Source organism: Pseudophryne corroboree, chromosome 1 (genome assembly GCF_028390025.1).
Source record: "Pseudophryne corroboree isolate aPseCor3 chromosome 1, aPseCor3.hap2, whole genome shotgun sequence".
NCBI lineage: Eukaryota > Metazoa > Chordata > Amphibia > Anura > Myobatrachidae > Pseudophryne > Pseudophryne corroboree.
Genome location: NC_086444.1, coordinates 971798367 through 971942545, shown reverse-complemented (window position 1 = coordinate 971942545; position 144179 = coordinate 971798367). Strand labels below are relative to the sequence as shown.

General features: G+C 43.7%; 1 protein-coding gene across 2 annotated transcripts; it reads left to right on the top strand.

The window, feature by feature from the left end:
- The first annotated feature begins 46156 nt into the window (after positions 1 to 46156).
- On the top strand, positions 46157 to 122361 carry NPY2R (neuropeptide Y receptor Y2). 2 transcript variants are annotated; one of them, XM_063920501.1, is made up of 3 exons: positions 46157 to 46243; positions 118959 to 119055; positions 119671 to 122361. In XM_063920501.1, the coding sequence occupies exons 2-3, from the start codon at positions 118994 to 118996 to the stop codon at positions 120872 to 120874; spliced, it is 1266 nt and encodes a 421-aa protein (XP_063776571.1). In that variant the 5' UTR covers positions 46157 to 46243; positions 118959 to 118993; the 3' UTR covers positions 120875 to 122361. The 2 variants fall into 2 exon arrangements, with proteins under 2 accessions (XP_063776571.1, XP_063776572.1); XM_063920502.1 differs by lacking the exon at positions 118959 to 119055 and having other exon boundaries at positions 46159 to 46243.
- Positions 122362 to 144179: the final 21818 nt, after the last annotated feature.

Sequence of the window (144179 nt, the reverse complement as noted above, 5' to 3'; positions counted from 1 at the left end):
ATGGTCATATAACCACATCTACTTTCAAAAAAGAGGTGGACTGCAATAAATTTTTAAATTATTCTAGCTGTCACCGTTTACCATGGCTTAGAAACATACCAAAAAGCCAATATATGAGACACAGACGCAATTGTACAGATATTGCAGAATATGATCGACAAGCTCGTGATCTCACCCTTGCACTTATAGAACAAAACTAACCTGAGAATTTGTTGAATGAAGCAAGGGAACAAGCTAGAGAGAGAGACCGAAAATCACTGTTGACCGTTAACAACATTAATCCCATTCCTCCTCAGGAAAATATTGAGCTTAGATTTATAACTAAATATAATTCCTGCTCAAGAGAAATCAAATCCTTGATTAAGAAAAATATGTCCATCTTGAAGGCAGATAAACTATTAGTACCGCTATTAGAAGTAGAACCGCAGATTGTTTTCAAAAAAGCGAGAAACCTGCAGAGTTATCTTACCCCCAGCCATTATGTGGGTACATCTCAAGCAGGGAAAACAGACAAGACATGGCTAAACCATATTCCTCTGAAAAATGGCTGCTTTAGATGCGGTCATGTAAAATGTATAACATGTAAACATATAATACATAATAGCACACACTTTCGCTCGACAACCTATAACACTGTATTTGAGATTAAGGGACATATTGATTGTAATGCCACATACGTGATCTATTTGATCACATGTAGATGTGGCGTGCAATATGTGGGTCGTCCAACTAGAAAACTTAACATCAGGTTCCTAGAGCACAGACGAAATATATTGAAGGGTACAAGAACACACAGTCTATCAGCACATATCAATAATAAGCATCAGGGTAGTCTAGAGCTACAGGGGATTGAACATATACCAATAACAGCCAGAGAAGGTGATAGATATAATAGATTAAGTAGAAGAGAGGCATTTTGGATTTTCTCTCTAGGCTCTCTATCTCCGCTAGGTCTAAACGATAACATGGAAATGAACAACATATGAAGTCCAAACTGTACATCTTGGAATAATAAGAACATTCTAATAATGGGTGAGATAGAATTTGGATAGATAGATGTTGTTACATAGCTGCTTTCGGCTCCTGAGTCTCATGCGGTTTTCTCTTTGTATCTTCTTGTTTGGAAAAGGACACTTTTAATTGGGTGGGCTTTAACATCATGTCCTAACATTGATAAGTAGTATTTATACAAAAAAAAATACAAAAAAAATGTTAATATTAATTTTTGCTGTTCTGTTTTTCTTTATAGAGTTTTTCTTTTCTTCTATACTTTTTCCTAAAATCTTCCTTGTGGCTATAGAGCTATTATCTATATAAAAACTTCTCTGGTAAAGATCAAGAAGTATTTCTATCTTAGGTTGGGTCTTCTAGAGAAGAAGTTTGCTATATTGGACCTTCTTTAGAATATTTTCAGTATTCAATACCCTCAGATCCTAATCTGGAAAGTAATGAGTTAAATAAAATAGCATGCCCTTTAAAATAAGTGGAGATATAGTATCCAGTAATGAGATGTGGGTGTTTTTTAGGTTTATGGCTGTGGTTGTATTTAGACCAGACAAAGGTAGTGAGTATTGTGATAATGCAGAGAAAAATGGATGTGATAATAACCACAAAAGAAACAAAAACAGTGATGTAGTAACAATTTCTATGAAAATAAAATATAGTGGTAAACTAAAAATTTAAAATAATTGTGAGAATGGGTTTTGAACCCGGGTTGGGGGATTGCGGGTCGGCGTCTCTGACCATTTGGCCATAATGGCTATTAATAAAAAGTGATGTCTCACATCCATTTGTCTCGCAGACTAGCTGCAATTAGATTTAGCTGTTTTAAGTTCACGCGTTGCCATTGATAATATCGATATGAAGTCTTTTTTAATAACTAATTCTTTATTATGAACATGTATGTAATTTATTTATTATTATTTGTAAGATACTATTATATTATAATTAATTGGAATATGGCTTTTAGAATATATTGTTAAACCGAATACTAATCTAGGTATGAGATTCTACATGCATGTGACACCTGTGGCACACCTGTACCCTATAATGAGCAGGATCATACTATTGGAGGAGACTCTGTTTAAAAAGCAGAATGTGGACCACAGGGACATACCTTCTGATGAAACCGTTCTAATGCTATAACGGAGAAACATGTTAAGGAAACTGGCACTGGTGCTGAGAGTAAACTGATTGTTTTGGACTGTTGGCTTCCACCTGTTCCAGATATCCAGCTACACACGGGCGCATCACAGCCGTATGACAGGTGATCTCAGCCGCGGGCTGTCCTACCACATTTGGTTTGTTCTGGCTTGAGCAGACTGAGACCACATATCCAGCTTTGTTCCGGCTAAAGATACAGCTTGCGGTGTATAGCCACAGTCGTCGGCCGCTCCATTCAATAAGAAGCATCACATTCCAGCCTGCGGCGAGGTGAGGTGAAAACATTGCACTGACCTTACTGGTCACTGTAATTTGTATAAACCCCATACTAGGCCTGCAGTATAAAAGTGAAGTAGAGCGGCAAATGGTTAATACCGGGTCCTGGTGAGTGCACACATCAGGATATTTTGGATCTAATGACTGCAGCTTTTGTATCCATTTAAATATCTGGACTCTCAATAACAACAAATTTGCTATAGTCAGTGTATATATCCTTATACACAAAGAATTCCTAGGATATATAAATAAATGGATATCAAGTAATTCTGGCCAAACTAGCCTACTCAGATACATAATATATGGCTATATATATATATATATGAACTATACATTTATGAACTTTAAGAATACTTTGGAGCCATACAGTTTATCAGTATCAATTGAGGTGTCTTTCAGCTTTTTTAAGTGCCATACATGCATAATTTATGTATATAAATGTGATTATTTTTATCTATATTTACTTTTTAATATATCTAATAAATGTGATTGGAATTTAAGCGCTCTCTATTAAGTACTTTATGTAGTGTAGAGACTGCCAGTAATCAGAGAAGCCTTGAAGGGGCCTGGCAGCTTTCCATGTATTTGCAAATGCATGCAAAAAATATCTCAGAATTACTATTACCATGTAGCTTTCAAGTATTGTTGCAAGTACTATTTCATGTGCGGGGAATACCTGGGGGAGGGGTGGGGAACCCTTTTTGTTTTCAGGATCTGGTGTAGTCTAAATTTTGCATATGATTATAGTTACCTTTTAAAATCATAATTTCCCATCTAGATACCTGCTGGATAGAATACTCGGAATTAACCGTGTTTAATTTTTTAGCTTGCTTAAAGACAATCTGACGTGTTTATGTGCACCTTTTGTTTATTCCCACAATTGTCAGCTTTGTAAGTAGACAGTGTAGATAAATATGTTGTGTTAAGCACAGCAATATCCTGACCTACCTTATTGAGTTCTGCCCCAACCTCTTCAATGACTGATAGAATGTTATTGAAGGAGCATTTATTTTATGCACCATTTTGTACAAAATGCTACATTGTTACATCCAAAAGTTGGAATGTTATTTACGCTAAAGTCTCTCTGTATTTTCTTGTTCATATAATAGACTGAGGTTTCAGGTAATTTGGCAAACGCAATATTGTCAAATATTTATCCACATCATCATCCGTAAGGGATACTACAGTGATGTGTGCGATCTGGAAAGCAGCATCATTAGGGCACATGCAACTATATATAAACAACATACACAAAAAGAAAAGAAAAGTAATACAGTCACCCAATAACAAATCCATATTTGCACTCACTGCTTAACCGGGCCAACACAGCAGTGCTCCATTATAGACCATAGGTCCCATGCAGATTAATTTTTTTAGGCGAAATGCACCGGAATGCCATTCCTGAAGGTCTTTAAAAATTATGTCAGTAGGAATGGCGTTCCGAAACCCCTTGTCAGTGCATCACGTGGAGGACAAGTCTCAACCAGAAACTAACCCTACCGGCATGTAGAAGAGGACTCCGCAGCAGCTAAGCCAGCTAACATCATCAGCAGGAGCCCATCAACACATCCCGCCAAGGCGGGCTCTACCATTACACCGGGTACACAGCTACTTACGGCATCACACTGATGAGGGTGAAGCTGTCAGTCACTCGGACTCCCTGCCTGCCTTGGACACTGACTCTTCTGACTGGCGCACTCCCGCTGTCCTGGCTGGGCCACGCCTGACAGGAGCCTCATACAGTCTTTGGTGTATTGTATGAGGATCTGGCATTTTGGATACATTGTATGTGGATCTACAGTAGCTTTCTTCTGTGCATTGTATGTGGATCTGGCTTTTTTCAGTACATTGTATATGGATCTGTTGTTTTTTCAGTGCGTTGTATATGGATCTGGCATTTTTTTGTGCATTGTATATGGATCTGATTTTTTTCGGTGCATTGCATGTGGATCTGTTTTTTTTTAGTACATTGTATGTGGATCTAGCATTTTTTGTGCATTGTATGTGGATCTAGCTTTTGTCAGTGCATTGTATGTGGATCTAATATTTTCTGTGCATTGTATGTGGATCTAGCTTTTGTCGGTGCATTGTATGTGGATCTAGCATTTTCTGTGCATTGTATGTGGATCTAGCTTTTGTTGGTGCATTGTATGTGGATCTAGCATTTTCTGTGCATTGTATGTGGATCTAGCTTTTGTCGGTGCATTGTATGTGGATCTAGCATTTTCTGTGCATTGTATGTGGATCTAGCTTTTGTTGGTGCATTGTATGTGGATCTAGCATTTTCTGTACATTGTATGTGGATCTAGCTTTTGTCGGTGCATTGTATGTGGATCTAGCATTTTCTGTGCATTAATATATTATATGATAGATTTACATGTTATAATAACACTCACCCCCACAGCCCAAAATTTGACAATTATTTTTAAAATTGGTTTAAGCACCAAATGATGACCCACTTGCTGTAGCTCCTCCCACATTACCCACATCTCCGTCTAAACCTATTTTTCTACAAAAATAGACTTGGTCCCATAAAATGTAGAAAAGGATTACAGACACTCACCATAGTAATGCAAAAAACCAGCAGGTAATTTATTGTTACTCACAGGTACACATGATCGGTAGTCGATGTTTTAACCCAGTTAGGATCTTTGTCAAGACAGTATAGCTTAACTCACAAAAGATCACCCACAAAGAACCTTAAACTCCACTCCACCCAGTGCTACTATTTATTGCAGAAACAATTAGTCAGTGTAGTACACACCCATAGTGGCTTAAAACAACAAAACCACTACATAAACACCACTTATATTAAAACACAAAAGCTGTTGATAAGAAAATATATGAAAATGAGCACTCTGTCTAAACGCCATACAAGTACCCCAAAGTGGCTAGAAAATCAGTCAGTACTAAAACTGGAAGTCTTGTGCATTCCACATCATGGAATGCATCATCCAGCCAAAGGCTGTGGCTGATCTTTTGTGAGTTAAGCTATACAAGACCCAGTCCGAATCCCGGTGTTTGGGATCACAGCAGTTGGAATAATGCCGGAATCCCACTACTTCTCGGAATACCGACGCCAGGTCCCAACATGGATGGAAATACTGACGCCGGGACCCCGAATGCCGTATTCCTGAACGAGGAACTGCTGGGACCCCACACTTGCAAGCCACAGGTGTGTTTGTGTGTGTTTATGGTGAGGTCATTAGATTAGGAGGGAGGGTTAGGCTGCGGGAGGAAGGATTAGGGTTTGGCACCCCAGGGGAGGGTTAGGCTGCGGGGGAGGTTCAGTAGGAGTAGGTTTAGGCTGCAGGGAGGGGGTTATAGTTGTGCACCACCTGGGAGGGTTAGAGTTATGCTGCGGAGGGGGGGGGGGGTCAGGCTGCAGGAAAGGTGTGTTAGGGTTAGGGAGATTAGGGATCAGGGGTAGTATACTTACCAACTAGGTGTCAGGATCCTGAGCAGCAGGATGCCGCTGTCGGTATTCTGACTGACTGCATCAAAAGCACCGAGATCTTGACTAAGATACTTACGTCAACTACCGATCATGAGTACCTACAGTATGAGTAACAATAAATTACCTGCTGCTAACCATGGCTCCATCTATACATATAAACACACCAGCTGATGACTAAAACTAAATTATGCACAGCCCAGTTACTTAACCAGTGGTGTTGGTTTATTGAAGGGGATCAGTATGATTTGCGTGTGGATGGGATGCCAGCTGTCAATATCCTGAGAGTGGCATCCCGCCCGCTAGACTGCCAGCAGAGGGCCGAGCGCAAAGGTTCCCCTTGGGGGCTCACTGAGCTCGCCCACTGATTCACTAAATATGGAGCAAACCTTCCAGTAAATTGAGATTCTATACAGCTCACCATTGGGGGTTGCTGGAACAGCTTCATGCATGTAATCATTGGGGTCTCTCATGTGCTAAGCAGGAAAATTCTGTCTCCTGCATGTCACTGCTCACACAGATATCACTGTGCTAAGTAAGGATCGATAACATGGCTGCAGTCACATGATGCAGCCGTACATCAGCTTGAAGTACAGACCTACCTGTGTCCTAGTGCCCAGCATGTATGCACAGTAAGTAGACAGTGCAGTAGCGCACTGCTTTCTAAGAAAAAACATACAAAAACAAACAAACCTGGATTTCTTGTTTTGCGTAGCGTTGCTTTATTGTAGTCTGGAGTACAGTTGTGCTCTAATTCTGTTGTGTTCCATACTCACACCAATAACATACGAGTTTAGGAAGGTGAATCACAGCAGTAATGTAATTGGTGTGAATGGGCGTAATTAGTGCTGGATGAACATCATGTGCATTTAATTTGGAACTTTATAGCTTGGTAAAATAGGATAGGAAAGTGGGCTTTGTTTATAGCTTAATATCTGCCCAGCAAGATATCACTGAAGATTCTGACAATGTAGTCTTTAAGGAAATACAGTATGAGACTATTAGAGACCTAGTTAGTGCTTGTCATAAGCTACCTAACATAAATCATTGTACTGAAATTCAATTACTAGAAACAGAAAGGGCTGCAATAAAAAAAAAAAGTGGTCATCCTCATGGGTGATTTTAATGGTACAGAAATAAATTAAGAAAATGACACTAGTGATTCTGTCAATGTTACAAATGTTATATATAAAAAAAGAAAAGAAAACCCATCTAGTAGGGGAATTCTGCTAAACTAAGTAATGTCTAACAGAACAGATTTTACATCAAATATGTGGCGGGCATTTAACGAATAGAGGTTACTAAATGGTATCACATGACTTGAGTTTCAATAAAATATTTTACAAGGGAGCAACAAAAACATTGCCAGGTTTATCTCAGAGAATCAATGAACCTTTGACTGTGAACATTTCCCATATAAATTCACAGAGAACAAAGATCAGCTCAAAAAACGGATAATGTCTAAACACTGATGCAGGTACATATCATATGGCAAGAAAATCTCTAGGAATAAATGTCAGTGTGATTAAATAAGAATGTGTTGGAAGTAATGGAAAAAAGGACATGGAAATTGTTGAAACTAAAAGCAAAATGCAGCCAATATGTTTGAACGATATCAGGTATAAAAAGATATTGCAAAATATTACAAGTTTAATCCCAATATGTAATCAAAGTACATATCACCAAGACAAAATAAAACTTTTATAACCGGGCTGCTAAATGAGAAAATAGAAAAAAAATTATTGTGGAAGATAAAGAGAAAGCTGAACTTGTAAGGACCCTAACCTATTGACTTACATGATGTGCCGGGTGTGGTATGAGTTGCCGGCGCCGGGATCCTGACCGCTGGCTTGCCGACAGCGGGGCGAGCGCTAATGAGCCCCTTGTGGGCATGGTACGCGCGCCACGCTATCTATTATCCCTCCAGGGGGGTCGTGGACCCTCAAGAGGGAGAAAAGGTGTTGGTATGCCAGGTGTCGGGATTCCGGCGCCGGTATACTGTGCGCCGGGATCCCAGCAACCGGTATACTGAATACCACCTGATGTGCCAAGTGAATCCACATACATTCAATGGGGGAGATTCAAATGTTTGAAAAGTCAGTTGGGAATCTGTTTTTTCCTATCTAATAGACACCCAACCGACTTTTCAAACATTTGAATTCCACTCTATGTGTCAAAAAACATTTGCATTTAAACTTGTAAAGTTACAGTAGTGAGGTTGAACTGCATATTTGTGGATTCTGCTAGAGCCATTTCAGTCTATTATAAACTTGTTAAAAAAGGTATAAATGGATGACTTCAGGTTCCGGGACCCAAGGAGTAGGATGCTCACTGCAGGAGCTCCGTCCCGCCGCCCACCGTAATAAACCTTTTAAAGGCTGTAACAGCCTCCACATCGCCCGGACCACCCTCGGCAGGACCCGCGGTCAGCATGGACCGCTACGTGACGCCCGTAGCCGCAGCTCCCCTGGCTCCCGCCGGCGCTGCCACGAGACAGGAGAAACGCCACGCGGGTAGCAATATGGCGCCTAAGTAGCTTCACCAGCCTCTAAGAAAGCCGCGGCGGAGGGGACAGATATCACAGGATCACAGGTATGCTGTGATCCTGAGGCCCCTGTAACGTATGGGGCTGTAGTGGCAGCAATAAAAGCCACCATGGCCCCCCTGCTATCACAGGCTGTTAGTGATATAACTACACAGCTGCAGCATTTACAGCAGAGAGTCTCTCACACTGAATCCCAGCTGCAAGCAGCTACACATGACATAGAGGGGCTTCATCACTCAGTGAAATCTCTTACTACAGAGAACTATCAAATCTGGAATAAACTAGATGATATTGAAAATCACTCAAGAAGAAACAATATCAGATTAGTGGGATTACCGGAATCACTTAAAGGCCCAGCGCTAGCCCATTTTGTACGTGTCACCCTTCCTGCAATTTTGGGCATAGAACGAGACTGTAGTGATCTTGTAATTGAGAGGGTTCACCGTGTGGGTCCTGTTCCCACCCCCACACCCTGTGTGGGTTTTAGCTCTTTCAATTCTAAGGCCAGAGGTGTTGTCAGATTGATTAAACGTCCCATCCCCACAGGAGTTCTGTCCACTGTTATCAACCCTGATGGTCGTTATGTGATAATATCTGCTAAGATTAATGGCAGAATTTATTCAATGTGTAATGTATATGCACCTAATGTTTACTCTAAGAAATGTTTCCAGTCCTTACTTGCTAAACTGACTCCTCTCCTCGCAGACCCCTTAATCCTCTGCGGAGATTTAAACCTTATCTCCTCCTCCTATTTAGATAGAGCTCATTTGCCAGTGAGACCTCTTTCATTGCCCAAATTCGGGGTCCCTCTACTGGCAGAAAGACTGCAGGCGGTAGATATCTGGAGAGCCTTACATCCCACAGTGAAGGAATACACCTGCCTCTCTGCAGCCCACCATACACTATCTAGGATAGACTATATCTTATTATTCCATTCTCTCTTACCGCATGTGTCGGACTCTCAAATTGAGGCAATATCCCTATCGGATCATGCCCTAGTCACTGCGACCCTTCACTTTCCAGACATTTCCTCCTTTCTTAAACTATGGAGATTCCCCTCATACCTCGCAAACTCCCTGAAATTTCAACAAAGACTGGAATCTTCTTGGGAATCTTTTAATACTAACAATGCATCCCACCTGGATGAAGATCCTATATTGTTCTTGATGACCGCGAAATCGGTTCTCCGGGTGATATTATATCATATGTTTCAGCCACTAATAAGAAATATGCCTCTCAGTACCTAGAGTTTCAGAGGCCCATGTCGACAGCCTATCAGCAATACAAATCTCTCCCCACTCCACACAATCATCTTATATACATTGATGCCAAAATGCATTTAGATGAATTCATGTCTTCCATGGGTAATAGATTCTCTTTTTTGGTGAATTATAGGTTTTATAAGTTTGGCAATAGAACTGGAAAATTGTTAACGACACTTCTTACTGGTTCCCGCTCTCCCATGGTTACTCACCCTTTACGTACCTCCACTGGCACATTAACTACTAATAATCAGGAAATCTCTGATGTGATGAAATCCTTTTACAAGAACTTGTATTCCTCATCCTCACGCTCCTCACCCTCTATATCTCCCACCTCTTCACCATGGCCCAATGAATTTTGGGACAATCTTCCTGTTCCTCAACTTCATTCCTCCATGGTTCAATCATTACTCGTTCCTATCTCGATAGAAGAAGTCCGGAGTGTCATTGGTCAATTTGGTAGGGACAAGGCACCAGGCCCTGATGGCTTTAGTGCCGATTTTTTAGAAAATTCTTCTACCCCGAATAGGGGACACCCTGGTGCCTGTCCTGAATGCGATTTTGTCATCTGACACTCTTCCCAGACATTTTAACACTGCTGTCCTCAAGGTCCTTCCCAAACCTGGTAAAGACCTATCCCAACCGGGATCGTACTGCCCGATTTTGCTGTTAAATCTTGATTACAAGTTACTCACTAAAATATTGGCAAACCGAATCAAATTATTGCTCCCCATATCATACATAAGGATCAAACTGGATTCATCTGGGGTAGACACTCGGAAATTAACGTGATGAGGGTATTGACAGCCATTTATGCTTCTACTTCTTCTTCTTCATCCATCCTTTCCTCTCTTCCAGTTATTCTCTCCATTGACGCTGAAAAGGCGTTCGACCTGGTAGACTGGGACCATCTTTTCTCTACTCTCCTACACTTTGGTTTTCCTGTACATTTTGTTAATCTTCTAAAACTTCTTTACACAGCTCCACAAACTCAGGTATCCTGTAATGGGGTTCTCTCCTCATCCTTTGAGATTCAGCGTGGTACCAGACAGGGTTGCCCCTTATCACCCCTACTCTTTGCAATAGCACTGGAGCCCTAGGCGATAGCCTTACGGCAGTCAAGTGTGTTTAAGGGAATTCAAATTGGAGATATTGACCTCCGTCTTGCCATTTATGCCGATGATATGCTATTATTTGTTTCAGATCCGTTGACCTCCATTCCGGAGATCCTTGGATTGATACAAGCATTCGGAATTAGGCCGGGATATAGGATTAATGTGGCCAAGTCGGAACTTTTGCCCTTAGGTCCCTCTTCCCGTAACATTTCCAAGCTCCTCACATCTCTTTCTTTTAAAATTGCCCACACAAAGATTACTTATCTGGGGATTCAGATCCCAGCGAATCTCTCCAGACTATATGAGGAAAATTACACTCCTGTCCTGGCACGCGTAACCTCGTTACTGGATAGTTGGAAACTGCATAGTCTTTCCAAAATTATTTTATCTTATGCAGATGCTTCAGGTCCGCCTTACTAACCATGACATTCAATACCTACTGAAGATTATGTCAACATTTTTATGGAAAGGAAAAAAGGCGTTTATTGCTTTAGATAAATTGATGGCTCCTAAATCTGCAGGTGGCTTTGGCGTTCCTGACTATGCGTCCTACTCAATGGCATTATTTATTCCGATGACTCTGCCTTGGATGAGGCTTTATTTACTCCCTACTCTCCGGGAGCACTGCTCCTATCTAAACCCTCCTGATCCCGACTCATATCCTTAACAACCCCCTTATAAACAATGTTTATTATAACTGGCGCTCCTTACATAAGAAATTTAAATGTAACCCTGAGGTGTCCATGTGCACTCCACTATGGGGTAATCCCGCCTTTCCCCTGTCTCTCATTAACTCCAATTACCGGCTCTGGAAAGAGAAGGATCTATCTAACTCCTCCAAAGTGTTTGACCCGGGAGGCTCTATGTATTCATTCTCATTGCTCCAAGAGAAATTTGACCTGCCTCAATCTCATTTTTTCATGTATCTCCAGATCCGACATTACTTAGACTCAACCACCCATATGCGCACTATACCATGTGACACACACCCTTCTTCTCACCCATTATTAGTCTCGCTTAATATCCATAGGGCTGGCCCAACACGCATTCGACAGATTTATACCATTCTGACATCTAGTACAACAGAGTGTAGATGGGATAGACTACTTACCCAATGGCGTAAAGATATACCTAGCCTGACTAGTCATCATCAACTTAGTGATCATTACGTCTCCACCCTGAGAGCCCTGGCTTCGCCTTACTTACAGGAGGTCCACCTCCGTACTTTACAGAGAGCATATATCTCCCCAATTCAACATGCTAGGTTTAATCCCACGGAAACTGGGGAATGCCCCAAATGTCATGTCTGTACAGCTTCCTTCTATCATATGTTTTGGGAGTGTGGTCTGATCCGGCGTTTCTGGCACAAATTACTGGCCTACATTAATCAGCTGTTGCCTATACGTGTGTCAGCATCACCCCTGTCTTGTCTATGTGCAAATTTTTCCGAATGGAATTTAGGACCTGAGAAACAGCGAATTATACCGTTTCTCACTATTTTAGTAACAGTCTAAAAAAAAAATTATTCTATCCCACTGGCTATCGTCCTCTTCCCCTATGTTAGTAGAAGTTCATGATAAACTTTTACAGATATTATATTATGACAGGAAATCGGCTCAAGTCAATATAGAGTTGGGTGTTAAATCTTTTTATAAAAAATGGGGCCTTTATATTGATTCACGGGATCAGATCACACAGGCCCAAATATTTAAAGTATTTGAACATACTGAATGGTTCCTCCACAGGAAGATACTGGAAGACTCCACATTATGAAAATCTTTATCTTTCCCTTAGAATGTAAGCTCTCACAAGTAGGGCCCTCTTCCCTCATGTGCTTATCCTTTTCTTACTTTAATAATCCTCAACTGCCCAAATCCCGCAGTTTTGTGGCCACCTTGGAACTTATCTCTGTCATTTACTAGTCTAGTTATGCTTAGTTACCCTGTACTTGTCCTATATTGTCTTCAACTGTAAGTCACTGTCTTCCTGTTTTGATTATGTGTATATATACTCTGTAATTGGGCGCTGCGGAACCCTTGTGGGGCCATATAAATAGAGGATAATAATAATAATAATAATAATCCCTGGGGTCGAGATCTTATGCTTTCCGACCTGATATTGATGTATCAATTGCTATCTCTCTTTGCTTCCATGGATAAGAACATCCTTACCCTCCTTCCCTATTTACCTTTATGTGTATCCCTACCCCTCCCCCCCTCTTTTTTCTCTATAACCCTCCTTTCTCCTCTTTTCTTCTCTTTATGTGCCTTTATATGATGTTTCTAATAATATGTTTCAGGGAGTGATTTCTTGATGGTTACTATAGTTCACTTTCCGTGAACCTACTATGAGAGTATATATGCTTTATTCTACTTCCATATTCATATAACTTCGGAGTAGTCCTTTTTTGTTTCAACTCCATGATTTTATAGCTAATTCTTGGAGTGCTAATTATACCTGTTTTTCCGTATCATTGATAATTCTATGACTCCAGTTCATGGTGTAATTACTGGTGCATCACGTCTATTTCACTACTCCGAAGATGTCGAATGTTCACTTCCTGACATAGATTGGTGTATACACCTATGTTGTTCCTTTACTTTATTCATCAACTGCTTGCTATTTGTTCATATTTTGCATTGTATTCCATGAAAATCATAATAAACAGATTTTTTTAAAAAAGGTATAAATGTAAATTCATCAGTGTAAATTGCGTATATATTCACTAGTTGCTTGCAAAATTGGTTATACAGATGTAGCCATGCTTAGTGGTGAATTTCCCATTAGCCAAGTGAGGAACATGCCTAGGGGTGGCACCTGTTTGGGGGCGGCACTTGAATGTTCATCATGGTACAGTCAGACTGTCAGCCCAAATAGTAATCTTGGGTGTAAATGGGTAAGGCACATACAGTGCTTGTAAGCTGTCCTACTTAGTAAATATGTATACATAATTAAAAGTAAAAAATTGTCATAGTGGTTTTTTTTATTATTCTATTTAAGTGCCTGTCATAAGATGAGGGCTTACCAATCAATGAAAATAATAAAATTAGATAGGGGGGAGGTGTCTGTTACTGTTGTGCTTAGGAGAGCACTTAACGCTTAATCCACCCCTGGTCATGCTCATCATTGCTGCGATGCAGCATGCTGCATGGTGTGCCAAGCTGCGACTAATCGCAGCCGGTGATCGCTTCATTAATTCTTTTAATTGAATGAATCGGTCGCCGGCTGTGAATAGTCACAGCCTGACACACCATACAGCATGCCGTAATGCAACATGCCGCATCAGAGTAAGATAAGCATGACTGTTTTTTACCCTCCGTTTCATAGTAATGACCCATTCATGCTTTTGACTATTTTACAGTATTTATGTGCTTCATGTAGGATCCCATTAGAATTAAATCATCATTGACATGACTGAAACTTGATAACATGGTTCTTTTTTCCCCACGTACTGTAGAAACATGGCAAGAGCTGATCCATGTAGCCTACTGCCGCCACTGGACATCTAGTTATTTCTCATAATCTCCCTGCCTAACAGCAATTTGCTGACTTCAAATACTCTGGGACTGGCTCTGCTTGAGTGGAGCTACTGGTGAGTCTCTCACACTCCTACTCCAAACTTTTGGAATGAATATGCCCCCAGGTCAAAATGAGTTAAGTGGACATTTCTTTAATTGATAAGGTTTTAGAGCAGCAGCTGGGAATACAGTAGGTACGGGAAGCTAACTGCTGGCGGTCAATATACCTACGCAAACCCGTAGGTACACAGGAAACTAGACACAGAAGCAGTTATATGCAGGATTTACTATTGTACTTAATACAACTTTTATAAATTGCTGAACCATATGATAAATAGCAGATAGTTCAGGCCTACAGAGCAGAATAAAAGTTGGAGGGGAAACCAAATACTATGATTGTTAGCAGGTACTGGTTTAGCTGAGAAACATAGGTATTGGATGTGGATTAATATTTTAGACTGGAAAGTACTGTTGTTTTGTAGTTAAGGTTGGTTTTTGCCTTTTAGTGTAAATTTTTTTATTGTTTTTCACAAACAGATAGTATGGGCAGGAATAGGAATGTATAGAACAAAAATAAAGTGCTCCATGTGGAGCCATAAACACAATCATTGAATATCGGACATACGTATACAGAATTAAATGCTAAAGATTATCCAGGAAGGATATCATAGAATAAAATGCCATAGAAAAACAGACTAACTGGAAAGGACAAATGATTGTGTCCTCCAAAAACCAAAAATGAGGGGCGACAAAGACAGAGTAGGGGAAGGAGTGAAGGTAAGGGGAGAATGAAAGGAGGGTCAAGGTGGGAAGGTAGGGAGAGAGGGGTTATGAAATTCAATATGTAGATCTTGGATGTGTGGTACATGAATGGAAGGAGATCATTCTACATTAAAATATTAGGAGGATGTGTAATTACACGCTTACAGAGGTATCCGAAAGATTTCGCCATATATCAGAACTAATTTTGATGTCTAGTGATGAGATATATTTTCCCCATTTCAGAACAAATTTGTCATATTGCTTGCCTGTGTAAATTGGGAGGGCTCTCTTATCGAAATAAATCAGCTGGAGGAGTTTACATTTTAGTTCTTGGATGGATGGGGCAGATTTTTGGATCCAATGTATTAGGATGAGTTTCTTAGCCAGAGTCAGAACAATTATAAGGAAAGATGAGAGACTTCAATCGTCAGGAGATTCCAGTCTTTAAAGTTCAAACACAGGCAAGCAAGAGTATTCAAATCTAAATGTAATTGTATAGAAGAGTTAAGGAAAGCTATGACCCTACACCAAAATCTCAAGATTTTCGAGCAGGACTAAAAACAATGAAAGTATTTGGCATTAGCCATTGAACACTTAAGGCAGGAGCCCGACACTGAGTGGATCATGTGTTACCTCTGTGCAGGAGCTATGTAAATTCTGAGTATTGATTTAAAGTGTACCTCCTGTAGATAAGCCGAATGGAGGGTACTCATAATCCTAGGCGATTGTGTAGGAAGAAGGTCAGCTCTAGAAACTGCAGGGATGTCAACACTCCAGGTGCGAGCAAGTATATCTAGGTGATCTTTGGCGTGAAGATTGATGAGGAGAGAGTATAGGGATTTAGTTTAACATTTTTGTGTAGAGAGAGATTTTAATATAGCGTCCAGAGGGTGAGTTTGACTGTGTGGTGAGGCCAATGGTGATAGGGATTGGGCAAAGTGTCCCACTTGTAAGTATAGGTAAAAGTGGGAGTTGGAGAGATTGTAAGTGTCTGATAGAAGTAAAGGGTAATATATAACCTCCAGGATCAAAACATTTTGTGGCTAAATTGAGCCCTTTCCGATACCATAGGCAGAAAGCAGGGTTAAAAAGAGATGGGGTGAAGTTGGGATTACCCCACAGTGGTGTGAAGGATGAACTAGTATGTGGAAATTTGAGGGATTTGCTTAAACGGATCCAGCTATTGTAAGTATCCCTAAATAGTATATGATCAAGGATATGTGGAGGTATAAGGTTGATCAGCGTTTGTAGTAAGGCCCCAGGTAAGAACGGGTAAAAGATATGTTGTTCCAGAATTTTATCTGTGAAGACTGATGTTTCCATAAACCAATCAGCGATAATTCGGAAGTGCGAGGTGAGTACATATAAAGTAAAATTTGGGACACTGAGGCCACCACTGGTTTTAGGTCGATATAGCTTTTTTAAGGCCATTCTGTCTTTTTCCATTCCATAAAAAGTTGACAAGGCTTTTTCAAGGGTGGAAATATCATGTCTAGTAATGAGGCATGGTAACATTTGTAAGGAATAATAGATTTTAGGAAAGATTATACTTTTTAGGATAGCTGTTCTACCAAATAAAGATATTGGAAGTTTGGACCAAGAATCTAGTTGAGTGAAGATTTTAGTCAAAAGAGGGGCAAAATTAGCAGTATAAAGTGAGCGAGGGTTATTAGGAATTTGGACCCCTAGATATTTAATTTGCGAGGTTTGTAGATGAAATTGAGCAATGAGAGGAAGGGAGCGTAGATCTGGTGATAGAGTGGGAATGGGGAGAATCTCTGGCTTGGAAATATTAATCTTATAACCTGAGATGTGGCTGAAGGAAGAAATTATGTCTAAAATAGCTGGGAGGGAATTGGCCGGGTCAGAGATAAAAAGGAGCATATCGTCTGCAAAGAGCGAGACTTTCAATTCGGAAGAGAAAATATTAATACCTAGAAATTTTGGGGTAGAACGAAGAGCGGTTGCGAGGGGTTCGATTGCTAGGGGAAACAGAAGGGGTGAAAGGGGACAGCCCTGCCGTGTACCTTTCAGAATCGGAGGGGGAGGAGATAAGAAACCGTTACCTGAGATTTGGGAAGATTGTGAGGTATAGATCGTCTTGATGAAAGAAATAAAGATATGAGGGAATCCAAAGCGCTCCATAGTAAGGAACAGATGCGACCAATGTACTAAATCGAAAGCTTTTTCAGCGTCAATTGATAGGATAATATTTCCATTGGTCGCACCTGTTCCGCCATAGCCTGCCTGAACTGCAGCCCAAACTTTACGAATGTTTGTAACAGAATGTCTGCCCTTGACAAAGCCTGTTTGGTCCCGATGGATTACTGAAGGGAGGAGAGGATTTAAACGAGTCGCAAGAATTTTGGTAAGAAATTTATAATCACAATTTAATAGTGAGATGGGTCTATATGAACCAGGGAGGGCAGGATCTCTACCTAGTTTCGGTAGTAGTTTTTATAATCGCTGAGTTGAAATATAAAGGGAGGGTTTCATTAAACAGGATATAATTAAAAAAGTAGGCCAAGGGGCATAGCTAAGGGGCCTTAGCTAGTTTCAACGATTTGATTGTCCGCTTAACCTCATCTAGAGTGATCAGCTGAGTTAAGGCAGCAGTGAGATTGCCAGGAATCTGAGGGTAGGAAAGTGTAGACCAAAGCGATTCAGAGGAATCTAGGGGGGTGGAAGAAGGAGCAGGAGAGACAGGAGGGGGAGTACGCTGGGGTTGGGAATAAATATCAGCATAATAGTCTTGCATTATCTGGGTGATCTGTTTGTTGGAAGAAGTATGTGTGCCATCAGATACAAGTAAGGGATAGACTCTCATCGGGGGTATAGTACCATTTAGTATGTTAGTTAAAAACTTACTGGTCTTATTACCATATCTATGGAAGCGTTAGTTAGAAGAGAACCAGTATTTATCAGTTAGCGATTGGAGAATTTCATCAAATTTCACTTTGGCCATTAAATAAGTGGACCTATTAGTGGCGTAAGGATTTAGGCTATATGTCAAATATGCATTAGAGCAGGGGTGGCCAACCAGTCAGAGACAAAGAGCCAAAAAAAAGTGTTAGGTACTGTACGTCAAAGAGCCGACATCGAGCCAAAGGCGCCCATGCAAAAATGGGGTGTGACCTTGTACCTTCTAGGCCACGCCCATGGTATAAAATACATTGAAAAAGCCAGATCCAACATAAAATACATTGAAAAAGCCACTTCCACATGAAATAATTGTAAAAGCCAGACCCACATAAAATATATTGAAAAATCCAGATTCACATAATACACTTCAGCTCCCCCATGTGTCACTCCAACCAGCACCCTCTTGTCACTCCAACCAGCACCTTCCTGTCACTTCAGCCAGCACCTTCCTGTCACTACAGCCAGCACCCACCTGTCACTTCAGCCAGCACCCTCAAGTGTCACTTCAGCTGTGTCCTCTGTTTGCTGGTGCGTGTCTCATCTCTAGTATCTGGCTCCCTCAGATCTAAATCCCCGTAGTGCTGCTGCGTGTTTTTCTGGAGAGCAGTGGTTATCGGATCTGTTGTGGTCATGTGACTTTGTGTGTTAGGAGCCACATTTGAAGAAAGAAAGAGCCACATGTGGCTCAAGAGCCACAGGTCGGCCACCGCTGCATTAGAGAGTGATTGTTGCAGAGAGATATACGACTGTGAACATCGTTTCTTTTCCTCAGATTCATATGAAAGGATAGAGCCTCTCATAACAACTTTCGCTGCCATCCAATATAAAGATGGATTGGAGGCAAGAAAATCCTGGTTGGTCTCGTGGTACTCGTCCCAGGTGTTTTCTAGTAATGTTTTAAACCTAGGGGAATTGCATAAATGAGCTGGAAACCTCCATGTTCTATGTGTAGATTTTTCATTTTGGGTTTTCAGAATCAACCACACAAGTGCATGGTCCGATACTATTATCGGCTCTATACCGGAATCAATGACTTGGATGAATAGGGTATTAGACAGCGAAATATAATCAATGCGAGAGAGAGAGTGGTATGCAGAGGATATACAGGTATATTCTCTCTCGGTTGGGATAAAAGCTCTCCATACATCTACTAATTGTAACATAGAAAAGAAAGAAGATACTTCTAGCTTAGGTAAGGGTGGGGGAGTTTTTCTGGGATGTGATCTGTCTAAATGAGAGTGGGAGATCAAATTGAAGTCTCCACCTAAAATAAGATTAGAAGAAGCAAGTTTTGTATTAAAGTTTGAAAGAAATGTTTGGAGTAGGAGTTGGGGGAGTAGAGGGTGTATAAAGTACATTATATACAGTGAAGTATAATTTGATAGAAAGTAAGAGAAATCTGCCCTCTGGATGACTTTCAGTAGTTAAAATCTCTAATGGGAATGATTTGGATGCTAATATAACAACTCTTCTGGATTTCGAGTTGAAGGGTGAGGAAGCAAGTAAACGCCAATTAAGCATCTGGAGTTTAACAGTTTCCTGTGGAGTGAGATGGGACTCTTGGATAAAAACAATGTCTAGTTTTTGTCTGTGTAAGTAAATCAGTACCTTGTGTCGCTTGGCAGGAGAATTGAAACCTCATACATTAATCGAGCCGACCTTCAGAGTAGTCACAGTAGGTTGCGGGAATGTGGCATCATCATATAGGTGTTCATACTCTGTAAAACGTAGATGATCTTGGAGAAAAAGGGGCTAGACAGGAGGGAGAAACAGGGGTGGGGGGAGACAGGATAACAAGACAAATAAAGAAATCAAACATCTCATGGGTATGGACCACATGTCTGACATTAGGTCATTATGCAACCATGCACTTTGCTTCCACAGTGAGAAATAAAAATAATAATAAAACAATTCGACACCGAAGACAGTGCTCGAGGATAAGATAGAGTACATATTGGAGCATAGCAGGTTGTAAAACAATATCAATGTAGCCTCTAAATAAAGAAGTATGTCTGTTGAGAACAATAAACAGAGGGTATTACAATTCGAACAGTAGGCGCAACTGGGATCCCAGTGAAAGTTGAGAGCAAGGGGACGAGTATAATTACAGGGGGGGAAGGATCCATAGAACAGAGTAAGAGTCTGACTGATATGAGATAAGAAGCCAGAAATAATAAGTTGTATACATTTCTAAAGAAAGCGATTAAAGTCACATATTAATGCTCAGGATGGAGGAGGCATAATAGGGCAAATGTTACTATTCAGCAACTGTTGGGTCAGTGATATCATCAGGAATCAGTTGATTTTCATCTCTCAGAGAGGCTTGGGCATCTTCTGGGTTGTTGAAGTCATAGGACGGTATTCAAATGATATATATTGCCCAATCTTCTTTCTGAAGTGATCCCCGTTATCGCGCATATTGCGCCCATAGTAATCAGGTTTAGCTGCGTAAAGGGTTGGTAGCTTTCGCTAGACCAGTGGTAGCGAGCTGAAATGATTACAGCACTCCCATCATCAGAAACAGAATGGTTGTGGAAGGGGGTGAAAAGAATTGAATACCGCCCATAATGTCTGTCTGCAGTGAAGATACTCTAAGGAAAGACAAAAAGTCTAGGGGACAATGCACAGGTCACAAAGATTAGCAATATAATTAAGACGAAACTAACCAATAAAGGAAATTAATAGTCCTATCTTTTTTGAAAAGACCAAAAATATATACCGGGTTGGAGAGTGCGCCACACACTAAGCTCTTTTTTAGTGCAGTACCCACTAGTGGTCTACACTAATAACCTTTAGGAAAATATGCAGTGAAGATACGCAAGCGGGCGGGGTACATTAGAGCAAACTTTCTTTTCGCTGAGACAAGGGCTGAGCATATAGGAGAAAATGCTTTTCTTGCTCTGGTGAGCTCAACTGAAAAGTTCTGGAAAGGTGGATACGTTTGCCCTCCCATGTCAAATCCTGTATTTGACGAAACGCTTTCCAAATAGCAATTTTATGTAGATAATTTAAACACTTGAAGATGATAACACGTGGCCTCTTGTCGTGCGGTTTAGGGGGGGGGGGTCCAACTCTGTGGGCTCTCTCAACCACTAAATCTCTACATTCTGTCTCAATTTTCAGAAGCTTTGTGACAGTGACGGTCACAAATGACATCAATTCCGAACCCTTCACGGATTCCAGAACCCCAGCTACTCGAATATTGCATCTCCTGGAACGATTTTCTATATTATCAACTTTATTCCAAAGTTGATCATTTTCTTTCTGAAGCCTTAGGATTGAACACTGTGCATCAGCTAAATCATGGCAAGCTGCACCAATATGATTCTCTGTGTCAGTTACTCTCCCCAGCAGATGCTGCAATTGTTGTGTGATGTCAGACACAGCTTGTGTTAATAAAGGTGTCATGGTGCTTTTATTCGCATCAACAATATCCCTGTATGTGACAAGGGAATCAGGGGATCTCTGTACCTGCGGAGTTTCAGTGTCCTCCAGGGCTGCAGCAGCAGCTTTCTTATGTGCAGGGAGACTGGGGGCTGTGTCCGCGTCTGGCGCCATGTTAGGCTCCGCACGGCGCTTCTACTGGCGGGGCTTTAGCGGCTTGGTGGCAGGCGGGGAAGCTAAAAACTTCTCCATCTGAAGCACCAGCAGGGACAGAGTGTGGTCGGTGAGGCTCTGGAGGCTGAAACAGCCTTGAAAAGGTTTAATTCACTGGGTGTAGAACGGAGCAGCTATATCACACTGTCTCCTGCATGCACCCCGAAGCAGAAGTCCTGGTTTTTGCCTTTTAAAAAAATGCTGCTTTAAATCTTGCGGCTATATTGTTGATTTTAGTTGTTGATGCCCCACAATTTTAGAAACCTCACTGTGTCACTATCTGAACAACCCAGAGAAACCCAAAAGGATCCAGAGGCAAGTCTCATAAAAAAAAAAAACATTATGTATGTTTAGTTTGAAGAAAATGTATATGTACAATTACATCCATAGGAATATTAGTTTTATAAGGAGGAGGTTTCAATCCTGCGCCAAACACGATGCCACATTTGGTGCACCAGGCCCTTCAAACTGTAACCAGAGTGCAGTGCCATAACTAGGCATTTTAGCGCTGTGTGCAAGAAACGACATTGGCGTGGCTTCATGGGGAAGGGGCGTGGCCACAAAATAATAGCAATTCATACTACGGTGCACAGTAGTCTTCATTATTCAAATTACAGTAGCGCCACTACACCAGGTAGAGCCCCTTTTATACATTACAGCAGACAGCGTCGCCCTTTTTACACATTACAGCAGACAGTCACCCTTTTTACACATTACGGCAGACAGCATCCCCTTTTTACACATTACAGCAGACAGCGTCCCCTTTTTTTTACACATTACGGCAGACAGCGTCCCCTTTTTTACACATTACGGCAGACAGCGTCCCCTTTTTTACACATTACGGCAGACAGCGTCCCCCTTTTTTACACATGACAGCAGACAGCGTCCCCTTTTTACACATTACGGCAGACAGCGTCCCTATTTTTACACAGTACGGCAGACAGCTTCCCCCTTTTTACACATTACGGCAGACAGCGTCCCCTTTTTACACATTACAGCAGACAGCGTCCCCGTTTTTACACATTACGGCAGACGGTGTCCCCCTTTATACACATTGCAGCAGCAAGCGTCCCCCTTTTTACACATTGCGGCAGCCAGTCCCCCTTTTTACACAATGCGGCAGCCAGTCCCCCTTTTTACATATTACGGCAGACGGTGTCCCCCTTTTTACACATTGCGGCAGCCAGTCCCCCTTTTTACACATTATGGCAGCCAGTCCCCCTTTTTACACATTGCGCCAGCCAGGCCCCCTTTTTACATATTACGGCAGACGGTGTCCCCCTTTTTATACATTGCGGCAGCCAGTCCCCCTTTTTACACATTATGGCAGACGGTGTCCCCCTGAGAGAGAGAGATATTTACCATCTCCCCGCTGACAGGCTCCTCGTGTTGGCAGCTCCCTCGGTGCAGGCATCGGACAAGGAGGAGGAAGGAGGGGGACTGGAGCCACAGCAGCGCTATTTCATTGGTAGTAAGCGCCGCTGCAGCTGTCCCCTCTTCTTCCATATTGGCTGCCCGGCGCTGCTGTGGATGCTGGGATGGAGGAACCGCATCCCAGCATAAACAGCAGCGCCGGCCAGCCAATACGGAAGGAGAGGGGACAGCTGCAGCAGCGCTTACTACCAATGAAATAACGCTGCTGCGGCTCCAGTCCCCCTCCTTCCTCCTCCTTCTCTGCTGCCCGGCGCTGCTCTCTCCTCCACAGCGCAGCGGCGGCGCACGGCACATACAGCAGAGGCGGCATGTAATGAGTCAATTTGACTCCTTACATGCCGCTGGCCGTGCGCCCTCAGGGCAACTGCGCTGTGTGCCAGGCCCACCTGGCACACAAGTAGTTACGGCCCTGCCAGAGTGATGCACACATCACTATGGGAGCTGCAGTCGCTTGTAATCCGTGCCACCCACAGCTGGAGAGAAGGTCATGCTGGCAGTTCTCACAGCGACCAGTGGAGGGTCCAGCGAAACAGCACGGGAAACTACTGTGGTAGTAGGAACTGGGCTCATGCACTCTGTGACAGTCCTCAGCTAAAAACAGGTACTATACAATGCTTACAGATGACAAAAATGGGAGTCTGAAATTAATAATTCAGAACAAATTCTATTATGTTATGTTATTACTGTATCAAGCTATTAAATAAACAGGTATCCAAATAAACATAATAAATACACAAACAAAATACATGTACAATTACCATTATTTTGTTTTCCAGTACCAAGAAATATATTTTTTGTTCCTTAACAATTTGCATGCTTTGGCTTCTCTATAACAGTAATAACAGGATCAAAGACCACATGGTCTATTTATTTTGGCATTGCTTTATTTCCTAAAATGATTCTGCCTGCAGGACTACTGTGCCTTACAATGCTTTAACACATTTGATTAAGGGACATAAAATATCCAGATTAGATGACTTTTCTTTAGACGTACCCATATATATTGCAGTACATGTCTACCCTAAATACATTGGTATAAAAAATCGATTCCCTGTGGCAATAACAAAGATTTAAAGACAAAATGATACTTAATACTAATGGGTGTTAATTATCCTACTAAGCCAAGCATTAAGCACAATTTAGAAATGAATCGGATGCTGGAAAATCTGCTCTGAACATACTGCAGAAAAAGACTAAACTAAGCAACAATATAATAATTGTATGGTATCATTATTCTGATTAAAATTCGAGTCCATCAAACCAGGTCTTTGTAGAAATATTATCTTTTTCGTGCGCTGTTCGTTATTGGAAGCTGACGTTGAAATTTTAGTGGCTAGAATAACAATGACATTGAGAACATGGAATAGAAATGTTTAAGTCATGTACTGAAACTTTGATACAGTTCAAGCCCTATTAAATCATTCTGGAATTGTAGATTAATTTACAGCCAAACACTTCAGTAATTATACAAGAGTATAATGGACTCAGGGCTCGGGGCTACATGCTCAGCAAAGTATGCAAAGCAGAGAGGCACCGGGTTGGAGGGATTGGGGCTGAAATGCCGGTGGGTATGATGCCGGTGGCCAGAATACCGACTGCGGCATCCCACTGTTTAGAATCCCGACTGAGGTTGGGAAGCAAGCTACTCCTCACCCCTATACCACCAAACCCTCCCTACAGCATCCTAAACCTACCCCCCCCAGCCTAACCCTAATCCTTTCACCCCGCAGCCTAAACCTAACCCCCCTTCATGCAGATTAACCCTCCCCCCACAGCCTAAACCTACCCCCCCTTCATGCAGTCTAACCCTCCCCCCACAGCCTAAACCTAACCCCCCCATTCCCAGTGGCTTACCTCTACGATGTCCGACCATCCCGGCTGTTGGGATGTCTGCTCCGGCATTGTGATCATATTTAGGATGCCAGCACTAGCATTATGATCCTATTTGGGATCAGCCAGGATCCTGACCACCCTGGCACTTTCCCAGCTCTGCTACCTTGCTGCTGTCCACTGTTGCTGCTGGCTGTCGCTGCACCTGTCAAACCAGACAGACGTGCCAGCAGTGTGAATCATGAAGCACGGTGTGGACTAATCTCCCTCAGTCGTTGTCAGCATGGACAGTTCGCTGCAGCAACTTTGGCAGGCGTGGGTACTTTAAAGCCCCAAAGCACTTCAAACAAATAAAGCAACATATGACGCGTACGTATCTATTGGTACCAATGGACCCAATACTCACTTCTGCTTGCAGACATACATAGCATCATGGTAATATCTTTTAGACACCTCAAGCACCATTTACTTATGTTTCATTTACATTTACTGTACTAGACAGCCCCCATCCCCCAACCACATGTGTACGCAATGGTGAATGCAGCTGAATGCCGATGCATGGCAAAGAATAATAAACTCCATTACAGCTTAATCTTTTCTAGCACAATTATGGGGGCATTTTCAGGTGATATTCTGTTATGCTTATTTATGTTCTTATTAATGTTCTTACAGTACATAAATCTGTGTCTTGAAAGTCTGGTGTACTCACACCACTAAGGCTGCCACCCAGTTGAGATGTAACTCACCGGCAGTCCCTGCAGCAAGTGTACATACAGCACAATGCGCCAATATACCTGTATACCAGCCATCGGCTGTCCTGCAGGGCTGATATGGTATCTTAGTGAACAACGTCATTCACAGACATATTGGGGGTACACACCAGCTGATGCACCTTCGATATATCAACTAGTGTGTACACAGCATCAGACATGCAAGGCTGTGAATCTAAAACATTTCCCCCACTTCTGCCACCATCCGACCGTTCCTCACCGCACAGTTACCCCCCCAGTTTAAGGCAGCATAACTGAATGCACTCCAGTCTTCAGCACCGATGTTCAACCAAAGAGGTGACTGTGTGTGCACAGAGAGAGGCTTCATGACATCTCTCCCATAGTGCCAAGCGCAAGGAACTGTCAAATGGCATCGGGCACAGTAGTGGGGCTTCAGGTAAGTACAGTGCTGGGTCTGTGTGGTATAATAAGCTTTATTCAGTTCCCAATGGACCTGTTGCACATAATGCAAAGTACACAAGGCAACATCAGACTGCCAGTGATTGACAGTATGATGTTGTTTAGGGGCAAAGAGGGTGCTGCGACGGCCTCCGTTTCTCAAAACTGAGGCGTGTCACCGCCATGTAGGTAAGTGGTGAGACAAGAATTTACATCTGAGGATGAAGATTTTCTGGCCTCTTAGTAGCTCCTGTGGTGACCGGCTTGCACGACACCATGAGTCACACAGCTAGTTGATGTTGTCACGAATGATCTGATACTGCATCCTTGGATGAAGCTCGGATGAGTAATGTATGCAGGAGGTGTTCCACCTCTTACTGTATTATCATATGAGAGTTATTGCTGCATTATATGTATAAGGGGCACTACTACTGTGGGCCTTATGTGTAAGGGACACTACTACACTACTACACAGGCTGCACGGATGTAGTAATGGTTAGCAATACTGCCTCACATTGCCGAGGTCATGGGTTTGATTCCTCCGGGTACTCCAGTTTCCTTCAACAATTCAAAAATATACTGGGAGGTTAATTGCCTCCAAACAATATTAACCCTAGCATGAATGTGTGTGCGTGCACATGTGGTAGGGAATATAGATTGTAAGCTCCACTGGGACAGAGACTGATGTGAATGGCCAAATATTTTCTGTAAAGCGCTGCGGAATATGTGTGCGCCATATAAATAACTGGTGATAAATAATAAATAAATAAATAAATATATAAATGTCTTGTTGCTGGTACCCCACTCATGGCCGTGAATAAAAAAAAGACTGATTCAAAGAAAGATAGAGCTATTCTAAAATGTAGAGGCCTTTAGCATCTGTAATCTTGTATTTGACATTTTCGTAGAACTAGATGCATCTGATGAAGGAGCAGGAGACAAGTCAATGCTGTACTGTAGATAATAGTTTGCATTCTTGTAAACCTTTCGCTAAAATTTTTACAGTGCTGAAACTAATTATGATTAGGGAAACAGGGAATTTGTGGCCATAAAATGGTCATTTATAGAGTGGGGCATTGGTTGCAAGAATCTAGGCATTGTTTTACATTTTTTACTGCTCATAAAACTCTACTATACATTGAAACGGTAAAACGATTGAACCCCAGACAGACTGACTGGGCCTTTTTTCTGTAGGTTTCATTTTGTCACAATCTACAGACCAGGTTGCAAGAATTTGAAGGTTGATGCCTTGTCTCATAGTTTGTAAGACACAATTCTGATTCCCCTTCTTGTACAGTACAATTATTATCCCAGCAGGTAAATTGTGATTGGCCTCATCCCTCACAGTATTTATCATTAAAGCTCACAGACAAGCTTCTATAGAGACACCAGCGATTAGATTATTTGTACCTGATAATTTAAGAAAGGCTAAATAAAAGGCACCCGTGTGTGAAGCATCCGGTTACTCGTGAATGTGTAAGACTATTAAGATTCTGACTCATACTGTCTGCTGGCAATCCCTTTGGGCAGGATGTTAAAAAAAATCCTTAAAGTATTCAGGTGTATGCATCAGCAAGTACAATTCACCAGCAAGTAAGAGTGATACCCCTGCTAATGATCTCAAGCCACAATGGATTTCAGTATATAATTGCTACTATCTGAGGGACTCAGGGGCAGATGTATTAATCTGGAGAAGGCATAAGGAAGTGATAAACCAGTGATATGTGCAAGGTGATAAAGGCACCAGCCAATCAGATCCTAACTGTTAATTTACATCTTGGAGCTGATTGGCTGGTGCCTTTAGCAATTTGCACATATCACTGGTTCATCACTTCCTTATGCCTTCTCCAGGTTAATACATCTGCCCCTCAATACCTTATGGGTGGCTGTGGTAAGATATAGTAAGCTTGCCCTTATGTGACACCACCTAGTGGTGAGGGTGTCACTGAGTGGATCGTACCTGTGGATCACAAGGAGATGCTCTGTCTTGTCTCTGGACATCTTCTGATCAGTCACCCTCAGGAATCCCTTGCTTTCATGGCAGAGAGATGGGAACCGCCCCCCACCCCTTCCCCTTCAGAACTCCAACACAGTCACTACATGTTTGGTAAGTGATGTGGTATTTTATTTAACAAGAGTAAAGGACCACTCACAATTTCAGTGTATATGGTCAAAGTTAACATAAAATCAACATCTCAACTACAGTGATTGGCTACTCACAAAAATACAGTTACTCTCACAGATATGTGGGAAAATCACACATATAACCCTATAACTGGGATAATCTCAAATAATATATAATATTTTCACCATATTGCATCACCAAGCATCATATAGACATTAATGAAAACTCATCATAAATGAGATTTTGCAAGAGTGTCTCTTATTATATAAATGTTCTTTGTCTGAAGTCCTTAAGTCCCACTAAGTTGCAGGGGTTCCTATTCTACACAAATGACCCAACCCCCTGCTTTGCATTAATAAGGCAAATTTTGTTATCCCAAGTGACCACTAGGTGGCAGTAAGGGGCACTGGTAAGATGAAAGAGTTCAATTGATTAGATGTGGGAGCTGACAGAGATTGGTCCTCTGCATTTAGGCACTACAGATTAGTTCACGCTGAGTGATCAGGCTAAAGTATTTGCTACTAATTTAGCAAAAACTGCACTCAACTCTGATTATTATAAGAGTTTCAAGGTATACAACTAACAGTACACAACTAACAGTCGCACTTTCTACCATTGATGGTGTGCAGACTGTTGGTGTGTCCAGTAGCGGATCTTGCCACGGGCAAGCAGTACTTTTGCCCGGGGCGCCGCCTTCCGGAGGGCGCTGGTGCCATCCGGAGGGCGCCGCACCATGGCAAGATCCGCCACTGCTGTGCCCTCCGCTGCCCGCTGTGTCCCCCCGGCTCCTGCGGCTCTGGTCCCGTGAAGGGAACTAGACGCGTAGCGTCTAGTTTCCCTTCGCAAAGAGGACCATTACTGAGCGGTGCGCGATGACGTCATCACGCACCGCACAGCAAAGGTCCTCTCCGCGAAGGGAACTAGACACTACGCGTCTAGTTTCCCTTCGCGGAGAGGACCTTTTGCTGTGCGGTGCGCGATGACGTCATCGCGCACCGCTCAGCATTTAAGCGGCGCTTCTGCTGTACAGGGGGCGTGACTGACCACGCCCCCTGTAGTAAGCCACGCCACCATTCCCTGCCCGGGGCGCCGAGGGCATTCGAACCGGCCCTGGGTGTGTCCATGTACTGGATGGATATAAATCATTTTATTTAATTTATATAGCGCTTTTCACCAATAGGACTCACTGCACTTAACAGATAGTATGAACATCATACAAATGTTTAGATTTGCATGAAACTGATATGACTTTCCTTACTGACTGTCATATTTTATGTCAGTATGTATACAGTAACTCACTGAAGGATATCCACCTTGTTTACAATTGTAATAAAACAAGTTTCTCAGCTCACACATGAAATTCTCATCTATGTGATATTTCCATGGAAAGCTAAACCTTATTTTCTTCATGTACATACTGTATTATCCAGGTACTGTACATAAATAAAGGAAAGAAAATAACATGATGTACGGTGACATAGCTCTAAGCCAGGGGTGGAGAACCTTTTTTCTACCAAGGGCCATTTGGATATTTATAAAATCCTTCAGGGGCCATACAAAAATGATCAACTTAAAAATTAGCCTGCCCCAGTAGTTATGCCCCTGTAGATATGACCCCAGTAGTTATGCCCCAATTCAGTAGTTATGCCCCCAGTCAGTAGTTATGCCCCCAGTAGATATACCCCCAGTCAGTTGTTATGCCCCATTAGATATGCCCCCAATACATATGCCCCCAGTCACTTGTTATGCCCCATTAGATATGCTCCCAGTCATTTGTTATGCCCTATTAGATATGGCCCCAGTCAGTTGTTATGCCCCAGTAGATATGCCCCCAGTACATATGCCCCCAGTCACTTGTTATGCCCCATTAGATCTGCTCCCAGTCATTTGTTATGCCCTATTAGATATGGCCCCAGTCAGTTTTTATGCCCCATTAAATATGTCCCATTAGATATGCCCCCTAGTAGCGCCACTTACATACACACATTAAAAGAAAAAAAACCCACAATACTCACCAGCCCTGCTCCTGCTTCTGAACCGCTGCCCTACGCCTGGCCGCCCACTCCTCAGAACTATGGGAGAGACGTCATGACATCTCTCCCATAGCACTGCACAGCCGTACATGTGCACTGCCAGAACCAGAAGCTAGAGCTCTGGAGTGAGCTCCTGCCTCCGGCTGCTGCTGAGGGGAAGAAGCCGGGTGCCCACTAGTAACAAAATCTCAGCGGGCGCCCGGCATCTCCCTCGGTTAAGTGAGCCTGGCCGGGCCGGATCAAGTGGCTCTGCGGGCCTTATACGGCCCGCGGGTTTGAGGTTCCCCACCCCTGCTCTAAATCAATAGAATAATATAGCTGATCGCTAGTTTTTTCTATCAATAGGAGCGTGTGGTGCACAAAATGATACAAAATATATAATATTACTTTACTATTATTAATCTCTAAACCTTCTAAGTCTGAAAGAGAAGCAATGCACACTTGATGGGCGGAATTAAAATGTATATTGCCCCGGCAACCACCAGATGGCGCCCAATGGAGCTATTTGTTTGAAGCTTCGTTCGGGCACGATCAAAGAAGATTCCCCCCCCCCACCCCGGGGATGTGAGCTGAAATGTGTGAAAAGTGACCCGTTTAGGGTCCCAAACGCCACTTTTCGCGATCGCTGCCATTAGTTTATTTGGGTTTAGCTGCTTTACACGGCTAAACCCGACACTAATAGGCACAATAATGGGATCAATTGAATATCACCCCTGCAAACTCCCGTCATGTTAGATGGGAGATCAGGGTGCGATAACAATTGAATTCCCCCCAAACTATTCGATGGAGAATGCCAGCCAAATAGTGAAACTCAGGAAAGGAGAAGTACTAAGGCATGGGTGCAGTCCATGTCACCTCAAAATCTTCAAGTAACCTCTGGGCTAGCATCGTCAGATGACGTGAAATACTTCAAGGAGTCTCTCTCAAAAAGGCACAATCTAGCTGGAAAGAGGAGAGCAAAATAACATCCCCCTTTGATCAGTTGACTGCACACCACGGAAAACTCTTCCCGGGCCCTGGTGACTTTGGCTGAATAATCTTGAAAGAGATATAATTGATTGCCTTGCCAGTGAAGAGTTATCTGTTGGCGAGAATCAACCTAGAGAAGCTTCTCATGAAGGTAATTGAGACACCGGAATATGGTAACCCGGGGACGGGCATTAACATCTGATTTCACTGGACCCAGGCGATATGACCACTCAGTCACGTAATTTAATTTTCAGCAGGGCAAGGGAGAGTATGACACAGAAAATGATGAATGCTGGCCTTTTAATTGACTCCGGCAAGTCAACCAATATCAGATTATTCTTGGTGCTCTTTTTGATGTGCAGCATTCTATTCTTTCAAGAAAGATACATCATGAAACATCTCCCCCAGTCGATTTTCAGCCTGGCTAACCCTTTGTATAAGCTGAGAAAAGTGATCTTTTTGCTCTTTATGCTGTATGTGAAGGTGGCAGTCTGTTCCTGGAACATGGGAACTATGGTGTCTTTAATGGCTCTTACAAAGTCCTGATATGCCATGTGAGCAGAAGCAGGTGAAGAAACTCCCCCTGGGATGGGTGTAGCTGACTCCTCCTGCAGGGAGCCTGAATCGGATGCTGGGGGAAAATGGGTGGCCGCCATCTTGAAAATCCCTCTCTGCTGTGCAGACCTCCGGCACTGATTTATCTGCTGCATGGAAGAGAAATACCTCTCCATGCAGCTGTTACCAGGGCCTTGTGCCTCCGCGTAGGTGGCCCTGACAGTTAGACCGCTCAGCGGAGCGTTAGGGGTGCATTAGAGGTGCTGCATGCAGTAGTGCCCTCGGAGCAGTCTCATCCGCACCGGAACTGGAAGTCCTTTTTTTTTTACTTTTTACCTTTTATTACATGTACGTGAAGTGTGCAAAGCACACTACATTTTTTTATTCACTTTCTTTTTTGTACTTTTTGTACTTTTTAACTTATTTTTTTATATATACATGAAGTGAACAAAATGCACTGGGGTATTTTAACTGTGTCATTTTTTTAAACTTTATTTTGCAACTGACAATACAAACTGTAGTGCTTATATGTAAATGAAATGGGTGGGGTATGGCCTGCGGAGTCAGCGCAGGGCCACTGTGTGACAGAATTAGACTGGGGACTAGACACAGATTATGGATGGACAGAGCACACCGTACTTGTGGATGGACATAGCACAGTGACTTAATGGACACAGCAGAACCACTTTAGGTGGACGCAGTACAGCCACTTGTATGGAGTCTGGACACACAGCACAACCACTTGCATTGTATGGAGTGTGAACACACAGCACAGCCACTTGTTTGGAGTCTGGAAACAGTACAGCCTCTTGTATAGACACAGCACAGCCACTAATGGAGTCTGAAGTCTGGACAGAAAAAAAAGAACCAGCAGAGCACAGTGCAGCATACAGCAGTGTGCTGAGAACAGCCCGGCCATGGCACCCTTAAATAGAATCCAAAACCCATGAAAATCAATCCAATGCTGGGAGGATGACGTCTCAAGTCTTACAGGAAAACTCAAGCCAGAGCTCGGATGGACTCGGAAATCAGAAGGTTGGGTGCATTTGGATTATTTATTTATTTAACAGTTTCTTATATAGCGCAGCATATTCCGTTGCGCTTTACAATTAGAACAACAGTAATAGAACAAAACTGGGTAAAAACAGACAGACATAGAGGTAGGAAGGCCCTACTCGCAAGCTTACAATCTATAGGGAAATAGGCATAGATACACAAGGATAAGTGCTATCTATTGCATAATGGTCCACCAGATTGCTAGGTTCTTAATGGGTTGTATGAGGATACCCCGCAATGTTGGCCAAGTGTCAGGAGGGTGTGAGAGTAAGAAAGACAAAATATGTGATGTTATGTGTACTGTATAGAGAGAATGTAATTAGATAGGGAAGCACTGAAGGTTATGTGGGTGGGTCTGGAATTTGATAGGCTTGTCTGAAGAGGTGAGTTTTCAGGGAACGTTTAAAGGTTTGGAGACTAAATGCGAGTCTTATTGTGCGTGGGAGGGCATTCCACAGAGTGGGTGAAGCCTGAATAAAGTCCTGTAATTTTGAGTGTAAACAAGTAATACATGTGGATGAGAGACATAGATCTTGTGCAGAGCAGAGAGGTCTGGTAGAGAGATATTTTGAGATGAGTGAAGAGATATATGTTGGTGCAGTTCGGTTAATAGCCTTGTATGTCAGTAAAAGTATTTTATATTTAATATGGTAGAATACCGGTAATCAATGGAGGGACTGACAGAGCGGATCTGCAGATGATGAACGTCTAGCGAGGAAGATTAGCCTCGCAGCTGCATTCAAAATGGATTGTAGTGGTGAGAGCCTATGTTTGGGAAGACCGGTCAGGAGACTATTACAATAATCAGTACGGGAGATAATGAGAGCATGGATTAGAGTTTTTGCTGTGTCTTGTGTAAGATATGGTCGTATTTTGGATATATTTCTTAAATGTATGTAACATGATCTTGAGACAGATAGAACGTGGGGAACAAAGGACAGTTCTGAGTCAAGAATGACACCTAGGCAGTGAGCTTGTGGGGTAGGGATGATTGCAGAGTTCTCAACAGTGATAGAGATATCAGGTTGGAAACTACTATTGGCCGGTGGAAATATAATTAATACTGTTTTGGAAATATTAAGTTTGAGGAAGTGAGATGTCATCCAAGATGAAATGGCAGAAAGGCATTCAGTGACACAGCCCAATACAGAAGGTGACAAATCAGGGGAGGATAGGTAGATTAGAGTATCATCCGCATACAGATGGTACTGAAATCCGAAAGAGTTGATTCGTTTGCCAAGAGATGTGGTATATATAGAGAAAAGCAGAGGACCTAAGACTGAGCCTTGCGGTACTCCAACTGAGAGAGGTAGCAAAGAGGAGGTGGAATCAGAGAAACGAACACTGAAGGAGCGATTAGACAGGTAGGATGAGAACCAAGAAAGGGCTGTGTCCTGAATACCTAGGGATTGTAGTGTTTGTATGAGAAGATTAGAGGTGATCCGACCTGCTCATCTCTAAATACTAGTCTGATTAGTTCATCATTAAGGTGGTGCTTGTTTGCAGCTAGGTATTACAATGCATTAGTTTCTAAAATAGTCTGATACACGTCGCTAAGACTTAATCATGGAATAAACTGTGAGGTGGGCGGTCCAAGTTTAAATTAGAGATGTGCACTTGAAATTTTTCGGGTTTTGTGTTTTGGTTTTGGGTTCGGTTCCGCGGCCGTGTTTTGGGTTCGACCGCGTTTTGGCAAAACCTCACCGAATTTTTTTTATCGGATTCGGGTGTGTTTTGGATTCGGGTGTTTTTTTCAAAAAACACTAAAAAACAGCTTAAATCATAGAATTTGGGGGTCATTTTGATCCCAAAGTATTATTAACCTCAAAAACCATAATTTCCACTCATTTTCAGTCTATTCTGAACACCTCACACCTCACAATATTATTTTTAGTCCTAAAATTTGCACCGAGGTCGCTGGATGACTAAGCTAAGCGACCCTAGTGGCCGACACAAACACCTGGCCCATCTAGGAGTGTCACTGCAGTGTCACGCAGGATGGCCCTTCCAAAAAACACTCCCCAAACAGCACATGACGCAAAGAAAAAAAGAGGCGCAATGAGGTAGCTGTGTGAGTAAGATAAGCGACCCTAGTGGCCGACACAAACACCTGGCCCATCTAGGAGTGGCACTGCAGTGTCACGCAGGATGGCCCTTCCAAAAAACACTCCCCAAACAACACATGACGCAAAGAAAAAAAGAGGCGCAATGAGGTAGCTGTGTGAGTAAGATAAGCGACCCTAGTGGCCGACACAAACACCTGGCCCATCTAGGAGTGGCACTGCAGTGTCACGCAGGATGGCCCTTCCAAAAAACACTCCCCAAACAGCACATGACGCAAAGAAAAAAAGAGGCGCAATGAGGTAGCTGTGTGAGTAAGATAAGCGACCCTAGTGGCCGACACAAACACCTGGCCCATCTAGGAGTGGCACTGCAGTGTCACGCAGGATGGCCCTTCCAAAAAACACTCCCCAAACAGCACATGACGCAAAGAAAAAAAGAGGCGCAATGAGGTAGCTGTGTGAGTAAGATAAGCGACCCTAGTGGCCGACACAAACACCTGGCCCATCTAGGAGTGGCACTGCAGTGTCACGCAGGATGGCCCTTCCAAAAAACACTCCCCAAACAGCACATGACGCAAAGAAAAAAAGAGGCGCAATGAGGTAGCTGTGTGAGTAAGATAAGCGACCCTAGTGGCCGACACAAACACCTGGCCCATCTAGGAGTGGCACTGCAGTGTCACGCAGGATGGCCCTTCCAAAAAACACTCCCCAAACAGCACATGACGCAAAGAAAAAAAGAGGCGCAATGAGGTAGCTGTGTGAGTAAGATAAGCGACCCTAGTGGCCGACACAAACACCTGGCCCATCTAGGAGTGGCACTGCAGTGTCACGCAGGATGGCCCTTCCAAAAAACACTCCCCAAACAGCACATGACGCAAAGAAAAAAAGAGGCGCAATGAGGTAGCTGTGTGAGTAAGATAAGCGACCCTAGTGGCCGACACAAACACCTGGCCCATCTAGGAGTGGCACTGCAGTGTCACGCAGGATGGCCCTTCCAAAAAACACTCCCCAAACAGCACATGACGCAAAGAAAAAAAGAGGCGCAATGAGGTAGCTGTGTGAGTAAGATACAATTCATGGGTTGTAGCGCTCAACCTATGTGGGTATGTAAATGATGATGCTGTGAAACTAAATTTATGAAAAATAAATCAAAGTTTTATTGTTATAAAGGGACACAAACGTATAGTTCGTGTGCATGCATTGATAAAATATAAAAAGATTATAACTATATATATGTTGCTTGGGAAAACTGAATATATATATATATATGATCGATACAAGTCAAAAGCGAAAAAATGAAGAAAAAGGAAAAAAAGTGGAAAAAATGAAAAAAATGAAAAAAATGAGAAAAAATGAAAAAAATGAAAGAAATGGAAAGAAAAAGTCTCTTTGGCTGTGACCCAGCTGATTATGTTGCTTAAGTGGTTATGCAGCAATAAAAGTCATTTACAGAGTAGTCAGCGGCGTCCCGCTGACTAAACGGCTCGAGCAGCTGATGGTAACTTGCTTACGGTGATTGCGGTGTTTCCCCGGGGTTCAGGGTGCGCCTGGTGCGGGGAGGGTAAGGGGACAGGGAGCACTGGACTGCACAGGCCCCGTGGGGAGGGATGCACTCACCCCGTCCTGGTTCGGACAGTGATGGGGGATCCAGCCGCCACAGGGACTGAACTAGCGGCGATTAGCAGTGTGGGCTTGTTTAGAGCCGTCACTGCACTTCGTCCGCCGGGACCAGAGCTGCTAACCTTTCTCTCCCCCCTCCTCCGCTGATCGACTCGGCAAGACACCCCACCGGCTTACCTCTCCTCCTTCGGGTATTTCTCCGTTGCTGATGTCTTCTTCCGGGTAGGGGAGTCACGTGACCTCCGCTCGGCAGTGTCTTGCAGGATTTCCACGGCCCGTACTGTCAGTACGGTATCGGTGTGAGTGTGGTGGTTTGATAGTACAAGCCCAACGCGTTTCAACCCTCTAGGGGTCTTCTTCCAGGGATTTGTGTGTCACAAATCCCTGGAAGAAGACCCCTAGAGGGTTGAAACGCGTTGGGCTTGTACTATCAAACCACCACACTCACACCGATACCGTACTGACAGTACGGGCCGTGGAAATCCTGCAAGACACTGCCGGGCGGAGGTCACGTGACTCCCCTACCCGGAAGAAGACATCAGCAACGGAGAAATACCCGAAGGAGGAGAGGTAAGCCGGTGGGGTGTCTTGCCGAGTCGATCAGCGGAGGAGGGGGGAGAGAAAGGTTAGCAGCTCCGGTCCCGGCGGACGAAGTGCAGTGACGGCTCTAAACAAGCCCACACTGCTAATCGCCGCTAGTTCAGTCCCTGTGGCGGCTGGATCCCCCATCACTGTCCGAACCAGGACGGGGTGAGTGCATCCCTCCCCACGGGGCCTGTGCAGTCCAGTGCTCCCTGTCCCCTTACCCTCCCCGCACCAGGCGCACCCTGAACCCCGGGGAAACACCGCAATCACCGTAAGCAAGTTACCATCAGCTGCTCGAGCCGTTTAGTCAGCGGGACGCCGCTGACTACTCTGTAAATGACTTTTATTGCTGCATAACCACTTAAGCAACATAATCAGCTGGGTCACAGCCAAAGAGACTTTTTCTTTCCATTTCTTTCATTTTTTTCATTTTTTTCATTTTTTCCACTTTTTTTCCTTTTTCTTCATTTTTTCGCTTTTGACTTGTATCGATCATATATATATATATATATTCAGTTTTCCCAAGCAACATATATATAGTTATAATCTTTTTATATTTTATCAATGCATGCACACGAACTATACGTTTGTGTCCCTTTATAACAATAAAACTTTGATTTATTTTTCATAAATTTAGTTTCACAGCATCATCATTTACATACCCACATAGGTTGAGCGCTACAACCCATGAATTGTTACTTGTTTTCTATAGGTCAGTCACCCTATTTTGTAAGCAGCTCGCCGAGCTCATCCACCCAGTGCGCTGGTACAACCCCCCTGAAGTAAGTGTGAGTAAGATAAGCGACCCTAGTGGCCGACACAAACACCTGGCCCATCTAGGAGTGGCACTGCAGTGTCACGCAGGATGGCCCTTCCAAAAAACACTCCCCAAACAGCACATGACGCAAAGAAAAAAAGAGGCGCAATGAGGTAGCTATGTGAGTAAGATAAGCGACCCTAGTGGCCGACACAAACACCTGGCCCATCTAGGAGTGGCACTGCAGTGTCACGCAGGATGGCCCTTCCAAAAAACACTCCCCAAACAGCACATGACGCAAAGAAAAATGAAAGAAAAAAGAGGTGCAAGATGGAATTGTCCTTGGGCCCTCCCACCCACCCTTATGTTGTATAAACAGGACATGCACACTTTAACCAACCCATCATTTCAGTGACAGGGTCTGCCACATGACTGTGACTGAAATGACGGGTTGGTTTGGACCCCCCCCAAAAAAGAAGCAATTAATCTCTCCTTGCACAAACTGGCTCTACAGAGGCAAGATGTCCACCTCATCATCATCCTCCGATATATCACCGTGTACATCCCGCTCCTCACAGATTATCAATTCGTCCCCACTGGAATCCACCATCTCAGCTCCCTGTGTACTTTGTGGAGGCAATTGCTGCTGGTCAATGTCTCCACGGAGGAATTGATTATAATTCATTTTAATGAACATCATCTTCTCCACATTTTCTGGAAGTAACCTCGTACGCCGATTGCTGACAAGGTGAGCGGCGGCACTAAACACTCTTTCGGAGTACACACTTGTGGGAGGGCAACTTAGGTAGAATAAAGCCAGTTTGTGCAAGGGCCTCCAAATTGCCTCTTTTTCCTGCCAGTATAAGTACAGACTGTCTGACGTGCCTACTTGGATGCGGTCACTCATATAATCCTCCACCATTCTTTCAATGGGGAGAGAATCATATGCAGTGCCAGTAGACGACATGTCCGTATCCGTAATCGTTGGCAGGTCCTTCAGTCCGGACCAGATGTCAGCATCAGCAGTCGCTCCAGACTGCCCTGCATCACCGCCAGCGGGTGGGCTCGGAATTCTGAGCCTTTTCCTCGCACCCCCAGTTGCGGGAGAATGTGAAGGAGGAGATGTTGACAGGTCGCGTTCCGCTTGACTTGACAATTTTGTCACCAGCAGTTCTTTGAACCCCAGCAGACTTGTGTCTGCCGGAAAGAGAGATCCAAGGTAGGTTTTAAATCTAGGATCGAGCACGGTGGCCAAAATGTAGTGCTCTGATTTCAACAGATTGACCACCCGTGAATCCTTGTTAAGCGAATTAAGGGCTCCATCCACAAGTCCCACATGCCTAGCGGAATCGCTCTGTGTTAGCTCCTCCTTCAATGTCTCCAGCTTCTTCTGCAAAAGCCTGATGAGGGGAATGACCTGACTCAGGCTGGCAGTGTCTGAACTGACTTCACGTGTGGCAAGTTCAAAGGGCAGCAGAACCTTGCACAACGTTGAAATCATTCTCCACTGCGCTTGAGACAGGTGCATTCCACCTCCTATATCGTGCTCAATTGTATAGGCTTGAATGGCCTTTTGCTGCTCCTCCAACCTCTGAAGCATATATAGGGTTGAATTCCACCTCGTTACCACTTCTTGCTTCAGATGATGGCAGGGCAGGTTCAGGCGTTTTTGGTGGTGCTCCAGTCTTCTGTACGTGGTGCCTGTACGCCGAAAGTGTCCCACAATTCTTCTGGCCACCGACAGCATCTCTTGCACGCCCCTCTCGTTTTTTAAATAATTCTGCACCACCAAATTCAAGGTATGTGCAAAACATGGGACGTGCTGGAATTTGCCCATATTTAATGCACACACAATATTGCTGGCGTTGTCCGATGCCACAAATCCACAGGAGAATCCAATTGGGGTAAGCCATTCCGCGATGATCTTCCTCAGTTGCCGTAAGAGGTTTTCAGCTGTGTGCGTATTCTGGAAACCGGTGATACAAAGCGTAGCCTGCCTAGGAAAGAGTTGGCGTTTGCGAGATGCTGCTACTGGTGCCGCCGCTGCTGTTCTTGCGGCGGGAGTCCATACATCTACCCAGTGGGCTGTCACAGTCATATAGTCCTGACCCTGCCCTGCTCCACTTGTCCACATGTCCGTGGTTAAGTGGACATTGGGTACAACTGCATTTTTTAGGACACTGGTGAGTCTTTTTCTGACGTCCGTGTACATTCTCGGTATCGCCTGCCTAGAGAAGTGGAACCTAGATGGTATTTGGTAACGGGGCATACTACCTCAAGAAATTGTCTAGTTCCCTGTGAACTAACGGCGGATACCGGACGCACGTCTAACACCAACATAGTTGTCAAGGCCTCAGTTATCCGCTTTGCAACAGGATGACTGCTGTGATATTTCATCTTCCTCGCAAAAGACTGTTGGACAGTCAATTGCTTACTGGAAGTAGTACAAGTGGTCTTCCGACTTCCCCTCTGGGATGACCATCGACTCCCAGCAGCAACAACAGCAGCGCCAGCAGCAGTAGGCGTTACATGCAAGGATGCATCGGAGGAATCCCAGGCAGGAGAGGACTCGTCAGAATTGCCAGTGACATGGCCTGCAGGACTATTGGCATTCCTGGGGAAGGAGGAAATTGACACTGAGGGAGTTGGTGGGGTGGTTTGCGTGAGCTTGGTTACAAGAGGAAGGGATTTACTGGTCAGTGGACTGCTTCCGCTGTCGCCCAAAGTTTTTGAACTTGTCACTGACTTATTATGAATGCGCTGCAGGTGACGTATAAGGGAGGATGTTCCGAGGTGGTTAACGTCCTTACCCCTACTTATTACAGCTTGACAAAGGCAACACACGGCTTGACAAATGTTGTTCGCATTTCTGTTGAAATACTTCCACACCGAAGAGCTGATTTTTTTGGTATTTTCACCAGGCATGTCAATGGCCATATTCCTCCCACGGACAACAGGTGTCTCCCCGGGTGCCTGACTTAAACAAACCACCTCACCATCAGAATCCTCCTTGTCAATTTCCTCCCCAGCGCCAGCAACACCCATATCCTCCTCATCCTGGTGTACTTCAACACTGACATCTTCAATCTGACTATCAGGAACTGGACTGCGGGTGCTCCTTCCAGCACTTGCAGGGGGCGTGCAAATGGTGGAAGGCGCATGCTCTTCACGTCCAGTGTTGGGAAGGTCAGGCATCGCAACCGACACAATTGGACTCTCCTTGTGGATTTGTGATTTCGAAGAACGCACAGTTCTTTGCTGTGCTTTTGCCAGCTTGAGTCTTTTCATTTTTCTAGCGAGAGGCTGAGTGCTTCCATCCTCATGTGAAGCTGAACCACTAGCCATGAACATAGGCCAGGGCCTCAGCCGTTCCTTGCCACTCCGTGTGGTAAATGGCATATTGGCAAGTTTACGCTTCTCCTCCGACAATTTTATTTTAGATTTTTGAGTCCTTTTTTTACTGATATTTGGTGTTTTGGATTTTACATGCTCTGTACTATGACATTGGGCATCGGCCTTGGCAGACGATGTTGCTGGCATTTCATCGTCTCGGCCATGACTAGTGGCAGCAGCTTCAGCACGAGGTGGAAGTCGATCTTGATCTTTCCCTATTTTTGGAACCTCAACATTTTTGTTCTCCATATTTTAATAGGCACAACTGAAAGGCACCTCAGGTAAACAATGAAGATGGATGGATACTAGTATACTTATGGATGACGAGCGACTGCCGGCACAGAGGTAGCTACAGCCGTGGACTACCGTACTGTGTCTGCTGCTAATATAGACTGGATGATAATGAGATAAAATTAAAATATATATATATATCACACTAGTACTGCAGCCGGACAGATATATATTATGTAATGACGGACCTGCTGGACACTGTCTGTCAGCACTGCAGACTCCTAAAGTAAGCTACTAGTATCAAGAAGATAGAAAAAAAAAAAACCACGGGTAGGTGGTATACAATTATGGATGGACGAGCGACTGCCGACACAGAGGTAGCTACAGCCGTGGACTACCGTACTGTGTCTGCTGCTAATATAGACTGGATGATAATGAGATAAAATTAAAATATATATATATATATCACACTAGTACTGCAGCCGGACAGGTATATATTATGTAATGACGGACCTGCTGGACACTGTCTGTCAGCACTGCAGACTCCTAAAGTAAGCTACTAGTATCAAGAAGATAGAAAAAAAAAAAACCACGGGTAGGTGGTATACAATTATGGATGGACGAGCGACTGCCGACACAGAGGTAGCTACAGCCGTGGACTACCGTACTGTGTCTGCTGCTAATATAGACTGGATGATAATGAGATAAAATTAAAATATATATATATCACACTAGTACTGCAGCCGGACAGGTATATATTATGTAATGACGGACCTGCTGGACACTGTCTGTCAGCACTGCAGACTCCTAAAGTAAGCTACTAGTATCAAGAAGATAGAAAAAAAAAAAACCACGGGTAGGTGGTATACAATTATGGATGGACGAGCGACTGCCGACACAGAGGTAGCTACAGCCGTGGACTACTGTACTGTGTCTGCTGCTAATATAGACTGGATGATAATGAGATAAAATTAAAATATATATATATATATATCACACTAGTACTGCAGCCGGACAGGTATATATTATGTAATGACGGACCTGCTGGACACTGTCTGTCAGCACTGCAGACTCCTAAAGTAAGCTACTAGTATCAAGAAGATAGAAAAAAAAAAACCACGGGTAGGTGGTATACAATTATGGATGGACGAGCGACTGCCGACACAGAGGTAGCTACAGCCGTGGACTACCGTACTGTGTCTGCTGCTAATATAGACTGGATGATAATGAGATAAAATTAAAATATATATATATATATCACACTAGTACTGCAGCCGGACAGGTATATATTATGTAATGACGGACCTGCTGGACACTGTCTGTCAGCACTGCAGACTCCTAAAGTAAGCTACTAGTATCAAGAAGATAGAAAAAAAAAAACCACGGGTAGGTGGTATACAATTATGGATGGACGAGCGACTGCCGTCACAGAGGTAGCTACAGCCGTGGACTACCGTACTGTGTCTGCTGCTAATATAGACTGGATGATAATGAGATAAAATTAAAATATATATATATATCACACTAGTACTGCAGCCGGACAGGTATATATTATGTAATGACGGACCTGCTGGACACTGTCTGCAGAATGCGTTTATAAAAACACCACACGACGAGTGTTTAACTTTTTCAGGCAGACAATCACAATTATACTGGTGGTCAGCAGACAATCACAATACTGGTGGTCAGTGGTCACTGGTCAGTCACACTGGCAGTGGCACTCTGGCAGCAAAAGTGTGCACTGTACTTAAAATATGTACTCCTGCTATAACTGCTCCCCAGTCTCCCCCACAATTAAGCTGTGTGAGCAGTGAGCACTCAGCACAGTCAGATAATGATATACAGTATGACATATGATGCAGCACACTGGGCTGAGCACAGATATGGTATGTGACTGTGTCACACTGTGTATCGTTTTTTATCAGGCAGAGAACGGATTAATTAAACTGGTGGTCAGTCACTGGTCACACTATCAGCAGCAAGTAGTACTCCTCCTAATAATATGCTCCCCAAAATTTGTGTCTCTCTCTAGTACTCTAAACGGAGAGGACGCCAGCCACGTCCTCTCCCTATCAATCTCAATGCACGTGTGAAAATGGCGGCGACGCGCGGCTCCTTATATAGAATCCGAGTCTCGCGATAGAATCCGAGCCTCGCGAGAATCCGACAGCGGGATGATGACGTTCGGGCGCGCTCGGGTTAACCGAGCAAGGCGGGAAGATCCGAGCCGCTCGGCCCCGTGTAAAAAAACCTGAAGTTCGGGCGGGTTCGGATTCCGAGGAACAGAACCCGCTCATCTCTAGTTTAAATGTCCATTTCCTATATGTTACGTCAGTGGTTCCCAAAGATTCTTGAATCACAGAGCCCTAGAGTATCAGCATTTTTTTACGGCACCCCTAGGATAAAAGTTTTTTATTGATAAATTTGTAAAAAAAAATATTAAATTAAGTAAATTGTGCTTACCTGTCATCCTTAGGTTCAGTTATGCGGTGGTGTACAGTTGGTCTGCTGATTGTCCACACGTTTTATGATTGGCAGCCACTAGCACTGTTTATACCTATCATTTTGACCATTAGTAATTTGATTTGGTCTTGAACCACCAACCCAAGGCACCCCTAGGCACACAGTTTGGGAACCACTGTGTTACGTCATCATGGCTAATGAAATGTCAGAACAGTAACCTTGGTGACTGGTGAATACGATTGCATCCACATAGGGATATATCTATATCAAATAATGTAAATACAAGTACAGTAGGAGTAGGTTGTCATTTGCAACTTGAATTTTGCTGCTGTGAATTAATTTTGTAGCAAGAACCAATATTTCTTGTGGTGGCTACAAACCCCCTTCCCCCCCCCCCCCCCCCCACACACACATTTGCTTTTAGTTCACTTTAATTTCAGTGATTAAAAACAACACTTTTTAGTCATTTCGATTACAGTATAAGGATACTAACTGTAAATAAACTAGAGATGTGCGGTGTGTGTGTGTGTGTGTGTGTGTGTGTGTGTGTGTGTGTGTGTGTGTGTGTGTGTGTGTGTGTGTCTGGACTCCCTCCAGTGATTCTGCACAGGGTATGATCTGTAGGAGGACAGCTAACAAATGTGACAATCACATGTGACAATCGCATTTTTAAAAGGTACTTTACATGCTATTTAAAGAGAAAAGAATTCTGTATTACATTGCTGCAGTAGAATACTGCGTTTAGTATTTTGAACTGTCATGAAAATAAAAACATGTTTAGAGAGATCCAATAATAATGTTTGCAGAACATGTGCTCTACCCATGCTGGGCACTGCATGGAATAGGATTTTAATAAAATGGATAATGCTGTTCATAAGACTTTGTACTTGGCAGTTTAATCCTCCTGGCAATTTGATTGCAGCATGGCCACATAATCTGCACACTGTAAATAAACGATTGGATCACTGTTTCATATCTATTTATTGTATACTTAGACAGAGAAATGTATTGCTTTAAAGATGAGCAAATAATATATTATTAATTAGGGTACAGAGTGAATTCGCTAAAGGGGAAACAGAGATATACAGTACTGTAATTTATGACAAGGCAATTATGTTTATGTAGAGACAAACTATCTCAGACAGTACCAAGTAATGTTGTACAGTGGAGTTTAAGACACATTTATCATAATTTGGCTTAGTGCAATGTATGGATCTTTTCCTTTAGAAACCTGATAACAAATGTACAGTACAGTAAATCATTAGATAATGTAATATTCAGCCTGTCTCTATGCCTTAATAGCTGGATAATTCTTCAGTCGAGGTTTTTATTATAACAAAGGACGTCAGTTGTATATTCTAAACTTCAAGTTTTTTACCCTTTTGGAATTAGATTAGTCTAACATTAATATCTATCTATTTATCTATCTATCTATCTATCTATCTATCTATCTATCTATCTATCTATCTATCTATCTATCTATCTGTCTGTCTATCTATCTATCTATCTATCTAGATTGATTGATCGATCAATAAATTTATAAGTAGGGTTAAAATGTATATTTTGCCATTGTGGTGCAGTATATTGCTATGTACAGTACTGTAGATGAGGCAATTTATTGGATATCACACAACCTAGGGACTGCTAATTAAGATAAAGGTGCAGGGAAATTATTTTTGCTTATGTAGGTTTTTGGGTATTAAAATAATATATACTGTTGAAGCAACTGTTATAACGTAGGCTTATTATTTGCTATTATGAATAATAGCTTACAGCTTTCTTTTGCATAAGAAATACACTATTAACATAATAGATTTAAACATACAAAACAGCTAAGCATACAGTAGCATTGGAAAGAAAGTCACTGATTGAACTTTAATGAAGACCTCGGATAGTTGTTACTGCTGCGCAGAAATCTAGAAAGGAAAGAAAACACCCAAAACACTATATAAGGTGGTAATGTAACCCACTCCTCACCTTCCGTAAGACTGCTGTGTAGGGGACTGTTGGGAGGAGTGCCTGTCAGAGGCAGTGACTCTGTGCTGCATCCCTGACTCCCAAGGTCTTTAATTAGCAGCTTTTAGTGCAGGGGAAGAGATCAGCGCTGCTGACTGGAGAAGAAGGATCCTGTGTGTGCTGCTTCCTGCTGCAGGCAGCGCTCTCTACTCTCCTTGCTGCTTCCGAGCATCCTACAGCTGGGCTGACACATCCAGGAGACTGTGGACAATTGACCTGCACAGACTCCTGCCAGCATCTTATCTGACTTTGAGAAAAAAACATAAAAGGAAATACTGAAAGGAAACTTGTATTTCCACTTTTACACAAGAGCCCGAGAAAGCTGACTTTGTAAGTTTTACAGAGTAAATATTTGTTGTTGTCCTTATTTACTGGCTACAGTAGGTACTGGTGCACCAGATGTCTATGCATCTTATCTTCAGCTGCAGTGCAATACTGTAGGTCTCTGACTGGAAACAGGGTTAGTGCAGTCATCTCTCTGTACTAGCAGCTCTTTTGTAGGTTTTCCCTAAATTGTGTTAATATTATTTTTTCATCACATAGACATAGACTATTAATTACATGGATAGTGTTCATTCACTATAGTCACTGACACTTGGGAAAACAATAGTGTTATATAAGATTCATGCAGATTAATAGAATGCAATTTAAATCTTTCTGCAGCTATATCCAAATGTTCACTTTTTCTATTGTGGTTTTGCATTTTAATAACAATGCACAATGCTATGGGCTTGCAATGTCACCATCATTTACCATCAGCCTTCATTACGTGCAAATTAACAGTGCACACAAAATATTAGTTGTGCTATCAGTAGTTTGCCCAGAGTGTAATTAATACCATATGCTGCTTTAATGGGTTGTATCACGTAGGTTCTGATTAAACTGCCATATTGATGTACACATCATTTATCTTGCTGACACATACAAATTTCTGAGGCAGTAAAACATAGGCGTGGAACACATCAATGTATCACTTTAACGAGTTGTGCAAAAAATAAATATAATGAAATGGAATATTGTAATTTATGTTGTAGGAAAAAAATCCTAACTTTGCCTTTGTGCACTATCTGATACTGTTTGTTGTGCTCATTAGAGGCTGATTCCTATGCACAGGTATGTCACGGTTACTGTCTTGTTTAGAAAGTGGATTATAGTCAGCTAAAAGTTCTCCTTAGTAACAATAGTAGACATTACCTGTAAAATAAACGAAAAGGTTTACTGATATTTTTATAAAATGACTACTGTCTACCTGGATATCACACAACACAGGCGATGTCATAACCAGTTATGTGCGATCAGGGGAGGCAGAGCCTCACCTGTCATACTCCAGTACACTCCAGAGTTTTGACTATAAAAATGATTAGAATAATACAGTACAAAGAAGATATTTATAACCTACTGTATATGATCTTTGTATTATTCATATCATCTTTACATTATTTATGGCATCTTTGTATTATTTATATCATCTTTGTATTATTCTAACGTTTTTATAGTCAAACCACCAAATCATATAGGTATGTGAGTGTAAATCTGGCTCTGATAGTAGCCAGTGCCTCCCCAGCCATTGACCTCACCACACCTGACTGGTAATAGCTGTAATAGTGAACAGTGCATGTAAGTGAAAAAAAAGTGTTTCTAGGTTATTATAGGATTGTTATTATTTGTCATTTCCTATTAAATATTTTCTTATGATGAAGTCTGCATTCACTACATGTTTTTTCTCTCTCTATTTTTGTGTTCTTTGTAACAAGTTAGATACATTTTCCATTTATAGAGTGGGCACACTTTTTTGTAAAAATGAATCATGAGGGTGTGGTTCTCAACAAATGAAAGGAAGGGTGGTCAATGCATGGTATCATGTCCGATAAAACAAAGGGCTCCTTAGACTCGCCACTATATGCATTGTGTGTGTGTGTGTGTGTGTGTGTGTGTGTGTGTGTGTTAAATTGATCCTTGCATAGCTTTAATTTTTGAGCTGTTGTAGCATCTACGTTCAAGTTGTGCAAGGGCCACTACATTACTCTCATATTATCTCCTACTCATTATCATTATCATATTATCTCCTACTCATTGTGTATATGACCTACAGTAGTAAACGTATCCACAATGCCAACACATTAATCAAAGCACTATTTAGTGGATTTTTCCCAGTGCTGTGTATAGTATTGAGTTGCTGCTGGTCATATTGTATTTGTCTATAGTGCTGACCTACGCAGCACAGAAACCTTTTATTCTATAGATTTTATTCTGCACAAAAGTCTGTTATTGTTTCTGCCATGGTATAAATGTTCCTCTGGTACATTATAAAACTAGTTTACACTGTTTGCTTCAGTTGGGAGCAGATTCAGTTAGTGGCATGGTTCTGCCGCAACCTTGTGAACTTAGATGTGGGTTACTCATTTATTTTCCCACCCCTTAGCGTTGCAAGCACAAAATTGCAAGGTTTTTTCTCCAGTAATTACCTACAACGTGCGCAGTGTGAGGTTTCAACAGAACCTTGTGCTTAATTGTTCCCGCCCCATACAGTTTGGACCAAATTAAGGGAAAATGTATTGTTTGAAACCTATGATGAAGACTTGATCTAGAACTTACCCATTTCCTAACTCTACAGTAAATGTGTCTGCATATCTTAAATCCCTCTGCCCCTAGTAAATCATGTTATCACCAGGGTGTGCACCAGCAGCTGTTTTGTACACATCACCAGGAGTCTGCTAGTGGAGAAATGAACAGACAAGACCTTTCTGATCTGCAAGGCTCTTGTAATAACCCAGACAGTGCACAGATGGGTTTCTAGTAGAGATGAGCGGGTTCGGTTTCTTTGAATCCGAACCCGCACGAACTTCACTTTTTTTTTCACGGGTCCGAGCGACTCGGATCTTCCCGCCTTGCTCGGTTAACCCGAGCGCGCCCGAACGTCATCATGACGCTGTCGGATTCTCGCGAGACTCGGATTCTATATAAGGAGCCGCGCGTCGCCGCCATTTTCACACGTGCATTGAGATTGATAGGGAGAGGACGTGGCTGGCGTCCTCTCCATTAGAATAGATTAGAAGAGAGAGAGAGAGAGAGAGATTGTGCAGACAGAGTTTACCACAGTGACCAGTGCAGTTGTTGTTAAGTTAACTTTTATTTAATATATCCGTTCTCTGCTATATCCGTTCTCTGCCTGAAAAAAACGATACACAGCAGTCACACAGTGTGACTCAGTCTGTGTGCACTCAGCTCAGCCCAGTGTGCTGCACATCAATGTATAAAAGCTTATAATAATTGTGGGGGAGACTGGGGAGCACTGCAGGTTGTTATAGCAGGAGCCAGGAGTACATAATATTATATTAATTTAAAATTAAACAGTGCACACTTTTGCTGCAGGAGTGCCACTGCCAGTGTGACTAGTGGTGACCAGTGCCTGACCACCAGTATAGTAGTATATTGTTGTATACTATCTCTTTATCAACCAGTCTATATTAGCAGCAGACACAGTACAGTGCGGTAGTTCACGGCTGTGGCTACCTCTGTGTCGGCAGTCGGCACTCGGCAGGCAGTCCGTCCATCCATAATTGTATAATTATATACCACCTAACCGTGGTATTTTTTTTTCTTTCTTTATACCGTCGTCATAGTCATACTAGTTGTTACGAGTATACTACTATCTCTTTATCAACCAGTGTACAGTGCGGTAGTTCACGGCTGTGGCTACCTCTGTGTCGGCAGTCGGCAGGCAGTCCGTCCATCCATAATTGTATTATTATAATATATACCACCTAACCGTGGTTTTTTTTTCATTCTTTATACCGTCATAGTGTCATACTAGTTGTTACGAGTATACTACTATCTCTTTATCAACCAGTGTACAGTGCGGTAGTTCACGGCTGTGGCTACCTCTGTGTCGGCAGTCGGCAGGCAGTCCGTCCATCCATAATTGTATTATAATATATACCACCTAACCGTGTTTTTTTTTTCATTCTTTATACCGTCATAGTGTCATACTAGTTGTTACGAGTATACTACTATCTCTTTATCAACCAGTGTACAGTGCGGTAGTTCACGGCTGTGGCTACCTCTGTGTCGGCAGTCGGCAGGCAGTCCGTCCATCCATAATTGTATTATAATATATACCACCTAACCGTGGTTTTTTTTTCATTCTTTATACCGTCATAGTCAGTCATACTAGTTGTTACGAGTATACTACTATCTCTTTATCAACCAGTGTACAGTGCGGTAGTTCACGGCTGTGGCTACCTCTGTGTCGGCACTCGGCAGGCAGTCCGTCCATCCATAATTGTATTATAATATATACCACCTAACCGTGGTTTTTTTTTCATTCTTTATACCGTCATAGTGTCATACTAGTTGTTACGAGTATACTACTATCTCTTTATCAACCAGTGTACAGTGCGGTAGTTCACGGCTGTGGCTACCTCTGTGTCGGCAGTCGGCAGGCAGTCCGTCCATCCATAATTGTATTATAATATATACCACCTAACCGTGGTTTTTTTTTCATTCTTTATACCGTCATAGTGTCATACTAGTTGTTACGAGTATACTACTATCTCTTTATCAACCAGTGTACAGTGCGGTAGTTCACGGCTGTGGCTACCTCTGTGTCGGCAGTCGGCAGGCAGTCCGTCCATCCATAATTGTATTATAATATATACCACCTAACCGTGGTTTTTTTTTCATTCTTTATACCGTCATAGTCAGTCATACTAGTTGTTACGAGTATACTACTATCTCTTTATCAACCAGTGTACAGTGCGGTAGTTCACGGCTGTGGCTACCTCTGTGTCGGAACTCGGCAGGCAGTCCGTCCATCCATAATTGTATTACAATATATACCACCTAACCGTGGTTTTTTTTTCATTCTTTATACCGTCATAGTCAGTCATACTAGTTGTTACGAGTATACTACTATCTCTTTATCAACCAGTGTACAGTGCGGTAGTTCACGGCTGTGGCTACCTCTGTGTCGGAACTCGGCAGGCAGTCCGTCCATCCATAATTGTATTACAATATATACCACCTAACCGTGGTTTTTTTTTCATTCTTTATACCGTCATAGTCAGTCATACTAGTTGTTACGAGTATACTACTATCTCTTTATCAACCAGTGTACAGTGCGGTAGTTCACGGCTGTGGCTACCTCTGTGTCGGAACTCGGCAGGCAGTCCGTCCATCCATAATTGTATTACAATATATACCACCTAACCGTGGTTTTTTTTTCATTCTTTATACCGTCATAGTCAGTCATACTAGTTGTTACGAGTATACTACTATCTCTTTATCAACCAGTGTACAGTGCGGTAGTTCACGGCTGTGGCTACCTCTGTGTCGGAACTCGGCAGGCAGTCCGTCCATCCATAATTGTATTATTATAATATATACCACCTAACCGTGGTTTTTTTTTCATTCTTTATACCATCATAGTGTCATACTAGTTGTTACGAGTATACTACTATCTCTTTATCAACCAGTGTACAGTGCGGTAGTTCACGGCTGTGGCTACCTCTGTGTCGGCAGTCGGCAGGCAGTCCGTCCATCCATAATTGTATTATAATATATACCACCTAACCGTGGTTTTTTTTTCATTCTTTATACCGTCATAGTCAGTCATACTAGTTGTTACGAGTATACTACTATCTCTTTATCAACCAGTGTACAGTGCGGTAGTTCACGGCTGTGGCTACCTCTGTGTCGGAACTCGGCAGGCAGTCCGTCCATCCATAATTGTATTACAATATATACCACCTAACCGTGGTTTTTTTTTCATTCTTTATACCGTCATAGTCAGTCATACTAGTTGTTACGAGTATACTACTATCTCTTTATCAACCAGTGTACAGTGCGGTAGTTCACGGCTGTGGCTACCTCTGTGTCGGCACTCGGCAGGCAGTCCGTCCATCCATAATTGTATTACAATATATACCACCTAACCGTGGTTTTTTTATACCACCTAACCGTGGCAGTCCGTCCATAATTGTATACTAGTATCCAATCCATCCATCTCCATTGTTTACCTGAGGTGCCTTTTAGTTCTGCCTATAAAATATGGAGAACAAAAAAGTTGAGGTTCCAAAATTAGGGAAAGATCAAGATCCACTTCCACCTCGTGCTGAAGCTGCTGCCACTAGTCATGGCCGAGACGATGAAATGCCAGCAACGTCGTCTGCCAAGGCCGATGCCCAATGTCATAGTACAGAGCATGTCAAATCCAAAACACCAAATATCAGAAAAAAAAGGACTCCAAAACCTAAAATAAAATTGTCGGAGGAGAAGCGTAAACTTGCCAATATGCCATTTACCACACGGAGTGGCAAGGAACGGCTGAGGCCCTGGCCTATGTTCATGGCTAGTGGTTCAGCTTCACATGAGGATGGAAGCACTCAGCCTCTCGCTAGAAAACTGAAAAGACTCAAGCTGGCAAAAGCACCGCAAAGAACTGTGCGTTCTTTGAAATCCCAAATCCACAAGGAGAGTCCAATTGTGTCGGTTGCGATGCCTGACCTTCCCAACACTGGACGTGAAGAGCATGCGCCTTCCACTATTTGCATGCCCCCTGCAAGTGCTGGAAGGAGCACCCGCAGTCCAGTTCCTGATAGTCAGATTGAAGATGTCAGTGTTGAAGTACACCAGGATGAGGAGGATATGGGTGTTGCTGGCGCTGGGGAGGAAATTGACCAGAAGGATTCTGATGGTGAGGTGGTTTGTTTAAGTCAGGCACCCGGGGAGACACCTGTTGTCCGTGGGAGGAATATGGCCGTTGACATGCCAGGTGAAAATACCAAAAAAATCAGCTCTTCGGTGTGGAGGTATTTCACCAGAAATGCGGACAACAGGTGTCAAGCCGTGTGTTCCCTTTGTCAAGCTGTAATAAGTAGGGGTAAGGACGTTAACCACCTCGGAACATCCTCCCTTATACGTCACCTGCAGCGCATTCATAATAAGTCAGTGACAAGTTCAAAAACTTTGGGTGACAGCGGAAGCAGTCCACTGACCAGTAAATCCCTTCCTCTTGTAACCAAGCTCACGCAAACCACCCCACCAACTCCCTCAGTGTCAATTTCCTCCTTCCCCAGGAATGCCAATAGTCCTGCAGGCCATGTCACTGGCAAGTCTGACGAGTCCTCTCCTGCCTGGGATTCCTCCGATGCATCCTTGCGTGTAACGCCTACTGCTGCTGGCGCTGCTGTTGTTGCCGCTGGGAGTCGATGGTCATCCCAGAGGGGAAGTCGTAAGCCCACTTGTACTACTTCCAGTAAGCAATTGACTGTTCAACAGTCCTTTGCGAGGAAGATGAAATATCACAGCAGTCATCCTACTGCAAAGCGGATAACTGAGTCCTTGACAACTATGTTGGTGTTAGACGTGCGTCCGGTATCCGCCGTTAGTTCACAGGGAACTAGACAATTTATTGAGGCAGTGTGCCCCCGTTACCAAATACCATCTAGGTTCCACTTCTCTAGGCAGGCGATACCGAGAATGTACACGGACGTCAGAAAAAGACTCACCAGTGTCCTAAAAAATGCAGTTGTACCCAATGTCCACTTAACCACGGACATGTGGACAAGTGGAGCAGGGCAGGGTCAGGACTATATGACTGTGACAGCCCACTGGGTAGATGTATGGACTCCCGCCGCAAGAACAGCAGCGGCGGCACCAGTAGCAGCATCTCGCAAACGCCAACTCTTTCCTAGGCAGGCTACGCTTTGTATCACCGCTTTCCAGAATACGCACACAGCTGAAAACCTCTTACGGCAACTGAGGAAGATCATCGCGGAATGGCTTACCCCAATTGGACTCTCCTGTGGATTTGTGGCATCGGACAACGCCAGCAATATTGTGTGTGCATTAAATATGGGCAAATTCCAGCACGTCCCATGTTTTGCACATACCTTGAATTTGGTGGTGCAGAATTTTTTAAAAAACGACAGGGGCGTGCAAGAGATGCTGTCGGTGGCCAGAAAAATTGCGGGACACTTTCGGCGTACAGGCACCACGTACAGAAGACTGGAGCACCACCAAAAACTACTGAACCTGCCCTGCCATCATCTGAAGCAAGAAGTGGTAACGAGGTGGAATTCAACCCTCTATATGCTTCAGAGGTTGGAGGAGCAGCAAAAGGCCATTCAAGCCTATACAATTGAGCACGATATAGGAGATGGAATGCACCTGTCTCAAGTGCAGTGGAGAATGATTTCAACGTTGTGCAAGGTTCTGATGCCCTTTGAACTTGCCACACGTGAAGTCAGTTCAGACACTGCCAGCCTGAGTCAGGTCATTCCCCTCATCAGGCTTTTGCAGAAGAAGCTGGAGGCATTGAAGAAGGAGCTAACACGGAGCGATTCCGCTAGGCATGTGGGACTTGTGGATGCAGCCCTTAATTCGCTTAACAAGGATTCACGGGTGGTCAATCTGTTGAAATCAGAGCACTACATTTTGGCCACCGTGCTCGATCCTAGATTTAAAGCCTACCTTGGATCTCTCTTTCCGGCAGACACAGGTCTGCTGGGGTTGAAAGACCTGCTGGTGACAAAATTGTCAAGTCAAGCGGAACGCGACCTGTCAACATCTCCTCCTTCACATTCTCCCGCAACTGGGGGTGCGAGGAAAAGGCTCAGAATTCCGAGCCCACCCGCTGGCGGTGATGCAGGGCAGTCTGGAGCGACTGCTGATGCTGACATCTGGTCCGGACTGAAGGACCTGCCAACGATTACGGACATGTCGTCTACTGTCACTGCATATGATTCTCTCAACATTGATAGAATGGTGGAGGATTATATGAGTGACCGCATCCAAGTAGGCACGTCACACAGTCCGTACTTATACTGGCAGGAAAAAGAGGCAATTTGGAGGCCCTTGCACAAACTGGCTTTATTCTACCTAAGTTGCCCTCCCACAAGTGTGTACTCCGAAAGAGTGTTTAGTGCCGCCGCTCACCTTGTCAGCAATCGGCGTACGAGGTTACATCCAGAAAATGTGGAGAAGATGATGTTCATTAAAATGAATTATAATCAATTCCTCCGCGGAGACATTGACCAGCAGCAATTGCCTCCACAAAGTACACAGGGAGCTGAGATGGTGGATTCCAGTGGGGACGAATTGATAATCTGTGAGGAGGGGGATGTACACGGTGATATATCGGAGGGTGAAGATGAGGTGGACATCTTGCCTCTGTAGAGCCAGTTTGTGCAAGGAGAGATTAATTGCTTCTTTTTTGGGGGGGGTCCAAACCAACCCGTCATATCAGTCACAGTCGTGTGGCAGACCCTGTCACTGAAATGATGGGTTGGTTAAAGTGTGCATGTCCTGTTTTGTTTATACAACATAAGGGTGGGTGGGAGGGCCCAAGGATAATTCCATCTTGCACCTCTTTTTTCTTTTCTTTTTCTTTGCATCATGTGCTGATTGGGGAGGGTTTTTTGGAAGGGACATCCTGCGTGACACTGCAGTGCCACTCCTAGATGGGCCCGGTGTTTGTGTCGGCCACTAGGGTCGCTAATCTTACTCACACAGCTACCTCATTGCGCCTCTTTTTTTCTTTGCGTCATGTGCTGTTTGGGGAGGGTTTTTTGGAAGGGACATCCTGCGTGACACTGCAGTGCCACTCCTAGATGGGCCCGGTGTTTGTGTCGGCCACTAGGGTCGCTAATCTTACTCACACAGTCAGCTACCTCATTGCGCCTCTTTTTTTCTTTGCGTCATGTGCTGTTTGGGGAGGGTTTTTTGGAAGGGCCATCCTGCGTGACACTGCAGTGCCACTCCTAGATGGGCCCGGTGTTTGTGTCGGCCACTAGGGTCGCTAATCTTACTCACACAGCTACCTCATTGCGCCTCTTTTTTTCTTTGCGTCATGTGCTGTTTGGGGAGGGTTTTTTGGAAGGGCCATCCTGCGTGACACTGCAGTGCCACTCCTAGATGGGCCCGGTGTTTGTGTCGGCCACTAGGGTCGCTAATCTTACTCACACAGCTACCTCATTGCGCCTCTTTTTTTCTTTGCGTCATGTGCTGTTTGGGGAGGGTTTTTTGGAAGGGACATCCTGCGTGACACTGCAGTGCCACTCCTAGATGGGCCCGGTGTTTGTGTCGGCCACTAGGGTCGCTTATCTTACTCACACAGCGACCTCGGTGCAAATTTTAGGACTAAAAATAATATTGTGAGGTGTGAGGTATTCAGAATAGACTGAAAATGAGTGTAAATTATGGTTTTTGAGGTTAATAATACTTTGGGATCAAAATGACCCCCAAATTCTATGATTTAAGCTGTTTTTTAGTGTTTTTGGAAAAAAAACACCCGAATCCAAAACACACCCGAATCCGACAAAAATAATTCGGTGAGGTTTTGCCAAAACGCGTTCGAACCCAAAACACGGCCGCGGAACCGAACCCAAAACCAAAACACAAAACCCGAAAAATTTCAGGCGCTCATCTCTAGTTTCTAGTCAACATATTTGATAAACTAAAACATGAAATACTTGACCGTGGGCTCATTTGCTATCATTGAATACTGAGCAAAATGTGCACTAAATGATAGCAACCAATGAAGAACTGGTTATGTTTGCTAGCTTGCACTAGATTAAAGCTATTTGCTCTTTGGTTCCTGCACTTAAATGCAATGTTTGTGAGTGACCTCTCTGGTATGCAATAAGAACAAAATCCAAAGTTATATTTGTATAGCATTACACTGTATAAAACAGAAGTTTAATAGCTTACATTTTACATCTCTTTCTTGTACATCCATTAAGTAGCACTGGACAGTATTCGAAATATAAATGTCATTACCATGCCATTAAATATCAGTTGATTAGGTTAAAAATTAGGACACCAGTAACTGGTGTTTCCTTTCAGAACAGATTCTACAGAAATCGTAGCCTGTTTCAGACAGACTATTGTAAAATGTGCTTATTGCTATATAATATGAATATTATTACATTGCAATATCAGTGTTCCAGTTACTAAATTAACGTGTTTACAGTTAATGGATATTTAAAATATTCCTAAGAGTTGACAAGGCTGTCTACGAAGTATGAAGCAATATGTTATCCAGTCACCTGTATTTCTGTAAGTAGAAATATAGACAATTAATAGTTTCAAGCACAGTGTAATATTTTTGCCTAATCCCATTGCACATTAGCCACATCACCTACACAATATGTACAGAAAGGCATTTCCTTTTTTTAGTGTAAAGGAGCCTGTTTTTGAGTTGTGCATTGAGTATTTTTACAATAAACCATATTCCCCCCATCAGGGAATTTAAAAAAAATGTAGTTTAACTTGTGGTTCCACAAGCTAACATCTTGCGTACACAGGTGTTTTTCTTTTTTTCTTTAATCGCCTCATGCTTATTGATATAGCCTATTAGGATTGTGGTCACAATGGCTGAACAGTGAATGTGAAAGTGACTGTTAATCCACACAGGGGGCCTAATTCAGACCTGACCGCTAGCAGGCGATTTTTGCACTGCTGCATCACATAGTCGCCGCCCATAGGGGAGTGTATTTTAGCTGTGCAAGTGTGCGAACGCATGTGTAGCAGAGCTGTACAAACAGATTTTGTGCAGTCTCTGCACAGCCCAGGACTTACTCAGCCGCTGCAATCACTTCAGCCTGTCCGGTACCGGAATTGACGTCAGGAACCCTTCCTGCAAACGCATGGACACGCCTGCGTTTTTCCAACCACTCCCAGAAAACGGTCAGTTGCCACCCATAAACGCCTTATTCCTGTCAATCTCCTTGCGATCGGCTGTGCAAATCGATTCTTCGCACAAGCCCATCACTGAGCGGCAATCCTCTTTGTACCCGTGCAACGTGCCTGCGCAATGCGGTGCATACGCATGTGCAGTTTAGACAGGATCACAGGCTGTACGAAAATGCAGCCTAGCGATCAGGACTGAATTACCCCCCATTGAGTCCTTACCCAGGATGTTGGTTTTATTGGTAAACAGCATTAACAGAATAATCCAGGAATACATTGCTAATGCAGGGGTTAGCAGCACTAACCAGGGGTAATGCAGCAGCAGTAGTATCAAACAGTGGTAAATGCAAGGATTAGGTGTCTCATTTCAGGGGCTAAGTACTACAGTATGTGTCCACACAGCACTGTATTGCTCTACACAGTAAAGAAGATGGTTGTACTATGCACATGTGCAGTAGCACATCAGGTCTGAGGTTGCACCTCCCTGCAGACTCTGGTCCTAGTGCCCAACATGTTCTAGTACAAAGACAGAGGCAGTGTAGAGTTTCTGTTCTTCAACAATACTGTGTTCTAGTTTTTTCTACAAGGTGGAGGAGGGATAAGGGTAAACATAGTGAGAACCACACAAAGAGGCATATTTATCATAATCAGATGCGGATGATATGAGATAAATTCAAATCCGCAAAGCGATAATTGAATACATTGCAGGGATGTATCAATTATCGCATGCAAAGACAGAGTTTGAGTCCAACCATGCATGTGGTGCTGCCAGCTACCACCCTTACCTGCAACCCCCCTCCCCCCCCCCCCCCCGCCATCCCGCTCATTGAGATGACTCTTACCTGCATCCAGAAACAGTGATTGGTGAACTCCACTTGTCTGTTTTCCTGTGCTGCTGCTGTGATGGTTTCAGTATGAAAACCTACAGCGGGATCCCGACCACCAGTATGCCGGCAGCGGGATGAGCGCTAGAAAGCCCCTTGTGGGCTGACAATACATACTGACACATAAGTTACCATGCTGTGCTAGCCACAGGTTATATTCTACTTCTATGGGTGTCGCGGACAGCCACAGAGTGAGAAAAACCCGGTATTCTGGCGCCGGCATTTCACCGCTAGTCGGGATTCTGACGTCTGTGACTCCTGTGATTAGTAAAGTGAGCTGACATACTAGCACTTTGCAGCTCCTCAGCTCTCTTTGTTGATCAGATGACAGGAGCATAACAGGAGCACAAGAACAGATGACCGAGTTCACTGGTTTGTGGGTGCAGGTAAGTGGGGTTTTTTCTGTTTTTTTTTTTTTTTACACAGTGATCAGCCTGTGTGTCTAGTGTCTAGCAGACACACATGGCTGATCACAGGTGCCAGATCTGAGCTCAGACTTCACTAGCAGCAATTAGGGAATGCTGTGCCAGGGTACTGGAACCAGAGGGAAGCCTGGATAATGCTATCTCAAGATAGCTTTAAATTCCTCCAGACCACATTTCCCATTACAAGTATGGGAAATGCGATCTGATTACTAGTAAAATACAAATTAGAGCTTGGAGGAGAATTTTGCGAATTCTCCTCCAATTGCCCAATAGTACCTTTTAGTGGTACTAAAATAATGTGAAAAGGATGTGAAAACACCCTTTTTTCACATTCTTATAGTAAAAATAAAATGTATAAATATGACCGAAGTTAAGAATCAATTATTTCTATAAGAGAATGTGCGGCCAACTTATACAGGCTACTTCATATAACCCAAACAAGATGCAATATTGGCATTAAAATATGTCCTATGTTTTTCCTGCAATGTCCTATGCTACATTACGTATTGAAGTCCAAGGCTATATGGGATGTACCAGTCCATATGTATTAATAATCCCTAGAATGTCTCCCCCTCTATCTTTTTTCCATTTAGTGAAATAAAAACAGAAAAACACATTATGGGTGGATCAAAACTGTCTATATTCAACTTAGCCTATACAGAATATGGATTGTATTATAAATCTTTCTACAGGAGGTCCAATGTCAAGCTATGAATACTTCAAGAAACGGCTACATATTTTTCCTTGAATAATTAAAATGACCAGGCAGCGCATGACTGGGACTGTGCCTTGGTGCATGTCCACCTTTGACACCTTGATCAATAGGTCTCAAGGTTTCTTATATTTTAACCTGTGGATTAATCAAACTGTCCCACACACTAATAAGATAGGAAGCATGTTATAGTGAATTAAAGCAATGTACTGTAACTTTGAAACGATGGTAACTGTTGTTAAGAGGACATTGATAATATTTATTGGATAATTGATGTTTTTGGCATAAGCAACTGTGAGCAATATTGTGTAGTGTTGTATGTGTAAACGAAGTTCTAGAAAAAATGGACTTCAGCAATTGGCTTTTATTTCACTATTGATAGGCCAAAAGTATCAATATGTTTCCTGTTTTCTTTCAACCATACTGCCTCTATAATAATTCAGTTTATAAGAGTTATTTCATGCTCAAATATTTTTTTTTTGTGAGCTGCAAAGACAGCTATTATGTTATATAGGAAATATTTGCTTGTTATTGTGAATCTGTGTATCAATGTTATTACCAGTCCAATAGGATGCATTAGCAGGTATTTTTTCCTAGGGTCACATGACATAACTAGGGCTGGCCTGATGTGGGGCTCTGCCAGCGCCACAGCTCCATGTGACTCACACGACTGGCTCACCACACTTTCTACATTCTGTACAATTCCAAACCTTTATTTTTGTGGAATACGGCAGTAGAACAAAAGGAAAAAGGCTCAGCCCATTAGCTATGATATTCAAAAACAATCAGATTTTCAGTATAAAAGTAGTCACGGAAAACATGACCACACGTAAAAATGTTAATAGCTCTTTTGGTGGATGTAAAGATGACCTCCCACCGGTACATTGTGGTAAGAATATGAATCTACCCCTACCTTTCACTAAAAGGTCCTCAGCAGATATCAGGCTTCTCTCACAGTTATAGTGCTTCTGCATGTTCCCTGGAATCAGCTGTGAAAATGGGGTGTGGACAGCTGTCCAGTTGCTGCCCTTGCAGAGTGCTCTCAAGTGGTAAGTCAGTGAGCGGGTGGCGTGTTGTCACTCAAGTGGGTGTGATAGTCACTTTGAATTGGTGGTCAAGTGGTCTTTCATCATCAATAATGACTTTTTCCTCCCAACTTCTTTGTCCCTTGAAGAGGGACATCTTTGCTCACCTTCGGCGTGTGGCCTCTAACCAGGAGGCATGGCCTTGTGGCAAGCACCATGATCGCTAACCATGCCCCGTTTTGTTACTATGAGGGTATGGACAGTGCTCAGTGGGCTGCTGGCCATGCCCTCTGTCCCTCTCTGCCGGGGAATAGACACTGTGCACATGTGAGTGAGCAACAGAGCAGTGAGTGAGTGACAGTAGGGATCTCCCATCTCCTCCTCCCCCCCCCCCCCCCCCCCCACTGCGGGACATTGCAACCCAAGGGTGAAACATTGGGACAGACCATGAAAAACAAGAGTGTCCTGCCAAAAGCGGGACAGTTAGCAGGTATGTTGTCTGGTTCCAACACTGAGTAGCTTTCTTCCTTAAATATGCTGATGAGTCATAACCCTGCATTTACATAGTGAATGTTTCTGTGTGTATCACCATCCTTAAATAATAACATTAAACTTTGGTTATCAGGAAATCTTTCAGACAAAATTTAGCTTTTTTACTAACACTGCATTTAGATCATACTTGCCTACCCTCCCGGAACGACTGGGAGACTTCCAATAATCGGGTGGTGCTCCCGGCACCCCGAAAAGGTTTGCAAGTGTCCCACATCTGCCAACAGCACCCGAACACCCCCTCCGTGGGCACACAATGGATCACCAGTGGGTGGTCCGAAGGGCCCCCGATGATGCGATTCGCACTGAATTGCATCATCGTAGCTCCGTCCCCCGCTATTCAGTGCCTGTTTCCTCAGCACTGGATAGTGGGGGGTCGGGCACAATTACGTTTTTGTGTTCCATTATTATTATTATTATTATCTTTAATTGATATGGCGCCACAAGGGTTCCGCAGCGCCCAATTACAGAGTACTTATGCACATAATCAAAACAGGAAAACAGTGACTTACAGTTGAAGACAATATAGGACAAGTACAGGGTAACTAAACATAACTACATCAGCAGATGACATTGATATAAGTATCAGGGTGGCCGAAAACTAGTGATGTGCACCGGACATTTTTCGGGTTTTGTGTTTTGGTTTTGGATTCGGTTCCGCGGCCGTGTTTTGGATTCGGACGCGTTTTGGCAAAACCTCACCGAAAATTTTTTGTCGGATTCGGGTGTGTTTTGGATTCGGGTGTTTTTTACAAAAAACCCTAAAAAACAGCTTAAATCATAGAATTTGGGGGTCATTTTGATCCCATAGTTTTATTAACCTCAACCATAATTTCCACTCATTTCCAGTCTATTCTGAACACCTCACAATATTATTTTTAGTCCTAAAATTTGCAACGAGGTCGCTGGATGGCTAAGCTAAGCGACACAAGTGGCCGACACAAACACCTGGCCCATCTAGGAGTGGCACTGCAGTGTCAGGCAGGATGGCACTTCAAAAAAATAGTCCCCAAACAGCACATGATGCAAAGAAAAAAAGAGGCGCACCAAGGTCGCTGTGTGACTAAGCTAAGCGACACAAGTGGCCGACACAAACACCTGGCCCATCTAGGAGTGGCACTGCAGTGTCAGGCAGGATGGCACTTCAAAAAAATTGTCCCCAAACAGCACATGATGCAAAGAAAAAAAGAGGCGCACCAAGGTCGCTGTGTGACTAAGCTAAGCGACACAAGTGGCCGACACAAACACCTGGCCCATCTAGGAGTGGCACTGCAGTGTCAGGCAGGATGGCACTTCAAAAAATTTGTCCCCAAACAGCACATGATGCAAAGAAAAATGAAAGAAAAAAGAGGTGCAAGATGGAATTGTCCTTGGGCCCTCCCACCCACCCTTATGTTGTATAAACAGGACATGCACACTTTAACCAACCCATCATTTCAGCGACAGGGTCTGCCACACGACTGTGACTGAAATGACTGGTTGGTTTGGGCCCCCACCAAAAAAAGAAGCAATCAATCTCTCCTTGCACAAACTGTCTCTACAGAGGCAAGATGTCCACCTCATCATCATCCTCCGATTCCTCACCCCTTTCACTGTGTACATCCCCCTCCTCACAGATTATTAATTCATCCCCACTGGAATACACCATCTCAGGTCCCTGTGTACTTTGTGGAGGCAATTGCTGCTGGTGAATGTCTCCATGGAGGAATTGATTATAATTCATTTTGATGAACATCATCTTCTCCACATTTTCTGGAAGTAACCTCGTACGCCGATTGCTGACAAGGTGAGCGGCAGCACTAAACACTCTTTCGGAGTACACACTGGAGGGAGGGCAACTTAGGTAGAATAAAGCCAGTTTGTGCAAGGGCCTCCAAATTGCCTCTTTTTCCTGCCAGTATACGTACGGACTGTCTGACGTGCCTACTTGGATGTGGTCACTAATATAATCCTCCACCATTCTTTCAATGGTGAGAGAATCATATGCAATGACAGTTGACGACATGTCAGTAATCGTTGGCAGGTCCTTCAGTCCGGACCAGATGTCAGCACTCGCTCCAGACTGCTCTGCATCACCGCCAGCGGGTGGGCTCGGAATTCTTAGCCTTTTCCTCGCACCCCCAGTTGCGGGAGAATGTGAAGGAGGAGATGTTGACGGGTCACGTTCCGCTTGACTTGACAATTTTCTCACCAGCAGGTCTTTGAACCTCTGCAGACTTGTGTCTGCCGGAAAGAGAGATACAACGTAGGTTTTAAATCTAGGATCGAGCACGGTGGCCAAAATGTAGTGCTCTGATTTCAACAGATTGACCATCCGTGAATCCTGGTTAAGCGAATTAAGGGCTCCATCCACAAGTCCCACATGCCTAGTGGAATCGCTCTGTTTTAGCTCCTCCTTCAATGTCTCCAGCTTCTTCTGCAAAAGCCTGATGAGGGGAATGACCTGACTCAGGCTGGCAGTGTCTGAACTGACTTCACGTGTGGCAAGTTCAAAGGGTTGCAGAACCTTGCACAACGTTGAAATCATTCTCCACTGCGCTTGAGTCAGGTGCATTCCCCCTCCTTTGCCTATATCGTGGGCAGATGTATAGGCTTGAATGGCCTTTTGCTGCTCCTCCATCCTCTGAAGCATATAGAGGGTTGAATTCCACCTCGTTACCACCTCTTGCTTCAGATGATGGCAGGGCAGGTTCAGGAATGTTTGGTGGTGCTCCAGTCTTCTGTACGCGGTGGCTGAATGCCGAAAGTGGCCCATAATTCTTCTGGCCACCAACAGCATCTATTGCACGCCCCTGTCGTTTTTTAAATAATTCTGCACCACCAAATTCAATGTATGTGCAAAACATGGGACGTGCTGGAATTTGCCAAGATGTAATGCACGCACAATATTGCTGGCATTGTCCGATGTCACAAATCCCCAGGAGAGTCCAATTAGGGTAAGCCATTCTGCGATGATCTTCCTCAGTTCCCATAAGAGGTTGTCAGCTGTGTGCCTCTTCTGGAAAGCGGTGATACAAAGCGTAGCCTGCCTAGGAACGAGTTGGCGTTTGCGAGATGCTACTACTGGTGCGCCGCTGCTGTTCTTGCTGCGGGAGGCAATACATCTACCCAGTGGGCTGTCACAGTCATATAGTCCTGAGTCTGCCCTGCTCCACTTGTCCACATGTCCGTGGTTAGTTGGACATTGGGTACAACTGCATTTTTTAGGACACTGGTGAGTCTTTTTCTGAGGTCTGTGTACATTTTCGGTATCGCCTGCCTAGAGAAATGGAACCTAGATGGTATTTGGTACAGGGGACACAGTACCTCAATCAAGTCTCTAGTTGGCTCTGAATTAACGGTGGATACCGGAACCACGTTTCTCACTGCCCAGGCTGCCAAGGCCTGAGTTATCTGCTTTGCAGCAGGATGACTGCTGTGGTATTTCATCTTCCTTGCAAAGGACTGTTGGACAGTCAATTGCTTACTGGAAGTAGTACAAGTGGTCTTCCGACTTCCCCTCTGGGATGACGATCGACTCCCAGCAGCTACAACAGCAGCGCCAGCAGCAGTAGGCGTTACACTCAAGGATGCATCGGAGGAATCCCAGGCAGGAGAGGACTCGTCAGACTTGCCAGTGACATGGCCTGCAGGACTATTGGCTTTCCTGGGTAAGGAGGAAATTGACACTGAGGGAGTTGGTGGTGTGGTTTGCAGGAGCTTGGTTACAAGAGGAAGGGATTTAGTAGTCAGTGGACTGCTTCCGCTGTCACCCAAAGTTTTTGAACTTGTCACTGACTTATGATGAATGCGCTGCAGGTGACGTATAAGGGAGGATGTTCCGAGGTGGTTAACGTCCTTACCCCTACTTATTACAGCTTGACAAAGGCAACACACGGCTTGACACCTGTTGTCCGCATTTGTGTTGAAATAATTCCACACCGAAGAGCTGATTTTTTTTGTATTTTGACCAGGCATTTCAATGGCCATATTCGTCCCACGGACAACAGGTGTCTCCCCGGGTGCCTGACTTAAACAAACCACCTCACCATCAGAATCCTCCTTGTCAATTTCCTCCCCAGCGCCAGCAACACCCATATCCTCATCCTGGTGTACTTCAACAGTGACATCTTCAATTTGACTATCAGGAACTGGACTGCGGGTGCTCCTTCCAGCACTTGCAGGGGGCGTGCAAATGGTGGAAGGCGCAAGCTCTTCCCGTCCAGTGTTGGGAAAGTCAGGCATCGCAACCGACACAATTGGACTCTCCTTGGGTATTTGTGATTTAGAAGAACGCACAGTTCTTTGCTGTGCTTTTGCCAGCTTTAGTCTTTTCATTTTTTTAGCGAGAGGATGAGTGCTTCCATCCTCATGTGAATCTGAACCACTAGCCATGAACATAGGCCAGGGCCTCAGCCGTTCCTTGCCACTCCGTGTAGTAAATGGCATATTGGCAAGTTTACGCTTCTCCTCAGACGCTTTTAATTTTGATTTTTGGGTCATTTTACTGAACTTTTGTTTTTTGGATTTTACATGCTCTCTACTATGACATTGGGCATCGGCCTTGGCAGACGACGTTGATGGCATTTCATCATCTCGGCCATGACTAGTGGCAGCAGCTTCAGCACGAGGTGGAAGTGGATCTTGATCTTTCCCTATTTTAACCTCCACATTTTTGTTCTCCATTTTTTAATGAGTGGAATTATATGCCAGTATCAATAGCAATGGCCTACTACTATATATACTGCGCACAACTGAAATGCACCACAGGTATGGATGGATAGTATACTTGACAACACAGAGGTAGGTAGACCAGTGGCCTTTCGTACCGTACTGCTATATATACTGGTGGTCACTGTGTCAGCAAACTGCAAAACTAGAATGCACCACAGGTATAGAATGTAGATGGATAGTATACTTAATGACGACACAGAGGTAGGTACAGCAGTGGCCTTCCGTACCGTACTGCTATTATATATAGTATACTGGTGGTCACTGTGTCAGCAAACTGCAAAACTAAAATGCACCACAGGTATAGAATGTAGATGGATAGTATACTTAATGACGACACAGAGGTAGGTACAGCAGTGGCCTTCCGTACTGCTATATATAGTATACTGGTGGTCACTGTGTCAGCAAACTTCAAAACTAAAATGCACCACAGGTATAGAATGTAGATGGATAGTATACTTAATGACGACACAGAGGTAGGTACAGCAGTGGCCTTCCATATCGTACTGCTATTATATATAGTATACTGGTGGTCACTGTGTCAGCAAACTGCAAAACTAAAATGCACCACAGGTATAGAATGTAGATGGATAGTATACTTAATGACGACACAGAGGTAGGTACAGCAGTGGCCTTCCGTACTGCTATATATAGTATACTGGTGGTCACTGTGTCAGCGAACTGCAAAACTAAAATGCACCACAGGTATAGAATGTAGATGGATAGTATACTTAATGACGACACAGAGGTAGGTACAGCAGTGGCCTTCTGTACCGTACTGCTATTATATATAGTATACCGGTGGTCACTGTGTCAGCAAACTGCAAAACTAAAATGCACCACAGGTATAGAATGTAGATGGATAGTATACTTAATGACGACACAGAGGTAGGTACAGCAGTGGCCTTCCGTACTGCTATTATATATAGTATTCTGGTGGTCACTGTGTCAGCAAACTGCAAAACTAAAATGCACCACAGGTATAGAATGTAGATGGATAGTATACTTAATGACGACACAGAGGTAGGTACAGCAGTGGCCTTCCGTACCGTACTGCTATTATATATAGTATACTGGTGGTCACTGTGTCAGCAAACTGCAAAACTACAATGCACCACAGGTATAGAATGTAGATGGATAGTATACTTAATGACGACACAGAGGTAGGTACAGCAGTGGCCTTCCGTACTGCTATATATAGTATACTGGTGGTCACTGTGTCAGCAAACTGCAAAACTAAAATGCACCACAGGTATAGAATGTAGATGGATAGTATACTTAATGACGACACAGAGGTAGGTACAGCAGTGGCCTTCCGTACCGTACTGCTATTATATATAGTATACTGGTGGTCACTGTGTCAGTAAACTGCAAAACTAAAATGCACCACAGGTATAGAATGTAGATGGATAGTATACTTAATGACGACACAGAGGTAGGTACAGCAGTGGCCTTCCGTACTGCTATATATAGTATACTGGTGGTCACTGTGTCAGCAAACTGCTAAACTAAATGCACCACAGGTATAGAATGTAGATGGATAGTATACTTAATGATGACACAGAGGTAGGTACAGCAGTGGCCTTCCGTACCGTACTGCTATTATATATAGTATACTGGTGGTCACTGTGTCAGCAAACTGCAAAACTAAAATGCATCACAGGTATAGAATGTAGATGGATAGTATACTTAATGACGACACAGAGGTAGGTACAGCAGTGGCCTTACATACTGCTATATATAGTATACTGGTGGTCACTGTGTCAGCAAACTGCAAAACTAAAATGCACCACAGGTATAGAATGTAGATGGATAGTATACTTAATGACGACACAGAGGTAGGTACAGCAGTGGCCTTCCGTACTGCTATATATAGTATACTGGTGGTCACTGTGTCAGCAAACTGCAAAACTAAAATGCACCACAGGTATAGAATGTAGATGGATAGTATACTTAATGACGACACAGAGGTAGGTACAGCAGTGGCCTTCTGTACCGTACTGCTATTATATATAGTATACCGGTGGTCACTGTGTCAGCAAACTGCAAAACTAAAATGCACCACAGGTATAGAATGTAGATGGATAGTATACTTAATGACGACACAGAGGTAGGTACAGCAGTGGCCTTCCGTACTGCTATTATATATAGTATACTGGTGGTCACTGTGTCAGCAAACTGCAAAACTAAAATGCACCACAGGTATAGAATGTAGATGGATAGTATACTTAATGATGACACAGAGGTAGGTACAGCAGTGGCCTTCCGTACCGTACTGCTATTATATATAGTATACTGGTGGTCACTGTGTCAGCAAACTGCAAAACTAAAATGCACCACAGGTATAGAATGTAGATGGATAGTATACTTAATGACGACACAGAGGTAGGTACAGCAGTGGCCTTCCGTACTGCTATATATAGTATACTGGTGGTCACTGTGTCAGCAAACTGCAAAACTAAAATGCACCACAGGTATAGAATGTAGATGGATAGTATACTTAATGACGACACAGAGGTAGGTACAGCAGTGGCCTTCCGTACTGCTATTATATATAGTATACTGGTGGTCACTGTGTCAGCAAACTGCAAAACTAAAATGCACCACAGGTATAGAATGTAGATGGATCGTATACTTAATGACGACACAGAGGTAGGTACAGCAGTGGCCTTCCGTACTGCTATATATAGTATACTGGTGGTCACTGTGTCAGCAAACTGCAAAACTAAAATGCACCACAGGTATAGAATGTAGATGGATAGTATACTTAATGATGACACAGAGGTAGGTACAGCAGTGGCCTTCCGTACCGTACTGCTATTATATATAGTATACTGGTGGTCACTGTGTCAGTAAACTGCAAAACTAAAATGCACCACAGGTATAGAATGTAGATGGATAGTATACTTAATGACGACACAGAGGTAGGTACAGCAGTGGCCTTCCGTACTGCTATATATAGTATACTGGTGGTCACTGTGTCAGCAAACTGCAAAACTAAAATGCACCACAGGTATAGAATGTAGATGGATAGTATACTTAATGACGACACAGAGGTAGGTACAGCAGTGGCCTTCCGTACCGTACTGCTATTATATATAGTATACTGGTGGTCACTGTGTCAGCAAACTGCAAAACTAAAATGCACCACAGGTATAGAATGTAGATGGATAGTATACTTAATGACGACACAGAGCTAGGTACAGCAGTGGCTTTCCGTACTGCTATATATAGTATACTGGTGGTCAGTGTCAGCAAACTGCAAAACTAAAATGCACCACAGGTATAGAATGTAGATGGATAGTATACTTAATGACGACACAGAGGTAGGTACAGCAGTGGCCTTCCGTACTGCTATATATAGTATACTGGTGGTCACTGTGTCAGCAAACTGCAAAACTAAAATGCACCACAGGTATAGAATGTAGATGGATAGTATACTTAATGACGACACAGAGGTAGGTACAGCAGTGGCCTTCCGTACCGTACTGCTATTATATATAGTATACTGGTGGTCACTGTGTCAGCAAACTGCAAAACTAAAATGCACCACAGGTATAGAATGTAGATGGATAGTATACTTAATGACGACACAGAGGTAGGTACAGCAGTGGCCTTCCGTACTGCTATATATAGTATACTTGTGGTCACTGTGTCAGCAAACTGCTAAACTAAATGCACCACAGGTATAGAATGTAGATGGATAGTATACTTAATGATGACACAGAGGTAGGTACAGCAGTGGCCTTCCGTACCGTACTGCTATTATATATAGTATACTGGTGGTCACTGTGTCAGCAAACTGCAAAACTAAAATGCACCACAGGTATAGAATGTAGATGGATAGTATACTTAATGATGACACAGAGGTAGGTACAGCAGTGGCCTTACATACTGCTATATATAGTATACTGGTGGTCACTGTGTCAGCAAACTGCAAAACTAAAATGCACCACAGGTATAGAATGTAGATGGATAGTATACTTAATGACGACACAGATGTAGGTACAGCAGTGGCCTTCCGTACTGCTATTATATATAGTATACTGGTGGTCACTGTGTCAGCAAACTGCAAAACTAAATGCACCACAGGTATAGAATGTAGATGGATAGTATACTTAATGACGACACAGAGGTAGGTACAGCAGTGGCCTTCCGTACCGTACTGCTGTTATATATAGTATACTGGTGGTCACTGTGTCAGCAAACTGCAAAACTAAAATGCACCACAGGTATAGAATGTAGATGGATAGTATACTTAATGACGACACAGAGGTAGGTACAGCAGTGGCCTTCCGTACCGTACTGCTATTATATATAGTATACTGGTGGTCACTGTGTCAGCAAACTGCAAAACTAAAATGCACCACAGGTATAGAATGTAGATGGATAGTATACTTAATGACGACACAGAGGTAGGTACAGCAGTGGCCTTCCGTACTGCAATATATAGTATACTGGTGGTCACTGTGTCAGCAAACTGCAAAACTAAAATGCACCACAGGTATAGAATGTAGATGGATAGTATACTTAATGACGACACAGAGGTAGGTACAGCAGTGGCCTTCCGTACTCCTATATATAGTATACTGGTGGTCACTGTGTCAGCAAACTGCAAAACTAAAATGCACCACAGGTATAGAATGTAGATGGATAGTATACTTAATGACGACACTGTTAGGGTCTCCTGCCCTGTGCTGCCACGTCGTCAAGGCAACCGGGAGACATGTGCTAGCAGAGTAACCTGAGCGCAGCTGATACTCCGGTTCGGGTCTTTTACTGTGCAGTGGTTACAGGCTCTGTGCATGGCAGGGGATCCGGTGCTGGCTTTTGTGCTCACAGTCTGTGAGGTCTGAGTGGGGCGTGGACAGCACCTCCTATATAAGGCCTCTTCTCAGGTTAAGCAGATGCTGCTGAATCTTTGTTGGTTAGTCAGTTCCTGAAAGTTAGCCAGTACTGTGTAGCTTTGTATTTGTTGTTGCTTACTGCAAATAGGCCTGGGAATTTGGTACTACACTCTGCCAATCCAGACCTAGCAGTAAGACTGGAGTCAGTCGTTTAACTTGCTGGGGTTCTTTTGCTACTCAGTGAACTTAGCAAGTTTGCGGCTGTATTCTCAGATTTGCCTGCCTAAATCCTGTCTCACTGTGCAAAGGGTTCAGGTGTCAGTTTAGTGGCAGTAAGCTGAACCTGTGCACTGCAAGTGAGGATTAGGATTGTGGAGACTCTCCTTGTGTCTATTATTCCATCTCTGACCAAGGAGTTTACTGCCACACCCGTTGGTAACCCTTTAGGGTTTTGCTGTTGCCCTTAGCAACAGCATTTCGGGTTCTCTACGTATTAAAACACAACATCTTGCTTTTTCCATCTGAGCATTACTAATACTAGGGGGACACCCAGTTTCTTAGCCTCTGGGCTTCTCTGTTCACTTTGTGTTTATTTTGTTACCCTATCATCTTCTGTGTACGTAATGTCATATTCCCCAGTCTGTCTGTGAGTTCATTTGTTTTGCATCCCTATCCGTTCAGACACTAGTACATTCCTGCAGGCACTGGTGTGCATAACAGTTCAAACACCAGTACATTCCTGCAGGCACTGGTGTGCATAACAGTTCAGACACCAGTACATTCCTGCAGGCACTGGTGTGCATAACATATTCAGCAGCCTAATACTCCTGTTGAAATTTTGTGGGAATATGGAGCATACCCCTCAAAATACGTTGCAACAGGTGGTCGATCAGGTGCAGGTCCTGACTCGACAATTTAATGATTTGTCCATTAAAATGCACACCTCCAGGCCGCTGGCGGAGCTCCCGCAGCAGCAGCACCTTCAGGGGTTAAGGAGCCGAAAGTAAATCTCCCGGATCGTTTTTCTGGAGATCGCTCGCAGTTCTTTTGTTTCAAGGAGAGCTGCAAGCTATACTTCTGGCTTAGGCCTCAGTCTTCTGGGTCGGAGATTCAGCGGGTGGGCATAGTGATTTACTTGCTACAAGGAGACCCACAGGTCTGGGCATATGGGTTGCAGCCTGACTGTCCGTCGCTTAAAAGTGTTGATGCTTTTTTTACGGCCCTGGGGATGTTGTATGATGACCCTGACAAGACGGCCTCAGCCGAGGCTAAGATTTCGATCCTTAAGCAAGGTCAAAGGCCAGTTGAGGTTTACTGTACGGAGTTTCGGAGGTTGGCCCATGATACCCAGTGGAATGACCCAGCCCTGAGACACCAGTACCGAAGAGGTCTTTTCTAACCAGATTAAAGACCAACTGGTACAATATCCCTTGCCTGATAGCTTGGATCAGCTCATGCAGTTATCCATCCGGGTGGATAGACGGCTGAGAGAGCGTAGGCTTGAAAGGGAGACCGAGGTTTCCCTCTTTCCCAAGGGAACCTCAGACTCTAAGGAATTTTCCGAGGAGCCTATGCAGATTGGGGCTACCCGCCTCTCCTCGCGTGAGAAGACGCGGAGGAGACAGCAGGGGTTGTGTTTGTACTGTGGGAATAAAGGTCATGTGGTAGTATCATGCCCAGAAAAGCCGGAAAACTTCAGGGCCTGAGGGTGATGGGAAATATCCTGTCAGGCCAGAAGTCAGAATTTCCCAAGAAGACTTTTATCATTCCGGTGACCTTGATGATCCTCGGTCAAACTGTCAAGACTGAGGCCTTTGTAAACAGTGGGGCCGACTGGGTTTTTATGGACCGCCAATTCGCCCTGAAACACTCTGTTCCCTTAGTACCCTTGGCATCGGAAATTGAGATTTGTGGGTTAAACGGGGAACCATTATCCCAAGGTAAAATTACCTCTTGCACTAGCCAGATTTCTTTGTTTATTGGAGCCACACACTCTGAAAAATTGTCCTTTTATGTGACTGCCTGTACCTGTACTTTTGCCCCATTGGTGTTGGGGTTACCCTGGTTAAGGGCCCACAATCCTCAATTTGACTGGGTCTCTGGGGAGATTCTTAGTTGGGGTACTGATTGTTTCAGGAGTTGCTTGAGCCTTCCGGTCAGGCTCTCGCAGCTAAGTTTGCCAGGATTGCCAGGGTGTTATGCAGATTTTGCGGACGTGTTCTCCAAAAAAGTTGCAGAGGTACTACCTCCCCATCGCCCCTATGACTGTGCCATTGATTTGTTGCCAAATGCTAAGCTTCCCAAGAGCAGGTTGTACTCCCTGTCACGTCCTGAGACTCAGGCTATGGCAGAGTACATTCAGGAGAACTTGGCTAAGGGATTTATCAGACCCTCACAGTCTCCAGTTGGGTCGGGGTTCTTCTTCGTGGGTAAAAAGGACGGTTCGTTGCGACTTCAGGGAATTGAACCGTATCACGATTAAAAACTCATACCCACTGCCTCTCATTTCGGTCTTGTTTGACCAGCTTCGTACCGCCACCATTTTTTCTAAGATTGACCTACGCGGTGCGTACAATCTACTCCGAATAAGAGAGGGGGATGAATGGAAGATTGCCTTTAATACCCACTCAGGGCATTATGAATATTTGGTGATGCCTTTTGGGCTCTGTAATGCCCCGGCAGTCTTCCAGGATTTCATGAATGATGTACTCAGGGAATATTTGGATAGATTCTTAGTTGTATACTTAGATGACATCCTAATCTTCTCCCATTCCCTGGAGGAACATCGGAAGCATGTACGCTTAGTCCTCCAGAAACTCAGAGACCACCGGCTTGGGGCGAAGCTGGAGAAGTGCGAATTTGAAGTTCAGCAAATCGCATTTCTAGGATATATTATCTCCCCAGAAGGTTTCCAAATGGAGGGTTCCAAGGTACAGGCAGTCCTGGATTGGGTGCAGCCCACTAGTTTGAAGGCGCTTCAGCGTTTCCTGGGCTTTGCGAATTTTTATAGACGATTTATCGCTGGATTTTCGTCTATAGTGGCGCCCTTGGTGGCACTCACTAAGAAAGGGGCGGATGTTGCTCACTGGTCTTGTGCGGCTAAAGCGGCTTTTGCCCGTCTCAAAAGGGCATTTGTATCGGCCAAGGTGCTGCGACACCCAGATCCAGAGCGTCCTTTTGTGGTGGAGGTGGATGCCTCTGAGATGGGTATTGGGGCAGTGCTCTCTCAGATGGGAGTGTCTGATAATCGCCTTCATCCCTGTGCTTACTTTTCCCGTAAATTTTCGCCTGCCGAGATGAATTATGACGTGGGTAACCGGGAATTGTTGGCTATTAAGGATGCACTCGAGGAGTGGAGACACTTGCTTGAGGGGGCTAAGTTTGTGGTCTCAATTCTCACCGACCATAAGAATCTGGCATATTTAGAGTCAGCGAAGCGTCTCAATGCCAGGCAGGCACGATGGGCTTTGTTTTTTGCTCGCTTTAATTTTTTGATAACATATCGCCCTGGGTCAAAAAACATCAAGGCTGATGCGCTCTCGCAGAGTTTTGCTCCAATCCAGGAGACCACCGAGAAGCCGTTGCCCATTGTGTCCCCATCATGTATTAAAGTGGGCATTACCCAGGACCTCTTATCATTAGTTCTTAGAGCACAGGAGCAGGCTCCTCCAACCTTCCGGTAGGTCTTTTGTTTGTGCCTCCTAGGTTAAGACAGCGAGTGTTCCTGGAATTCCATGCCAAGAAGTCGGCAGGTCACCCGGGTATTGCCAGAACTCGGGAGTTGCTATCTAGGGCGGTGTGGTGGCCCTCGGTGGCTAAGGATGTGGATCAGTGGGTTCGGGCATGTGACATCTGTGCCCAAAATAAGACTCCTAGAGGGGTTCCTGTTGGCCCATTACATCCACTCTCTATCCCATCTAAGCCATGGACCCACATTTCAATGGATTTTGTGGTGGACTTGCCCAAATCCTCGGGGATGACAGCCATCTGGGTTGTCGTTGACAGGTTTTCGAAGATGGCGCACTTCGTTCCACTGGTTGGGCTGCCATCGGCCAGATGCCTGTCTGAATTATTTATGCTGCATGTTGTGCGTCTCCACGGGTTGCCACTTGATGTGGTCTCTGACCGCGGATCCCAGTTTGTGGCCAAATTCTGGAGGGCATTTTGTTCCGATCTCCAGATTTCTGTCAGTTTGTCATCAGGCTACCATCCGCAGTCTAATGGGCAGACTGAAAGGGTGAACCAGTCCTTGGAGCAGTTCCTCAGGTGTTATGTCTCCAAGTGTCAGACTGACTGGGTTGCTCATCTGTCCATGGCGGAGTTTGCCTATAACAACGCGGCTCACTCTGCTACAGGGATCTCTCCCTTCCTTTGTGTGTATGGGCATCATCCTAAGGCCAATTCTTTTGACCCCCTGGACTCCACGCCTGGTGGTTCCTCTGTGGTTTCGGTCCTTAGAGGTATTTGGAGGAAAGTGAAGAAAGCCCTTGTGTCTGTGTCATTAGTAACCAAAAGGGTTTTTGATAAGCGGAAAAGACCCTGAAAGCTTCAAATTAGGAGACTTCGTCTGGTTGTCTACCAAGAATTTGAAGTTGAGACAGCCATCTCATAAGTTAGGCCCCCGGTTCATCGGCCCTTATAAGATCACCAGGGTTATCAGTCCGGTGGCATTTCAGTTAGATCTGCCCCGTTCTTTGGGTATCAATAAAACATTTCATTGTTCCCTTTTAAAACGGGCGATTAGTAATCCTTCTTCCAGTGGAAGACCTTCCCCTCTTCTGATACGTGGCCAGAGGGAGTTTGTTGTTGAAAGGATTCTTGACTCCAAGATGGTTCGGGGTCGGCTGTCATTTTTGGTGCACTGGAAGGGGTATGGTCCGGAGGAGCGGTCGTGGGTGCGCAGTTGTGATCTTCATGCCCCCAGACTGATACGCTCTTTCTTCTCGCAGTTCCCCGATAAACCCGGTGGTAGGGGTTCTTTGACCCCTCGTCAGAGGGGGGGTACTGTTAGGGTCTCCTGCCCTGTGCTGCCACGTCGTCAAGGCAACCGGGAGACAAGTGCTAGCAGAGTAACCTGAGCGCAGCTGATACTCCGGTTCGGGTCTTTTGCTGTGCAGTGGTTACAGGCTCTGTGCACGGCAGGGGATCCGGTGCTGGTTTTTGTGCTCACAGTCTGTGAGGTCTGAGTGGGGCGTGGACAGCACCTGCTATATAAGGCCTCTTCTCAGGTTAAGCAGATGCTGCTGAATCTTTGTTGGTTAGTCAGTTCCTGAAAGTTAGCCAGTACTGTGTAGCTTTGTATTTGTTGTTGCTTACTGCAAATAGGCCTGGGAATTTGGTACTACACTCTGCCAATCCAGACCTAGCAGTAAGACTGGAGTCAGTCGTTTAACTTGCTGGGGTTCTTTTGCTACTCAGTGAACTTAGCAAGTTTGCGGCTGTATTCTCAGATTTGCCTGCCTAAATCCTGTCTCACTGTGCAAGGGGTTCAGGTGTCAGTTTAGTGGCAGTAAGCTGAACCTGTACACTGCAAGTGAGGATTAGGATTGTGGAGACTCTCCTTGTGTCTATTATTCCATCTCTGACCAAGGAGTTTACTGCCACACCCGTTGGTAACCCTTTAGGGTTTTGCTGTTGCCCTTAGCAACAGCATTTCGGGTTCTCTACGTATTAAAACACAACATCTTGCTTTTTCCATCTGAGCATTACTAATACTAGGGGGACACCCAGTTTCTTAGCCTCTGGGCTTCTCTGTTCACTTTGTGTTTATTTTGTTACCCTATCACCTTCTGTGTACGTAATGTCATATTCCCCAGTCTGTCTGTGAGTTCATTTGTTTTGCATCCCTATCCGTTCAGACACCAGTACATTCCTGCAGGCACTGGTGTGCATAACAGTTCAAACACCAGTACATTCCTGCAGGCACTGGTGTGCATAACAGTTCAGACACCAGTACATTCCTGCAGGCACTGGTGTGCATAACAGACACAGAGGTAGGTACAGCAGTGGCCTTCCGTACTGCGATATATAGTATATTGGTGGTCACTGTGTCAGCAAACTGCAAAACTAAAATGCACCACAGGTATAGAATGTAGATGGATAGTATACTTAATGACGACACAGAGGTAGGTACAGCAGTGGCCTTCCGTACCGTACTGCTATTATATATAGTATACTGGTGGTCACTGTGTCAGCAAACTGCAAAACTAAAATGCACCACAGGTATAGAATGTAGATGGATAGTATACTTAATGACGACACAGAGATAGGTACAGCAGTGGCCTTCCGTACTGCTATATATAGTATACTGGTGGTCACTGTGTCAGCAAACTGCAAAACTAAAATGCACCACAGGTATAGAATGTAGATGGATAGTATACTTAATGACGACACAGAGGTAGGTACAGCAGTGGCCTTCCGTACCGTACTGCTATTATATATAGTATACTGGTGGTCACTGTGTCAGCAAACTGCAAAACTAAAATGCACCACAGGTATAGAATGTAGATGGATAGTATACTTAATGATGACACAGAGGTAGGTACAGCAGTGGCCTTCCGTACAGCTATATATAGTATACTGGTGGTCACTGTGTCAGCAAACTGCAAAACTAAAATGCACCACAGGTATAGAATGTAGATGTATAGTATACTTAATGACGACACAGAGGTAGGTACAGCAGTGGCCTTCCGTACCGTACTGCTATTATATAAAGTATACTGGTGGTCACTGTGTCAGCAAACTGCAAAACTAAAATGCACCACAGGTATAGAATGTAGATGGATAGTATACTTAATGACGACACAGAGGTAGGTACAGCAGTGGCCTTCCGTACTGCTATATATAGTATATTGGTGGTTACTGTGTCAGCAAACTGCAAAACTAAAATGCACCACAGGTATAGAATGTAGATGGATAGTATACTTAATGACGACACAGAGGTAGGTACAGCAGTGGCCTTCCGTACCGCACTGCTGTTATATATAGTATACTGGTGGTCACTGTGTCAGCAAACTGCAAAACTAAAATGCACCACAGGTATAGAATGTAGATGGATAGTATACTTAATGACGACACAGAGGTAGGTACAGCAGTGGCATTCCATACCGTACTGCTATTATATATAGTATACTGGTGGTCACTGAGTCAACAAACTGCAAAACTAAAATGCACCACAGGTATAGAATGTAGATGGATCGTATACTTAATGACGACACAGAGGTAGGTACAGCAGTGGCCTTCCGTACTGCTATATAAAGTATTCTGGTGGTCACTGTGTCAGCAAACTGCAAAACTAAAATGCACCACAGGTATAGAATGTAGATGGATAGTATACTTAATGACGACACAGAGGTAGGTACAGCAGTGGCCTTCCGTACTGCTATATATAGTATACTGGTGGTCACTGTGTCAGCAAACTGCAAAACTAAAATGCACCACAGGTATAGAATGTAGATGGATAGTATACTTAATGACGACACAGAGGTAGGTACAGCAGTGGCCTTCCGTACTGCTATTATATATAGTATACTGGTGGTCACTGTGTCAGCAAACTGCAAAACTAAAATGCACCACAGGTATAGAATGTACATGGATAGTATACTTAATGACGACACAGAGGTAGGTACAGCAGTGGCCTTACGTACTGCTATATATAGTATACTGGTGGTCACTGTGTCAGCAAACTGCAAAACTAAAATGCACCACAGGTATAGAATGTAGATGGATAGTATACTTAATGACGACACAGAGGTAGGTACAGCAGTGGCCTTCCATACTGCTATATATAGTATACTGGTTGTCACTGTGTTAGCAAACTGCAAAACTAAAATGCACCACAGGTATAGAATGTAGATGGATAGTATACTTAACGACGACACAGAGGTAGGTACAGCAGTGGCCTTCCGTACTGCTATTATATATAGTATACTGGTGGTCACTGTGTCAGCAAACTGCAAAACTAAAATGCACCACAGGTATAGAATGTAGATGGATAGTATACTTAATGACGACACAGAGGTAGGTACAGCAGTGGCCTTCCGTACCGTACTGCTGTTATATATAGTATACTGGTGGTCAGTGTGTCAGCAAACTGCAAAACTAAAATGCACCACAGGTATAGAACGTAGATGGATAGTATACTTAATGACGACACAGAGGTAGGTACAGCAGTGGCCTTCCGTACTGCTATATATAGTATACTGGTGGTCACTGTGTCAGCAAACTGCAAAACTAAAATGCACCACAGGTATAGAATGTAGATGGATAGTATACTTAATGACGACACAGAGGTAGGTACAGCAGTGGCCTTCCGTACCGTACTGCTATTATATATAGTATACTGGTGGTCACTGTGTCAGCAAACTGCAAAACTAAAATGCACCACAGGTATAGAATGTAGATGGATAGTATACTTAATGACGACACAGAGGTAGGTACAGCAGTGGCCGTCCGTACTGCAATATATAGTATACTGGTGGTCACTGTGTCAGCAAACTGCAAAACTAAAATGCACCACAGGTATAGAATGTAGATGGATAGTATACTTAATGACGACACAGAGGTAGGTATAGCAGTGGCCTTCCGTACTGCTATATATAGTATATTGGTGGTCACTGTGTCAGCAAACTGCAAAACTAAAATGCACCACAGGTATAGAATGTAGATGGATAGTATACTTAATGACGACACAGAGGTAGGTACAGCAGTGGCCTTCCATACCGTACTGCTGTTATATATAGTATACTGGTGGTCACTGTGTCAGCAAACTGCAAAACTAAAATGCACCACAGGTATAGAATGTAGATGGATAGTATACTTAATGACGACACAGAGGTAGGTACAGCAGTGGCCTTCCGTACTGCTATATATAGTATACTGGTGGTCACTGTGTCAGCAAACTGCAAAACTAAAATGCACCACAGGTATAGAATGTAGATGGATAGTATACTTAATGACGACACAGAGGTAGGTACAGCAGTGGCCTTCCGTACCGTACTGCTATTATATATAGTATACTGGTGGTCACTGTGTCAGCAAACTGCAAAACTAAAATGCACCACAGGTATAGAATGTAGATGGATAGTATACTTAATGACGACACAGATGTAGGTACAGCAGTGGCCTTCCGTACTGCTACATATAGTATACTGGTGGTCACTGTGTCAGCAAACTGCAAAGCTAAAATGCACCACAGGTATAGAATGTAGATGGATAGTATACTTAATGACGACACAGAGGTAGGTACAGCAGTGGCCTTCCGTACCGTACTGCTATTATATATAGTATACTGGTGGTAACTGTGTCAGCAAACTGCAAAACTAAAATGCACCACAGGTATAGAATGTAGATGGATAGTATACTTAATGACGACACAGAGGTAGGTACAGCAGTGGCCTTCCGTACTGCTATATATAGTATATTGGTGGTCACTGTGTCAGCAAACTGCAAAACTAAAATGCACCACAGGTATAGAATGTAGATGGATAGTATACTTAATGACGACACAGAGGTAGGTACAGCAGTGGCCTTCCGTACCGTACTGCTGTTATATATAGTATACTGGTGGTCACTGTGTCAGCAAACTGCAAAACTAAAATGCACCACAGGTATAGAATGTAGATGGATAGTATACTTAATGACGACACAGAGGTAGGTACAGCAGTGGCCTTCCATACCGTACTGCTATTATATATAGTATACTGGTGGTCACTGTGTCAACAAACTGCAAAACTAAAATGCACCACAGGTATAGAATGTAGATGGATCGTATACTTAATGACGACACAGAGGTAGGTACTGCAGTGGCCTTCCGTACTGCTATATATAGTATACTGGTGGTCACTGTGTCAGCAAACTGCAAAACTAAAATGCACCACAGGTATAGAATGTAGATGGATAGTATACTTAATGACACAGAGGTAGGTACAGCAGTGGCCTTCCGTACCGTACTGCTATTATATATAGTATACTGGTGGTCACTGTGTCAGCAAACTGCAAAACTAAAATGCACCACAGGTATAGAATGTAGATGGATAGTATACTTAATGACGACACAGAGGTAGGTACAGCAGTGGCCTTCCGTACTGCTATATATAGTATACTGGTGGTCACTGTGTCAGCAAACTGCAAAACTAAAATGCACCACAGGTATAGAATGTAGATGGATAGTATACTTAATGACAACACAGAGGTAGGTACAGCAGTGGCCTTCCATACCGTACTGCTATTATATATAGTATACTGGTGGTCACTGTGTCAACAAACTGCAAAACTAAAATGCACCACAGGTATAGAATGTAGATGGATAGTATACTTAATGACGACACAGAGGTAGGTACAGCAGTGGCCTTCCGTACTGCTATTATATATAGTATACTGGTGGTCACTGTGTCAGCAAACTGCAAAACTAAAATGCACCACAGGTATAGAATGTAGATGGATAGTATACTTAATGACGACACAGAGGTAGGTACAGCAGTGGCCTTCCGTACTGCTATTATATATAGTATACTGGTGGTCACTGTGTCAGCAAACTGCAAAACTAAAATGCACCACAGGTATAGAATGTACATGGATAGTATACTTAATGACGACACAGAGGTAGGTACAGCAGTGGCCTTCCGTACTGCTATATATAGTATACTGGTGGTCACTGTCTCAGCAAACTGCAAAACTAAAATGCACCACAGGTATAGAATGTAGATGGATAGTATACTTAATGACGACACAGAGGTAGGTACAGCAGTGGCCTTCCGTACCGTACTGCTGTTATATATAGTATACTGGTGGTCACTGTGTCAGCAAACTGCAAAACTAAAATGCACCACAGGTATAGAATGTAGATGGATAGTATACTTAATGACGACACAGAGGTAGGCACAGCAGTGGCCTTCCGTACTGCTATATATAGTATACTGGTGGTCGCTGTGTCAGCAAACTGCAAAACTAAAATGCACCACAGGTATAGAATGTAGATGGATAGTATACTTAATGACGACACAGAGGTAGGTACAGCAGTGGCCTTCCGTACCGTACTGCTATTATATATAGTATACTGGTGGTCACTGTGTCAGCAAACTGCAAAACTAAAATGCACCACAGGTATAGAATGTAGATGGATAGTATACTTAATGACGACACAGAGGTAGGTACAGCAGTGGCCTTCCGTACTGCTATATATAGTATACTGGTGGTCACTGTGTCAGCAAACTGCAAAACTAAAATGCACCACAGGTATAGAATGTAGATGGATAGTATACTTAATGACGACACAGAGGTAGGTACAGCAGTGGCCTTCCGTACTGCTATATAATATAGTATACTGGTGGTCACTGTGTCAGCAAACTGCAAAACTAAAATGCACCACAGGTATAGAATGTAGATGGATAGTATACTTAATGACGACACAGAGGTAGGTACAGCAGTGGCCTACTGTACCGTAATGCTATATATTATATACTGGTGGTCACTGGTCAGCAAAACTCTGCACTGTACTCCTCCTATATAATATTATACTGGTGGTCCCCAGTCCCCACAATAAATCAGCACACTGAGCACAGATATGGAGTGTTTTTCAGGCAGACAACGTATACTGGTGGTCACTGTCAGCAAAACTCTGCTCTGTACTCCTGCTATATAATACAGCTGCTCCCCAGTCCCCACAATTAAGCAGTGTGAGCACAGATATATGCAGCACACAGCACAGATATGGAGCGTTTTTTTCAGGCAGAGAACGGATAACTGGTGGTCACTGATCAGCAAAACTCTGCACTGTACTCCTCCTATATACAGCTGCTCCCCAGCCCTCCCCACAATTAAGCAATAGTGCACAGCACAATCAAGTTCAAAATAACGGAGAGGACGCCAGCCACGTCCTCTCCCTAACATTTCCAATGCACAAGTGAAAATGGCGGCGACGCGTGGCTGCTTATATAGAATCCGAATCTCGCGAAAATCCGACAGCGGGATGATGACGTTCGGGCGCGCTCGGGTTACCCGAGCCATACGGGAGAATCCGAGTATGGCTCGGACCCGTGTAAAAAGGGTGAAGTTCGGGGGGGTTCGGTTTCCGAGAAACCGAACCCGCTCATCACTACCGAAAACTACAGGATTTGGGGCAGTTGATGATTATTAAAATAAGAAAAGGATAAGCACATGATAGAAGAGGGCCCTACTCATGAGAGCTTACATTCTAAGGGGAGGGGCAGACAGACAGGGGTGACACAGATGGAATAGACCGAGTGTGGAACAGAGGGTTAGGATGAGATTTGACTGGGTTTGGTAAAGAAGTGGGTCTTAAGAGCCCGTTTGAATTTCTGTAGAGAGGTGGAGAGTTTGAGGGGGAGAGTTATTGAATTCCAGAGTAAGGGAGCAGCACGTAAAAAATCTTGGAGATAGCAGTGGGAGGAAGTAATCAGAAGACAGGAGAGTTGGCGTGCATTAGCAGAGCAAAGAGGACGGGTGGGAGAGTAAAGGGAGATAAGGTCAGAGATGTAAATGGGAGAGGAGTGGGTGAATGCTTTGTAAATGAGTGTGAAAAGTTTGAATCCTGGATTCTGAAAGGGAATCCTTTTGAGAAAGTGCTGGGACATCTAGGAAGAGATAGCAGAGAGACAGTTGGAGGTACAAGTGAGGAGAGCCGGGGCGAGATCAGGGGAGGAAAGGTAGATTTGAGTGTCATCAGCATAGAGGTGATATTGGAAGTTAAAAGATCGAATGAGTTTACCTGAAGAGGACGTATAGAGAGAGAAAAGGAGAGGACCAAGAACAGAACCTTGGGGGACACCAACAGTTAGTGGAAGTGGGGGGGGGAGGTAGTGTCATGAAAGGAGACAGAAAAGGAATGATCAGAGAGGTAGGATGACCGCCAGGAGACGGCAGTATCACGCAGACCAAGAGAGTGAAGGATTTACATAAGGAGATGGTGGTCCACATTGTCAAAAGCAGCAGAGAGGTCAAGAAGAATAAGCAGAGAGTAGTGGTCCTTAGATTTGTCTGCATGGAGGTCATTGCAGACTTTTATGAGGGCAGTTTCAGTGGAGTGGAAAGACCGGAAACCAGACTGGAATGTGTCAAGCAGTGAGTGGGAGGAAAGAAAGGCAGTGAGGTGGTTATAGACAATACGCTCAAGGAGTTTGGAGGCAAAAGGGAGGAGAGAGATGGGTTGATAGTTGGAGAACGTGTTTGGATCAAGGGTAGTATTTTTAAGAATAGGGGAGACAAGAGCATGTTTGAAGGCACAGGGGACAGTGCCTGATGAGAGGGAGAGATTGAGAAGGTGGGCAAGATGGGAGCAGGCAGAAGGAGAGAGGTAGCGGAGGAGGTGGGAGGGGATAGGGTCAAGTGGGGAGGTGGTGGGTGGGAGAGGAATGGATGAGGGCCATGACTTCCTCACCAGATACATTGGAGAAAGATGTCAGAGTAGGTGAGAGGGAAGGGGAGGGGTGGCAACAGATGGGTGGTGGCTGGTTGCTGGTCTGGTGGGATGTGATGTCCTGACGTATGGAGTCAATCTTGGATATAACATAAGTGGCAAAGTCAAGAGCAGACAATGAGGATAGGAGAGTAGGTGGGCAGAGGAGGGAGTTGACAGTGGCAAAGAGACGCCGGGGGTTGGAAGACTGGGTAGAGATGAGAATTAGTATGAAGTATGATTGTTTACCGATGGAAAGGGCAGCAGTGAAGGACATAAGTTTTAAATGGAGGAAGTCTGCCTTAGAACGCGATTTCCACCACTGTTGCTCAACAGTACGTGAGCATTTTTGAAGATATCAAGTGCATTTGGTGTGCCAGGGTTTAGGTGTTGATCTGCGAGGGTGAATAGTGGTTGGTGGAGTGACAGAGTTAAGAGCAGAAGTAAGAGATGCATTATATAGGGATGTGGCTTGTTCAGGACATGAGAGAGAGAGAGAGAGAGAGAGAGAATAGGAGAGAGAAATGAGTCGAACAGGGAGGATAGTGATGAGGTGTCAATAGCCTCAATGTTACGCTTAGTGATATTAGCCTTAGGAGGGAGAGATGGGGAAGCAGAGATAGATAAGTTGAAAGAGAGCAGGTGGTGGTCAGAGAGGGGAAAAGGGGAGTTTGAGAAATCAGAAAATATTGCAACGGTGAGTGAAAACCAGATCCAGTGAGCTCCCGTTCACATGGGAGGGTGAGCAGGTCCACCTGGAGAGACCAAGTGAAGAGGTTAAGGAGTTTAGAGGCAGGTGATTTTGTGGGGTTATGAATAGGGATGTTGAAATCACCTAGGATAGTGGAGGGAATGTCAGAAGAGAGGAAGTAAGGTAGCCAGGAAGCAAAGTTGTTGAGGAATTTGGAGGAAATGCCAGGGGGACGGTAAATTACAGCAACTCGAAGATTAGTAGGTTGGTAGAGGCGTATTGCATGGACCTCAAATGTAGAGAATGTGAGGGATGGTTCTGGAGATATAAGTTGGTATGTGTAGCTGGAGGGTAAAAGGACCCCAACACCACCACCATGGTGACCCCCCGAGTCGGGGTGTGTGTGAGAATGTGAGGCCCCCAACAGAGAGAGCAGCAGGAGAAGTAGTGTCAGAGGGGGTAATCCAGGTTTCAGTAATGTCTAGGAGATACAGGGAGTTGGAAATGAAAGGTCATGAGTAGGGACCAGTTTTTTGCAAACATATCTGCCATTCCAGAGGGCACAGGATAGGGGGGTAGGAGTTTGTGAAAGAAATGTGAATGAGATTATCAGGGTTGCTGTAACGTTGACTTAAGATTCATTTGGAAGGAAGGGATATAGAGGGTGTAGGGATGGTGCTGGGTCCTTGGCTAGGAAGGGAGACTGCAGGAGTGAGACATGAAGGGAGTGCAGTATGATAGTGGTGGATGAGGTGACAGACAGAGGAGGGAGAGAACAGGGTTGAGTGTCTGTGAAGGGGCAGAAGTGAATTGTAATGGGAAAACAGAAGAGGAGGGGAATGGAGGCAGAGGGGAGGATGGGAGACAGAGGAGAGGAGAGGGGAAGGGAGGCAGAGGGGAGGATGCAGAATGTTATTGTATAGTTTCCTGAGTCAGTGAGGATTGGAGAATATTAGAAGTAAACATACATTAGTAGTTGGGAAGTAGTCCAAGTATTGTTGTTTTTTGAAGGGTTTTTTTGCATTTGTTTGTTGTTTCATTTCAGTTTTTGTCCAGTTTAAGTCCAGGGTAAGTCACGGACAACATCCTTAGAAACATTCATCCTTTGATAACTTTATCCCAGACTAATTCAGCCAAGGCTTGTTCAGCCAGACTACACATTAATATCAAGACCAACAAACATATGTTTGCAAGCACATTGATTGATTGGACCCACCCCTAGTGCATCACCCATTTGAAGCAATAAAACTGAAACAAACAAATGGTGCGTGGGGATGAGACCATCACAGATTCCCCAAATAACTTACAATAAAACCATCTTAAATCTGTTTATAACAATTAATCAACAATTAGTTACCTAGAGCTACGCATTCATGGTATTCATTTGTGATAATCAGCAGATGCAATACAGCTTGCTGGTAGTTACACAATTAGTGATAGTTACACAATTAGTTACCTGTAAGTAAGAGAACAATGATGGCCCTCATTCCGAGTTGTTCGCTCGCAAGCTGCTTTTAGCAGCTTTGCACACGCTAAGCCGCCGCCTACTGGGAGTGAATCTTAGCTTCTTAAAATTGCGAACGAAAGATTCTCAAAATTGCGATTACACACCTCTTAGCAGTTTCTGAGTAGCTTCAAACTTACTCGGCATCTGCGATCAGTTCAGTGCTTGTCGTTCCTGGTTTGACGTCACAAACACACCCAGCGTTCGCCCAGACACTCCTCCGTTTCTCCAGCCACTCCCGCGTTTTTCCCAGAAACGGTAGCGTTTTTTCGCACACACCCATAAAACGGCCAGTTTCCGCCCAGAAACACCCACTTCCTGTCAATCACATTACGATCACCAGAACGAAGAAAAAACCGTGAGTAAAATTCCTAACTGCATAGCAAATTTACTTGGCGCAGTCGCACTGCAGACATTGCGCATGCGCATTCGCGACTAATCGTTCCGTTGCGAAAAAAAAAAAACGAGCAAACAACTCGGAATGACCCCCGATATTTTGAAGTTACTTCATAGTCCTTTGCATATTGATCATATGGACAAGCCCCCTCACACAGCACAGTATGCGGTACTCTTGCCATAACGGCAACTAACCCCAACAGCAACTAGCCTCGACTGGTCAGTCTAAGATGAAATCCCTCGCACCTACAGTTAATGTAACACAGTGGGAGCATGCATACGCAGCATAGCGGTAGTCGATTCCGGCACCGGAATTCTCATTGCCTGTATCCTGAGTGCCGGGATCCCAATTACACACAGTACATAAAAATAAGAGGTGAAAATGGACCTCTTTGGGATTAGGGGGCCCTGAAGCTTAAGCTTCATTCGTTTCACAGTAGATCCGCCCCTGACTTACTATATGCACTTGTTCTGTTTTTTGTTTTGTAACAGCATGAATTGTATTCCGTATGATTTGTTATTCTGACTGACTGGCACTGTGGAGTTCTGTGTCACCTTACAATACATAATAATGATGATAGCTATTATGTGTAATTTACATGTTAACATTTAGGTCCCTATTTACTACAATCCACACTTCAAATGTGGTTGTAGAGTGATATTTTTGCCTAAATTTAGGAAATATCACTTGACTGTATCAAAATTATCATGCAGGGACAGAGCTTGCGGGACTGGCACACTGACACACACACACACACACACACACACACACACACACACACACACACACACACACACACACACATTGTACAGCAACCAGGGGCACACACACACACACACACACACACACACACACACATTGTACAGCAACCAGGGGCACACACACACACACACACACACACACACACATTGTACAGCAACCAGGGGCACACACACACACACACACACACACACACACACACACACACACACACACTGCATACCTCCTAACTATCCCGATTTTCATGGGGCATTCCCATTTTTTTGTGACTGTTGCGCTGTCCTACCCGTGGACATGGTGTCCCGTGGTGGTAAGGGGCAGTTGGGAGGCTCCTGTCAGTCACTGCCCTGCTTAGCAGAGCAGCGGTGAATAGATGCTGTGCGCATGTGCACAGCATCTATTCCCTGGGATCAGAGGGATATGGGGCATGCCAGCAGCTAACAGAGTGCTGGGCATGCCCCCTCAGTTACGAAAATGGAGCCATGGCTCGTGATTGCAGCACTCCCATGAAGCCACGCCCCCTTTCACACAGGCCACACCCCTTTTCAAAATTGGGTGTGCTTTGCCGCGCAAATGTCCCTCTTTGACTGTACGAAATGTTGGGAGGTATGTACACTGTACTGCAACCAGGGGCACACTGACACACAAACACGTTGTACAGGGATAGCAGCCTCACATACCTTCCATCTGTAGGTCATAGTTCCAGCTCCCCTACATTAGCAGAGGCTGCACTGTCTCTCTCCCCATGTTCCCTGGCATCAGAGGAGGGCTTTAGAGACAGAGCAGTCACCCGGGAGGCGGAACAGGCAGTTCCAGGTTTCCTCTGTGCACTTGTCAGAATAGCCTGGCTGTTGCTGTCAGGGCAGGCGGCAGCAGCAGAGAGAGTGATGGTGACTTACTGTCACAGATTTCAGCAGCACCCTCAACGGTCTGGCGCTTTACGCAGCCGTGTAGTCGGTGTATGCGTAGGGCCGGGCCGGATTGGATTGGAAATGCGATCTGCCTACTCAATTAAAAAGTTTGGCGTAGTTGTTCACGAAAACTGCTCCAAATACCTTTTAATACATTCAGGTGATGCTAAAATAATGTGAATAGACTGTGAAAACACCCTTCTTCTCATTATTATAGTAAAAATAATATTAATAAATATGCCCATTAGTGAACCCATATTTGGTAGGATTCAAATGACCCATTTAAATATATGCACCTATAATAAAGTAAGAACATATTTAGAATTTCTAGAGCGGCATGTTACTGACACAAGAAACTTTAATGAAATATAGATGAAGTAGGGTTAATTGATGGAAGTGGTATTATCCAACAGTATTCACATACAGTAGCATGTGCAGTGATCTACCTTCATTCCAGTGTGTTATGCGTAGAGATGAGTGGTCCGGATTACCTTGAATCCGGACCGCTCCGAATAGGGTGATGTGAGCCGTGTTCAAGCCCAGCTTGGGGACTTTCCGCCAGTCTCGGAATGTCAGAGCGTGGCCGAACGTCATCATCCCATGCTGGATTCTCGCAGGACTTGGAGTGTATATAAGGCGCTGTGGTTGGGACTCGTCGCTATTTCACTACACATTCCCATGCTGCGCTGTGCTCAGCATTGTAGGAGAATCTATCTAAGGGGTTGTCACTTGTGTACATCTAAGGAGCTGTCACTCAGTGTGTAGTGTACATCTACGGGGCTGCCACATGTGTACATCTAAGGAGCTGTCACTCAGTGTGTAGTGCACATCTAAGGGGCTGCCACATGTGTACATCTAAGTGTGTAGTGTACATCTAAGGGACTGTCAGAGTGTACATCTAAGGGGCTGTCAGTCTGTGTAGTGTACATCTAAGGGGCTGTCAGTGTGTACATCTAAGGAGCTGTCACTCAGTGTGTAGTGCACAACTAAGGGGCTGCCACATGTGTACATCTAAGTGTGTAGTGTACATCTAAGGGACTGTCAGAGTGTATATCTAAGGGGCTGTCAGTGTGTACATCTAAGGAGCTGTCAGTCAGTGTGTAGTGTACATCTAAGGGGCTGTCAGAGTGTACATCTAAGGGGCTGTCAGTGTGTATATCTAAGGGGCTGTCAGTGTGTACATCTAAGGAGCTGTCAGTCAGTGTGTAGTGTACATCTAAGGGGCTGTCAGAGTGTACATCTAAGGGGCTGTCAGAGTGTACATCTACAGGGCTCTCAGAGTGTCCATCTAAGGGGCTGTCAGTGTGTACATCTAAGGAGCTGTCAGTCAGTGTGTAGTGTACATCTAAGGGGCTGTCAGAGTGTACATCTACAGGGCTCTCAGAGTGTCCATCTAAGGGGCTGTCAGTGTGTACATCTAAGGAGCTGTCAGTCAGTGTGTAGTGTACATCTAAGGGACTGTCAGAGTGTACATCTAAGGGACTGTCAGAGTGTACATCTACAGGGCTCTCAGAGTGTCCATCTAAGGGGCTGTCAGTGTGTACATCTAAGGAGCTGTCAGTCAGTGTGTAGTGTACATCTAAGGGACTGTCAGAGTGTACATCTAAGGGACTGTCAGAGTGTACATCTACAGGGCTCTCAGAGTGTCCATCTAAGGGGCTGTCAGTGTGTACATCTAAGGAGCTGTCAGTCAGTGTGTAGTATACATCTAAGGGACTGTCAGAGTGTACATCTAAGGGACTGTCAGAGTGTACATCTACAGGGCTCTCAGAGTGTCCATCTAAGGGGCTGTCAGTGTGTACATCTAAGGAGCTGTCAGTCAGTGTGTAGTGTACATCTAAGGGACTGTCAGAGTGTACATCTAAGGGGCTGTCAGAGTGTATATCTATGGGGCTGTCAGAGTGTACATCTAAGGGGCTGTCAGTCAGTGTGTAGTATACATCTAAGGGGCTGTCAGTCAGTGTGTAGTATACATCTAAGGGGCTGTCAGTGTGTACATCTAAGGAGCTGTCAGTCAGTGTGTAGTGTACATCTAAGGGGCTGTCAGAGTGTACATCTAAGGGGCTGTCAGTCAGTGTATAGTGTACATCTAAGGAGCTGTCAGTCAGTGAGTAGTGTACATCTAAGGGGCTGTCAGTCAGTGTGTCTATATAAGGGGCTGTTAGTCATTGTGTCCAGCTAGGGGTTGTGGTGCTGTCACTATCCATCTAAGGGGCTGTGGTGCTGCCACTGTGTCCAGTCCCCTAAGTCCATCACAGTGGTACTGCACTGACTATGCATGCCCCACCCTCTGCGTTCAGTGTAACTCTATATTATTGTTAAAAAATGTAAAAAGTTTTGTATTATTTGTTTGTATGGCACACTGCACCCCAGTACACCGTAGTACCCAAGTGCATGTGTGTAAAAATAGTCTGACTCCATGCAGTGTGGGCCAAGCTGTTAGTTTAAAAAAATAAAAATAGTTGTATTTAAATTGTTTGTACTTCGCACTGCACCAAAGTACACCATAGTACCCCAGTGCAAGTGTGTAAAAGTGGTCTGACTCCACACAGTGAACTGTGAAATGAAAAATGGATAACAATCAGTTTAGAGAACCAAATACTAGCACTCCAGCTGCTGCCGCCAGTCATGACAATATTAGTCCTTTAACGTCATCTACTAACGCTAATGCTCAAGGGCATAGAGGGTTTACAGTGGTAAAGAAAAAAACACCTTAGACTTTAATAAAGAAAAAAAAAAGTTTGTTCCTGCAGAAAAACATAAAATTGGCAACATGCCATTCACCACACTCAGTGGCAAGGAAAGACTCAGGCACCACCATTCATTTCTCCCAGTGCTGTGTGTCAGTGTTTCATAGATATGCTATAAACTGCTGAGTGTGTGTGCCGCTGCTCTGTCGCTTAGTAAACCAGCCAGCTCACTGCAGACTTGGACCAACAGTGGATGGAAACAACATTGTGAGCTGTAAGATTGTCCAAATTATCTGCAAATGACTGGAAATTAATTTTATTGAGGTTAATAATACTGTAGGGACAAAAAAGGGCCCACATTAAATGATTTTAGCTTTTTTTGGGTACATTTTGAAAAAAATCCAAATCCAAAGCCGACCGACGAATTACAACCAAATCCAAATCCAGCAAAAATAGATTGGCGCATATCTCTAGTTATGCGTACATACACTGGTGCCCCTTCCTTCCGTGACACCCGGTGCAGGAGGACATGTTGTTTGAGCGCCTATGGCACATAGGGGCCTATGTATCAACAGTTTTTTGCATTTAAAATTAGATACATTTCGATTTTTGATACTTTTCGCATTTTTTAAGTATCGTCTGTATGTATGTTAGTTTTTCAATTATATTTATCTTTTCCGCAAAATCTACATTTCGCATTTTTTTTCTAACTTTTCCTACCACTATTGAAAATGAATGGGAACCTTATGTATCATTGTATTATCGTGAAAATTCTCTGAAACTTTTCATATCTTTTTTTCTCCAGCTTTTACTGGCGAGTTTAGCAATAGGCCATGATTGTTTTTGTAGTTACACCTCCAAATTAAACATTTTTACAAAAAGAATATGCTAAAAATATCTCCCTTTAGATCGAAAAATTTACTAATATGTTGTTTGGGACTTAAATACATATAAAAATTCTTTTATATATATATATATATATATATATATATTACATACAGTATGTACGAAAAAAATGTTGAATCACATTTTTGATATATAGGCCCCATAGCTAGCTAAATGGTGTGGGGCCTCGTGAATAAGGGTCATGACCTTGGGGGCAAGGTGGGGCCTGAGCCCCCGTTTTCATCACTATGGGGGCCCTGAGATGCTGAGCTGGACACTGCAGTGCCAGCTCCTACACTGTGACATGAGCTGTGTGCTGCATGTAAAGTTAGAGAGTCGGTACTTTGGTGGCACCCCACCCACCCCCATAGTGACGCCGCTGCGTACATATAGTATATATGCTTGTGGACGGAAGTAATTACAATCCAGCACATCTTCTCGTCATCATACCAAATAATGTGATGCCATTTGTATGATCTGGCTGAATGCAGAAAAACATTTCCGTTGTTTGTTTATGTAACAAAAGTTAATGGGGGTAATTCAGAGTTGATCGTAGATGTGCTAAATTTAGCACATCTATGATCAGTAACTCTGACATGCCGGGGGTCGTCCAGCACAGGGCTAATCCGCCTCGCATGTCAGGCCCTACCCCTACTTCCCCCGCAAAGCTACAAAAGCATTGCATAGCGGTGATGCCTTTGTACCTGGCACGTAGCTCCCTGCCAGTGCTGCTCCGGGTCGCAGCGGCTACGTGTGATATTCATTTTTTTACACAACGGCTATCAGCCTCCCATCCGCAGCCTTTTGATGGGGGGAACAGCCTCGGGCTTCACCCCTTGTCCTTGAGTGGCTGGAGGGGGGTGACTCCTTGATTGAAGGGGTCCCCACTCCTCCAGGGTACCCCGGCCAGGGGTGACTAGTTGGTTATGTAATGCCAGGGCCGCCGGGACCTATATAAAAGTGTCCCCCGGCTGTGGCATTATGTATCTGGCTAGTGGAGCCCGGTGCTGGTTTCAGAAATACGGGGGACCCCTACGCTTTTTGTCCCCCGTATTTTTGGAACCAGGACCAGGCGCAGAGCCCGGTGCTGGTTGTTTAAATATGGGGGAACCTCTATCATTTTTCCCCCCATATTTTCTCAACCAGTACCGGCTCAAAGAGCCCGAGGCTGGTTTTGCTTAGGAGGGGGGACCCCACGCATTTTTTTTTCAAAAAAATAACACTTTCCCATCCCCTTCCCACTGATAAACATGCACGGATCTCATGGATCCGTGCACGCCTATCCAAACACGGGATAAAAAAGCAGGTCTGTTTTTTTTAGCACTTTTTCACGATTTGTATTTCTGCACGGCAGTGTTTGGCTATTGTCGGCAGTGTTTGTGATTTGCACTTTTTAGTAAATTACCGATTTCTACTAAATTGCAGGCGTATTTGACCGATGGTGTATTGATTCGTGATTTTTTCCTAGGACTTCCAAAATATTACGAATGCCCTCATCACTGCCGAGATTTTTGCTTAGTAAATTCCCGACATGACACTTTGAAGAAAAAACGGCATCTCGGTCAAAATCGGGAGCTTAGTAAATATACCCCAATGTTTGTTAAGCAAAGGAATTCTTCTACCATTTCATAGCATACTATAGTTTGGACACAAAGGGCAGCGTTTCACTTAAGGCACAGAAGTGTTATAATATATGTCGATATACTTTGCTGAACATTTGTAACAGAAAAATAATATAAAAATAAAATGTACTTATAGGAAATAATTTAATTTTAAAACAATTTAATTTTTCTAAATGATCTCATTTTAGGACTTTAAAAAAAAAGAATATTAACTTGCTATGACAATTATATGACATAGATACAGAATGAAACAATGATATTTAGATACATATCTGTAGTACATCAGTATAAGGGATATCTTTAACACCTTGTCATCTGCGAGGAGGGTCCCACTGCAACAAAGGTACCTACGCCTCCAGTATGGAGGAAAGGGGAAAACAAATGCACAGACATCTGTAAAAGAAAAAAGAAAGAAAATTAAAGCATGAGGGAGAGGCTATAAGTCCCTCTATCTCACCAACTCTGACTCCTGTCACATTCAGAAAATGAATGTCTCACAATGGCGCTATCCATTTAAACCATAAAAAAGTCACTATAAATAACAAATGATGATTACGCTTGCTTATTTCAATAATTAGTTGCAGCATGTAGGTAATCAATGTTCCACTTTCCAGATGCTGTTTTGAAATGATATTATGCAGAATGTTGTTTCAAATAGTACAGTTCTCTGCTGAATCTGCTGTATGCTGAATCCTGCATTGTTATAAGATGTCTTGTGCACCATTTTGAAACTCTAATTTAATGAATGTGACTTTGTCATTTAAGAGTTTTTTGGTGAAAGCTCTATTTGTGATTTCGCAGGTTGCAATCTACTGTGCGCAATTTGATCAGTACTTTGTCATTCTAATTGTAACTCTGACTCCAGCAGGCTGCAAAGATGTGGGACCGCTGGTTTAAAAGTTATTGCCTGGTGATTAATGTGATCACCAGACATAAGTCACCTTTTTCAAATGAAGTGGACCTCTCTAGTAGCTATTGTCTAATGATCACTCATTTTCGGGGACATGTATGTGTGTATAAAGCATTATGGCAGATACGTACACATATGGTGAGTCTATGACCCCTGTTGCTTATTTAGACCATTTTGCCTTGAAATGCATGTGTGGGGCTCAAATAGGACAGATAATGACTGCAATCTATCTACACTGAAATTGTTCTCAGTAAAGAATGAAGTTATCCAATGACTGTCGTTTCTGGGTTTGCAGTAGCCTGCTGATCACAATAAGTGGGCCCAGTGGACTTTGTCTGCTACGTATGATAACAAGACTCCCAATTATTACTATGTGTGATTAAGATGGGCACTGTATGATTCCTTTCCCTCTGTGTTGTCTCTACCGTCCATTTCCGTAGTTATTATTTCAGCGTTAGAAAAAGTAACAGCGACAATGAATGCAGGCTCTGTATGATATCCGAGGAGGGGATACAGTTAATTTACAGACTGTTGGGAGACCGACACCAGAATCCTGACAGCCGCCAGTCAGAATCCCGACCAAAGCCCCCAGATCCTACTTGGGTAGTGGTCCATGCCATCACCCAAGGGGGAATGTAGTAGTTTTCTTACCATCGGGCCCGAAGTGTGGCGAGTGCAGCGAACCCATGAGGGGGCTCACTGCGCTCACCGCCGGGATTCCGGCATCAGTCTCCTGACCGCTGGGCTCCTGACTGCCGGTATTCCATACCGGACCCCTGGAGGAGAGGTGTAGATGCAGGAAGTGTCTTGCACTGTTATGTAGGTTAAGGGAAGCTACAGTATGTGTTGCTCCATTAGTTTCCTTTATATAAAACATGAGTATGTGAACAAACAGGCATATGTTCAACTAAGCAGCAGGCCCATTGTGTGTAAATGGAGAAAACAGATATATTCAAAAAAATTTAAATGAAAACATAAATTTTGTTCAAACAGTATAATTTCCCTTACATTTTGGATTTTTTATATATTTTTATTTACATTCATTTGAAACATCTAATTAGGCTTTTTATAACTGAGAAAGCGACAGTATAGGCGGGTTATTAAAAAGGATTAGGTAGAACAATTGAAAAAAGGTTAGTTATACCAAAGTGTTTATGTCTTAGCATTCTGAAATGTTCAATGTTAATGTCAAACTTTTCTTACGACAAATCCAGTTTCCACAACATAAACAAAACATATCTAATCTTTTCAGAACAACTCGATGAAGAATTGTTCATTAGACTGTCAGTGTAACTGTAGTTAGATACTATTTAAGGCACGTTTTTGGCAATGAAAACACCACTAAAAGAATTTGGCGTCTAATCTTTGTAAATTTTGGATTGGATGACCTCTCTAAAGATTCTACAATTAATCATGAATTAAGTTGGCAAGAGGTCATAAAACTCTTTTAAATGATGTTTCTATCAACTGCCCATGCAAGAATGTTCCCATAATATACTTACATATGTTGAACATCTTTACTAAACATTGAAAATGTATGTTCTTGTACTGTATATTAATGCTATTTGGTTACTTTCATTTCGTAACTACAATATCTAACCATAATTACTTTTACTGTGTGTATTAGGAATGGCCGGCTGTTGGGATCCCGGCGCCCAGCATACCGGAGCAGGGATCCCGGCAGCGGGGTGAGCGCAAAAGAGCCCCTCGCGGGCTCACTGCGCTCGCCATGCTGTGGGCAATTATTCTCCCTCCAGGGGTGTCGTGGACAACCCAAGAGGAAGAATAATTTATTTATTATTTATTACCAGTTATTTATATAGCGCACACATATTCCGTAGCGCTTTACAGAGAATATTTGGCCATTCACTTCAGTCCCTGCCCCATTGGAGCTTACAATCTATATTCCCTATATTATATAAACGCAGTCACATTCATGTTAGGGTTAATTTTCTTGGGAGACAATTAACCTACCTGTATATTTTTGGATTGTGGGAGGAAACCGGAGGACCGGGAGGAAACCCACGCAAGTACGGGGAGAATATACAAACTCCACACAGTTATGGCCATGGTGGGAATCGAACCCATGACCTCAGTGCTGTGAGGCAGTAATGCTATTATTATTATTATTATTACATTTTATTTTTAAAGCGCCACAAGTGTTCTGCAGAGCACCACAATTCTCAAAATATAATACAGCTAAGATGTAAGAAGTGAGGGAGTGATCATCGTACTACTTGGGGCTAGCGGCCATAGATAGAGATGAGGCTTTACCTGCAGGAGAAAAAGCGGGTAAAGATGGTCGCTGAGTAGGAGAGAGCTGCAAGTGAAATGTGTTGAGAAGATGGCTTTGACAACTAGAGGAAAGAGGACCCTGCTCTGAAGAGCTAACAATCTAGTGGGAAGGGGCGGCAGATAGATGACATGAGGTGCAAGCAAGCAGGAGGTAGCCTGATGGCAGCATGTAAGCAAAGCAGAGATGTTCAAGGCATGAGGCAGGGGGATGGAGGAGCAACCTCAGGACTAGGTTATGTATCGGAAGGATACGCTTTGATGAATAGGTGGGATTTTAGTGCCTGTTTGAAGCTTTGCAAGGTCAGGGAGAGTCTAATGGAGCAGGGGAGAGTGTTCCACTGAAGGGGTGCAGCACGGGCAAAATCTTGAACTCAAGCATGGGAAGCAGTGACCAGGGCAGAGGAGAGGCGACGGTCATTGGCCGACCGTAGTGGGCGGGAAGGAGTATGAAAGGAGAGGAGGTTTGAGATGTATGGAGCAGTGAAATTAGAGATGGTCTTGTATGTGAGGGTGAGGAGTTTGAAGAGGATTCTGCAGGGGAATGGGAGCCATTGCAGATTTTGTCGAAGGGGAGTGGCAGATATGGAGCGGCGGGAGAGGAAGATAAGCTTAGCTGCAGAGTTGAGGACAGATTGGAGGGGAGCAAGATGGGAGCAAGGGAGGCCGGTGAGGAGAACATTGCAGTAATCGAGTCGTGAGATGACCAGTGAGTGGATGATAAGTTTAGTTGCAGTCTGGGAGAGAAATGGCCTGATGCGAGCAATGTTGCGTAGCTGGAAACTACAGGATTGTTCCAGAGCTTGGATGTGGGGTGCAAAAGAGAGGGAAGAGTCAAGAGTGACACCCAAGCAGTGGAACGGGGAAGATAATGGTATTGTCAACAGTGATAGAGATATTGGTAGGAGGTGTTGCTCTGGCTGGGGGGAAGATAATGAGTTCAGTTTTGTCCATGTTGAGCTTCAGAGAGTGCTCAGACATCCAGGAGAAGATGGCGGAGAGGCAGCTGGAAACCTGAATGAGGACAGAGGGGGACAGATCAGGAGAGGAGAGGTAGAGTTGTGTGTCATGAGCACAGAGGTGGTATTGAAGGCCAAAGGAGTTAATGAGAGCACCCAGGAAAGAGGTGTACAGGGAGAACAGAAGGGGTCCTAGGACAGAACCCCGAAGGACATCAACAGGAAGGATGGAAGGGTGTGAGGTGGTGCTGGAGGCAGACACATAGAAGGAGTGGTTAGTGAGGTAAGAGGTAAACCAGTCAAGGACAGTGCTAGAGAGGCCAACGTTTTGGAGTGTGTGGAGGAGGCGAGGATGATCCACGGTGTCAAAGGCAGCAGAGAGGTCCAGAAGGATGAGCGGAGAGAAGTGGCCCCAGGATTTGGCCAAAAGCAGGTCTTTGATGACTTTCACCAGGGCAGTCTCAGTGGAGTGAAGTGGAGTGGGTGAAAGCCAGATTGTAGTGGATCAAGGATGGAGTTGTCAGAGAGGTAGCTTGTGAGACGGCTGTATACCAGTCATTCAAGTAGTTTGGAGGCGAATGGGAGAAGAGAGATGGGGCGGTAGCTAGTGAGTGATGAAGGGTTGAAGTTATTTTTTTTGAGAATAGGTGAGACCAGAGCAGGTTTGAATGGTGAGGGAAAGATGCCGGTAGAGAGCGATAGGTTAAAGAGATAAGCAAGATGGGAGCAATCAGTGGGGGAGAGGGAGCAGAGAAGATGGGAGGGGAGGGGGTCCAGGGGGCAGGTTGAGGGGGGGGATAAGATGAGGGAGTGGACTTCCTTATAGTGGGATGGAAGGAGGACAGGGTGGGATAGATGGAGGGGAAGTATGATGGGGCAGCAGAGGGGTGACGGGAGGAGATGTTGTGCCGTATATCCTCAATTTTGGAGATGAAGAAGGAGGCAAAGTCAGTGGCAGTGAGCGAGGATGGGAGGGGAGGAGGAGGGGGGCGAAGGAGAGTGTTGAAAGTTTCAAAGAGATGGTGTGGACTGGAGGACTGAGAAGAGCTAACCATTACACCATCTGTAGTTGTCGGTATACCGGCGGACGGGATCCCGGCACCGGTATGGTGAGAGCCAGGATACCGACCGCCGGTATATCGAGTGACACCCACTTTTTATAATGGCCGTATAATGGCCGTGATATAAACAGGAGTTTGTTACCTTTAGTACAGGGGATCCTTACAGCATCTTCACCTTTAGCTGGTACATACAGTACAGTACCATTCTTGAATAAGGTAAATGATATAGCCACTGCATGAACTACTTCCAAACATCTGTTCCTGCTTTTTGAGTCAGTGTTTATACAAGAGTACATTTAATTTTTTTTGTTTACATATATCGGCTTTGTGTTTACAAATACAGTAAGTATTAAATGATCAGTGGATTTCTTTTCACCTATACTCTGGGAACACCATTTTATCTGTCTGTAAAATATAACAGATACCCTCTGCTGTTTTTAAAGCCTATACTCATTTGTAACAAATGCTTCAATTTGCTGCAAATAATGTAGCATGTTACACACTAACTGTGAAAAGATATTGATGCATAAAATCAGTGTTTTCCCATCCGATGAAATATACTCAGAAATGCTCATGGAAATGCTCCTAACATTTCTAAGCTTTTTTTCAAGCAGGAAAACATGGGTCTGGGACTCAAGGTCGACACCAATAATGTTGACACCAATTGGTCGACATACCTTAGGTCGACACCTGAAATAGATCGACATGGACAAAAGGTAGACATGGAAAAAGGTCAAAGTTGTGCATGTTGAGGGTGTGGCCAGGAGGGAGAGATTGTCAACCTAGAGACTACTTCACAAGGGATACGGTCATTAGGTCAACAAAGCTTAGGTCGACAGTCATTAGGTCGACCACTGAAGGTCGACATGTATTAGGTCGACATAGTCAATAGGTCGACATGGTCATTAGGACGACATGTACTAGGTCGAGAGGTCAAAAGGTCGACATGAGTTTTTCACATTTTTTTTCTTAATTTTTTGGACTTTTTCATACTTGACGATCCACCTGGACTACAGTTGGGAACAGTAACCTGTGCCGAGCTTAGCGGTGCACTAATTACGGTTCCCCATCACACCAAAAAAAGTAAAAAAAAGTTGACCTTTTAACCTGTCAACCTAGTACATGTCGACCTAATGGCCATGTCGACATATTGTCCCTGTTGATCTGATGCATGTCGACCTTCCGGGGTCGACCTAATGACTGTCAACCTAAGTTGAGTTGACCCAACGACCCATACCCCTTCACAATTGTCTAAGCAAATACCACTCAGTGTTTTCGCATTTTTTAAAATGTTAGACTGAATCCATGTGTCATGGGAATCTATGTACTATTGGCCCCATTTTTACTATGGAATTTTATGACTCCCGCCTGCAAATCAGGTAGAGTGGCTCTTCTACACATGTGAACTATCTTTTTTTCCAGTGGTTTGTTATTTAGTATGCTGGTAATTCCTGTACATTTTTTACTAACGTGTATCCACGGCAAGTTAATATCATGGAGAAGTAAGTTATTTATCATCCATTTTGGAATTAGTGATTTTGGTAAGTGAAGTAATGCAGCCTGGAAAAATGGGAAAAATTCCCAATTCCTAGTGGTTGTTAGTAACGGTATCCGGACTCCAGGTCAACAGCAAAAAGGTTGACACATATTAGGTTGACGCCAATTGGTCGACACACCTTATATCGACATGGACAAAAGGTCAACATGGACAAAATGCCAACATGAACAAGGTCGACATGGGCGTGGTCGATATGAGTTTTTCACTTTTTTTTTACTTTTTCATACTTTACGATCCACGTGGACTATGATTGGGAACAGTAATCTATGCCGAGTGCAGCGAGGCACCTTGCCTGAAGCTCGCGCGAGAGAATGCAGGGGAACTAATTGGGGTTCCCAGTCACTCTACGAAGAAAACGACACCAAAAAAACATAAAAAAAACACATGTCGACCTTCTTCCATGTCGACCATGTTCATGTCGACCTTTTGTCCACGTCGGCCTTTTGTCCACGTCGACCTAAGGTTTGTCGACCAATTGGTGTCGACCTAAGGTGTGTTGACCTTTTTGGTGTCAACCTGGAGTCCCAGACCCGTTAGTAACACATTCACAGATGAGAAGCCAATCAAAAGCAGTGGTGCTGCCATATTGAAGAAAAGGATATCAGAAAAACCAATGTCACCCTCCCGTTTATTGAGGATAACCATTTTACAGTAATTTTAGGCTTTTGGTACCCCCACACAATGCGTTTGAACAATGTCATACATATATTGATGTTAGACTTCGTCAGTGTCAGAGTAACATTTTAAAGGGGGTAGGTAAGTTTATGGAAGATCACACTTTTTGGTATTGCATTGCTTCCTAAAAAGAAAAGGTTTCAGCATGCCAATTAGCTTTTTCTTTTATTTGTGACAACAGAAACAGTTTCACGGCTTATTTAGCAGATATTGGAAGCAGGTTTGTTAATCTCAGGAGGTGAGAACATCATCTCATACTGGGCCAAATTCAGACCTGATCGCTCCTCTGTGAATTTGTGTAAGTCTGCGTATGCCATGCGAAAAGCTTTGCAAATGGCAGTCAGCTGCAAATCCATTCGCAACTCACTCACCATCAAATGTACTCAGGGGCAGTGACCTGTTCTCAGGTATGGGATGGGGTCCGGCAGCAGCACTGATAAGAATAGGGTCTCAGCAATCTTCTTGTCTAGGAAGCTGGAGTCAGGGCTCTGACAGGCAGGGTCGCTCCTACAGACACGGCTTCCTTGGATGGCAGCAGTGGTATTTTCCGGAGAGATGGGTTATATATGGAAGCAGGACTTGCAGCAAATGACTATGGCTTCTATCAATAGCATGGGGTAGGATAATAGCACCTCACGACTATTCCTGGCCGGGTTCTATACTCTTCAGGCACTGCTCTGCCTCCATTTCTGGCAACGTCCTCCTCAGCTCTGCCCTCTGGTCTGTTCATGTCACTGTGCTTCCATATTCTGTGCAGCTGTTCTGCCTGGTTCTCAGCTCTCACTGAAGTACCCTCAAAGGAACACACAGCTGCTTCTTTTATACCTCTGTGTAGCTCTGCTCTATCAGGAAATCCCTGCTGATTGGTCCATAGTATACTGGCATATGAGGACTCCACTGGACGTCTGTCCACAACCACAACATCAGTCCCCAATCAGCTGAGAGGACCAACACTTGCCTCTTTGACCATTGCTGGAGCTCCAGTTGAATCTTCCCACTCTTCCAGCACTTTCTGAGTCTGTTCAGCTGAAGGGGTCACATAAAGTTCACAGCAGCGCTATATGATTGACAGGGCTGCATTCTAACTGACAGTGCTGTTCTGTCTAGTAATAGTGGTTCTCAAGCTTCTGGGGTACTACACTAACATTGTAGTTAAGCTGGCCGCACACAGGTTCTAAGCTGCTGTTGTACCCAGGTGTCAAATAACATCTGTTTCCAGTCTTACACACTTTACCATTTAGTGCTCATGTTGAGCAGACTGTAACACATGGGGCCTATTAATGCAGTCAGCATATTATGATACCCATCACCCTAAATTAACCCTAATATCCTAACTATTAATTCTAACCCTAATACCCAAACCCTGAACCTTTATCCGATCCCAGACCAAGAGGGACATGTACTAAGCAGTGATAAAAGTGGAGAAGTGAGCCAGTGGAGAAGTTGCCCATGCAACCAATCAGCATAGACGTTACATTTATAATTCTCATACTATAAAAGCATACAGAGCAGCTGATTGGTTCTCAAGGGCAACTTCTCCACTGGCTCACTTCTCCACTTTTATCACTGCTTAGTACATGTCCCCCTAATGATACCCTAACCAAACCTCTAACACAGGGGTAAATGTATGAAGGTGCGACGTGGGGGAGAAGCGGTATCAGCGCACATAACTATACCACTTCTACCCCATGTAAGAAAGCTGCGGTGCGGGCACAATGACAGCGGCGCTATGCACCCCTGTCCATATCGGTGCTGCTATCTATAAGATAGCAGGCCGATATGTGAGGGCAGTGTATGAACAGTCATCCTCGTTGACCGTTCCGACACCTCCAGTTGTCAATTTCGACAGCTGCAGGTGGCGATGTACATAGACCACAGCAGGGACAGAGATGTCCCTGGCTGTGGCAGGTGCCCGCTGCGGACTGCGCTGGGGATCTCACGTGAGTAGTGAGATCCTGCACATGTGCAGAGGAGCCAGATGGGCAGGGAGACACAGCGCATCAGCACGCTCTGTGAGCTCAGGGGGACATCGCCAGAGGGCGGAGCTTTTGCTCCCCAGCTTCGGCAGACAAGATGTTAGTACATCTTGTTAATGTCCTTTCCTGCTTTGCCTCGGTAACGAGGCGAAGGAGGAAGTGTTATAGCGGCATGATCCGTGCCGCTATAATACATTTACCTACCAAACTCCTAATCAAACTCTAACTCCTAACCCTATCGACACCCTGAAAGGGCAGACTAGATGGGCCAAATGGTTCTTATCTGCCATCAAATTCTATGGCCAAAATTTACTAAAAAATCGAGTTTGTCCGATTTGTGTTTTTTTTTCTAAGTCCCAACACGGGAATTCACTAAGCACGAATCTCGGCAGTGTTTGGACTATTCATAATGGTTTGAATGACAAAGTTCAGAAATACGAATGAATAGACCATCGGTCAAACGCGGCTGTTATTTCCTACAACATGGGTATTCACTATTCATTCGTATTTGGGTGTTAGTCTCTGAGTGCTCAAGTGCGGGTGTATTTTTTTGCAAATCGTTAAAAAAAGCAGCAAAAAAATAGACCTGCTTTTTCCAGTCGAGTTTGGATAACCATGCACGGATCAGTGAGATCTGTGCATGGTTATCTATGGGAAAGGGTCTGTTTAATGTAAAAACTGGGAAAAAAAATTGCGTGGGGTCCCCCCTCCTAAGCATAACCAGCCTCGGGCTCCTTGAGCCGGTCCTGGTTGCAAAAATATGGGGGGGAAATTGACAGGGGTTCCCCCATATTTTAACAACCAGCACCGGGCTCTGCACCTGGTGCTGGTGCCAAAAATATGGGGGACAAAAAGCGTAGGGGTCCCCCGTATTTTTGGAACCAGCACCGGGCTCCACTAGTCAGAGAGATAATGCCACAGCCGGGGGACACTTTTATATAGGTCCCTGCGGCTCTGGCATTAAATCACTAACTAGTCACCCCTGGCTGGGGTACCCTGGAGGAGTGGGAACCCCTTAAATCAAGGAGTCCCCCCTCTCCAGCCACCCAAGGGCCAGGGGTGAAGCCCGAGGCTGCCCCCCCCATCCAAGGGCTGCGGATGGGGGGCTGATAGCCTTGTGAAAAAAATAGAATATTGTTTTTTGTAGCAGTACTACAAGTCCCAGCAAGCCTCCCCCGCAAGCTGGTACTTGGAGAACCACAAGTACTAGCATGCGGTGGAAAAACGGGCCGCTGGTACCTGTAGTACTACTACAAAAAAATACCCAAATAAAAACAGAACTCACACACCTTGAAAGTACAACTTCATTACATACATGCACACCTACATTCACACATACTTACCTATGTTCACACGAGGGTCGGTCCACTTCTCCAAGTAGAATCCATGGGTTACCTGAAAATAAAATTATACTCACAAAAATCCAGTGTAGATCTGTCCTCTTCTGAGCTTGTAATCCACGTACTTGGCAAAAAAAAAAACCGAAAAACCCGAACCACGCACTGAAAGGGGTCCCATGTTTACACATGGGACCCCTTTCCACGACTGCCGGGACCCCCCGTGACTCCTGTCACAGAGAGTCCCTTCAGCCAATCAGGGAGCGCCACGTCGTGGCACTCTCCTGATTGGCTGTGTGCTCCTGAGCTGTCAGTCAGGCTGCGCATGGCAGAGATACAATGTTGCGTCTATGAGCTCCATTGTATCCAATGGTGGGAACTTTGCGGTCAGCGGTTGACCGAAAGTAACCTCACCGCTGACCGCAAAGTTCCCACCATTGGATACAATGGAGCGCATAGGCGCAACATTGTATCTCTGCTGTGTGCAGCCTCACTGACACTACAGGAGCACACAGCCAATCAGGAGAGTGCCACGACGTGGCGCTCACTGATTGGCTGAAGGGACTCTCTGTGACAGGAGTCAGGGGGGGTCCTGGCAGTGCGTGGTCGGGTTTCCGAGTATAATTTCTGAGTATAATTTTAATTTCAGGTAACCCATGGATTCTACTTGGAGAAGTGGACCGACCCTCGTGTGAACATAGGTAAGTATGTGTGAATGTAGGTGTGCATGTATGTAATAAAGTTGTACTTTCAAGGTGTGTGAGTTCTGTTTTTATTTGGGTATTTTTTTGTAGTAGTACTACAGGTACCAGCGGGCCCATTTTTCCACCGCATGCTGGGACTTGTAGTAATGCTACATAAAACAATATTCTATTTTTTTCACAAGGCTATCAGCCCCCCATCCGCAGCCCTTGGATGGGGGGGACAGCCTCGGCTTCACCCCTGGCCCTTGGGTGGCTGGAGGGGGGACCCCTTGATTTAAGGGGTTCCCACTCCTCCAGGGTACCCCGGCCAGGGGTGATTAGTTAGTGATTTAATGCAAGGGCTGCAGGGACCTATATAAAAGTGTCCCCCGGCTGTGGCATTATCTCTCTGACTAGTGGAGCCCGGTGCTGGTTCCAAAAATACGGGGGAACCCTACGCGTTTTGTCCCCCACGCAATTTTTTTCTTGATTTTTAACACTTTCATTTCTCTGACGTCCTAGTGGATGCTGGGTACTCCGTAAGGACCATGGGGAATAGACGGGCTCCTCAGGAGACTGGGCACTCTAAAAGAAAGATTAGGTACTATCTGGTGTGCACTGGCTCCTCCCTCTATGCCCCTCCTCCAGACCTCAGTTAGAATCTGTGCCCGGCTCGAGCTGGTTGCACACTAGGGGCTCTCCTGAGCTCCTAGAAAAGAAAGTATTTATTAGGTTTTTTATTTTCAGTGAGATCTGCTGGCAACAGACTCACTGCTATGAGGGACTTAGGGGAGAGAAGCGAACCTACCTGCTTGCAGCTAGCTTGGGCTTCTAGGCTACTGGACACCATTAGCTCCAGAGGGATCGAACACAGGCCCAGCCTCGGTCGTCAGGTCCCGGAGCCGCGCCGCCGTCCCCCTTGCAGAGCCAGAAGCAAGAAGAACGTCCTGGAAATCGGCGGCTGAAGACTCCGGTCTTCATTAAGGTAGCGCACAGTACTGCAGCTGTGCGCCATTGCTCCCCATGCACACCACATACTCCGGTCACTGATGGGTGCAGGGCGCTGGGGGGGGGGGGGGGGGCGCCCTGGGCTGCAATTAGATTACCTTAAAATGGCAAAAAACACATAATATAGTCTAATAAACTATATATGTGTAAAAATCCCCTGCCATAATATTAATATAAAGAGCGGGAGAAGCCCGCCGAAAAAGGGGTGGGGCTATCTCCCTCAGCACACTGGCGCCATTCTCTCTTCACAGCTCCGCTGGAAGGACGCTCCCCAGGCTCTCCCCTGCAGTTTCCAGGCTCAATAGGGTAAAAAAGAGAGGGGGGGCACTAAATTTAGGCGCAAAACTGTGTATTATAGCTGCTATAGGGAAAATCACTTTGTGTAGTGTAAATCCCTGTTTATATAGCGCTGTGGTGTGTGCTGGCATACTCTCTCTCTGTCTCCCCAAAGGACTTTGTGGGGTCCTGTCCTCAGTCAGAGCATTCCCTGTGTGTGTGTGTGTGTGTGCGGTGTGTCGGAACGGCTGTGTCGACATGTTTGATGAGGAGGCTTATGTGGAGGCGGAGCAGGTGCTGACAAATGTGATGTCACCCCCTGCGGGGTCGACACCAGAGTGGATGGATATGTGGAAGGTATTAACCGACAGTGTCAACTCCTTACATAAAAGGCTGGATGACGTAACAGCTGTGGGACAGCCGGCTTCTCAGCCAGTGCCTGCCCAGGCGTCTCAAAGGCCATCAGGGGCTCAAAAACGCCCGCTACCTCAGATGGCAGACACAGATGTCGACACGGAGTCTGACTCCAGTGTCGACAAGGATGAGACATATACACAATCCACAAGGGGCATCCGTTGCATGATTACGGCAATAAAAAATGTGTTGCACATTTCTGACATTAACCCAGGTACCACTAAAAAGGGTATTATGTTTGGGGAGAAAAAGCAACCAGTGGTTTTTCCCCCATCAGATGAGTTGAATGAAGTGTGTGAAGAAGCGTGGGGTTCCCCCGATAAGAAACTGGTAATTTCTAAAAAGTTACTGATGGCGTACCCTTTCCCGCCAGAGGATAGGTCACGTTGGGAGATATCTCCTAGGGTGGACAAGGCGCTCACACGCTTGTCAAAAAAGGTGGCACTGCCGTCTCAGGATACGGCCGCCTTGAAGGAGCCTGCTGATAGAAAGCAGGAGGCTATCCTGAAGTCTGTATATACACACTCAGGTACTATACTGAGACCTGCAATTGCTTCAGCATGGATGTGTAGTGCTGCTGCAGCGTGGTCTGATACCCTGTCAGATAATATTGATACCCTCGACAGGGATACTATTTTGCTAACCATAGAGCATATTAAAGACGTCGTTTTATATATGAGGGATGCACAGAGGGATATTTGCCAGCTGGCCTCTAGAATTAATGCAATGTCCATTTCTGCCAGGAGGGTATTATGGACCCGGCAGTGGACAGGTGATGCTGATTCTAAAAGGCACATGGAGGTTTTGCCTTATAAGGGTGAGGAATTGTTTGGGGATGGTCTCTCGGACCTCGTATTCACAGCAACAGCTGGGAAATCAACATTTTTACCTCAGGCTCCCTCACAACCTAAGAAAGCACCGTACTATCAGGTACAGTCCTTTCGGCCTCAGAAAGGCAAGCGGATCAAAGGTGCTTCCTTTCTGCCCAGAGGCAGGGGGAGAGGGAAAAAGCTGCACCAGACAGCCAGTTCCCAGGAACAAAAATCCTCCCCTGCTTCTACTACGTCCACCGCATGACGCTGGGGCTCCACAGACGGAGCCAGGTTTGGTGGGGGCGCGTCTCTGGAACTTCAGTGACCAGTGGGTTCGCTCACAGGTGGATCTCTGGGTTCTACAAGTGGTATCTCAGGGATACAAGCTGGAATTCGAGGCGTCTCCCCCTCGCCGTTACCTCAAATCAGCCTTGCCGGCTATTCCCCAGGACAGGGAGGTAGTACTGGCGGCAATTCACAAGCTGTACCTCCAGCAGGTGATAATAAAAGTTCCCCTCCTTCAACAGGGACGGGGTTACTATTCCACAATGTTTGTGGTACCGAAACCAGACGGTTCGGTGAGACCCATTCTAAATTTGAAATCCTTGAACACTTATATAAGGAAGTTCAAGTTCAAAATGGAATCGCTCAGGGCGGTTATTGCAAGCCTGGAAGAGGGGGATTACATGGTATCACTGGACATCATGGATGCTTACCTACATGTCCCCATTTACCCACCTCACCAGGAGTACCTCAAGGTTGTGGTACAGAACTGCCATTACCAATTCCAGACGTTGCCGTTTGGTCTGTCCACGGCACCGAGGGTGTGTTCCAAGGTAATGGCCAAAATGATGATACTCCTTCGAAAGAAGGGAGTTATAATTATCCCGTACTTGGACGATCTCCTTATAAAGGCGAGGTCCAAGGAGCAGTCGTTGATCGGAGTAGCACTATCTCAGGAAGTGCTACAACAGCACGGCTGGATTCTGAATATCCCAAAGTCGCAGCTGGTTCCTACGACACGTCTGCTTATATTGGGCATGTTTCTGGACACAGAACAGAAGAAGGTGTTTCTCCCATAGGAGAAGGCCAAGGAGTTGTCATCTCTGGTCAGAGACCTCCTAAAACCAAAACAGGTGTCGGTGCATCATTGCACGCGAGTCCTGGAAAAGATGGAAGCTTCTTATGAAGCAATTCCCTTCGGCAGGTTTCATGCAAGGAACTTTCAGTGGGACCTGTTAGACAAGTGAGGATCGCATCTTCAGATGCATCGGCTGATCACCCTGTCCCCGAGGGCCAGGGTGTCTCTGCTGTGGTAGCTGCAGAGTGCTCATCTTCTCGAGGGCCGCAGATTCGGCATTCAGGACTGGGTCCTGGTGACCACGGATGCAAGCCTCCGAGGTTGGGGAGCAGTCACTCAGGGAAGAAATTTCCAAGGACAATGGTCGAGTCAGGAGACTTCCCTACACATAAATATTCTGGACCTAAGGGCCATTTACAATGCCCTAAGGCAAGCAGAACCCCTGCTTCAAAACCAGCCGGTGCTGATTCAGTCAGACAACATCACGGCTGTCGCCCATGTAAACCGACAAGGCGGCACAAGAAGCAGGATGGCGTTGGCAGAAGCCTCAAGGATTCTCCGATGGGCGGAGTATCACGTGCTAACACTGTCAGCAGTGTTCATTCCGGGTGTGGAAAACTAGGAAGCAGACTTCCTCAGCAGGCACGACCTCCACTCGGGAGAGTGGGGACTTCATCCAGCAGTCTTCACGCAGATTGTGCACCGTTGGGAACGGCCACAGGTGGACATGATGGCGTCCCGCCTCAACAAAAAGCTAAAAAAGTATTGCGCCAGGTCAAGAGACCCTCAGGCGATAGCTGTGGACGCACTAGTGACACCGTGGGTGTACCAGTCGGTTGATGTGTTCCCTCCTCTTCCTCTCATACCCAAGGTACGGAGGATAGTAAGTAAAAGAGGAGTAAGAACTATACTCGTAGTTCCGGATTGGCCATGAAGAACTTGGTACCCAGAACTACAAGAAATGATCTCGGAGGACCCATGGCCTCTGTCTCTCAGACAGGACCTGTTACTGCAGGGGCCCTGTCTGTTCCAAGTCTTACCGCGGCTGCGTTTGAAGGCTTGGCGGTTGAACGCCGGATCCTAACGGAAAAGGGCATTCCAGATGAAGGGATTCCTACGCTGTTAAAGGCTAGGAAAGACGCTGCCTGAAGTTCAGACGTTGTTCAGGGAGTGCTGCATATTCAGCCCCCTTTGGTGTCTCCAGTGGCACCTTGGGATCTCAACGTAGTGTTGGATTTCCTAAAATCACATTGTTTTGAGCCACTTCAGAACGTGGAGTTGAAGTATCTCACCTGGAAGGTGGTCATATATATATATTTGGCCTTGGCTTCGGCTAGGCGTGTGTCAGAATTGGCGGCTTTGTCATGTGAAAGCCCTTATCTGATCTTCCATAGGGACAGGGCAGGATTGAGGATTCGTCCCCAATTTCTCCCTAAGGTGGTATCAGCGTTTCATTTGAACCAACCTATTGTGGTGCCTGCGGCTACTCGGGACTTGGAGGCCTCCAAGTTGCTGGATGTAGTCCGGGCCCTGAAAATCTATGTTTCCAGGACGGCTAGAGCCAGAAATACTGACTCGCTGTTATCCTGCATGCACCCAACAAGCTGGGTGCTCCTGCTTCTAAGCAGACTATTGCTCGCTGGATCTGTAGCACGATTCAACTTGCACATTCTGCGGCTGGACTGCTGCATCCTAAATCAGTAAAAGCCCATTCCACGAGGAAGGGGGCTCTTCTTGGGCGGCTGCCCAAGGGGTCTCGGCATTACAACTTTGCCGAGCTGCTACCTGGTTGGGGTCAAACACGTTTGCAAAATTCTACAAGTTTGATACCCTGGCTGAGGAGGACCTTGAGTTTGCTCATGCGGTGCTGCAGAGTCATCCGCACTCTCCCGCCCGTTTGGGAGCTTTGGTATATTCCCCATGGTCCTTACGGAGTACCCAGCATCCACTAGGACGTCAGAGAAAATAAGAATTTACTCACCGGTAATTCTATTTCTCGTAGTCCGTAGTGGATGCTGGGAGCCCGTCCCAAGTGCGGACTCTCTGCAATACGTGTATATAGTTATTGCTTAACTAAAGGGTTTTGTTATGAGCCATCTGTTCAGTGAGGCTCATTTGTTGTTCATACTGTTAACTGGGTATAGTTATCACAAGTTGTACGGTGTGATTGGTGTGGCTGGTATAAGTCTTACCCTGGATTCCAAATCCTTTCCTTGTAGTGTCAGCTCTTCCGGGCACAGTTTCCCTAACTGAGGTCTGGAGGAGGGGCATAGAGGGAGGAGCCAGTGCACACCAGATAGTAACTAATCTTTCTTTTAGAGTGCCCAGTCTCCTGCGGAGCCCGTCTATTCCCCATGGTCCTTACTGAGTACCCAGCATCCACTACGGACTACGAGAAATAGAATTACTGGTGAGTAAATTCTTTTTTTTTTTTGTAAAAGGTGCACAATGAAGCCCTGCACGGATCTCACAGATTCGGACGGGATTCCTTGTGTTTTGTCAGGCAGTGTTTTACTCATCACTCCCGTAAAACACTGCCTGACATTACGAATCACATCAACATCGGAAAAAACGAATGTGGAAAACTCGGCAGCTTAGTAACTGACCGTATCAGGATTCAAAAAGTTGCAGTAAAATGCACCCGATACCATTCGAGTTCAAACACCCTTAAAAACGGCTAAAACACAAATATTAGTAAATTTTGGCCTATGTTTCTATGATGGTTATGCTGACCACTTAAAAACCTCACATGCGGCAATATTGTTACATTTTATTCAGAAGGTGCCACAAATGAACAGCAACACAAAGAAACAAACATTTCACAGTAACAGCATACCTTCCAACATATTGGTAGTCTGAGTTGAGACAAGTGGGGTGGAATTGGCCACACTTCTGGGTATACAGTATTTCTAGTACTGAAAGTGGTAGACTGCCACTTATCCCCTCCTGTCTTTCACATTCACCTTTACAATGCTGCACACACTATTGACAAATATGTGCAATAACTGTGTGAAGGGGACATAATTCCCAACTCCTGGGCACATTGGGACAATGCAGTTCCATCCATGACTGCAGGACAAAGCACTCAAACAGTGACTGCCCCACCAGAATCGGGACAGGGAATCGATATGGAGCCAAATGTACAGCCAATCAGCTCCTAACTGCAATGTTACAGGTTGTGTTCATAAAATAACAGTTTTGAGCTGGATGGTTGGTACTTTATATCCATCCACTTTATGCAATGGGTGTGGTTTTGCAAGAAAAGTCTACTTTTCACCGACATAGCGTCCCTCACACCATATTATGCCCCTTGCACCATATTAAGCCATGGTAGCCACCACAGTAATACCACTGACACCATATTATGACCCACACAGTGTCTTCTGTGAGGTGGCATCCATTTTGGGAGGGACATTTTCAATAGTATTCTAGACGGAATACTATAACATGCAGTTGCCATGCAGTTGCCATGGGAACGGCGCCCCGTGCGATCGCACAGCTTGCCTGGAAACGGCACTGTGGCCAATATTTGGCTCTATTCTTTACAGACAAAAAAGTTGGAAACATGAAAATGAACAAAATATTTAATAATTTATGTATAGCTTCAAAGAAATCCTAAAGTATACCCACATGTATCTAACATATATGCGTATCTAGCACAGTTGTTAATAAACTTTACTCTGTGATGCTGCTAGTGCACAACTGCATAAACGCAAACGTAATAAGGTACAGAGTGATTCATTTTACAGCATTAAAAATAAGCAAGCTCTATTAAAACTTGTAGATTTGTTTACTCACTGGACTCAACTGTTAAGAATGTGAATACAGTAAGTACCATATAGCAATTACTTGAAGTAGGTATGTAATTTATAATTCTGTTAAGGATTTAAAAATACAATGCACTGTTTGACTGCTATAGATGACAATAAACTTAAAGTTTTTCTTATTGGGTCACAGTGACCTGGACATTGTATTTGTATAAAAAGAAAAGTCATAGTATATCTTAATACTGTAGGTTTGCATTTAAACTTTCTGAGCAAGTGAAACTTATTTTATACTGTAGACCTAAACAAAATAGGGTTAAATACAAACTCGTGTTGTGTAGTAGAATGCTAGGAGACAATGATTTGTAGATTAAACAAATATAACAGATTAGAATGAAAAATTCTATTATCTGCAATACATTTTAATTCATTTTTGAATGTATACTATGACTGCTCATTGTACCTCATATTTAGCACTACTGTGCTAAAGTTTTAGGCAGGTGTGGAAAAAATGCTGCAAAGTAAGAATGCTTTCAAAAATATAAGTGTTAATATTTTATTATTAACAATTAACAAAATGCAAAGTGAATGAACAGAAGAGAAATCTAAATCAAAACAATATTTGGTGTTACCACCCTTTGCCTTTAAAACAGCATCAATTCTTCTAGGTACACTTGCATACAGTTTTTGAAGGAACTCGGCAGGGAGGGGCTCTGTGGTGACCATATCATCACTTCCAGGACTCCTTGTTCTTATTTATGCTAAAGATAGTTCTTGCATTGGCTGTGTGTTTGAGGTCATTGTCCTGCTGCAGAATACATTTACCTCATGTGTGTGCAGAAATAAGCTGCAGCAGGGGGGGGGTGATCATCAGTCCCCCCTGACACACGCTCTACTGTGCTCTCCCATGGGAGAGTATATGCCAATAGGGGTGGGGGGTAACCCTCACGGGGGAACTATAACCAGTGGAGGAGGGGTAATAAAGGTAAATATGGAAATTATGCTGGAGGGGGTTGGGTAAAATAATAATATTTTTTTTTTTAGAATTTAAGATCACTGGGAGGACTATTGACAATGAGCCAATGCAGAGCCGGCCCTAGTCATAGGCAAACTATGCAAATGCCTAGTGCATTTGATATGCCTAGGGGCACAAGCTGCTTCTGCTGATTCAAATGATATGTGGCATGCATATATTCTGTGTGTGGCTATGGCTGTATCTGCATACACAATGCGATGTTAACGTGTATTCCTGAAAATCACTGTAACATAGCATTTAATATGAAATATATAGAATATAGGCATGCCACATATAATTTTAATCAGCAGAAACTGCCTGTGCATCCTAGCCACATAGTAATCCAAATAAGATGCATTTTCATCAAAAAGAGGCGCCCAATGTTAGCAGAGCTGGCAGCAGACTCACGCCAGGCATCTCCTGCTGCATGGCATATTGAGGCAAGATGTATGAGGACACATCTGTATCCAAGCAGAGGCAGATGTCACAGTGTTAGCGGCCATGTGAGTGCTGTGTGCGGGTGGGTTGGTTGTGCAGTAGTGTTCGGCATATGTGTAAGGGGCATCATGTGAGTCATGTGTATAAATGCATTAATAATGTGCGGCATATGTGTAAGGGGTACTATGTGTGTCATTATGTGTATAAGGGTATTAATAATGTGCAGCATATGTGTAAGGGACATTGGGCCAGATGTACTAAGCTTGAAAAGTGATAAATATCACTGTGATAAAGCACCAGCCAATCGGCTCCTAACTGCCATGTCACAGGCTGTGTTTGAAAAATGACAGTTAGGAGCCGATTGGCTGGTGCTTTATCACAGTGATATTTATCACTTTTCAAGCTTAGTACATCTGGCTGATTATGTGTATAAGGACATTAATAAAGGTTGACATAATATGTAAGGTGCATTATGTTTATAATGTGTGTCATATGTGTAAGGGGCATTACTGTGTGGTATTATGTGTATAAATGCATTACTAATGTGTGGCATTATGTGTATAAAATGCTCTATTGTGTGGCGTAATGTATAGAAAGCGCACTACAGTGTGGTCTAATGTGAAAAAAGAGCAATATGGTGTGGTGTAATGTGAATAAGGGGCACTACTGTGAAGAGTAACGTATATAAGGTAAAGTGGTTCTACTGTGTGATGTAACGTGAATTTGAGACCCTATCGCATGATAAAATGTGAATAAAGTTGCACTACTATGTGGCGTAGTTTGAATTGGGGTACTATTGTGTGGCCATGCCCCTTTGCAGCAAGAACACACCCCTTTTTGGGCTGTGCGCAGAATGTGCGCACTGTTCCTATTTAAAGTATAGGGGGTAGGAACACCAAAATGAGGACTGCTATAGGTGAGGGGTGATGGTGCTGGGTACACAGGGTCAGAGGCCAAACTAGCGGCGGTGCTAGGGGGCACCAGCCAAAATCTTGCCTAGGGCATCATATTGGTTAGGGCCAGCTCTGAGCCAATGGGGTGAGTGGGAAGTTATTTTAAAAATGGAGACATGATGGGGATGGGGGGTGCAGAATACCCTATATGTATATGTATACATATAAATATACAGTGCATCCGGAAAGTATTTACAGCACTTCACTTTTTCCACATTTTGTTATGTTACAGCCTTGTTCCAAAATGGAATAAATTCATTTTTTTCCCTTCAAAATTCTACACACAATACCCCATAATGACAATGTGAAAATTTTTTTTTTGAGATTTTTGCAAATTTATTAAAAATAAAAAACTAAGAAATCACATGTACATAAGTATTCACAGCCTTTGCCATGAAGCTCAAAATTGAGCTCAGGTTCATTCTGTTTCCACTAATCATCCTTGAGATGTTCCTACAGCTTAATTGGAGTCCACCTGTGATAAATTCAGTTGATTGGACATGATTTGGAAAGGCACACACCTGTCTTTATAAGGTCCCATACTAGACAGTGCATGTCTGAGCACAAACCAAGCATGAAGTCAAAGGAATTGTCTGTAGACTTGCGAGATAGGATTTTCTCAATGCACAAATCTGGGGAAGGGTACAGAAAAATATCTGCTGCTTTGAAGGTCCCAATGAGCACAGTGGCCTCCATCATCCATAAATGGAAGAAGTTCTGAACCACAAGGACTCTTCCTAGAGCTGGCCGGCCATCTAAACTGAGTGGTTGGGGGAGAAGGGCCCTAGTCAGGGAGGTGACAAAGAAGCCAAAATGCATCTGAAGGACTCTCAGACCGTGAGAAACAAAATTCTCTGGTCTGATGAGACAAAACTCTTTGGCGTGAATGCCAGGCGTCATGTTTGGAGGAAACCAAGCACCCCTCATCACCAGGCCAATACCATCCCTACAGTGAAGCATGGTGCTCTGTCTGCTGTATCAGTCCAGGGGTGCTCTGTCTGCTGTATCAGTCCAGGGGTGCCCTGTCTGCTGTGTCAGTCCAGGGGTGCTAAGTCTGCTGTATCAGTCCCGGCGGGATGCTCTTGTCTGCTGTATCAGTCTAGGAGTGCCCTGTCTGCTGTATCACTCCAAGGATACCCTGTCTGCTGTATTAGTCCAGGGGTGCTCTGTCTGCTGCATCAGTCCAGGGGTGCCCTGTCTTCTGTATCAGTCCAGGGGTGCTAAGTCTGCTGTATCAGTCCTGGCGGGATGCTCTTGTCTGCTGTATCAGTCTAGGAGTGCCCTGTCTGCTGTATCACTCCAAGGATACCCTGTCTGCTGTATTAGTCCAGGGGTGCTCTGTCTGCTGTATCAGTCCAGGGGTGCCCTGTCTGCTGTATCAGTCAGGGGTTCTCTGTCTGCTGTATCAGTCCAGGGGTGCTCTGTCTGCTGTATCAGTCCAGGGATGCTCTGTCTGCTGTATCTGAAAGGGGTGATATGTCCGTCTATCCAGGGGCTCTGCCCCAGTGTAAAATGTAAATAATAAAAAGCCTAAAAATATAATTATAAAAACAAAATATTTTTTGTTTTGTTTGTGCTGTTCCCCACTGTACTATACGACTTTTATTTTATTTTCATAAATACTGTGACACTGCCGGTCAGACTGCAGTATATTATTATTTTGTACTCATACATATATTGTGCAACACTATTGGTGAAGGTCAACCGCAGTGTCCGATTACTATTTCTGATTTATGCATATACTGTGCGCCACTATTGGTGAAATTAAACTGCAGTGTTTGATTATTATTTTGTACTCATAAACATTTTTGCAACACTGTTGGTGAAATTAAACCGCAGTGGTTGATTACAATTTCTGACTCATACACATATTGTGCGACACTGAAGGTGGTACACTTTTTATACAAATTGTGGTGTGTGCTGCACCTCACTGCATTCGTGTTTGTGGATAGATCTGGAGGACAAACAATTGAGAGGAGAGCAGGAAGCACATACTAATGGTGCAGGTGCTGCCACCAGTCAATATGATACAAGTCTGTCAGCATCATCTACTACGGCCGATAGCCAGGTGCATAGAGATCTTAAGTCAGAGCATGTAAAATCAAAGAAACAATTTAATTTTACAGTGATAAAGAAAAACACATCAAAAGTATAGTTAGCTGCAGAGGCAGTAAGGCAAACTGTGCATTCAGAATCAGAATTATCCATGGTGGAAGGCGGTGAAAGAGGCTTTTCTATGAGGACAGTGAGAAAAATGTCATACTCACACGTAGCTGACGTGAACACCCCTAAATGTTGAGGAACATTTAGGGGTGTTCACGTCAGCTATGTGTGAGTCTAACATTTTTCTCACTGTCCTCATAGAGAATCCTCTTTCACCTCCTTCCACCATTTCTGCACCATTTGCACATGAGGGGAGTAGACAAGTAAAGATGGTGATGCTGAGGAGGACATTATAGAAATTGAGGATTCGTGTGTGGAAGTGAAATAGGATAAGGGGATATGTGTGTACTACAACTATATGACACTGAGTGTGTTGTTGATGATGTTGTTTGTGTAAGTCAGCCACCAGTGGCTGCAGTTGTTAACCGTGATAAAAAGAAAGCCATTGAGATGCTTGAGTAGAAGACCAAAAAAGCCACCTCTTGGGTGTGGGATTATTTTTCTCCAATCCTGACAATATTTGTGAAAGCATCTGCTCCATTTGAGAGGCCAAAGTTAGTAGAGGTAGGAACGTTAACCATCTAGGCACTTCCTCCAAGTTATGTCATTTTTGGCGAAGACATGGACTTTATTGTACAAGATTATAATGTCATTTACACATCATCAACATCCTCAGAGTCATTACTGATCTTAAGTACAGTAGTCCTTCTAAAAAAACTATTTTGTTGGGGCCCAAAGAAACCAATCATTTCAGACACAAGTGACAGTCCCTGTCGCTGAAATGATTGGTTTGTTAAACTGTGCATGTCTTGTTTAATATATATAACATACGGATGGGTGGAAGGGCCCAAGGACAATTCCATCTTACATCTCTTTTCTTTGCATTATGTGCTGTTTGGAGCATTACTGACTATGTTCTTGTGTAGACGACAAACATTTGTATAGTTTATTAAACTGCCATTCTGTCTGCCACTGCAGTGCCATTCTGTTTCCTAGATGTGCCATGTTGGAAGTTTAAGTGCCACGTTTGTGCCGCCCACTGCTGTTGCTGAGCTTAGTCACCCAGGCACCTCGGTGCAACCTTTTGCCCTAAACTGGATGAGCTGTGGGGTGGTCAAAATTGACTGGACATGAGTAAAATGAATGTTATTGAGGTTAATAATACTGTAGGAATAACAACAGGCCCACATTCTGTGATTTTAGCTGTTTTATGATTTATTTATTGTTTAAATACAGATCCAAAACAAATACAGATCCAAAACTCCAAAGGGAGTAATAGGCCCTACACACTACGCGATAACACTGAAAGACATGAACGATCTCATTCATTAATGAACAGGATAACGTGCATATCTTTCAGTGTGTATGCACCAATGATGAACGATGCATAGCCCCACGCTCATTCATCATTGGTGTCGGGTCGCTTATATATGCATGCCAATATGGACAATCTAGTCCATATTAGCATGCAGGGCTATGGGGTCGGGTGACGGGGGAGTGAAGAAACTTCTCTCTCCCCGTCACCTCCTCCCCATATTGGCGGCCAGGTGTGTAGGGCCCATTAGAGGCAAAACAAATACAGATCAAAAACATGAAGGAGATACAGATACAAAACAAGAACCCAAAAACCGAAGATTTGGGCCAGCGCACATCTCTTGTCTGTACAAGGTTCTTCTGTTGCTCTTCCAGACTCCTGCACTTGCTCCAGTGTTCTGCAGAGTGGGAGATTGTGGATTGCATTAGGAAAGCCCCATCTAGAAATCCTGCTATTGCCCATGCAACATTTCATTCATTTTCTCTATTCCACATCAAGTTCATCATGTTTCATATTTCTATGTTAATGTTCTGTGATTACTCATTGTTTAAGTAAGTTTTTTGCACCTTTGTGTAAGTTATTGCACCTTGTTTATACTGTCTGTTTCCATCAGCCATCTTCCTCTTATGCTTTTCCTAGTAAGCTCCATTACCAGATATGCAGGGGGCTGTGGTATGAGAGAACACAAGAGAATATCACTGGGAAACATGATGTCTGAAGTCGCTAGGGACTCAGTGTAAGTTACTTCAAGATGTTTCATTATTGTTTATGGAGTTTGAATTGTTCCTATAAGAAGAAATATGTTTCATTTGGAATCTAATCACCTAAATTACATAACTAACCTCACTGTAAGCAAATGTGCGATTGCGCATTAAGATACATTTCATAATTCATCAATACAAAGCATTGACGAATACATTTTACACTGGGTTCCATTCATGCTCATATATGATGTCAATATAATTATATAGACGTTTATCTGGTCTCAGCTGTCCAGCGTGCCTCTCTGATCTCCGCAGTCTCTAATCCTCTGCATTCTAACCTGACTTTGAGCAAATATTTATAGACTCTATAGGAAATTATAGTCCTGTGTTATAAATGCACAGCTTCCTGTGTGGTGTGCTTTCAGTGCACGGAGATATTTTAAAACTATTGATGTCTAAGATTAATTATACCCTTTGTTCCAGTCATGACTTCTCTTTCATGCAATATGTTTTGAGAATTTTAATTATCTAGTTGTCAATAATGTGATCAGGGATTAAAATCTCCATTCTACATTCTTAACTGAAGAAAATGCATTTTAAACGTGACTTTTAACCTAATTGTAATTATACCATTTATGTTTTTAAAGGACTTTCCATTTATGCAGTGAAGAAAATTGCACAATGAAAATTGGAATGATTACATCAGGGAAAGAAGAAAATAGTACGAAGGATATTAAAATGGAAATGGAAACATGGCTGTATGTTCCTGGCCTAACTACACCTTATAATGAGATGGCACCCAAGCCAGAGCTGATTGACATTACAAAGCTAATAGGTGTCCAGGTGATTCTTATCTTGGCTTACAGTTCCATCATTCTTCTGGGGGTCATTGGCAATAGCCTTGTAATTTATGTTGTCATCAAGTTTAAAACTATGCGCACTGTCACAAACTATTTCATCGTGAATCTGGCCGTGTCTGACTTGATGGTGAACACACTGTGTCTCCCATTTACATTGGTTTACACTCTACTGGATGAGTGGAAGTTTGGAACAGTATTGTGCCATTTGGTGACCTATGCTCAAGGTCTTGCAGTTCATGTATCCACTGTTACACTTATGGTAATTGCCCTTGACAGACATCGATGCATTGTATACCACCTGGAGAGCAAAATTTCCACAAAAATCTGCTTTATGATTATAGGCATTACATGGGTTTGTAGTGCTGTACTTGCTAGCCCATTGGCAATCTTCAAGGAATACTCACTTATTGTCATATCACCAGATTTTCAAATTCAAGTGTGTTCAGAAACTTGGCCAGGAGGACATCTTAATTACAGCACCATTTACAGCATATCAATGTTGTTGATTCAATATATTTTACCTCTAGCCATAATATCATATGCTTATGTAAGAATATGGACCAAACTGAAAAACCATGTGAGTCCCGGTGGAGGAAACGATCACTATCACCAAAGGAGACGAAAGACGACAAAGATGTTGGTAGCTGTAGTGGTGGTGTTTGCCGTAAGCTGGCTGCCTTTCCATGCTTTTCAGCTTGCAAGTGACATTGATAGCAAAGTTTTGGACCTGAACGAATATAAACTCATTTATACAATATTTCATGTGGTTGCTATGTGTTCCACATTTGCCAACCCAATCCTTTATGGGTGGATGAACAACAATTACAGAACAGCTTTTCTTACTGCTTTTAAATGCGAACAGAGGATGGATTCTATTCACCCTGAAGTCTCTGTAGCTTATCAAGCCAATAAGAAACAGTTACAAGTCAAAGAGATTAATGGCCCCCTTGACAACTGTCAGAACTCTTGCACAGAGCCTACCTGCGTGTAATGCTAGGTAGCGCTTACAGTATATCACAAAACAAATGCAACTTCATAAAGAATGTATAAATGTTCTTTAAGAGGAACTACTGGTGACATTAGCGTTGCTACAAAGTAAAGAAAACATGGTAAAGCACTAAGGGCAAAATTAAATGGGACATTGAGATTTCTTGAAATGCAGTAATAATCATTAGAAAAATGTTTGTGACGTAATACCACAGGGAAAAGCCATGTTTAAAAGGCTGGTTTATGTACAAGTATAATTTATTATATTGGAGTTATTTATCAAAATTGCCCCATATTGTGTTTGAAATACTTAATTATTTTTCAGCGGCTCTTTATTTATTTATTACAGCTGTGTCTGCTTGATAATGTATTTGCGCTGTAAGTTTTCTGCTTACCTTAGCAGAAGTGCAGTGAAAAACACTTGTGCTTAATTACACCACTGTAGAATGGAGCAAACTGATTAAGAGAAGCATTGTTCTATGCATGTTTCGATTAACAGTTTACAGCAACCTGGGACTTTTTTAGTAAGCTGGGATTTGTGTCCAGGTTCTATGCCATCAAACCTTGGCTTATGGTAAGTTGTCTTCTATAAGCATTGTGTCCCATTCAGTACCTATGAAATTCATTAATGGAGGTCCTGAATTATTTCATCAACATTCAACAGTAATTGTACTAACATTTCTTTGCAGCTGCCCAAGCAGTAATTGTAAAACAATCACACATTTTATTTTTCTTCACCAATGAGCAGTTTTAAATATAAATATTATATATTGTGCATTACAACTGTATACTTGTACAGCAGTACTATGTGCCATTATCCACATACTGTATGTTTATGAATGTCCTTTTCCATGAACTTGCATGTACTGTAATAGTGATATATATATATATATATATATATATACAGTACCTAGTATTTTTATATTATGAGGTTATTTTATGGATTTACTAGTACAGAATTTCTCTTCTCCATTTTGCTGGTAAAACTTGCATGAGTCTCTGAAATCAGGCACCTACAGTACAGTGCCAAAACCCTTTCTGTGTAGCTATTTAATTCATCTGTCATACAATATAGAATATACTTAAAGGCAGACATTGATGTTTTGTACATGAGCTGCCAGAGGATCATGTTTGAATTATTCATTTGCACTAGATTTTAATTCCCACTTGAGGTAAAATATACTTCTCAGTACGGAGTGAAATGCCCTTGAATAGTTTTTCTCAATAGCAATATCCTGTAAGAGTATTCAGTGAGTCTGCAATACGTTTGTCCCTAAACTGCATGGCCTACTGTTAATGATTGAATGTAGCTAGCATCCTCACGCTTAGGATGCTGGCGTACACAAGATCAGCACCAAAATCCTGACACCAGTCAGAATACTGATGCAGGCATCCCTACAGCTGACATCCCAAGTATCAGGGGAAGGTTAGAGTTAGGGCTGCGGGAGGAGAGGTTAGGATTAGGCTGCGGAAGAGGAGGGTTAGGGTTAGGCTGTGGGAGGGGAGGGTTAGGCTGTGCGAGGAGAGGTTAGGATTAGGCTGCGGAAGGGGAGGGTTAGGGTTAGGCTGTAGGAGGGGAGGGTTAGGCTGTGGGAGGAGAGGTTAGGATTAGGCTGCGGAAGGGGAGGGTTAGGGTTAGGCTTTTGGAGGGGAGGGTTAGGCTGCGGGAGGAGAGGTTAGGATTAGGCTGCGGAAGGGGAGGGTTAGGGTTTGGCAGCGGGAGGGGAGGGTTAGGGTTAGGCTGTGGAAGGAGAGGTTAGGATTAGGCTGAGGAAGGGGAGGTTTAGGCTGTGGAAGGAGAGGTTAGGATTAGGCTGCACAAGGGGAGGGTTAGGATTAGGCTGCGGAAGGGGAGGGTTAAGGTTAGGCTGCGGGAGGAGAGGTTAGGATTAGGCTGCGGAAGGGGAGGGTTAGGGTTTGGCTGTGGGAGGAGAGGTTAGGATTAAGCTGTGGAAGGGGAGGGTTAGGGTTAGGCTGTGGGAGGAGAGGATAGGATTAGGCTGCATGAGGAGAGGTTAGGGTTAGACTGCGGGAGGAGAGGTTAGGATTAGGCTGCAAGAGGAGAGATTAGAATTAGGCTGCTGGAGGAGAGGTTAGGGTTAGGTTGTGGGAGAGGAGGGTTAGGGTTAGGCTGTGGGAGGAGAGGTTAGGGTTAGGTTGCAGGAGGAGAGGTTAGGGTTAGGCTGCGGGAGGAGAGGGTTAGGCTGTGGGAGGAGAGGTGAGGATTAGGCTGTTGGAGGAGAGGGTTAGGCTGTGGGAGGAGAGGTTAGGATTAGGCTTCTGCTCCTTACAAAGCACTGCCAGGATTCTCACAGTTGGGATGCCGGTGTCGGTATCCTAAGCACCAGAATCCTGTATCATACCTGTTTCTGATATGAAGAAAGTTATACCTACTGGGCAAAGGACATTCGTTATTAGGTGACATACTAAATATAATTAGTGATGATTAAGAAATATGAATCCTTATTAAACATTTATGTAAAATCATGAATTTCATAATTTTGTTCCAGTATAGCAGATATTTTTCCAGTGTTGTCTTCAGACCCAACATGTCATCATTTGCTCTTTTTTCTTCATAATATACTTATTCTGCTCTGGTTGTAGAACTAATTGATTTACCTATCTCATTGTCGTGCCAACATACAGTGTGTGTGTGTGTATATATATATATATATATATATATATATATATATATATGTAAAAGACCTAAAGCAACAATTTTTTGGGGCAGCCCATCAATGTAGCCTGTCCTCCTGTGGCCCCCGTACTGCTCTATTGATTATAAGCCCTGTTCAGCTTTACTGGACCTGATCTCTGATTTTAATAGATCTCATGTACTATTGGAAATCCCAACTTTGCATTAGCTCTGTTGCAGCAGCTAGAGCAATGATTTTCAACCTTATTCAATTCGGGGCACACCGAACAAAATTCTAAAATTGCCAAGGCACACCATCAGTACCCCACGGACAACCCCCCCCCAAAAAAAAAAAACAACAACAACACACATTGGCCCACATGGGGAATTAAAACACACGTTGGTCCCCACAGTAATTACACATATTGCCCCCCCCCCCACATTAATTGCACATATTGTCCCCCAACAGTAATTACACATATCGTCCCCGCCCACATTGCCCCCCCCCCACACAGTAATTACACCCCCCCCCCACACACACACACAGTAATTACACACATGGGCCCCCCACAGTAATTACACATATTGGCCCCCACATTAATTCTGCACACTGTTCACACAGCTATTACTGTAGAATTCATACAAATACACTGGACCATACCTGTAAGGTTTCAGTATCACTTTTGCTTTTGCCTCTCCCTCCCTCAGCGTCAGCCGGCAGGGGTTAATGCAGCCGTGAGCAGTGAGGTGCAGCAGGGAGCAGCACTTTGCTGGCGGCTGGCAGGCAGGGGTTAATGCAGCCGTTAGCAGTGAGGAGCAGTAGGGAGCAGCACTTGCCTGGCGGCGGCGGGCGGGCAGCCAGGCTTGCGGCGAGTGGGTGGGCAGGCGATGTGTCACGCTGCGCTGCCAAAGTTCACCAGTGTGATGACGGCCAGCGCATCTCTGGCGGCACATCTGAAAGCCACTGGCGGCACACCAGTGTGCCGCGGCACAGTGGTTGAAAACCACTGAGCTAGAGGGATCCCCATAACTGGGCCCTGAAGTTGCCGCAACACCAGTAATTGGTCTATTGGTTTTTCATTGTCCTTTCTATTATTTTGCGGCACGTCCCTGTGTGTCTTACCAGTATTTTTCATCTTCCTTTTTATTTTTTGAATCTAAAATTTAACGCCCTTTCTCTTACTCCATCCTTACTGACTTTCCTCCATCTAACTCAGTGAATGTGCAACACAGAATCCTCTTTGGTGGATCTGTTTACTGTATGTTTTATTTTAGGAGTAGTCCTTGGTGGAAGGCACACATCTATTCCCACTTCACATATGTACATCAGTTTTACACCAGCTATGATTCTGTGCAGGGCGCTTACCATGCATTTCTAAGTGCTCTTTTCTTCAGTCACCCAAGGTGTTCAATCACAATCCAAAATTCAATTAGGGGAGCCACACTGACTGCCACCCAAAACACTGCCAAACATTGCCGGCTGGGACTCACTGGCAGTTGGTATGGTGTGTTGGAGTGATTTTTGGACTGCGCTGCAGCCCCACACCTACAACTAACACAACTGACAAGGTAGTACAGGTTGAGTATCCCATATCTAAAATGCTTGGGATCAAAAGTATTTTGGATATCAGATTTTTCTGTATTTTGTAATAATTGCATACCATAATGAGATATCATGGCGACGGGATCCAAGTCTAAGCACAGAATGCATTTATGTTTTATATACACCTTATTATACACATAGCCTGAAGGTCATTTAATACAATATTTTTAATAACTTTGTTTATTAAATAAAGTTTGTGTATACTGAGTCATCAGAAAACAAAGGTTTTACTATCTCAGTCTCTGAATATTTATATATGATATACTCAACCTGTACAGGAAAAGAGCATTTTGTACCTATGGAATGGGTCATTTTGGAAGGTATGACTATATATATATATATATATATATATATATAAAATAATTCCACTGAGAAGGGTGATGTCCAACTTCAATAACAGCACTCCAGGATTTTGGAAAAGTTAAACTTTTATGTAACTTCAATGCATAAGATACATTACACTCCATTTCACATTCCTGTAAATGTCAATGGAAGATGTTCCTTCCTATTGTTTGGGTCCTGATGACGTGATCCTGCAAGGCCCATAACGAGCCTTTGACATTTACAGGAATGTGAAGTGCATCTTATGCACTGAAGTTACAAAACAATGTAATTAAAATATTGGCGTACTGTGCTTGAAGTTGGACATCACCCTTCTCAGTGGTATTGTAGTTATACAGCAAAGGCACACAGGTGGCTGACATCATTATAGGTGAGTGCCAGATTCAAGCTATTCAGGCACTCCCAACGAACTTTGAATTTGGCTGCGCTGGTGCCCTCATGTATAAGTATTAATAGGAAATCAAGAAGTGTGGCACTCAAGCTGTTTGTCACAATAAGACAAAGACAGACGTCCTGTTTTTCAACGTTTCAATTTATTGTGTCAAATTGTCATCAAGAAATATCAAACACAAAAACAGACATACCTATATACCAATGCACATCAAAGAACTGAAAGGATGCCGGGCGGGAAAGACGCCCATGCCACGGACCATGATGGTTGCTGACGCCATTAAAGCCTGTCAGTAATGGGCCGGAAGACCGCAGCAATAGTCATCACCATAGAAATATGGTCTGAATATGGTCTGACCACAGCAACAGTCATCACCATAGAAATGTGGTTTGAATATGGTCTGACCGCAGCAATAGTCATCACTATAGAAATATGGTCTGAATATGGTCTGAATATGGCAGACTATAGATCATAGAACGTGGATGACTACTATGGGCTGTGAGAAAAGTGTTCCTATCTGTATGATCAATAGTCTGCCATATTCACAGATGATTAGAATCCATCGCATCAATAGTGATTCAACGAATACAGAAAAGGAGATTGATAACCTGATTGTTAGGTTTTTGTCCTGGGGTTATAAGAAAGCTACATTGCTTTGTGATAAATCGAGGGTATTGGCTATGGATATATTGTCCTTACTAAATAAATCTACTCGTAAAAATGACTTCTATGTGTTTAGCTTGGGTCAATACATTTAACACATCTTCAGGTACCATCAATAAAGTTGTTAAACATAATTGGACAATGATCCAGAGTGATCAAGCACTCCAATTAATAACCACAGGCTAATGCCTTGTTATTCCCGTGGTCACAGTCTTACGGATATTTTGGTTAAAACTGACACCTCACGGAACCAAGCTGCAAAAGGGTATTTTTGGTTTTACTAAATTTGGTTGCTTTAGATGTTCTTTAGTGACTTGTCAATTTCTTCTAACGGGTGATGTCTTTTGCCATCCACATACTGGGTAACGATTTAAAATCTGCCATCATTTTACATGCAATTTTAATTACAGTATGTGATGTACCAAATTATATGCCCATGGAGCCTCAGTTATATAGGTAAAACTGAGTCCAAGATCAAGGAGTGCATGGGTAATCAAAGAACAGGTGCAGCAATCAGCACGGGGAATAGTGAGTAACCCGTTGCCTGTCATTTTTTTTAATTGTGTCATCCACTAAACAACCTTCGTTACTGTATGATAGATACTGTCTTGCCCAATGTACGTGCTGGCAATAGGTCTTTACAACTTTTGCGTTGAGAAGCACGCTGGATTCATCGTTTAAATGTAATCTCCCCCAATGGTTTAAATGAGTCTATTTCTTATTCCGGTTTACGTTATTATTGTGTCAGCTTGATACTTTGTTGCTATTAATGGCTTTGATTGTTTAGTATCCTATCTGTGCAACATTTATGCAATCACTGTTCTTTGTATCGTGCTTACTAAGTAACCTTTAATGATGTATTCTGAGTAGCTTGAGCACATTTTGTTATTGTATAGCAAAATTCTTATATTTATAAATGCTGTATTTATACGTCATTATTCACAATTTGTATGTATACTGTTTCTGTGATGATGGCTAATGCTGTGGTCTTCCGGCCCATTACTGACAGGCTTTGATGATGTCAGGAACCATCATGGTCCGTGGCATGGGCATCTTTCCCGCCCGGCATCCTTTCAGTCCTTTGATGTGCATTGGAATAAAGGTATGTCTGTTTTTGTGTTTGATATTTCCTGATGACAATTTGAGACGATAAATTGAAATGTTGAAATACAGGACATCTGTCTGTGTCTTATTGTGACAAACAGCTTGAGTGCCGCACATCTGGATTATATATATATATATATATATATATATATATATATATATAGTGCCACAGCAGTGGATCAATGTATATATATATATATTGGATAGCACCCAGTGAAGTATCTGTCAGTATTCCATGAGTTCCATATTTTGAAAGATATATATATGGAGCACCTACTAGTGTTCAAAAGTAAAATAAAGTATCACCTATTGGAGATAGACTCCGTATATCAACATCCTTCGGTCATCTGTTTAATACCCTTGAACATCAGTCAATGGTTCTATACTTAGCAGCCGACTGGAGACCAGAAATAATGAGACAACACTCAGGAGATATGTAGAAGCTCAGCAAGTCATTTCTGATCTGACTCGTTGCTTTAGGAGCCTTTATTTATACACAAATGAACAAAGGAATAAAGGTATGGCAGTGTGTTAGCCAATCAAAGTACACCGTGTGCAAAGGTAAACAATGATTTAATGAAACCAATTATAGCATTCCTGTATATACTCGTATCACTGTTTGCTCATTAATTTAATGAGAAGGCCTTTCTCTTATCGCCATCTGGACGTTAATCTTGAAAGCCTTCTTTCCATTGTCACCTGGACATTCCAAAACATACTCCTTTAATGTTCTCATCACGCAATTAAAGTTTTATCTTAGCCTGGGAGTTAACTAAATATCCTTGTGACTGCAGCTGGAGAAATCATATTGCTCTTAACAAACTAGTTTCTCACAGAAATATCTATGTAATTCATTTAAGGAAATTACATATACTAGCTGGCTATGTTCAATGATTATTGCAATGAACATTCTAATCAATAGCAAATTATGAGACATAGAATCACTTCCTATTTATTGGGTTGAAACTTATTTTATAACATTATGCGTGCTTTTAGTTATTAAATACAAAGCTTACAACAGTTATAAAGATGATTTTATATTTAAAACTGTTCAAATTCCTTTAAAATGCTTTAAGGTCATTTTTCTGGGCGTCTTGCCAATATCTGGGAATCTTGCCAAAAAACTCCGTTAATCTGCAGGTGTGAATTCTTTTAGTCTTATTAGCCTAACAAGCTAATAGGGAGTTACGCCCTTTTGGATTATCATTTTTAACAAACTACTGCTTCTTTATCAATAAGTTTAGTTTATTCAAGTACAAAAATTCACTTAATAAACTCTTAAAGGGGTAGGTAGGATTAATAACCCATATATGCATCTGAGCTGATCCTTGACCATTATCAATATGTTGGAGTGCATATTTCTTATACAGGTTGCTAGGGCTAAGGGTCTCATGCATATATCAGATAAATGTCAGCATTACTTATAAATCTATAAAAATAGCTTGAAATACATCTAGAATGGCTGCCATTATACAACATGGCTGAAAGCTGATTTAGCATAATGCTGTCTCTTTCAGTCCCTCCTTTTTATAATCTGACATTACAGTATAGCTAGCATTACAATTTCTCTGCCTATTGAGTCTAAGCACACAGTCTAGCTATGATGGTGCTAAAGGCTATATCCCCACAAGATGGTGCTTTCACTCTGTCTGATGGAGGGTTGATGACCGTTCACTCATATCCATCAAGGTAGACTGTTCACGGCTCTTTGTTGCTAGACTTTTCTGTAATTCCTTAAACTTGGAAGTATCAAAACCTTTCTTGTTTCTTGAAAACTGAAAAACAGCAAAGCAGTATCTAAAAACACAGATATATAATTATTGCTAAGCCAACAATTTTAAGCAAAAACATTAAAATTCCAACAATCCAACCTTTAAACCCACTGAAGCAGTTAGCTGGGTTTAGCCAAGATAACCACCCTTCCCTATCCAAATCGTATTCAGGGTCATTATGCTTTTCCCTGAATGTATCCTTAAGTTCTTGCACTTTATTTAGGTGGTCTTCTATGGCCTCCTCAATAGATGTGGTTTGGTTCAGATAATTTCAGCATGCTCCTTCTACTACCATGCATATTCCTCCTTCCTTGGCTGTTAGGTAATCTAAATCCATTCTATGAGCGTGCACTTCTCGCTTTACCATTTTTATATCTTCCAAAACTAGTTTAAATGTGTCATCATATATAGCAGTAATGTCATCAAGCAGTTTTGCTAATGCTTCCATGATATGGGAGTTCTGAACCGTTCCTCCCGCAAAGGCTAATCCCATTTTCTTGTACCATGCAATGTAAATAAGATCATGAGCATGAGTTTTGCTCTTTTTTAGTTCCCTTTTCTTTAAGGGACTAAGATGGGCTGGGGTATCCACCATCTTTGTATTATCTGTTGATCTAACTGCAGGTATTACCTTCCCAAGGGTGCATGTACCCTGTTCTCCGTAGGTTATCCATTTATAAGCCCTCTTCCCACACAGAAAATACACATCTGGTTGTAAAATATAGGGCGCATTAATTACTACCCCATATGCAATCATTAGGCTGTACTGTGGGCCTGAATGATCTCGATTTATAATGAACATGTCTTCAATGGAACTGTTAAACCATTCAGGTTGTGGGGATTGGAAGTATTCAACCTGTTTTCTGCCTCTAAAACTAGAGTTAGAATTAATATATGAGCTGCATTCTGAGCTATTGAGCCATTCAATTATTTGGGGATTGGAAGTGTTTGCCTGTACCTTAATGTCCTTAAGGGGAAATGGGTAAGTATAACCTTCTCTACCGCATGTGGTGATGTCCAACCCCTTGTTAGTTGTGAAATTTACTAGGGTTTGGGAACAATCTACATGACCTAGTTTTAGAGTGACTGGTTTTAAAATTATCCCATCAATTATAGGTCGGTTCTTAGTAGTGGGTGGTGCCTGTATACAAAAGCTAGGTAGGCTGGTCATTCCAGCTGTGAGTAAAATCACTGGTTTTCCAGCCATGGATTTGTTATAATACTCCCCTAGTGAATAATTCAAGGACTGGAATTCACTGAGTGTTAAGGGGACCGCATACCAATGCATGGATCGGGCACTTACTGGTGGATGGGTGCATACCCAACAATTGGACAAATTAAGTGCCTTGGCTACTTGAAAGTGAGATTGGACCAATGAGTTTGGCCAGATAGTAGCACTTCTTCTGTCTCTTACAAGGTTGCTATAGTTTTCATGGGGTGTAGGTTGGTGAGTAAAATTTCCCTTTATTTCATCTGTTTTAATGTTCTCAAAGAGAAATGCAGAGTATATGATTAGGACAATAATGCCTGAGGTTCCTAATATGACTCCCCATAATGGCTTGTCTGGCTTAGGCCCAAATAAGCTTTGCATGATTATGTATGAGTGGGTTTATTTATCCAACCTTAACTTGAGCAAGTTTGCAGTGGGATGCATGTATCCAAGCCTCTCTCTCTTTAATCTTTACAGAAGTGGGCGTGGTTAACAGCACTTGGTATGGGCCATCAAATCTGGGCTCAAGTGACTTTCTCACGTGTCTTTTCAGGTACACTCAATCTCCTGGTTGAAGCTTGTGGGGATTAAGATCGGCTCCTGTATCTGGGAGAGAGGCAAAAGCTAGAGAGTGCAGAGATGTCAGTTTTTCAGTAAGACTTTTTACATATGCAGTCAAATCACCATGTTTATGCTGTAATTCTTGTGGATAATAACATCCTATCTTAGGTATGCTACCAAACAAGATTTCATAAGGTGAATAACCAGTGGTTTAACTGGGTGTGGTTCTTATACTAACGACACTATTGGTAAACACTCTAACCAACTTTCCCCTGTATCTTGCATAGCTTTCTATATTTTTCATTTAAGCGTTCCGTTTTATTTTTCCACCAGTCCGCTAGCTTGCGGTCTATAGGCCCCATGAAAAGCCTGCTGAATTCCCAAACCTTGCATTATGTGTGTCATTACTTCTCCTGTGAAATGAGTGCCTCTATCTGACTCAATAGTCTCTGGTACTCCATATATACAAACAACTTCTGATTTGTTTTACTTGCTCTAGTATATCTCTCGTCCGCTGCTGGCCTGTCTGCAATTTATTCTCTACCGCCTGCTGCATCTCGGGCATCCATTTGTTCCATAAGGGAATATTCTCCAGAGCCTACTGCTGTTCTAATAATTTGCTCTATTTCTATCCAGCAAGGTCTGTATATACCACATACTTGTAACAATTGCTTAAAAAATGCAGCAGGCTTTTTCCTCATATCTGGTAATTAATTTACAAGTCTTAACATGTTAGACTGAAACCATGGTGTGTAATGTTCCTGCTGAATAAACACTTGGTTACCTGCTCCCACAGGCAGTTGTGCATTAAATTTAGGGTTGCTTGTATTTTGTAGTCTAACAGGAAACACATAAGGCGTATCATTATTATATTTAGCTACTGCAATTGGCATCGTGCTACGTGCTCGGACCATCCTTTCACTTGTGGTCTCTTGTGACCTAATGGGACTGGTATTATAACTTTGCAGGCGAGTTAACATATGGTGAACCCTACTTGGTGTATTATCTGTCACAAGGTGGCGCATTAGTTTCCACCCAATTCCCGCAAAAGGGACACTGCTCATTCCCTGCTGGCACACATCAGCTACAAGTTGTACATTTTCTCTCAGAGTATTCAACACTTTTGAAAAATTTACCAGTCAATTCCCTTAGGTCTGGGTAAACATTATCATGTACAATATTACCATCCTGCTCTATAGGATTTTACCAAGATATGGCATGGACTACAGTTGGCAATGATGGGGGTGCTGGTGGCATTACTGGTGGAGTGGCATATGGAGGTGGTAAATCAGTATCTATATTATCACAGAACTCACTTTTTCTTTGCGTTAACTCATCCTCAACCTTTTGTGAGACTGTGGGAGTGCTGGCACGACCCACGCCACCCCCCACTGCCAGTCCGTGGCCTCCCCCCTCGCTGCCGCCCGCCGCAGCAGCGGGCGCGCCAATGTGTTGTGGCGCATCATCACGGGGCGACGCGGCGGGCCAATGAGGACCTGCCGCGTCACCCATCCCAGAGGGCCGTGCGGTGGGCCTTTTAAATGCCCGCCCATGGCGGGAAGAGGAGAGTTTTTCGGACGGCGAGCGGACGGAGGACATCGGAGCGGTCAGCGGAGGCGGCCCTGCGGAGGATTCGTCATCGGATGTCCGGACGTTGGTGGACCAGGTAAGCCCTCAGTGAGGCCCCTTTTCTCCCACAGGTACCACCACTGTGTTTTCTCCCACTGCACCACCAACGCCGGTGCTAGGCCGAGGCCCCCATTGTCCCCCACAGTCAGGCAGGCCGAGGCATGAGCAGCAGCGGGCGCTAGGCCCCCCCATTGTCCCCCACAGTCAGGCAGGCCGAGGCCTGAGCAGCAGTGGGCGCTAGGCCCCCCAATTGTCCCCCCACCGTTAGGCAGGCAAAGGCCTGAGCAGCAGCGGGCGCTAGGCCCACCATTGTTTCCTGGGGTGTGCGTCGCACCCGTTGTAGCACACTGTTTACCATTGTACCACCGTGTTTGTTATCGTTGTACACTGTTCACCTTTCCATACACTGTCCACATCGTCCTGTTTACGCGCTAGCATCGAGCGCCGTCGTGCACTATATACATTGCGGGGTGTAATACCCGTGACTGATCGCGGGCCCTCCACCGGTAGGTCCCTATGGAAGGTAAGTTGCCGTTTGTTGTTGTTGTTGTTGTGGTTTGAAGTTTGTTCCAGGTGCCGAGACCAAGACATCGGACCATCAAGGGGATCAGCATATACCCGGTGAGGATAACTTGTTCGAGTCTGTTTGGTGTACCGTACGTGACCCTTCCCCCCTTCCCCCCCTTGTTTCGTAGGGCATTTCCGTCCAGGTTGCACCCACAGTGCCTCGCACGCGGGTGTAACCAGTCGGAGGCCACAAGTGCCAATGATGACCATCTTTTAGTCCTGCGAGCGTCTACCCCATTGACTTTCCCCCCCAGTCCCTTTCCAGTGACTTAGCGCAGTTGCCCTTCTCTTTCAGACGGAAGGGCAGCCGACGGAGAGTGAGAGATCCGCGATCGTCACTGACCCGAAGGTAAGAGTCAGTGGCGAGCGCGAGGTGAGTAACTGTACTCGCGCACACTGGCAGCGTCACGCCAGATACCCGCCAGCTCTCTTACAAGACAGTCAGCCATATTTTAACAGTATCAGAGAAACCCTTTTTTCCAATCCAATGTTTATTATTAGTTTGAAATCTTTGCCATTGTTCAGGATCTAGGATCCCTTCTGGGAAACCTGCTCTCTTAAAAATCACACTTTTACCTTTAAGTGCTTTCCTTCCTACTCTTTCACGGACAACTTCCATGGGAGTGTTATCCCTGGATTTACTACCATGTGCACCCATTGCGTGAATGATCAAGTTACCTTGCAATATCCTTATGGGCTGAAAATGTTGCTTGTACTGCGTAGTAATCTGAGAATGTCAATGCTTATATTACTTTCTATGTGAAGATACCTCAAGTTAAGAGACACTAGAGACCAGAGAGTGTTTAAACCGTCTGGCTATTTCTGTATTCTTTATCTGAACAAATGACAAAGATAAAACTTGGTATTACCTAGTCCATGAAGAGGATTATTTATTTGGATGTTATGTGTCTTTATTTTATGCCACCTGATTATGCGTCTTTTATGATCAGTGAAGTTTCCTTCACTAATTAGAACTCTTGGACTAAGATCTAAAAATTACAAGGACTTAGAACAAACTGCTTTGAAATTACCTGGTATATGATTAACAGGTAAATTATATAAACACTGTGGGTACTTATCACCGACAAATCTTTCTATTATTTCTTTATCAACATGACAACTTACAACTGCTGCAAATCCTGTCTTAAGGTTCCCTACAAAACTAAAATCACTTTGTGGCAATATCCCCTTAAGATAACAATAATGAACATTTACAATACTGACATGTCATGTGAGGAGAGAAAAAAAATAAAAATGTAAATGTGAAAACTGAAAAACTGAAACTTATGTACGTACTTTATCAGAGAACACAGAAAAACAACAAATTGTGCACTTTTTTAAACAGACAACAGGTTCAATTTTATATCATGTATACTATCTGCACATAGATGAACAGACTGGTAGATAGTATACAAACACTGAAAGAGCAATAAAGTTGAAAATCAATCTTTAGATTACTCACCCGGGGTTTTGTCAGTGGTTCTATACGAGCATCAGCCGCGTTGTCATCTGCTGGCAGGAGCGTTAGTGATCTCGGACATGAGCCCCCATGTAACTGTTGGAGATAGACTCCATATATCAACATCCTTCGGTCGTCTGTTTAATACCCTTGAACATCAGTCAATGGTTCTGTACTTAGCAGCCGGCTGGAGACCAGAAATAATGAGACAACACACAGGAGATATGTAGAATTCAGCTAGTCATTTCTGATCTGACTCATTGCTTTAGAAGCCTTTATTTATACACAAATAAACAAAGGTTTAAAGGTATGGCAGTGTGTTAGCCAATCAAAGTACACCGTGTGCAAAGATAAACAATGATTTAATGAAACCAATTATAGCATCCCTCTATATATTCTTATCACTGTTTGCTCATTAATTTAATGAGAAGGCCTTTCTCTTATCGCCATCTGGATATTAATCTTGAAAGCCTTCTTTCCATTGTCACCTGGACATTCCAAAACATACTCCTTTAATGTTCTCATTACGCAATTAAAGTTTTATCTTAGCCTGGGAGTTAGCTAAATGTCCTTGTGACTGCAGCTGGAGAAATCATATTGCTCTTAACAAAATAGTTTCTCACAGAAATACCTATATAATTCATTTAAGGAAATTACGTATACTAGCTGGCTATGTTCAATGATTATTGCAATGAACATTCTAATCAATACAAAATTATGAGACATAGAATCACATCCTACTTATTGGGTTGAAACATATTTTGTAACATTATGCGTGATTTTAGTTATTAAATACAAAGCTTACAACAGTTATAAAGATGATTTTATATTTAAAACTGTTCAAATTCCTTTAAAATGCTTTAAGGTCATTTTTCTGGGTGTCTTGCCAATATCTGGGAATCTTGCCAAAAAACTCCTTTAATCTGCAGGTGTGAATTCTTTTAAGCTTATTAGCCTAACGAGCTAATAGGGAGTTGCTGCCCTTTTAGATTATCATTTTTAACAAACTACTGCTTCTTTATCAGTAATTTTTGTTTATGCAAGTACAAGAATTCACTTAATAAACTCTTAAAGGGGTAGGTAGGATTAATAACCCATATATGCATCTGAGCTGATCCTTGACCATTATCAATATGTTGGAGTGCATATTTCTTATACAGGTTGCTAGGGCTAAGGGTCTCATGCATATATCAGATAAATGTCAGCATTACTTATAAACCTATAAAAAATAGCTTGAAATACATCTATAATGGCTGCCATTATACAACATGGCTGAAAGCTGATTTAGCATAATGCTGTCTCTTTCAACCCATACAGGTTCAAGAAAAATGGCACTGTGTATCTGGCATCAATATCTTCGGTCAAATGATCACCAATGAATTGATAATATATGAAATACAAAAGCAGAAGTACAACATAGCATGTACCATTTTTTAACACAGCGATCTTTGTAAGCAAACTGAGTCATATATAACCTTAATCCACAGCCTGATATGGTTAAAAAAAATAGACATTTTAATACAGCAGTGACATACAAATGGTAGAAAAACAAACATACAAGAATAACCTTATCTATAAATTAAGAGGGGTTCAGGTACAGCAATCCCAACGTGTTTCATCTTTCAATATTCAGACTTCACCAAGGGTATACCGTATATATATAATTATCATTGGTTTGTCTTGTCCTTGACATGCACAGAAGGAGATAAGTGTCACCAAGTATAGTGGGAACGGGGAGGTATGGGATAAAGTGTGGGCAGGCAAAGGTTACTGCTAGTATCTATCTATCTACCTATCTGTTTTTTTCCCCCAACTTTTGTATTTTGGGTACATGTTAATTGTTTCCATTTTGATGGATTTGTGTGGCTGCTCCGTTAATACAGTATAATAGTTACCGCATACTTTTATGATGGTGCTATGCGCTTCATTTTAGACCATAGGGAGCCCCCAAAGTCTTAATCCACCTCCGCTATCATGATTATTTTAAGTAATAATTGAGAATTAACTGTGCAGTACTTTAAAACTTCTTATTTAGAACTATTATCTAACATATACATTTTTATATAAAAAAAAGTAACTGCGAAATTTGGGACAGTTGGGAGGTGTATATTAATGATCACATTTAAAATACGATCATGCACAGGCACCATCTCCTTCTTATCTGCATGCAGATGACCACCAGTATTTTTGATCCATGTTTATGCCGGGACAGATCTATGATACACCACGCTGTCCCGACTTCCAGATTCAGGATTCAGATGATGAAAAGCACATACAGGGGAATTGGAGTACTCCTTTATGCAGTAACTTGTGATGATGTGAGGCAGGTGAGGCAGAGCCTTTCCCGTCATACTCCAGTATACAGTGTATAACATAGAAACAAGAGAGCTACTCCAGAATATACCAGAGTTTTGACTATATAAATTATATGAAAAAATACAAAGAATATATTATAAATATCTTCTTTATATTATTCTAATAATTTTTTTTATTAACACTCTGGAGCACACTGGTCTATGACAGGTGAGGCAATGCCACCCCTACCTACCTTTTCCGCACATATCTGAATTATTGCATTCGGCCCGCAGGTGCATGTGCAGCCCCCGTCCTGTGCATGAGATCACAGAAATTGCGAATGCCTTTGCCTGGCAATCAGGCAGAGGCGATCTCGGGACGGGGTGGGGGGGCGCAGCAATCCGTTTCCCAGGCGGAGACAGAGCGTTGCGCGGACATGGCCTATAACGGGGTCATGCCGGTGTGAATGGGGCATGATCGTGGCGATCGGGAACATGGCGACAGGCCTCTTGGGGGTGCAGCTTAGCTGCGTCGGCAAGAGTAATCCCTCATTTCTGTGGCAAAGCAGAAATTGTGATGCAGTCACAATTTCTGCTTCATCAAGGGGGGAGGCGGCGGTCAGCATGCTAACAAAAGGATTGCAAATTCTGCTAATTAGCAGAATTTGCAGTCCTTACTGATTTGGGACCAAAATTCTGTGAATTTCCAGCAATATATACTGCTGCACCTGTGTATAATGCTCACATGAACCCTTGGGATCATATAATGTGTGTAAATCTGGCTCTGGTATCAGCCAGTGCCTCCCCAGCCATTTACCTCAGTGCACGTCACTGCCCTATTGATAATAAGTGTCAGGATTTTGGTGGGTGTACAATTCTGCATATAGACTAGTGATGTGCACCGGACATTTTTCGGGTTTTGTGTTTTGGTTTTGGATTCGGTTCCGCAGCCGTGTTTTGGATTCGGACGCGTTTTGGCAAAACCTCACCGAAAATTTTTTGCCGGATTCGGGTGTGTTTTGGATTCGGGTGTTTTTTTCAAAAAACCCTAAAAAACAGCTAAAATCATAGAATTTGGGGGTCATTTTGATCCCATAGTATTATTAACCTCACCATAATTTCCACTCATTTCCAGTCTATTCTGAACACCTCACACCCCACAATATTATTTTTAGTCCTACAATTTGCACAAAGGTCGCTGGATGGCTAAGCTGAGCAACACAAGTGGCAGACACAAACACCTGGCCCATCTAGGAGTGGCACTGCAGTGTCAATCAAGACAGGATGGCACTTCAAAAAAATAGTCCCCAAACAGCACATGATGCAAAGAAAAAAAGAGGCGCTCCACAGGTATAGAATGTAGATGGATAGTATACTTAATGAATGACGACACAGAGGTAGGTACAGCAGTGGCCTACCGTACTGCTATATATAGTATACTGGTGGTCACTGTGTCAGCAAACTGCAAAACGAAAATGCACCACAGGTATAGAATGTAGATGGATAGTATACTTAATGAATGACGACACAGAGGTAGGTACAGCAGTGGCCTACCGTACTGCTATATATAGTATACTGGTGGTCACTGTGTCAGCAAACTGCAAAACTAAAATGCACCACAGGTATAGAATGTAGATGGATAGTATACTTAATGAATGACGACACAGAGGTAGGTACAGCAGTGGCCTACCGTACTTTGCCGAACCTTGCACAACGTTGAAATCATTCTCCACTGCGCTTGATTCAGGTGCATTCCCCCTCCTTTGCCTATATCGTGGGCAGATGTATAGGCTTGAATGGCCTTTTGCAGCTTCTCCATCCTCTGAAGCATATAGAGGGTTGAATTCCACCTCGTTACCACCTCTTGCTTCAGATGATGGCAGGGCAGGTTCAGGAATGTTTGGTGGTGCTCCAGTCTTCGGCACGCGGTGGCTGAATGCCGAAAGTGGCCCGCAATTCTTCGGGCCACCGACAGCATCTCTTGCACGCCCCTGTCGTTTTTTAAATAATTCTGCAACACCAAATTCAATGTATGTGCAAAACATGGGACGTGCTGGAATTTGCCCAGATGTAATGCACGCACAATATTGGTGGCGTTGTCCGATGTCACAAATCCCCAGGAGAGTCCAATTGGGGTAAGCCATTCTGCGATGATGTTCCTCAGTTTCCGTAAGAGGTTGTCAGCTGTGTGCCTCTTATGGAAAGCGGTGATACAAAGCGTAGCCTGCCTAGGAACGAGTTGGCATTTGCGAGATGCTGCTACTGGTGCCGCTGCTGCTGTTCTTGCTGCGGGAGGCAATACATCTACCCAGTGGGCTGTCACAGTCATATAGTCCTGAGTCTGCCCTGCTCCACTTGTCCACATGTCCGTGGTTAAGTGTACATTGGGTACAACTGCATTTTTTAGGACACTGGTGACTCTTTTTCTGAGGTCTGTGTACATTTTCGGTATCGCCTGCCTAGAGAAATGGAACCTAGATGGTATTTGGTACCGGGGACACAGTACCTCAATCAAGTCTCTAGTTGCCTCTGAATTAACGGTGGATACCGGAACCACGTTTCTCACCGCCCAGGCTGCCAAGGCCTCAGTTATCCGCTTTGCAGCAGGATGACTGCTGTGATATTTCATCTTCCTCGCAAAGGACTGTTGAACATTCAATTGCTTACTGGAAGTAGTACAAGTGGTCTTCCGACTACCCCTCTGGGATGACGATCGACTCCCAGCAGCAACAACAGCAGCGCCAGCAGCAGTAGGCGTTACACTCAAGGATGCATCGGAGGAATCCCAGGCAGGAGAGGACTCGTCAGACTTGCTAGTGACATGGCCTGAAGGACTATTGGCTTTCCTGTGTAAGGAGGAAATTGACACTGAGGGAGTTGGTGGTGTGGTTTGCAGGAGCTTGGTTACAAGAGGAAGGGATTTAGTTGTCAGTGGACTGCTTCCGCTGTCACCCAAAGTTTTTGAACTTGTCACTGACTTCTGATGAATGCGGTCCAGGTGACGTATAAGGGAGGATGTTCCTAGGTGGTTAACGTCCTTACCCCTACTTATTACAGCTTGACAAAGGCAATACATGGCTTGACACCTGTTGTCCGCATTTGTGTTAAAATAATTCCACACCGAAGAGCTGATTTTTTTTGTATTTTGACCAGGCTTGTCAATGGCCATATTCGTCCCATGGACAACAGGTGTCTCGCCGGGTGCCTGACTTAAACAAACCACCTCACCATCAGAATCCTCCTTGTCAATTTCCTCCCCAGCACCAGCAACACCCATATCCTCATCCTGGTGTACTTCAACAGTGACATCTTCAATTTGACTATCAGGAACTGGACTGCGGGTGCTCCTTCCAGCACTTGCAGGGGGCGTGCAAATGGTGGAAGGCGCAAGCTCTTTCCGTCCAGTGTTGGAAAGGTCAGGCATCGCAACCGACACAATTGGACTCTCCTTGGGGATTTGTGATTTAGAAGAATGCACAGTTCTTTGCTGTGCTTTTGCCAGCTTAAGTCTTTTCATTTTTCTAGCGAGAGGATGAGTGCTTCCATCCTCATGTGAAGCTGAACCACTAGCCATGAACATAGGCCAGGGCCTCAGCCGTTCCTTGCCACTCCGTGTCGTAAATGGCATATTGGCAAGTTTACGCTTCTCCTCAGACGCTTTCAATTTTGATTTTTGGGTCATTTTACTGAGCTTTTGTTTTTTGGATTTTACATGTTCTCTACTATGATATTGGGCATCGGCCTTGGCAGACGACGTTGATGGCATTTCATCGTCTCGGCCATGACTAGTGGCAGCAGCTTCAGCACGAGGTGGAAGTGGATCTTGATCTTTCCCTATTTTAACCTCCACATTTTTGTTCTCCATTTTTTAATGTGTGGAATTATATGCCAGTATCAATAGCAATGGCCTACTACTATATATACTGCGCAAAACTGAAATGCACCACAGGTATGGATGGATAGTATACTTGACGACACAGAGGTAGGTACAGCAGTGGCCTACTGTACCGTAATGCTATATATTATATACTGGTGGTCAGCAAACTGTGCAAAACTGAAATGCACCACAGGTATGGATGGATAGTATACTTGACGACACAGAGGTAGGTACAGCAGTGGCCTACTGTACCGTAATGCTATATATTATATGCTGGTGGTCAGCAAACTGTGCAAAACTGAAATGCACCACAGGTATGGATGGATAGTATACTTGACGACACAGAGATAGGTACAGCAGTGGCCTTCTGTACCGTAATGCTATATATTATATACTGGTGGTCAGCAAACTGTGCAAAACTGAAATGCACCACAGGTATGGATGGATAGTATACTTGACGACACAGAGGTAGGTACAGCAGTGGCCTACTGTACCGTAATGCTATATATTATATGCTGGTGGTCAGCAAACTGTGCAAAACTGAAATGCACCACAGGTATGGATGGATAGTATACTTGACGACACAGAGATAGGTACAGCAGTGGCCTTCTGTACCGTAATGCTATATATTATATACTGGTGGTCAGCAAACTGTGCAAAACTGAAATGCACCACAGGTATGGATGGATAGTATACTTGACGACACAGAGGTAGGTAGAGCAGTGGCCTACTGTACCATAATGCTATATATTATATACTGGTGACAGAGTGGCAAGTGTAAGTGAACTCCCCTTAAAATGGCAAATGGGATATAAGGAAGTCCTGTTGTCACAAATTTGAAAACAGTATAATGCCAGTGATACTGCCGTATAATTCCAGTGGTACTGCCATATAAGTCCAGTGGTACTGCTGTATAAATCCAGTGGTACTGCCGTATAAGTCCAGTGGTATTGCCGTATAATGCCAGTGATACTGCCGTATAATTCCAGTGGTACTGCCATATAAATCTAATGGTACTGCCGTATAAGTCCAGTGGTACTGCCGTATAATGCCAGTGATACTGCCGTATAATTCCAGTGGTACTGCTGTATAATTCCAGTGATACTGCCATATAATTCCAGTGGTACTGCCGTATAAATCCAGTGGTACTGCCGTATAAGTCCAGTGGTACTGCCGTATAATGCCAGTGATACTGCCATATAATTCCAGTGGTACTGCCGTATAAATCCAGTGGTATTGCCATATAAATCCAGTTCAGTGGTACTGCCGTATATGTCCAGTGGTACTGCCGTGCAATTCCAGTGATTCTGCCGTATAATTCCAGAGATACTGCCGTATAATTTCAGTAGTACTGCCGTATAATTCCAGTGATACTGCCGTATAAATCCAGTGATACTGCCATATAAATCCAGTTCTGTGGTACTGCTGTATAAGTCCAGTGGTACTGCCGTGTAATTCCAGTGATACTGCCGTATAATTCCAGTGATACTGCCGTATAATTTCAGTAGTACTGCCGTATAATTCCAGTGATACTGCTGTATAATTCCAGTGAATCTGCCATATAATTGCAGTGATACTGCCGTATAATTCCAGTGGTACTGTTGTATAATTCCAGTGATACTGCCATATATATTAAGTCCAGTGGTACTGCCGTATAAGTCCAATGGTACTGCCGTGTAAGTCCATTAGTACTGTCCTGTGCTGTATATTATTTACTCCATTTAAAGGGGTTATTAATTTAATCCAAATAATTTTTACAGGTATTGCCCTGTGTGCTGTAGGGATACGCTGTCTTGTGCCGCATATTGGGGGTCATTCCGAGTTGTTCGCTCGCAAGCGGATTTTAGCAGATTTGCTCATGCTAAGCCGCCGCCTACTGGGAGTGAATCTTAGCATCTTAAAATTGCGAACGATGTACTCGCAATATTGCGATTACACACCTCGTAGCAGTTTCTGAGTAGCTTCAGACTTACTCGGCATCTGCGATCATTTCACTGCTTGTCGTTCCTGGTTTGACGTCACAAACACACCCAGCGTTCGCCCAGACACTCCCCCGTTTCTCCGGCCACTCCTGCGTTTTTTCCGGAAACGGCAGCGTTTTTTCCCACACGCCCATAAAACGGCCTGTTTCTGCCCAGTAACACCCATTTCCTGTCAATCACATTACGATCGCCAGAACGATGAAAAAGCCGTGAGTAAAAATCCTAACTGCATAGCAAATTTACTTGGCGCTGTCGCAGTGCGGACATTGCGCATGCGCATTAAGCGGAAAATCGCTGCGATGCGAAGATTTTTACAGAGCGAACAACTCGGAATGACCCCCATTGTGTTATATAACTCCAGAAAAATTATGGAGAATAAAAATTTGGGGGATGAAATAGGGAAAGATCAAGAACCACTTCCTCCTAGTACCTCCTAGCACTGAAGCTGTTGCCACTAGTCGTGACATAGACAATGAAATGCCATCAACATCGTCTGCCAAGGCCGATGCCCAATGTTCAGTAAAAAGACCCCAAAAATAAATTGAAATGGTATGAGGAGAAACGTAAACTTGCCAATATGCCATTTACAACACGGAGTGGCAAGGAATGGCTAAGACCCTGGCCTATGTTCATGAATAGTGGTTCAGCTTCACATGACGATGGAAGCCCTCATCCTCCCGATAGAAAAATTATAAGATTTAAGTTGGCAAAAGCACAGCAAAGAACTGTGCGTTCTAAGATGGTATCACAAATCCTCAAGGAGAGTCCAAGTGTGTCGGTGGTTGCGATACCTGACCTTCCCAACACTGGACGGGAAGAGGTGGCTCCTTCCACCATTTGCACACCCTCTGCAAGTGCTGAAAGTAGCACCCACAGTCCAGTTTCTGATATTCAAATTGAAGATGTCACTGTTGAAGAACACCAGGATGAGGATATGGGTGTTGCTGGTGCAGAGGAGGAAGTTGACGATGAGGATTCTGATGGTGATGTGGTTTGTTTAAATCAGGCAAGGGGGGAGACTATTGTTGTTCATGGGATGAATAAGCCCATTATGATGCCTGGGCAAAATACCAAAAAAGCCACCTCTTCGGTGTGGAATTATTTCTCCACAAATCCGGACAACAGGTGTCAACACGTGTTTTGCCTCTGTCAATCCGTAATAAGTAGGGGTAAGGATGTTAATCACCTAGGAACATCCTCCCTTATACGTCACCTGCTGT

Coding starts and splice junctions, on each gene's coding strand:
- NPY2R (XM_063920501.1), top strand. CDS start 118,994: ATGAGAGAACACAAGAGAATATCACTGGGAAACATGATGTCTGAAGTC. Junction 119,056..119,670: donor GAAGTCGCTAGGGACTCAGT/GTAAGTTACTTC, acceptor ATGTTTTTAAAG/GACTTTCCATTTATGCAGTG.